The sequence below is a fragment of the Amphiprion ocellaris genome, chromosome 19 (genome assembly GCF_022539595.1).
Source record: "Amphiprion ocellaris isolate individual 3 ecotype Okinawa chromosome 19, ASM2253959v1, whole genome shotgun sequence".
NCBI lineage: Eukaryota > Metazoa > Chordata > Actinopteri > Pomacentridae > Amphiprion > Amphiprion ocellaris.
Window position 1 is genome coordinate 2883329 of NC_072784.1, and position 144179 is coordinate 3027507.

At 38.7% G+C, this 144179-nt stretch overlaps 4 protein-coding genes and 2 long non-coding RNA genes across 7 annotated transcripts; 2 read left to right on the forward strand and 4 right to left on the reverse strand.

The window, feature by feature from the left end:
• The first annotated feature begins 4133 nt into the window (after nt 1-4133).
• LOC111588541 (transmembrane ascorbate-dependent reductase CYB561) lies at nt 4134-20397 on the forward strand. The gene is made up of 6 exons (XM_023298976.3): nt 4134-4282; nt 7041-7248; nt 16041-16139; nt 16232-16335; nt 16424-16581; nt 17451-20397. Exons 2-6 carry the CDS (start codon nt 7044-7046, stop codon nt 17641-17643), a joined length of 759 nt encoding a protein of 252 aa, XP_023154744.1. The 5' UTR covers nt 4134-4282; nt 7041-7043; the 3' UTR covers nt 17644-20397.
• A 1127-nt stretch (nt 20398-21524) lies between these two features.
• Nucleotides 21525-24494, forward strand: LOC129347506 (uncharacterized). The gene is made up of 3 exons (XR_008599639.1): nt 21525-21810; nt 22921-23069; nt 23991-24494. It is a non-coding gene; the product is annotated as an uncharacterized LOC129347506 (long non-coding RNA).
• Nucleotides 24495-31693: 7199 nt separating this feature from the next.
• Nucleotides 31694-34452, reverse strand: LOC129347505 (uncharacterized). Its single transcript, XR_008599638.1, has 3 exons — nt 34347-34452; nt 32829-32929; nt 31694-32096 (listed from the first exon to the last, which is right to left on the reverse strand). It is a non-coding gene; the product is annotated as an uncharacterized LOC129347505 (long non-coding RNA).
• A 2337-nt stretch (nt 34453-36789) lies between these two features.
• On the reverse strand, nt 36790-99512 carry tanc2a (tetratricopeptide repeat, ankyrin repeat and coiled-coil containing 2a). Of its 2 annotated transcripts, XM_023293686.3 has the most exons (29): nt 99046-99512; nt 78003-78114; nt 77716-77823; nt 66671-66810; nt 65527-65695; nt 65141-65443; nt 62397-62522; nt 61514-61780; nt 59860-60002; nt 59003-59234; nt 58724-58896; nt 57611-57691; nt 57330-57530; nt 56370-56504; nt 55562-55758; nt 55338-55446; nt 53620-53742; nt 53381-53518; nt 53188-53286; nt 51381-51572; nt 51192-51285; nt 48054-48187; nt 47851-47974; nt 46377-46552; nt 44941-45073; nt 43798-43889; nt 43563-43697; nt 43330-43430; nt 36790-42217 (listed from the first exon to the last, which is right to left on the reverse strand). In XM_023293686.3, exons 2-29 carry the CDS (start codon nt 78061-78063, stop codon nt 40324-40326), a joined length of 5880 nt encoding a protein of 1959 aa, XP_023149454.2. In that variant the 5' UTR covers nt 78064-78114; nt 99046-99512; the 3' UTR covers nt 36790-40323. The 2 variants fall into 2 exon arrangements, with proteins under 2 accessions (XP_023149454.2, XP_023149455.3); XM_023293687.3 differs by lacking the exons at nt 77716-77823; nt 78003-78114; nt 99046-99512 and adding an exon at nt 72522-73609.
• Nucleotides 99513-101816: 2304 nt separating this feature from the next.
• On the reverse strand, nt 101817-109228 carry LOC111584529 (ornithine decarboxylase-like). Its single transcript, XM_023293689.3, has 9 exons — nt 108671-109228; nt 108382-108509; nt 107744-107917; nt 106689-106861; nt 106394-106610; nt 105190-105273; nt 103184-103346; nt 102825-102946; nt 101817-102312 (listed from the first exon to the last, which is right to left on the reverse strand). The coding sequence occupies exons 1-9, from the start codon at nt 108690-108692 to the stop codon at nt 102055-102057; spliced, it is 1341 nt and encodes a 446-aa protein (XP_023149457.1). The 5' UTR covers nt 108693-109228; the 3' UTR covers nt 101817-102054.
• Nucleotides 109229-112527: 3299 nt separating this feature from the next.
• Nucleotides 112528-137120, reverse strand: LOC111584526 (retinoic acid receptor alpha-B-like). Its single transcript, XM_023293684.3, has 9 exons — nt 136116-137120; nt 121393-121547; nt 120402-120543; nt 116589-116749; nt 116270-116446; nt 115926-116130; nt 115736-115803; nt 114796-114886; nt 112528-114693 (listed from the first exon to the last, which is right to left on the reverse strand). The coding sequence occupies exons 1-9, from the start codon at nt 136312-136314 to the stop codon at nt 114443-114445; spliced, it is 1449 nt and encodes a 482-aa protein (XP_023149452.1). The 5' UTR covers nt 136315-137120; the 3' UTR covers nt 112528-114442.
• Nucleotides 137121-144179: the final 7059 nt, after the last annotated feature.

Here is a 144179-nt window from a genome sequence, read left to right on the forward strand (position 1 = left end):
CAGTATTAGTGCTAAGCTAAGCTAACAGGCTGCAAACAGTGGCTAATTTAGCGTACAGGCATCAAAATGGTATCAGTCTCCTCATCTGGGCCAGAAAGCCACCATCAAATTCAGCATGAAATTAAAAAAGACAGTTTTACTTTTTTGCTCATTGGGGAAATCAGTGTTTCTTTAATTGTGACCTCATACTGCACCAGTGGGTGGGTGTAAAAAATCTCAGACTAATAGAAGTGTGACAGGTTCAAGCCCACACAGGTGGAAATGTGTCCAGTCACACTGAAGGAGGGCCAGAGAGGCTTTATTATTACGCTGAAAAAAGAGGTGCGAAAAATGGGCCCACTGGTGTCGTTAAAAGTTATAAGACGGTAAAAGATGAAGAGGGAGAGAGAGTGATGAGAAAAACAATGCTGGGTATGTAACACACACACACACACACACACACACACACACACACACACACACACACACACACACACACACACACACACACACACACACACACACACACACACACACACACAGAGCAAAAGGAGCAGTGGTGAGTCAGCCCTCCTGTGAGTCACAGGAGAAATCAGAAATGTCAGACAGAAAAAGAGCACACACACACACACACACACTTAGAGCAAACACACACACACACACACTTAGAGCAAAAACACACAGCAAACACACACACACGGCTGCAGCCACCAGTTTCTGACATTAATGAAGATAGCCTTGACAACTGTTCTCTTTCCACCTTCTAAAAAAGTAAAAGTGGAAGGCTTGACGCACGCAGAGAAACTGAAGAAACACGTAAGCATCCATTCCCCCTGAACGCCCTTTTACCAAATATTCCTCTTTTATATCACAACGCAGCTGCACACTTCAAGAACTGAACAATGTGACAGTGTTTGGATCATGCAGGTCACCGAGGAAGTAATCTCTTGGGTACATTTCCATCTTCTGCTGTCCTCCAGTGAGTCCTCAGACCACAGGGTGAACACCAGTGATCCTGCTGCTCCAGTCAATGCCCGGCTGAAATATCCAGGACTGCAGCGCCCTCAAGAGGAGAACAAGGCCTGGTGCACTGATGCCAACAGAAGGCAACTGCTGGATTAACTTAATTGACCTTTTTGAAAGTTTGAAAATGTGGGAAAAAATATATATTTTCACAGTGAAACTTCTGATGTCCACATTTTCAACATTTTTGGGAAATCTTTGAACATTTTTTGGTTGAAAAAAGAAATGTTAAAAATGTTTCTTTAAAAACATTCACATAAAAATCAACCAAAATCCAGTGAATTTCACTGGATTTTGGTTGATTTTTATGTGAATGTTTTTAAAGAAAATATTAGAAATTTTACTGATATATATGGAATCACTTTAGATATTTTTAGGATTTTTTGGGGAGATTTTTACTAATTTTTTGAAAATATTTACAAGAATTTTTTTAAAAATAAAACTTTTAATGGAAACTTTTAAGAAATTATTGGAATTTTCTTCCTGAAGGTTTTGCAAATTTTCTGAGATTTGGGGATTTTTTTTGCTGAATTTTTGGATATTTTTCAGACAAGGAAGATGACAGTGCACTTTCTGGACAAACTCATTTTCCTCTATTAGTCAAGAATGCAGTAATCTAAGTCTTAATTGCAAGAGCAGGTGGTAGAAAATGCTTCCCAGTAAAAACAAAAAAGCAAATAAAAGACATGAGAATGAGGAACAAATGTGCAAAAAAAACCAACCCTGCAGCATAACATCCTAAATATTAAACAAAAGCCAGTGTAAGTAAGTTCATTTTGAGCCTGGTTAAGGAGCAACAACCAAACCCAGATCAGAAAACTTCCTACTGGTGATATACATGAGGCTGCAGGTGCTCTTCAACCATGCAATAAACAGTAGTCGACTATATAAGCAGGGTAGTGATATTTACAGCTAAACATGTTTTTTGTTGTTGTTGTTTGTTTTTCAGGGTCTGAGCTTCAACAGATTAAATAAATAAATGATCATTTTGAAATAAATAATGGATAGTGCATTAAAGTGCCAAGTCTGAGCTTTAATGTGAGTCAGTTTACATCAATATAGAAAGAACTGTGTGCGTCATTTTAACCCGTAGCGCCCAAATTGCAAAAAGGAAAGAGAGGAGAATAATAATGAGAATTTTGAAAGCAAAAATCTTTCAAAAGAGGAATTTTATGACGAAATCAACCGTTGCAGATGCAGCTGGTAGATTAAGGAGTGCAATTCTCATGGATGAGTAATAAACTATGTATATGGTGAAGAAAATACGCCTTACGACTTAACAAAAAGTTCTCCAGGGTGAAGGTGAGCAGGTTTTCCTTGTCAAGGGAAGACTTCAAGACCAGAAATACACAAACACATGGTAACAGATATTAACAGAAAATCCAGGTTGAAATTTAAAGACTGTAGGTAGAAAGAGTTGAGAAAAAGGAACAGCTTGTAAACCAAAACACTGCCTCATCCATCAAACCTGGTCTGTTCTCTCCTGGGCTCTCATGGCTGCCAGTGGAAGTGGCACACTGGCATTTACTGATGATTTGACCGGTGGCAGAAGCAACAGGATGACTGCAGAAGCACACAGGAACTCACATCCAGACACATTACAACTGATTTAGCAGGACAGTGAACCTAAACGACCAACAAAAGCAGCCAAAGAGCTGCACAATCCAACTGGAGCCTGAAGGTCTGTCTGCAGTAAAGGATGGAAAAACACTGTATCATAGATAGATAGATAGATAGATAGATAGATAGATAGATAGATAGATAGATAGATAGATAGATAGATAGATAGATAGATAGATAGATAGATAGATAGATAGATAGATAGATAGATAGATAGATAGATAGATAGATAGATAGATAGATAGATAGATAGATAGATAGATAGATACCTTATTAATCCCAAGGCAAATTCAAATTTCATGTTGATGCATTATCCCTTATTATATTTCTATGTTAAAAGCACAGTGCAAAGAACAGGAAATGTCAAACAGTCCAAACACTTAGGGTCTATTTGCATACTTGCATTATCTAAATACTCAAATACATCTACTGCATGGACATACATGAAGAGGGCAAAATATTGGGAACATTTCTAGATGTAATGCAGCACACTTCACCTCAATAATAAATATAAATATCACGGCTGTTGCATTAGATTGCATTACATTTCACATACGTTCCTAACAAAATAGTGTATGTAATTTAATTACTTTTATTTCACGTGCAATGACTCTTCTATAAATACTGTGAAATGAGCAACAGCCACTGACACAAACCTTCCTCCTGATAGAACAGCGTTTATTTTGAGTGCAAGGAAACACTGCCTGGATATTTAACTTACAATAATTGTAATAGTTGTTTTGCAAACTCCAGAAGTGTATGAAACAGCTCATGGAGTGCTGTGTTCTGTGTGAAAAGCTGAATAACTATCGATTGTGGGCTACCCACGGTGCAGCTTGTGCGTAAAATTACGCACGGTGCATCACGGAAGTGGAGGCAGCAAACAAATGGCACATATTCCTGTTACTGACGACTCTGCGTATCCAACTCAAACGTGACTTCTTATTGTTTATAGATAATCGAACTGGCATGGTTTGGAGCTTTTTGAATTTGGAGAAGGCTGTGGCTGTGCGTAAAAACGCTTGCCAAGCGATTAAAAAACACCACCGTGAGTGCAATTTATCCGCAGCATTAAAGTAAGAATGATGCCAGCGGTGGTCGCCCTAATTAAGTAGCTGATTGTTTTGATTTGATTCTTTCTCCACTAATGAGCAGCTACGATTCAAAGACAGACGCTCCTTCTCCTCCTCCACCTCTCCATCCCTCTACTAAAGCGTTGTCAAGGCAACAAACCATTACACCGGGGCTGTTAGTCATCAATCCACGCAATCTCCCCCCTCCATTCTGCTCTGTCCTGACGTTGTCGTGACGTTGCACTCAAATCCAGTGGCTCCTCTTTTTTTTCTTTTTTTTTAAAAAAAATAATCCTCACTGTGTTTTAAAGTATCTATGGTTTTACTACATATGTGGGTTTTAAAGCTGATCATATAATAGTAATGTTCAAATTATTACTAATAATAATGGTATTCCCTCTTTTTCCCACAGTCCTACAATCACATAGTGTGGGCTTGTAAATAAAGGCACCCAAAACACACACATACACACGCGCGCGCGCACACACACATCTGCACGGTCAGGTCAGAGGGAGGGGAGGAAGGCGGATCAGTCAGTCCAGACTCCAGGACTTCCTCAGCAGAGCTGAAGCAGAGCCTACAGCGCAGTAAGTATTTCACTCCACCGCCTCTTTTTTAAGGTCATTTTCCCACACTGCCTTTTTAAACCGTGCGTAAGGTAATTAAAAGTGAATCAGGCCGTGGAGTCATGTTGATCCCAGGTAACAGGTGACGGCGCGCGGAGCGTAAACATTACAGCAACCTGTCATTTGGCTGTAATTTTCCACCAAACCTGCAGTTGTGGCGGTGCGATAATAGCACATGTGCTGCGTCTGGTTCGGGAGCTGTGACACTCGGGAGTGATAATTGACTGCGCAGAGGCTGTAATAATGGACTTCAGCTGCGGTAATGAGGCGAACAGCAGGACAGCCTTTTGATTGCGGCTCATTTCTGCTCATGTCCCACTTAACTCCCGTCAGCTCGGTGCGACACTTCCTGCTATGTGTCCTCAGCGTCATGGTCGCCTTGCATGACTCGTAGAATAACATGCCAAAAAAGAAAAAAAAAGAGGAACAGATGCGGGCTCTGTGTTTGTTTTTATCTTTGCTTAATTCTAAATCGGCTGCATGTTTGCCTGGTAATTATGTTCTCACAGCTGTTTAGTCCGTGGATTTTTACTGCAAAATGACAGTATTTGCTCTTGTCAGTTAAGTAGCCAATGTTTAATTCATTTATATCTGTCAATCAGCAGGTTAGAGGCCTGCAAGTGCAAGTATCTGTAGTTTCTCAAGTAATGTTTTGAATAACTGTACCCAAGTCTTTTCAGATATTGCAAATTTATACTTAAATATCATCACACTCCATGAACAACTAAGAACTGAAAAAATCCAAAATGGAATGCATGGTGGTGGCATCATTATAATTTGCCTTACTTTACCCAAGTCTTTCGGTTTATTGCAAATTTATACTTAAATTTAATCACATTTCATGAAAAATTAAGAACCAAATACCACATTAAAAAAAAAACATATCCTGAATGTAAAGCGCTCTCATTAAGGCAAGTGACCAGGACATATAAAGCACATTTAAAGCCTAAGAAGCCAATGTGCTTTCCAGCAAACAGATAACAGCAGCATTGTAAATTTACTTAACAAGCCCAAATGTTAAGGTCAAGGTCCTGCAGGGTTATCTACTGTGTGAATATACCTGAGTGATTTGAATGTTATTGTTAAAGATAAAGCGTGATAATGTTATCTATTCAGGATATCCTGATCCAGATCATATTTTTTGCCCCCAATCTGATCCAAGTTATTTAAATTGTACTGTCCGTATCGCTTAAGTCAATAATACATATTTAAAGTGTAGTTGATTAACTGCAGTAACTGGTTGTGCCACCAGGTAAAGTCTCTGTTTTTTTATTACTGTAGTGATCAGAGAAGGGTGTGTTTTCCATGAGCTGCATGTTTTCCTTGTAGTTATGTTCTCACAGCTGTTTAGTCAGTGACCCATGGATTTTATTTCAAAATGACAGTAGTCAAAGGATAACTATATTTCCTCAAGAAATGTAATCACTGTTTTGAATAACTTGTACTTTACTGAAGTCCACTTTTTGCAAATTTATGCTTAAATTTCATTACATTTCACTGAAAATTGAGCAGCCAACATCAAAAACGTCATCTCATGTGGAGCATGGTGGCGGCATCATCATTATTTGGGCAACAAAGCTATCATTTAATCAAGACACCGCTATTTATATAGTACGTTCAAAGCAACAGCTGTGGCGCCAAAGTGCTTATCTGTAGAGAAATAAAATGGGCTTTGTAAATTTACTTAACAAGTTTAAATATTAAGGTGAATGTGCCCTACAGTGTTATCTTTTGTTTGTATTTACCTGAGAAATTTAAATATTATGGTTAAAGCCCAACCATGTTTTATGCTAGGGATATCAATGTCAAATTCATTTGCACCCAATCTGGTACAAACTGCTTAATATATAGTGTATGCGTCCCAGTCTGTACCATTTTCCTACATAATACATCCTTCAGTATTGTAGCCTAGCTGTAGTACCTGGTTGTGCCACCAGGTGGAACATCTTACTGTTTAACCCTCCTGTTGTCCTCATTTACAGGCACCAAAAAATATTGTTTCCTTGTCTGGAAAAAATCCAAAAATTCAGCAAAAAAATTCCCCAAATTTCTGAAAATTTGCAAAACCTTCAGGAAGAAAATTCCAATAATTCCTTAAAAGTTCCCCTTAAAAGTTTTATTTTTTTTTTAAAAATCCCCCAAATTTGGCAAGAAAATTCTTGTGAATATTTTCAAAAAATGAGTAAAAATCTTCCAAAAAAAAATCCTAAAAATATCTAAAGTGATTACGTATATATATCAGTAAAACTTGTAATATTTTCTTTAAGAACATTCACAAAAAATCTTTCACATTTTTTGTGAATGTTCTTAAAGAAACATTTTTAACATTTCTTTTTTTCCCACCAAAAAATATTCAAAGATTTCCCAAAAATGTTGAAAATGTGGACATCAGAAGTTTAACTGTGAAAATATATATTTTTTCCACATTTTCAAACTTTAAAACAGGTCAATTTTGACCTGCAGGACGACACGAGGGTTAACACTGTAGTAACCACAGAAGGCAAGTTCTGTGTTGGCTCACGACAAAATCTTCTCTTGACCTCTACTTACTGCACATATATTAATTCAATACAATTTATTTTTCACATCACTTTTGTAATTGTGATTTCCATTATATTGCATCACTAACAATAATACAGCAATATCACAATACAACATTGTTATACTTCATAGGTGCACATTCTTCATCAGCATTAATCCCTCTGTTCCCATCTGTCAGGTCATGGAGGAATCTGCCCCCCGTCAGGGCCGCTCTGTGTTTGTGGGGCTGGTAGGAGCTTCGCAGCTTCTGGGTCTGGCCTCGGTGGTGCTGACGGGTGTGTGGATGGGTCACTACCGCCAGGGTTTTGCCTGGAACGGCTCGGCGCAGGAGTTCAACGTGCACCCTCTGTGCATGGTGCTGGGCCTGGTCTTCCTGCATGGCGACGGTGAGTCCTGATTAAAGGTGCAACAACTGCGGACTCAACTCTAATTAGGATCCGGTTCAAAGTAGGTTCATAAACTGGATTAAAAATGATGCATCTGTGTAAAATGATTTTCCCATTACAATCATTTTAACTGCCAATTGTTTAATTGAAATGAAACAACTGGCTTAATAATATAACATACAGATATTTATCTCCTGTTTACTTGCAAGCTCTTCTTTCTCCTGACTGGTGTAGAAATCTTCCTGTTCCTCTTTAATCTGCAAAGGCTTTTGGTCCTCCTGGTCCAGAATGATGCATCATTCCTCTTGCTCCTTTTTAATCTCTGGAGGCTGTGCGTCCTGTGATTCTGTCTTAATTTGTAGAGTGTGGGTTCTGCTCAAGATTTCTTCCCGTTAAAGCGGTGTTTCTCAAATAGTGGGGCGCGCCCCCCTGGGGGTGCGCAGAGGCATGTCAGGGGGGGCACGGGCGACTGGGAGGAAAAGGTCCTTCAACACGGAACTAATTAGCTGAACTATTGTTTTAACGTCGGCCTGTTTTTCGCGGCGTACAACAATACTGAAATTGTGCTGGCCCCATAGACTGTATATGCCATAGATATAAAAAAATATTAATAATAATGATCTTGTATATATACCTATGGTACATGCACTGGCCGTTCAGACTCCGAAGTACAGACTCCAGAGAACGGGAGAACGCATCGTTAATGTGCAGTCGGAACACCAGCGTACTCGATCACGTCACGTACTCAGCTCATCTCCTCCGATTATTTTTACCAGCAATGTCAAACATACGGCCTGTGGGCCAAAACCGGCTCACCAGACGGTCCATTTCGGCCCGCGGGACGATTTTACAAATGATAAAAATTACAACAACATTAACTGTAAATTTGTAAAACTGTAAATTGAAAATAATTTATAGAACTTGACAAGTTGTTCTGATCATGAAGTAAAATACTAGATTGTTCAGTTGCAGATACCTGTAACTGAATATTTTGTGTTTTTGTAGATAAACTGTTATCTGGCAGTTACAATGCATGTGTAAACGGTGAACTGAGGCATAATAGGCTACTGTTGAAACTGAACTTGTTTTCCTTAAGAAATTTCAGGTTCATAATATTTAGTAAAAAGATACTTCATTAAATGTGAACATTTTCAGAATGTACTTTTTTAAAACTAAAACAAAGGGGAACAGTTGGAGTTGTGGTTACTGCACAACCACCGCTAAAGTAAAATTCAGAATCTTTATTTACAATAGTTTTGGATATTTTTGTTTGGATCATGGTTGGGGTTAAAATACACCTTTCAACAATATCTGCGGCAACATTTGGAGCTGAGAAATGAAGCCAACATTGAAGTGCAGTTCCTTAAATGGCCACTTGAGGCAGGCTGAAAAATGATTGAATCTCTATAAAACCCTTTGTTAAATTGCCCAACTTTACAGCAGACATAAACATATTTACAACCTCAAATACAGAATATTTTAGTCTCTATAGCTTATTTTCAAAATCATGGCAACTGTACAGAGTGAATTTGAATATAACTCATGCCTTTAAATAGCTGTAAGGCTAAAGTTATGCTTAATATCGTGGATACCTTGAGTGAGAATTGAGCGTTCACTAGCATCATGAGGATTTATCCTGGGTCAAGGATCTTGGATATCTGTTGCAAATTTCATGGCAATCCACCTGAAAATATTTAAATCTGAATCACAAATGTGAACCTAATGGTAGCATCAATGGGTCACTAAAATCATTAAGATTCATCCTCAAGGAAGCATGAAATTCACACAGCAATCCATCCAACAGCAGTTGAAATATTTCAGTCTGGATCAAAGTAGATCTGCCAGCAGTGCCATCCTTAGAAGATGCTGCAAGCAGAGCTAAAAACATTAAAATAGATTAAAGCACTTGCAGGAAGTGAGCTTTCCTCTCTGTCACATGGCACTGATACCACTGATATCTTCCATCAGGTTTGTTGTCATGGTTACAAGAAGTCATTTTGGATAATTCTATGTAAAGTGAAACAGAAAGCAGGTCAGATTGTGTAAACATCGGTGCTTTGTACATGTAAGTAGTCCTGTTGGTGTGTGTGTGTGTCTGTGTTTGTGTGTTTTAGCCTGAAGCCGCTGTGCTGCTGACCTGCTGCATTAAGCTAACACTGACCAGACATCATTCAATCTCCCTCCATGAACCATCCGGTCTGATTTATACATTAAAAAAAAAAAAAGAGAGAGAAATGGTTTGCATCATTGAATGTGCGTCTGTTTCTGTGACGTGTCCAGTGAAGTTTTGGCAGAGCGACCCAACAGGGAACCGAAGAGAGTCACACAATCAGCAACCGGCAGCATCTTTTCCAGTTATAGAGCACAAACACTCCACTCTTTTTGTCTTAAAGTCCTCTTTTGACCAAATGTATGTCTAATTTGTCCATCCCTTGTGAGCACTAACTGGATTCTAAAAGTTGGTACCGATGTTTAGACAATGTTTGGTCTAAATTCTATTTTTATCCTATTTTCAACCAGCTAAAAAGTGGTTACAGCATTAAAGTTAAACATTTTGATAAGATTTTTTTTTTGTTTAAAATGACTCTTTCATGAGAAATTGAAAACAGATTTCTCCCAAGTAATGCAAGCTAACTGAAAAGACAGTAAATTAGGTGTTTGCCTCACCTAGAAGCTGCACAACTAGTTAAATAAAGAAAAATAATACTTCCCTCTCTCCATCTCGTGACAAATACAAACTTATGTCATATATTTAGGGGAATCAGAAACACATATCAGCTTTTCCTCAGGTTTGATTTTCATGTTCAATCAGGGTTCCTACAGCTTAAGGCAAGTTAAATTCAAGACTTTTAAAGACTTTTTTATTGCCATTTGAAATTAAATTTAAGACCAACTTCACAATAAACACAAATGAAAAAAAACAAACACCACATCAATTACATAGGGTTAGGGACAATTTTACCCAAATGTTTATTTTAACATAAAACATGACTTTTTGGTCAAAAAAAAAGTTTTTCTTTTCTTTGACCACACCTCCAGGCAAAATTCCTTCAGTTGCAATACTTTCTTGCTGCAGTAGCTCCAGGAACTTCCAATTAATGTTTGGTCCATCCATGGAGACGGACAGCAGCTTACGCCTATCCAGGTCCTTGACACCTTCCTATAAAAATCATACTGGATTAATCCAGTATAGATTTAGCAAACTGTCATACAGCATATTGTCTTTGTAACAGATGGAAGGCCGACACAGAAAAGATATCAATAATAACACCTTAAAGCGATATTCCACTTTTCAAGAATAATCCATTCAATATGTACTCACCTCTATGCCCAGGTGAGGATGGCTGAAGATCTTCAGTTCACAAAACAATTCTGGAGTTTCAGCAGAAAACAGCCTTGCAGCTAATTAGAGTGAATGATGACCATGGATTATTCAACTACAAGTGAAAGTTGCTCTGTCAAAATTTTCACTTGAGTTAAAATACTAGAGTTCTTGCTTTTAAAAATACTTAAGTATTCAAAAGTACGTTTTTAAAAATACTTAAGTATTCAAAATTACATGTTTTTAAAAATACTTAAGTATTCAAAATTACATGTTTTTAAAAATACTTAATTATTCAAAAGTACGTTTTTAAAAATACTTAAGCATTCAAAAGCACATGTTTTTAAAAATACTTAAGATTTCAAAAGTACAAATTACAAAGTACATTATGTAATTTCAATACATGCTGTATTGTTTTCACGATGCATTTACAGAACCTTGTAACTCTCTGAAAGCACCTGATGATGCACTGACCTGCTTGTAGAACCACTCTGCTACATAAAGCCTACAGAAACATCTATAAAAACTTCAGCATAGAAATACAGTCAAGAACAAAACGGACAGCTGTTGTCAATTTCTGATGTAAATGTATTAAAATCACATCATAAAATTTGATTGAAGCCAACTCTAAGGAGTTCTCCAAGTCTGTTAAATAACTGAGATTTCTTTCTGTCTTCAGGAGCAGTATATACATGAATGATGTGGTATTTTTCACCCCAATAAAAACAATCCAACTTTAAAAGCTACCTGGAATAATGAATAATTATAATAACATCTTGAGAACTCATTTTGTCTTTCTCCTGCTGTCACTATTACTGCTTTTTGTGTGAATAACAGAGGGAGAGCTTGCTTGCTCTTGTTCCAGAGTGCACCTGGATGACGTATTTCCACTTTTACATCAGTCCCATCTGAGAGGAGCTACTGTGATCGGTTTCCTTTTGTGAGGAACACAGCATGTGACCAACTACATTTTAGAAAAGAAAAAACAACAACAGCTGACTTCAAAGCTTAGTCGAAAAGTAACAACAACCTTCCTAGAAATGTAGTGGAGTCAAAAGTACAATATTTGTCTTTGAAATGTAGTGGAGTGAAAGTCAGAAGTTTCAAAAAAAAAACAAAAAAAACACCAAATACTCAAGTAAAGTACAGATACTCACAAAATGTACTTAAGTACAATACTCAAGTAAATGTACTTCACTGCTGTCCACCACTGAAGACCAACAATATAAACAACACTTGTACAATATAATGTGATCCAATACAACAGCCATGACTTCTACCTTTACAAATATAATAATGTTCACTTTTGATTGACACTTTCAGAGAAGATATGAACTTAATTACTGATGTTATAATTTGCAGTGGTGTTGAAGTGGACTGCATTATATTGAAAGTTTTGGTCGCTACATTTACATGCATGAGAGGCAGAATGATGTTTCTAATCTTCTGCTTCCATAATAATTTATGTTTGCCGCCTACTTACTTTGAAATGGCGTAGTAAATCCTCAGCTGTTCCATGTCCCATCAACTGCGACCCTGAATATCTTGACTGGACGTGATCTTCGCACCAATAGCGGATATACAGATCCAGTTGTTTTGTTTTCATGGTCTGGTTGAGGCTCATCAAACATTAAAACAAACGTGTCCTTGTTAGCATCCGCAACAAGCTGCTCTGAAATGTACCGGGACTAATCCAAACCTGCTGATGCAGGCCGTCTGGACGGAACCGCATGCAAACGAGTGGACATAGTCTGGGAACACAGCACGGAATAAGTGTCCAACTCCCTCATTGACTGGAATGACTGGTGTTGTATCACGGAGTTCAGAGACCACAGTACCTGTGCTTTCAGTGTAGACGTCCACCCGAACATAGTCCGGAGATGCGGTGCTGCGGTCCCGGTTGTTGCTATCGGAGCTGGGGATGGAGACACGGTGGAGACGAGAGTAGAACAGAACTGGGAAATACCTGGCGTTTGTTGGCAGCTGGATTTTGAGGCTTTATGTTTTGCGCTGTTCATGTGTGACTCCACGGCCTTGACTCCCATCGTGCCGAGTTTGAAACATTTCTTGAACAAAACACACCGCGTCTCGTACACACTGCCTGGTACCGCTTTCAGCCGTGAAGATAAATCTTGGTTGGACAGCCAATTTTCGTTGAATTTACACTTTCCCACGTGGTCCAAAGTTGCTACATGAACGACGTGCGTCTGCTCTTAGAGTCTCGGCTGCAACCACATCACTGTTTTGTTGGTTCCGCTATCGTGATTGCGCGATGTTACTAGAGTCATTCGGTAAATTATTTAAACGAATAAATGTTACCATTTATTTTGAGATTTGAGACTAATTACAATCATAAAATCATACTTATCACGTGTCAATATTTTAAGACGTTTGAAAGATTGATTTAAGACATTTTAATGCCAGTCAAGGCCTTGTTTTTAGATTCATGAATTCAATGCCTTTTAAGACTTTTTAAGGATCCGCGGGAACCCTGTCAATGCATCCTTTCCATTGCCGAGGCAACTATGCAACTAATCTGAACTTTAACCTGCACTGAGTGAAGCAGCACACCGCCCAGTTAGCTCACGTGTGTCAACAAACTATTGTGGTGCAGCACAAGTTGCTGGAATTAATGGATTTCAGAGTGAACTGTGCCGTTATGGCGTCCGGTCTGAAAGGCCCCTCATTGTCCTGCTAGCGACCAAGCTAACTGGCTGGGTACCTGACACTTAGCAAACGAATTTGTTAGCGTGAGAAGCTTTTTGTCTCTTTTGTCTAGTAAGACACACCAGCTACTGTGACTAGCATGTACCCAGCTAGCTGCTGTGTTAGTGGTTAGCCTGTTAGCTGCAGTAGTTCAGTAACTGAACCTGCAAGGAACACAGGACCGAGGTTTTTGCAACAAATACTTCACAAATGAATACAAATTAAATTTATTATGCCACATTTTTGTATAACTAGGTATTGACTTTGCCTTTTCTCAATAGAAGTTGTTCATTTCAAGCAAAGCGAAATGTTACTGTTCTATGAGAAGGATCCTCACTTCCTTGCTTCTCCCAGTTAGCATAACATAACCTCCACCTGATCTTTTCTTCTTGTCATCTTGTAGCTAAAAATCCTCCAGCTCTGATCTGACACCGTGTTCCTAAAAGAACACACTGTGAAGGAAGAACCTGAACTTTCTGGAACACACCTGCTCTGGCTGCAGCAGATCACTGTGAAATCAAGAGAACGTGAGATTTCCCCCCTCTGTGGTTTGCTGTCTGCAGCTCTGGGAACTTTTGCTAATCACAGTAACCACATTAGCTCAGCTGGTTTGGAGCTAGATTGAATTAGAGCAATAAAAAGCAAAGGTCAGGGGGACATTAGACCGGGACTGAGATGAGGGTTAGTGTGAGATCTGAACACCCTGGGGGGTGTTTCTGCACACAGACAGACACACTGATGTGGTTACATTTAACAGCATCTTAATCAGCGTTTTGGCCTCTTTTCAACATGTTTCAGTTTGATGTGAAAAACAGGAAAAGCCTCATATTAGAACAGTTTTTAAGAAATCTGGCACACTTTGGTCTTCATGCTCACTGGTAAAGAACAAATGTGTTACAAGCTGCTTATTAGAAACGGAATAAAGCTGGTGGCTCAGGTGGCCAAAAGAAAGGATTAAAACTAACACAATTAGCAGCTGTATGTGTGAGTGTGACCTTTTGCTCCAGTCGAAGCAAACACAGGCGAATGCTCAGTATGAATGCATGGTTGTAGACCTTTCAGCATATCAGCAGAAGAAATGGACAGTGTTGAACTGATGGACTTTAGACAGCTGGGTAGCTGGATCAGAGCATCTCTAAAACATCAGGTCTTTTGGGGTGTTCCTGGTCTGCAGTGGTTAGCGCTTAAAACCTGAATGCTGCTACAATAGAAAGGTGCCAGAACAAACAGTGCAAGTCCAGGTTTCCATTGGTCTGATGTCCACTCCTTGTGTTTCTTGATCCAAGCAGCTCTCTTCTTCATCTTCATCTCCCTCTGTAGTGTTTTTTCTGAAGCAGTTCCACCATGAAGATTTGATTCACAGTCTCCTCCCAAAAGCTGATGTTGAGATATGTTTCATTGCTTGAACTCTAATCTGAATTGCCGTCGATTTACTTTGCAAACAGCAACATGGCTTTTGGGTTAGCTCACTTCTTTATGGTTAGAGTCAAACTTGTTTCCCCTTTTCTTTATTGTTATTCCTATTAATAATAATAGGAAAATGGATGAATAGTACCTGGGGTTGCCTGATTTCAGCACCGCAGAGGGTTAGGTTTGTTCTTCTGGTTTGTTTTGGGGTTTTTGGCAACAAGGCAAGCTCATTTGTATCGCACAATTCATAGACAAGGCAACTGAAGGAGCTTTACAATGGCAAAGAAATGCATTCAGAAAAATTATTTAGGTAGACAGGTGTCTGGAATTGAATGATACAGCGTTTTACTTTATGACCAAAACAACAAAAGTCAGACAAAAAAAGACAAAACAACAAAAAAGACAAAACGTTACAAAAATGAGACACAGAGCGACAAAAGCGAGAAACAAAAATGAGACAAACGACACGAAACAAAACAAAACGGACAAAAATTTTTTATAAAAAAGTCACTAAGCAACAAAAATGGACAAAAGTGAGAAAAAAAATGACACAAAGAAGCAAATTGACAAAAAATAGACAAAAAACAAGCGAGACAAAAAAACCCACAAAATGATAAAATCGACACACAAAACAACGAATAAAGCAAAAACAAAACGACAAAATGTAGACAAGAAAAGACAAAAACAAGACAAACTATTACAAAAATGAGACACAAAGCAACAAAAGAACAATGAACAATCTAGTATTTTACTTTATGATCAAAACAACCTCTTGAGGTCTAGGAATTATTTAAAATTCAAAGTTTTACAAATTTACAGTCTGCAGTTAATGTCTTCTCTGCGGGCCGGATTGGACCCTCTGACGGGTCGGTTTTGGCCCGCGGGCCGCATGTTTGACACCCCTGATCTAAGAGAAAGCTGCAGTAAACAATATGGTTTTCAAGAAAGTCATATTTCCCCCCTAAAAAATAAAGAGAGTAAAAAATAAGTGAGTAAAAGTGAAGTTCGTGATATTGACGTTCACTTTAAGTGGGCTTCAGGGGTGATGGAAAGAAAGTAATGATGGAATGTGGTTTTTTGCCATAATATGCATGATTTCCTGTACACTAACACTACCTCACATAGTTCTACATTTTGGTTTAGGACATAATTCCGTATGTGTTATTTCATAGCTGTGATGTCTGTAGATTCCTTCTACACTATAGAAAGAAGTCAAAATAAAGAAAAACCCTGCATTAGCTGATGTGTCCGTACTTTCCAATGCTAATGTGTGTACTTCTTCATTCATAGCAGCTGACTGTTGTCTCAGTAGATGAAGAGGGTTATTTTTCTTCCTCTTTCTCTCTCTTTCCAGCCATCCTGGTTTACAGAGTGTTCCGTAATGAGGCGAAGCGGAACGTGAAGCTGCTTCACGGCATCATTCACCTGCTCGCCCTCATCATCAGCATCATCGGTACGAGATAGAAACACGCGTGTGTGTGTTTGAAAGTTAACAGCAGAGAGAAACATGCATTTACATGTGTGTGTCTGATGGTATGTGTGCAGGTTTTGTAGCTGTGTTCGACTACCACAGAGCAGCTAAGATTCCAGACATGTACTCTCTACACAGCTGGTGCGGCATGGCCACCTTAGTGCTGTTCTGCATACAGGTACATATACACTCTGTGTTTACACAGTCCACTAAATGTGTGTAATGCGGATTTGAACTCTAACTATTTACCCCTCCGTGTCCCACAGTGGGTGATGGGTTTGCTGTTCTTCCTGTTTCCTGTCGCGTCGTCAGGGTTACGAGCCGCGTACCTCCCCGTCCATGTGTTCTGTGGCCTGGTTCTGCTGGTGATGGCCATAGGAACCAGCCTGATGGGCATCACAGAGAAACTCCTCTTCAGCATCATGTACGTCTGTCTGACTGTGTCTCAGGATCCGGTCATTTATCTTATTTCATTTCTTTGATAGAAAGAAGAATCTGCTGCTGCTGCTTTGCTACTACGCTGCTCATGCTACGTGTATTTTTTACGAGACATGGTGGAAGTCCTGAAAGCAGGTGAAATTTTAGTGTCCAAGTAGCTACTGAAAGCAACTGAACTCTAAGTATAAGAGGTGAACACGATCGGAAAAGAAGAGGTTATAGAGGCTGAGATTTTAGTCGATGGTGAGTTTGGGATTTCTGCCAGGATGCAGTGAACCAAACCGAAACCTCATCCCGATCCAAACATCGGATAGGGAACAGACAAATGCTTGTCCAAAGTTAAAATTACACCATGATGAAAACTGTGTGCTAATATTTTTCCTGTGAATCCTTTAAACATGTGAAGGCAGCTTGACTCTTTAGTAAACTCTGCCACTAACACTAAAATAAAGAGTTTTTGACAGAATGTAAAGACATTTAATTGGGTCAACCATTAACAGATCAAGAAAGTCTCAAACATTTATGTTAGCCTAGAAATCTACAGAAAACTGTTGATGTTTGACGAAGGTGATGAGATCCATAATCCAGCTCTGATTTATGACAGATTGGTTGCTTATTCACAAAGGGCAAGATGGGGCTGGACAGCATATTTCCTTCAATAAATTAAACTTTCAGCTGAAAAACTACATTTTGTGTTTGCTTAGCTTATCTTCGTCTTACATCTGAAACATTTAAGTGTGACCAATGCGCAGAAATAGAAGATATCTGTAGGGGTGGCCGATACGTTTTCCCTCTACTGAATGTTTGTCATTTGGATCGTATATCCTGAACGTCTCCTTTTCTGTTGGTTCCCAGGCCGACCTACTCCCAGTTTACCCCAGAGGGAGTGCTGGCCAATGTCTTAGGGCTCCTGCTGGTTTGCTTCGGGGTTCTACTTGGTTATTTGATCACCAGGGAGGAGTACAGACGTCCACCAAACCCAGAGGAAGAGTCTCTGTCCGTCCACTTCAAGACCCTGACCGAGGGAGGCTCACCGACTTCACCCTGACCTCCTTCTGCAGCCTGAAACCTCCCCTTCATGTGGACGCTATCAGTGTCCTGCTAACCAACTCTTGTGCCACCAGTCTCTGTCACTACTTACTTAAACAGTCATCAATTTAAAGGCCAATGACGATGAATGTTAGAAAAGTCAAAAACTACCAGACAAAAAGCTGTAATGACAATCTCTCTGCGGTTAACACAAAACGTTTCCATTTGAATAGCTTTACCCAAACTTATTTCACTACAGGAAACAACAACAATCTCTCAGTTACCAACCTGAATATTTAAAGTGGATTATTCATTTTAATCACAGTGCTCATCTTCCTGAATGCAAATATTCCACCAAAACTATTCCACCTGGCACTACTCTGTGAGCCGCATCCTTTGATTAGCCCCATCTAAAGAAATTCAAACGAGCCAGGGCATTTTTTTCCCATACTACAATGATATTGAGGTGCAGCCAGACTATTGTGTGCTACAGACTGTGATGGCAAAGCCAGATTACCAAGAGTCCCACTGTGGAAACTTTAAGCGTAGGTTCTGATTTATGATTAGGATTTCACCCACTGATGAAATCACTAGACAGATGAATTGTGACATCATGCTGTAGTTACTGTATATTCCCTGTACTGTTTCACTTCCCTCAGTGGAGCTTCATGCATATTTATATCACTGGAGTTAGATCCAGGTGGTTTTTGTTTCATCCACTGCTGCTTTGCAATCTCGATGCTCATTTGCCTTAAACGTTTCCTTGGTGATCTCACTCCCATCTCATCTTCTGGTCTTCACCGTTTTGACTCAGAAGTTGTAGCAGAAGCTTAAAAATATAGAAATGTACTTTCTGTAAGGCCACATTATAAAATAGGATGCTATAGGTGTTTGGGGTCAGGAACTGAAGAGTCTAGAGAGTTGAGTGATAGTTTTCGAGCATCTGCTATGATCCTGGATGGAGAGCTGTGCAGGAAAAAGACCAACAGAAGGAACTGGAGGAACGTTTTATTTACCACTGGATCTCCCTCCAGTAACACACAACCGACATCAGCTGTGGATGCCAAATTAGAATCTTTCCATGAAACACACTGTATGATTTCCTGCTAACATTCAGTGCCAGATCATTCATGATCAGTTCAGCAGTCGATCTTTCTGTGGCCTCCAAATTTTAGATCTGTTTCCAAATAAGAAAAGCACTCAGAGAGTGCAGTACTCTGCCAAGGCTGCTCAGTCATATGATTTCTCATGGATAAGTCCTCAGCGGTGGATTTGTAGTAGGATCGCAATCATGTGATCGTCAGCAGGCAGCTGACGTAGTGTTCACTTGTTGCCTCTATCTCACAATGATCCAGAAATCTTTAACAAATCTGTGGATCCAGACTATAAGCTGCATCACTGCCAAAATCTAATCACTTGTTCTTTGTGTAATTTCTGACCGCTGAAAATTTCATCCAAATACGTTTGTCTGTTTTTGAGTAATGTTGCGCACAGACAGACAGACAGACAGACAGACAGACAGACGGCAATCGTCGCATAACTCCACCGTGTTCCTTGGCGGAGTAATGACAGCTTTTGGTAAAATGTATTGTTTTATTTCCAAAATATATATCTTTCATGAATACAAATAATATATCTAATGACTTCTAATCAAGTTTCAACAATGTCAAACTCATCCTTCAAACAGATCAAACTCTGAGTGTGGTGTTCCTCAAGACTCTATTGTTGGCCTCCAGTTGTTTTCTATCTACATGGCTCCACCAGGACACAATATTCATGAATTATTACATTGAAAACAAGTTGCAGACTGATTAAAGTGAAAGCATGTCTAGTCTGTCAAACAGGCATGAGACGAGAGACTGAAAATTGTGGCTGAAACACGTTCGTTGTAGATAAAACTTGCATCCCTGTGATGTTAGAAGTGAGAAAAAGATGCAAGAAAAACAGTTCAAGGAATGATGATCTGAGAAAACATCTGAAGTCTGTTTCTGTCCATTAGGAACTGATTCATTTGTCCAACCACTGGTGCTGTTTTACTCTGAATGTAGGATAAGAAGACAGCCAGCTAGCAAATATAGATGGAAACACCACTGAATTTAAAGAAAATCTGCTTTGCCTGAAGTTTTAAGAGGGAGAAAATATATTTAACACATTTGTAAGAGCTCAATTAGTATGAAAACAGAACATTTGTTTGTTCATGAGAAAGTTCTTTCAGGCCTTTTAAAGGGAAAGTTTGATGAATTGATCAATTCACTCTACTACAGTTCATACAGTCGATGCCTAATAACCGAAGCTACTAAGCCAAGAATTTTTGATCTATTTATTAATAATTTGATGTGATAATTTATTTTATTATGATTAGAATGTCTCCTCAAAATGTATTTTGGCGTCGTGTATGTTTTAAAGAGAGCAGCGATGCACTCCCATAAACTCCATAATGTTCTGTTATCAGCATTCTACAGTATCTGTCTACCAGTTAGATGTTTGTATTTAAAAGAAAAAAAACTATTGTGTGTGTATTTAGATGTGTGTTATTAGAGTTTGATGCACTTTTACATGAAGGTGTTCCATTCATATAGTTGAATGTGGTTTTTGAATGTGCTTTTTTATTATTTGGCTTGACTTCAGGACTCAACACTAGTGCCTAATAGAGCTCTGGCAGATTCACAGTAGTGTGTGTTGTTTATCTTTACCGTCTTCTTGACTGTGTCTTTGTTCACAAGGAAGTTCTGATCTCATCGGGACGAACTGAAATAAAAGTGTGTGAAATGACTGTTTGTTTTTTACCTGATGGAAACATCTGGCGTAGTTCTAATGTTAAATCTACAAATATAAAAGCAGCTTCCACATCTAATAATAACTTTATTTGTATCGCACCTTTAAGAAGAACATTCACAAAGTGCTTTGACAGGTAGAACGGAAAAAATTACAATAATGTACAGAATGGACAGCTGATTAAACAGGACACAAAATGACCAAAAGGGGGCACAAAATGTCAAAAATGAGACAAAAATGACAAAAACGGGACACAAAATGTCAAAAACGGGACACAAGATGTCAAAAACGAGACAAAATGACAAAAAGGAGACACAAAATGTCAAAAACGAGACACAAAATGACCAAAATTAGACAAAATGTCAAGAACGAGACACAAAATGTCAAAACGAGACACAAAATGACAAAAATGAGACAAAATGTCAAGAACGAGAGACAAAATGTCAAAAACGGGACACAGAATTACAAAAATGAGACACAAAATTACAAAAACAAAACAAAATGATAAAAACAAGACATAAAATGATAAAAAAATGAGACAAAATGACAAAAATAAGACACAAAATGACAAAAATGAGACAAAATGTTAAGAACAAGAGACAAAATGTCAAAAATAGGACATAAAATTACAAAAATGAGACACAATTACAAAAACGAGATACAAAATGACAAAAACAAGACACAAAATTATATAAAGTAGACACAAAATAATAATAACAAATTAACTTTATTTGTATAGCACCTTGGCCCGTGTACGGATCTGGTAATTGGATTTTCCGTTCTGAAACGGGTATTGAAAAACAAAAAAGAGTGGTTATTTGATTTTTGTTTTAAAATACAAAAATGAAAATTGAAATACAAGGCATTTTTCCTTTTCATGATCAAAAAGGGATATACGGTTTTTTAAAAAATGCTTTGATTTTCGTTTTATATTTAGGATAACAAGAAAGTAAAACCAGTAAGAGACAGAAACGAAAAAAGGTCAGTTTTTTCATTTTCTGAGACCGGAAGTGGTCATCAGGAAGTGTGGAGCTAAACAGAGTACGGTGCATAGACTGTACATACATTTTTTTCGTTATTCATCATGGCCAAAATGAGAGATCAGGTGGCCGATCTTAAAATAAATCAATATTGAATTTTTTATAGAGCGTTAAAGTTTTACGAAGCCAGGGGGCGGGACTACTTGACTGACAGTCCGGTCTGGAATGATTGACAGGTCCTATGGAGGAGGAAGCAGAGACTCTGCTCTCCTCGTTTGGATTAATTCTGATATAATAACAGTTGGTTTATTTATCGGTGGAGCAACAGAACATTTTCCACAGACAGTTTTCCTGCCCGTTGGCTTGTTTTAACCAGTTTTCTGTCTTCGGCTGATTCTACCAGCAGACACTGAAAGGACTCTGATAGTTCGGTAAGTAAATGTTTATTTTCGTATCGGTGCCGCTTTTAATGCACTTTATATGCAGCTTTAGTGTCAGATATAATGTGTGCCATGCACTCCAGATGTTGGTGGAGTTTATTTCTGGGTGTGTTGACCAGAGAAGAAAGTTAGCATAGTAAATATTAGCGTTAATGTTAGCGATGCTAACTGAGCTAGCTGCTCAGTCTTAGCCTCATTAAAGCTAACGTAGCATCAAGCTAATGTGCTGAGTTTCATGTAAACAGCTGAAGTGTGTTGTGTTCCTGTAATGTTGTACATTAAGTTCATAAAACTGTGGCTGGTTGACGTTAATGTAACGTTCAGGAAACTTAAATGTGATCAAAACAGTAACGTTAATGTTCTAGTTGTCAGTAATCGGCTTTAATTTGACACTAAAACAGACTGATAGTTTTAAATGACATCAGTTTCATGAATTTGTTGAAAATTGTCTCATTTGTTGTTGTGATGTTGCTGCTGATTCATTATAACCAGACGATCCGTGTTGAAGATACGTTTAGTTCTAGTATCAGAAGCACAAGAAGGAAAATGGAAGTTTAGTTCTGCTACGTCAAAGATTTCAGGAATAAAATAACTAAATGAGTCTTTATGCCTCAAACTTTATTTTACAAGAAAGAAATAATGAAATAATCACAGATAATAAAAATACAAATAGCAGAGAAAACCTGAGAGAATAATTTCCTGAAAAGTTTGTGAAGGAAAAGCAGCTTTTTATCCTGAAAGATCAGAATCAGCTCCAACATCTGCATCTGACAGCATCAAGTCAACCAGAAAGAAAAGAAAATGACTTCTTTCTGATCACATCTGTTCCGCTGCTCACATTCTTCACATTTATAGTCCACTTTTAAAAGTTCAGCAGACAGGTGCTCTGCTTTGGAGTGTGACGATGTCGTCGGTGATGTGGAGAGTGAAGTTTGCGTTTCATCCACAGTGTGCTTTAGGGCAGCCGGGTCGGACTTGATGTTTGAAATACTGACCGTCAGCTCATATTTAACTGTCTGTAGTTTCGTTTTGATGGATGTTAAATTTTCACTCAAAGCCGCCAGAAGCTGGGTCTTTAAAATAACCGCCGTCTCATTACAGAGTGAAAGTAGCAGTTCCTCCTGAAGGTCAGAGATTGCAGCATCTGAGGGCCTCTTCAAAAGAAGACGTAGTTGACGAAGGCATTCTGGAGCAGGACCAGAAAGACCACGACCAAGCAGCCTTGAGATCTTAGGCAGCGTCTCCCTCAGGTGGGTGTCAACGGTGTTCATGGTCAGGTCTGTGGTAATCCCGTCAAAAAACAAAACAGAAAAAAATCTAGATTATAAATCAACATGTAACCAAAGCACTCTGTGTATAACGCCATAGTATAGGATGTAGTTCAGAAAATGTCAAAGTATAGTATACTTTTCAAGAATAACATAGTATGGCCTGTAGTTCATAGTATAGCATGTTGGCAAGAAAAAAAACAAAACAGATTATTATGTGGTTCAAAAAGTGCAAAATGATAGGATGTTGCCTAAAATTGTCATGTATGATATGTGGTTCAAAAAATGTCATAGTGCAGTATATTGTCAAAATAGTATGTAATTCAAGAAAACATCAGAGTATAATATGTCATCTAAAAAATGCCATAGAATATTTCATTGCACAAATAAAAGTATAGGAATTTTTAAAACTGTTCAAATTTTTGTATGTTGCTAAAAACAACTAAAAAGCTAAAACAAAAAAAGTCACAGTAATATGTCAATTAAAAAAGCCTATAGTATAGTGTGTCACTCTAAAAACATCATAGAAAAGCCTTTAGTCCACAAAATGTTGTTTTGTCCTGGCTATCTGAAGTCGGTGAGGAGCAACACAAAAACAATCCAAACGCTGGTTTCCAGAGGGTTAGATGAGTATTTATTTGAAAGAGTAAGTTTACAACAACACAACATGTGAGGGGGTTAAAAGCAAATGGGTGTTAGTAAAATAAAAATAAATCAACAGAACTAAAAGTGAACTTCATGTTGACATTGATGGGCATTCCAACCAGGAACAAAGTAAAAGACAATCAATACGAAAAAAAAACTCTTCCTGTTCACCTCTTAAAACCCCAAAACACACCTCAGTAGCACCCTAAACTAAAACTACCAATGGGTTCCCTGTTTTCTTTTCTGAACAATTCAAAGGTCCCTCTCTATCTCCCCACACATCCACCAACCACTGGAACACATCTCCAAAGTTCTGCTGGACCAGCTCAGCTTCCCCTCAGAAGAAGTGGCGCCACCTGCCAGATGAAGGAGCCTTTTGAGAGGCAGCTGGCATCGTGATTGGACTGTACTTTGGTCTGTTCCAATCCAGCTTCAGCTCCAGAGACGGCAGGCGGGACGAGTCAACGGAGGCCGGATGGACGAAGACATGCAGCTGAGTACAATCCAGAAAACAACAGAGGAGGAGTGCAGCAGCCCAGAGCCAGAACAACCAGAGTAGCATCGTATGTCTCTTAGAAAACATCATAGTTTAGCCTTTGGTATGAAAAAACACCATCATATACATTGTAGATTGTACAAATAACAAGTCAAAGGAAAGAGACATACATTGTAGAATTGTAGTAATTGTGGGCTGACTGATTTACTGATTATCAGTATTTTATTTTTTACTGATTTATGGTAATAAATACATTTAAAAATGGCGCTACTTTGGCTCTGAACCTTTATCTACCTGTGGTCGCTCTGTCTTCTGGAGTGATTTGATTGGTTATACGTCACGAATAAAACTCCTTTAACTTAACATCTGCAAACAAAACAAAAACGTATCAACAAAGTTTTCTGTTAGTTTGTGTTCTTCTGAGTTTAACTTCAAGATTTTAAATACTTTCATTTACTGCAAATGAATATCTACTCCAAATGTCTCACTAATAATCATTATCAGCCTTAAAAACCCACAAAACAGCCCTCTATACTGGACCACACTTAGTACAGTCCGGTTCCCCCTTCTATAAATCTGCTTGGAATCTTCCACTTCCTGTTTGTCAAAGTGGCCTTCTACCTGGACAGGTTTTGTTGGAGCTCATGCAACAAACATTTTGGGTAACTGCACTTTAATATGGATGGATGACACTGAATTAGAGTCTGTTTTAATGAGACTGAGTTAAGATGTGTAGCTCTGTCATTAAATAGGAAATTATTTCTCAGAATTCACAGAGAAAAGTCTGAAATGTTTGCTAGGTTAGCGTCCCACATGTTCTTTGGCTCAGCTAAAGCTAACTCTCTCCAACTTCTGGATCTCTTGAGTTGCTTGTTGTTAAATATCTTGCTAGAGGTGCTGAAGCTCAGAAAGTCTGAGATGTTTGTTCAGAATAAGCTCATTCTCAAGTCTGATCTGAACTGTCCTCTTTTGTTTGAACTTTCCCTAAACTTAGGAGTTAATGACAGAGCAGCACATCCAGACTCAGTCTCATTTATGTAGAGATTATACTTCAGTGTCATTCATTGATGTTAAAGTGCAGTTTTTCAAATGTTTGTTGCACATGCTTCCGACCAAACCAGTCCAGGTGGAAGACGATGGAAGAGAAAGCTCCAGAGGATGAATATCACACATTTACGTTGGAAATAAATGTCCTATAATGAGATATTGTCATGCAAAAGTTGGATTTCCCTTTAATGATGTTCAAATCTTTGTTGTGTTTTGTTGATGTTGGTTTCTAAATGTTTTCTGACACTCGGCCCCAAAGATTAAAACCTTTTACGGCTCACAAGCTGCAACAATTCACACATTATCAACTATCTTTCTGACTAAACTAAGATAAAAAGTGAAAAACTGTCTGATTCCTGCATCATGAATGTAAATCTTTTTGGTTTTTATGACAGTAAACTGAATATATTTGGGTTTGACATTTTATAAAACAAAACAAGAAATGAATTAGTGGAGAAAACAATCAACAGATAATGGACAAAGAAAATGTGTTTTCCAACATATATGGCTGAATTACTCCATTACAAGATACATACAATTTGAATTAAATTTTTATATAACAGCAGTTACAGGTCAAATTGTCTCAAGACACTTTATTTTTAGATTTTTTTTGTCATATTTAAAATATGACAAAGTAAGAAATTTAAACCTCTTGACTAATCCAATTTATTATTTGGTTTTTAAGAGACTGATAATTAAAAGAACTTTCTCCACTAAAACTAATAAACATGAGGTCAAATAGAAGGAACAGTTTTAAATACTGCAGTCCCACGATGACAAGAATAAAGTTTGTCAACAAAAACTAAATCTGCTGGTGGATTCCATGAAAGTCCTAGTAAATGATAATAAAGTGTGATACTAAAGGTTTGTGGTGCTAAAAATCTCCAAGTAAAGATATCAAGTTGAACATGTGGATGGAGGTTGATAAAAGTTGACCTCCCTTCATTTCTCTGGAGTGACTCCATGGATTTTATGGATGGTGGTTAAAGACCTGCTCTTCTAGTGGTCTTCCTTCTATTCGCTGTAAAAAGTCAGGCCATCCTGGCCGACTTGAACTCCTCTTCATGACAACTTGTTCTGCCTCCGACCTGGTGGAAACTCCAGAAACTCGGGAAAACCTGTCGAGACTCGAAGAACTCGTGGAGACTCGAAGAACTCGTCGGGCGGGGGAAGGTGTGGTGGGTGGTGGGGGGAGGTGGGGGAGTAGAGGGGGGAGGCCGCCACCCACCTCCCCACCTACTCTCCGCCCTGACTCCACCCAGACTCCGCCTTGGCTCCACCCATGTGGTCACTTCATGAACTACGATGTCAAAGGGACGACGAATTTATTTCTTTTTGTCTGATCTGTAGCTCAGTGAGTTAAGGATTTGCCTATGGAGCTGCAGGTCGCTGGTTCAAGACCAGACCCTTCTTAAATTTTCATCAAAATCCTGACAAAGACAAAGAAAGAAAATTGCCAGGTGGTGGGTCTCGAACCTGCGACCTTCCACTTGGTAGTCCGTCTTCTTTTCCCCTGAGCTACTCGCTCAGATACTAATTCTTCTTTTTTTTGCGCATTTATCATCTATTTTTTGTCGTTTTCGAGTTTTTTTTTTAACTCGAGTCTCGACTCGACCGTTTTTCTCGGGAGGTTGGGCTTCAGCCTTTGTGCTGGAGGGTGGAACCCTCAGTTCCAAGACTTTCCAAAGCCTCCACACCTCCCGAGTCCTCAGGACCTGAGCTTTCACACAGTCTGAGGGCTGAAATTTTCTAAGTCCCACAGTAGTTCTCTGTTAGATTGAACCTTCAGACAGTCCAAGGACTGATATCTTCTAAGTTCCTGAGTAGTTCTCTGTTAGTTTGAACCTTCAGACAGTCTGAGGGCTGAAGTTTTCTAAGTCCCACAGTAGTTCTCTGTTAGTTTGAACCTTCAGACAGTCTGAGGACTGAAATCCTAAAAGTTCTTGAGTAGTTCTCTGTTAGTTTGAACCTTTAGACAGTCTGAGGGCTGAAGTTTTAAAAGTTTCTCAGTACTTCTCTGTTAGTTTGAACTTTCTGGTTAACAGAAGCCTTAAAACTTGTGACCACGAGTCTTGATTTCACATTTAGACCATCCATCTGAGTTCTTCTCAGACCTTCACCTGTGGGTTTTTTAGAAATCCTCAACAAACTTTGATTCTCTTCACTGAACAGTAAAGTCTGTGGAGATCAGAAGGTAACATTAGTTTGATCAATGCCTTCAACTACGAGTAGACTTTATCTGAAAATCAGTTTTCTGAAATGAGTTCTTAGTAAATCTGTCCACAATCAAACCAAGAACATAGAAAGAGGAAATGTTTGAACAAACAACTTGATGTTTTTATTTCAGACTAGAAAACGCTTTAAGATTTTTATCTCTTTTTGCTCTTTTTGATCGTTTTATTGTCTCTTCTGTTTAATTTGAACTTCTAAAGTCTAACTGGCATCTTTTCAAATGTTTTGTCTTTAGTTTGATTCTTCTTAAATGTTTAGTTTTGCTCTTTTCTCACCTTTTATTCTTTTCTAATGTCTGATTTGATTTCGAAATGTTTTGACTTTTTAATGTTTAATTGTTTTTTCAAATGTTTTATCGGCTTATTTGAAAAATTTCCTTTTCTTTCCCAATGTTTAATTTTTCGATTAAATCTTGAAGGTTTTTCTTTTTAAATGTTTTACCACCTTTTAATGTTTAATTTTCTTTTTAAATGCTTCATTATATTTTCTGTTTAATTCCTATTTACAGTTTAATTGTCTTTAAGATTTAATTTTCGAATTAAACATTTAATTTTTTAATTAAACGTTTTGTCTTTTTAAATGTTTAATAATCTAATTAAATGTTTTGTATTTTTTCAAATGTTTAATATTCTTCTTGTTTAACTGTATTTTTTTAAATGTTTAATTATCTAAAATATTTCATCTTTAATGTTTAATATTTGTTTAAAAAATTTTGTTTAATTTCATAATTACATGTTTTGTATCTTCTGTTTAATTATCTCATTAAATATTTTGTCTGTTCAATATAATTTCATTGTATTTAATATTTAATTTTCTTTTTAAAAGTTTTATTGTATTAAATCTTTTTTTCTTTGATTTAATTGCTTTTTTAGTGTAATTTATTTCTTTCTTCTTTTTTTTCTGTCAAGATTTTAACCCCAACCTTAAAAATGAAACAAACCCTTAAATCACAATGAAAATACTTCCGTTGTCACAATCATGAGTTAGTCAATTATTCAGTTTATCAATTCAACTTTATTTGTTTAGCACCTTTCACACAGATGACAAAACTAAACAAGCAACGAGAAAAAAACTATGCTAAAACTATGATTAAAACTCAAAAACATTTTTAAAAAAAAGATTTAACATGGTAATAAAATATGTTGTGTCCAGGGGATGGAGGGAGTTTATTGAAGTCTTCTTGGGCTCACATGGGAAATCATTTAAAATATAAACTTGATATTCAGTCTAAGGAAACTGCAGAGCGACAGAAGAACCAACAATATCTCCTGTTTTCTCCTTTAATGAGTCGACTCTTCTTGTGCTTTCAGACCAAAGAACTACAGACTCTTCACAACCTGCTCAAACTCTTGGTACAGGACCTCACCACACGGGTCAAGAAGGTTTCTGTCTCATTTCTACTCTGAAGCTCACCTTCTCCTGCTCAAACTGCTGACAAATGTTTCTGCTGCTCTAAAGTCTGGTCTCCAGAACTTCCTAAAAACTCTCAAAGTCTCTTCTGCTGCAGGTTGCTTTGTAGAACTGTTCCAGAAAACCTCACTAAACCACATGGAGGGGCCTCAAGATAGTCGTCCAAATGAAACCATACAAAAACCAAACTAGTACAACCCAAACGCTAAAGTCTCCTGCAGCCTACCAGAGAACCTCTGAGAACAGAGAATCAGGACAGGAATTCTTACCTTCTGGACAACCAACGTAGGTTCTCAAACAAGAATACAGAATGTGTCTGACCAGAAACCTCTGAAGACTCACTACAGCCAAGATAAAGACACAACTCAGCTGCACCAAATCCACTAATCACTGCACACATTAGCACCATGTGCTAACTGTGGCTAAAGAACCACATTTACCAAGACAACTATCCAGTACAAAGCCCTAAAACACACCAAGAAACACATTAAAGACGATTTTACTGCTGGAAGCTGCAAGCCAACGCCTAAAAAACAAACTAAAGCAATGGAGCCAAACCCAGTTCACTGGTGAAGAGAAACACAGGAAATGTTTGTCTGCAGCTAAATAAAGCAGGAAGACACTGAGCTGCTCAGGTGTTCCTGATAACACCAAGCTGCTCAGGTGTTCCTGATAACACCAAGCAGCCACCTGGACAGCCAATAGGAACACAGCCACCTGGACAGCCAATAGGAACACAGCTTCCTGGAAGTCCAGAGGGCTGGCTTAGTGAAGGAAATATAGTTTGAAGTTGAAGCAGAAAGTTAACAAAGAAAGTTGAAAACCACCTTCTGATACCTGAAATCTCTGAGTTTTCACACAAAGAACACCTGAACATGTCAAACTGGTTCCACAGTAGAACCCTCATTGTAAAAACGTCATAGTATGGTGTGTTGCTCAAAAAACATTAGGACCCGGCTGTCTAGGGTCGCCGAGGAGCAACACAAAAACAGGACAAACGCTGGTTTCCAGGGGGTTAGGAGGATATTTATTTGAAAGAGGAAGTTTACAACAACACAACATGTGAGCAGAAAAATCACAAAGTCTGTCTTTAGTTCAGCTGAAAATATTAGTTTTTGTCTTTTTTATTGACCAAACTTTCAGGAAGTAGATGAAGAATAATTAAAGCTCTCATGTAGAAGTCCAACTTATTTTGGATCCTTGTGGAGAGTTTAATCTTAGAGTTTGTAAACCTGTTGAGTCTTTAGAGCCACATGGATTGTTTTGACATTTAATAACAGAGTCCTGAAATAAAATTACAGTTGTGGATTTCTGTCATTTGGTCTGGACTAAACAAATAACAGCATAAATCTCAAACGTCATTATGAGGAATCTGGATTGAGGTTTCTCACTTGATAAGGATCAAAACATGAAATTTAGGTTGGTTTAAAGGAATATTCCACCTTAAATCTTTGAATGTTGACCTAAAAGGTTGGTTTCAGGAAGTATTCCACCTACAAGGTCCTCACACATCCACCTTAAAGGAACATTCCACCAAAAATCCTTGGACATGCACCTAAAATGTTGCTTTAACCGAGTATTCCATCCAAAATCCTCAAAGAGAGCTGAGGGGCTGGTTAAAAGGAACATTCCACCTAAAACCTCAAATATAGACCCGAAAGGGTGGTTTAGAAAAAAATCCTTCAATGTAGACCAAAAAAGTTAGTATGGAGGAATATTCCACCTGAAATGTAGACCTGAGAAGTTGGTTTGGAAGAATATACCATCCTAAACATCCTTAAATGTAGACTAAAAGACTGTTTGGAAGAAAATTCCACCTAAAATCCTCCAATGTAGACCTAAAAGGTGAGTTTAATGGTATATTCCACCTAAAATTCACTACTGTAGACCTTGGAGGTTGGTCTGATGGTATATTCCACCCAACATCCTTGAACATAAACTTAAAAAGTTCCTTCAAAGGAATATTCCAGCTAAAATCCTTCAATGTAGACCAAAAAATCTTGGTGTAAAGGAGTATTCCACCTTAAATGTAGACCGAAAGGATGGTTTGGAGTAACATTCGACTCTAAAATCTTCCAATGTAGACCTAAAAGGTTGATCTGATGGTATATTCTACCCAACATCCTGGAACATTTACCTAAAAGGTTGGTTTCATGGTATATTCCCAGAAGAACCCTTGAACATTGGGCTTAATGGTATATTCCATGTCCAATGTTTAAAGGAACATTTAAAGGATTATTTTCATTATTTAATAATCTGTTATCAGTCAGAACCCTGGCAAACTTATTTTCATCAGTTTTTTTAGTGGAAGTCACAAATAAAGGAGCTCTTGGTTTTTCCCAGCGTTACTGAGTCCAAAGCTGCTGTTTCAACACAGAACGTTCACATGCATCCACAAACCTCTCAGCACTCAAACACCCACAGACAGGAGGCCGGCTGGACCGAGGCTCGGCAACGTCCTCAGACCCACGAGTCGGGGAGTCGGTGAACTTGTTGGTCCGGTTTGAAGGCCTCCGTGTGGTCCAGTAGAAGTCCACGTAGTCAGTGTTGGCTTTGAACCGCAGTGACTGGCCACCATCAGGTGGACCGGCTCGTCCTCGTAGGGCTCCTCCTGTAGCCTTGAGGGGACCACAGGAACATTCAGTAGCTGTTGGAGTTCTTCCTGTCAGGCTCCTGGTAGAACGGCTCTGAAGAATCTTGTACTTGTCTTATCTGGAACAATCTAACAGCCTAAACTGTTAACAGTGGTGTAAAGAAGCAAACACTCAGGCAGAGATTAGGACTCAAACTAGATTTATTTTAGAAAACAAATCAGCTTAGAGGCATTTGTTCACACGTGGCTGAATAGGAGGCCGTCCAATCAGATTGGAGGTCTTCACTCTGTAAGTTGTTTGTCTGGTGAGACTCTTGGACCTCCATCAGCTGACATGGATGTTTGATGGTCTTCCTCTCTAGTGCCAGATGATTCATCCATGAATTCAGCAGCTACAGACTGAAATGAAGCTCATGCTGCCGTTATTGAATTCCTGTTCCAGATCAAATGTTCAGAGCTCACCTTGAATGCAGCCGTCTGCTGTCTGATAGTTTTTCTCATTGTAGTCTTCAATAAAGTCTTTTTCCTCATGTCAGGATGTGGTGAGACTCTTTCTCAGTCTCTGCAGACGTCCCTCATTGTGCATCTCCAGAGAAGAAACAGAAAAACTGCTCACTGCTTCAGCATCACAAACGCTGCTTCTTACCAAAGTTCACAACACAAGTAAAGATTTGAATGTAAAACTTCAGGGATGACTGCTGACCATAAGTATTCTGATCAATACTTCATGATCAATATCAGGACAGATGTTACAACTCCAGCTGTTCCATTAGACTGCAGTTATTCACAGAGAAATTAAAACATCACATTCCTCATAAAAACTAGATGGGACTTTTATTAAATAAAGTGTTGGTGAATAAACAGTGTAAAAAGTGCAAAGCAGCTCCATTAAATCAGGAGATGTGAGACTTCCACAGCATGGATCACCATCTGCTGTGTTGATTCATAGCTGAATGTCAGAATGAACTGAGCTAGAAAAGCTGCTTTGAGCTGCAACATTACGGTCTGACAATCCAACACAATCACAGTTTTCATCTGGTTGTTTTGCTCCAACATGCTGTGAAGTTCAGTTTTTACCTGAATCAATACAGAGATTCTATTTCCAGCCAAGACTGGAATAAAAATAAGAATGTTATGAGGTTATTAATGCAACTAAATCCTTTCAGATGGAAGGATTTACTTCTAAGTTCTAATTCAAGTTTCAGTTGGAGCTCATTGCATTCACAAAGAAAAACAGTGAAACCTTCATAGCAACATTTAATAAACCTAAAGCTTCCCTGTTGGCTCATTGGTGGAGTTTGTTACTGAGCATCTGAACCTTAAATCCAGTGAGACGACCATCTTCAGTCCAGGCCAGTCAGAGAACTTCAAGACCTTCCATCAGCTGGACCAGATGTGGCATCATCTCCCTCTGAACATCTGGATGACAGGAGAAAAGACAGAAATCAAACACAGATCACAGAAATACAATTTATTCACTTTCATCATTTTATAAAAGTAGCATGAACTTTATTAAAACTTGACAACATCAGTAATGAAAGTAAATGTTTTTATCTCGTGTTGAAGCTAAATTTAAAGTCAATTTTAATGACAGTTTATCCTGAGAGGAGTGAGAATGGAGCTTTTCTTTCATTTTTAGAATATTTCCTCAAAATATTATGTTTATTATTGGCTTTAGAAGCATTTTTCTTTGCTTATTTATTTTTAGATACATCAGACTGATGCAATTTGCTGGTTTGCAGATAATTTCATGTACAATGACAATGAACGCACTTTATAAGAAAGGTCAGAGCAGATTCCACCTGCTCAGAAAACTGAGGTCCTTCGGGGTGCAGGGAGCACTTCTGAGGACCTTCTATGATTGTGTGGTGGCATCAGCCATCATGTATGGAGTGTTCTGCTGGAGCAGCAGCATCACAGCTGCAGACAGGAAGAGACTCAACAAACTGGTAAAGAAAGCCAGCTCTGTCCTGGACTGAACCTTGATCCTGTGGAGGTGGTGGGAGACAGGAGGATGAAGACAAAGCTCTTGTCTATCGTGGAGGACACCTCCCACCCCCTGCAGGAAACACTAACATCACTGGGAGCTCCTTCAGTGACAGACTGCTTCAGTTTTAGCATCATAAAGGGACCAACACAGTATTAGTCAGGTGGTCAGAATGTTCTACTGTTATATTGTCATGCTGATTATATGATCAGTAAATGTTACCATCAATTATAACGTCCACATTGATCAGGAAAAAAAAACAAACTATCAGTTCATTCAGAAACTGTGGGGTTAAACCTAAAAACACAGACCTCAACAGCAGTTTGTTTCAAAGCAGAACACCAGCCAGTTTTCACTAAAGAAGCTTTCAGAGCAACAATTAAATGACAGTTTTGTTCTCATTAAGTTCACAGAGTCAGAGTCAGCCAAAATAATGTAGACACACATCAGGAAAAGAAAAACTTTTATAAATATTTCATTTGTATAAGTACTTCTATACATGTAGATTCCTCTTTCAAAGTTTGATCAAATCACGATAACTCTGTGTCCTGTTGTACGATGTTTTCCCAACAGATGGCGCTACCCTCATGAATGGAGCATCATCAAGTGACATCTACAACACAACAGAAATGTCTGGAAGCCAGTGGCACCACTTTGAGCACCTCTTGTAATTGTAGAGGCCAAAGATAACTTTTATTAATCTCCTGATGTCTGAATAAATTTGGTATTGAAATATTTATGCAAGTTTTTCTTTTCCTGATGTGTGTAAACATTATTTTGGCTGACTCTGTATGATGGGTTTCTGACAGGTCACCAGGCAACATCTTTTTATAATAATGACAAACATACCTGCATTCTACAGGAGTGATTTTCCTCATGTGCAGGTAAAGATGTGTGAGGAGCTTAGAGATGACAGGAGCAGGAGTCATCCTCACTAATTCAGCTTCCACCTAGAAAGACCACAAACAAACACACTGATATACTCTCAAATGTTCAACCTCACAGCCTCAAACTATCTGTTTAGGAAGTGTTGTGTTTCTAAATTCTGCTGAAAGCATTGACAGACATTCTCTTACAAGGTTGTGTAAAAAGCAGCCTGTCCTCTGAGCTACTGAGAAATCTTCCTGAACAAAGTTTCTACGTGTAAATCGGCTCAACAAAAACTAAAGCCTCAGTCAGAGATAACAGGTATCGCAGATTATAAACAACTTTCTTTGTTAACTCAGACTTTCTGCTTCAACCTCACATAAAAATGGGAGTTTAACTCATCAGGTGACTGAAAATGAACGGCTTGTGCAGTTCTAGATCCAAAAGTAGGATGTTTCAACTCGTTTTACTATAAATACATGCAATAATAAATAAATACAATGGCTGCTTGTTAGTTTATTCACTATTAATGTCACTTTATATACTGGATTGAACTTGAGCAGTGGAAGAGAGAAGGAATTTAATGAAATTATGGAGATTCAGAGAGGTAATGTTGTTCAGTGTTAAGTTAAGCGTGGTTTAATTGAAACCAGCTGAATGTTAAACTTCAGTGCAGCTGAACGGGTTTCAGTTAACCTTAAAGTAAAATAACTTTTTTAAAAGCTAAAACACACAGCAGAGAAATACAGGTTGAGAAGTTCTTGCTAATAATGACAGACAGCTGCTGCAGCAACTAACACAGGTGTTCAGTGGTAAGTTAGCCACCTGTGTTAATTAGCCCGCTAGCTAACTCAGCCACTTAGCTCGCTAACGAGATCAGGCTCGCCCAATCAGTAACTTCTTTTAAATCACTTTTATAGACTGGCCTTCAGGTAAAGTTGTCTTTTATTTCTCTTTTATCACTCTCTGCCCTTTTATCCTTTTTAAAATGTTCACTACATCCTGTCCCTCTTTCTAACCTCCTGATCTTGATCTATTTTTGTCTTTTATTTTCTCTTCAGCTTCTCTCTGAACCCCTTAATGTCGTCCTTTTAACCAGCTTTTAATCAGCTTTCCATTCTGTACATTTTTGTCATTTTTTATGTTCTACCTGTCAAAGCACTTTGTGAAATTTCTTCTTAGAAGTGCTATACAAATAAAGTTATTATTATTATTATTATTATTATTATTATATGCGAAGATGTGCTCCACTGTAAGCTGATGAGAAAGTTTTCTCAACGTTTTCTTTTTACAGTATATTCCATGAGATGAATGCGCGGCAGATGGACTAAAGATCTAAAGACTCAAACTGATATTTTGACACAAAAAGATGTAGTTTTGCAAGTAAGACAGTCTGTTTGAAAGGTCTTGATCTGCAGTTTTGAACAGCGTTCAGCTAAAGAACCAGATTTAGTTTCTAAATATTGTACTGTGTACTCATCTACATTTATCTGGTTACTTTGCTGGTTAAAAGCAATGGCAATTTACCGATTAAAATCATTTGGCTTTATATAAATATGTTTCTTCTTATTTTTTAAATTATTTTATTTATTTGTCATTATATTTCTACCTTTATTAGCCATTTCTTTTATGGATTAAATTTTTTGATTAATATTGATATATATTGCCACATTATTTATTTTTTATTTTATTTATAAGCACATTTCTTATTTTATTTGACTTTATATGTCTGCCTTCATTAGTCTTTTCTTTTATGGATTCATTTTTTGATTAATATTTCTTTATATAGCAACATTATTTATTTTTAATTTTATTCATAAGCACATTTCTTATTATTTATAAAAAATATTTGTCTTTAAAATTCTATTTTTATTAGCCTTTTATTTTATGAATTAATTTTTTTGATTAATATTGCTTTATATAGCAACATTATTTATTTTTAATTTTATTTAAAAGCACATTTCCTTCTTATTTTTTAAAATTATTTATTTGTCTTTATATTTCTACCTTTATCAGCCTTTTCTTTTATGGATTAATTTTTTGGAGTAATATTGACTTATATTGCCACATTATTTTTTTATTTTATTTATAAGCACATTTCTTATTTTTTATTATTTTGCTTATTTGTCTTTATATTTCTAATTTTTTTTAGCCTTTTCTTTTATGGATTCATTTTTAATTAATATTTCTTTATATAGCAACAATATTAGATTTATTTTATTTATTCATCTTTATATTTCCACTTGTATTTGCTTCTTCTTTTACAGATTTATTTTTGTAATTTAACTCTCACAACTCAGTTGTATTCAAGAGGCAAAGTAAATACGGAATAATACAGCTTTAATCTGTCTGTACATTTAGTGAATCCACCATCATCCATGTCCGTGGAGGCTCACACCAAAAAACAGACACATATACGGACACATCTGTGTTTCATTCAGCTTTATTCCTCTTTGTAACTTTAAGTCAGCAGTCAGCAAGTTCACATGAGCTGATTCAAAACACATTCATGTTGTTTTACATGTTTAATAATGATGTTCTTCGTATTGTGGCAACCGTCCTGGGTTTTAAATATTAACTTATCTTACACACAGTGAAAAAGCCCACAGCAGCCCGGCCGACAGGGAACACACTGACCCAGCGGCTATCCAACGTTTCCTTTAAACGTCAGCAGGCGGAGGGCAGAAATCCTACATGTACAGCACAACACACTGTTTCACCGGCAGACGACACGTCTCCCATCCGGCTCATGAAACATTTAAAGAAACACCGATGCACCATGACAACTTGTTTCCACGCTTTATCACTTTTTTAAACTAGTCTCGAACATCCGATCAACGTTATTCTAACAGAATTCATGTCCACTTCCTGCAGCTGCACTGTGAAAATGGGTATTGAAACGACTTCTCACAGCTGGAAACTCCTGAGCAGTAAGAAATAAGGGCAGTGGTCGGAGAAACTGTACCGCGACAGAGAGGTCAGAAGTTCCATCAGCACCGGCGGCTCTGAAAACAAGATGCTGATTCACTGGAAAAAACATTAAAAAATCTACAAAAAACAGGCATTCATGTGCATAAAATACATCTTAAAAAATAAAAAGGTAGTCCTACTTTTTGAATACCATCTGTTAGTGTGAAAAATGAACCTCAGGACTGACTGTGAGCTAAACCTCTCCCTGTTCACAACAATGGAAGGAAAATTGAAACAATTTTTGGGCCTTTAATTTCAGACTGAGGTAGACAAAAGCATGTGTGTTATATCAAGCTGTAAACTGATGCCTTTGTCTACTTATTTGTCAGTTATTTCTGGCACAGGAGATCTTAAATGTGCCCCAGATGGCTCTACACGATACTGTCTAACATTTGTAGGCAAACATTTAGAGTCCGGAGCAGCTGGTGATCCTTGTAGAAGAGATGTAAATAAAAAACTGCATTTCTCTTGTTATTTCATTCTAATTAGAGCCTGAGTGATAACTTGGTTGGCCAAAATGATTGGCCGAAATTGGTTTAAAACAGATCTGTATTGGTAGATGTCCGATATGCACCGAAAATACACCAAAGCACTATGTTACCTATGTGCAGCACATGTAGCAGAGAACACATCACTACTAATCCAATGGTGATCAAACAATGTCTTCATTGTATGTTTCAAAGTAATTTGTGAAATTCAACAATTAAAACCCATCTTTTTCCTTTTTAGTATACTGCAGATATCGCAATTTTTACTCCCTAAAAATTCGTACCCAAAAATCTAGCATCAGTTGGGTTTATTCTAAGACACCAATTTTTATGTTTCCACTTTTAGCATTAAAAACTTTTCAGGGGTCAACAAAATAATATGTTTGGGAAATGTTTTGCTATCTTGGCTAGAATTGCTAAAGTTGTTATAAACTCTGATAGCATTCAGGACTAGCCTCCTGACTGTAGGAAGTACTACACAGCGAGTTTGGTGAGATTTTATTGTCACATTTTCAACTTGTAGCACTATAAGCTAATGTAGTTAGCTAATGATAAGCTTCTGGGCCTCTTTTCCCACTGTTGCTAGTTAGCTGGGTAAGCTAACAACCGAAGCAGATGCACAACCCTTTCAATTTTAGCTTTGGAAAGGCTACAATACAACAGCATCCAAAGTCCTTGAATGCAGATTGTCGATCTTGCTATACTTTAATGCACACCAATTCATTATGCTGCATGCTAATCCATACATTTAATGTTCAGGGGAGAGGATTAACAGTCAATCAGCATTTTTGCTGACAGAAGGAGAAGCTAACAGCTAGCTCAGGGCTGGAATGAGCATGAGGAACCCTGGTGTGTCAGTTGGGATCATTGTGGTTTGCATAAATTAGGACCGTTAGAACTACAGAATACAAAAGACCGTCATAGAAAAACAGAAAATTCTACTTGAAATGAAAAAAATCCCAAACTCTTAAAAGGCATTTTTACAGGCTGTTGACTACAGATTGATGCCGTTGTACCCATGCAGAAAAAAACGTCACCCAAAACTGAGTTTTGTTCTAAAGTTCCAGTTTCTATGTTCAGACTGTAAACCCCCCAAAAATAAAAACATGAAGGCAAATCCAAATGGAATATACAGCTTTAAGAAAAAACAATATTTATACAGTTTAATACATACATAACTTAAAAAAAGAGATAAATATCACCTATTTTTTTGTTTTCTGTACAAGAAGTCAGTGCTTATTCAATGACAGCATCGTCCTAGCTTCTCAAACTCGGGTCACTGTGTCATTTAAGCGCTTCAAACTTGAACTCTTTATTAAAGGCGTCAGCAGCAGGCAAGGTAACAGTGGTGCTTTTGTCTGACCGGATATCACCATATAGACTTGTTTGAAAATGTACTTTAAGCCAGAGGTGAACAGTAAAGGGAAGGAAGGATTTTTTGAGTGTTTATTTTGGATTTCCTCCAGTCTTCTTCTTCTTGCTTGTGCTTTGTTTCAAAAGCTGCCTGCTGTCTCAGACTTCTAGACATTTCTCTCCTTTCCGTTGACATTGCTTTTATTCTTTGTCTCCAGCTGTTTAACTGGCTCCATGTTGTACTTACAGGTGACACATTAAAGGAAAAAACTGAATCCTAATTAGTGTCTTGTTGCCAGAACAGATTCAATGCGGCTTGGCACTGATTCTCTAAGTCTCTGGAACACCACTAGAGGGACCATTCTTTCAAGAGATGCTCTCACATTGGGTCTTTTGATGATGATGGTGGTGTCTAACAAAAACTTCAGGCCATAGGATATGATTCACATAATTTTCATTCTCGTCCAATCATTCAGCGACCCTTTGAATTGATGAGCGCTGTCATCCTAGAAGAGACGACTCCCATCAGGAACGTCAGTCAGTTGAGCAGTCTTTATGACTGAAGCTCCTGCCATCTGTGCCCCAACAGTTAACCTTCTTTAAAGTCACTAAGATAGTTTCTTCTTGCCAGCTAGATAAAAAAAATCTGAATCAACTGGGTGTGCTCCGTATTTTATACATGTCCCAAAGCATAATTTAATGTCGATTACCCAACTGTACCATGCAGTGCTGTGTGGAAACGTCTGCATTAATTGTATTTCTTCACTCATTTCCTTTAGTTTCCTTTGTTGAACTTCTTCTGGATAATAAAAGAGTCAGTATGCTTTAGATTGAGTGCTTCTCATTCCAACACTGACAATAAGTTGAGCACTTAATGCTGCAGTTGACCAGGTGTCCTCTCAAGCTCTCATTTTTCTTCAAATGACTTGAGTCACTTGTTGTGTACTTCCGAATACAGATACAACCAAGTACAACATCCTTTAAGGTGAGACTGACAATGTGTGCTGCTTCCCCCTTTTTGAACTATCACCATAGAAGCTTGTTTGTTTCCGGCATAGCAGAGCTTTAGTAATTCCGCAGCCCTGTTGAATCTTGGGATACACAGGCACACTCGCTTCTTTTTAGCCATTAACCGTTCTTGGTTGTCTCTACACATTCGACTCCACAAAGGGTCTTTTTGGTTTGACGGGGGAGGTAGGACCTGTACGTCTCTCAGTCGGTCTGTCGGAGCAGCTGTGGATCACCGGCAGTGTTCGGGCCACCTTCACGTCCAGGTAGGAGGGGTTCTGACTGGCAACGTGGACCGAGCCTTCACCCTGACGAATGTTGCTGGGCACCACTTCGTAGTAGTCGAGCTGGTTGTCATGGAGGAGGTTACCGTTGTGGGCGTTGTTGTTGCTGCGGTTGTGGTAGGCGATGGACGACGGCTGGGGTGGAGCAAAGCCTCCCTGGTTGGTGGGGTTCTTGCTGGGCGAGGTGACGACCGTGTCCACTGAAGACACCGCCCAGGAGCGAGAGGGGCTGAGGCAGGAAGCTGAACTGGAAGGAGCTTGTTGCTGATACTGCTGGTTTACCCTCGCCGTCTTATCGTTTATGCCCATAAATGGAGTGTTCCTAGATGAGCGCCCCGCCTCTCCTGGGTAAGTACCGCCTCCCGCCATGCATATGTCCGACTGAGGGGACGAGATCAGAAAGAGATCATCGTGATAACCAGTAACGCCTCCCACAGAGGACAGCTCTGAAGATGGATCCATGTGCTGGGCGGAGGCTGAGGTCCTGAAGCCTGAGCCATGATTAGCCGACGGCCCGCTAGCAAGGCTGCCACTGCTGGAGGAGAAACGAACGCTGACGCTTTGGGAGTGCATAAGAGGTCTAGGGGGAGCAGATGAGGATGTTGGGTGGGCGCTAAGTGGGCGTCGAAGCATGCCCTGGTGGTGGTACTGGTAATCGTGCGATGACTGGAGCCTATCAGCAGGTCCCATGGTTGCCTCTGTAACTTCCATGGGGTAGTAGGCTGCTTTGGACTGGTTGCGGCTGAACTGACGGGCCTGGCTGAAACGATTCACCCCTGCCCTCTCCGCTTCTGCTCCTCTTCCATAGGCAGGTGTAGGTCTCACCTGACAAACCAGGTCGACATCAACATCATCCAGTGAGTATGGCGCTACAGAGCTCAGACCAGCCTGGACCTGCAGGCCAGACCTGACATCTAGGGGGCCTGGGCAAAAGCCTTCCCCCAGCTCTGCTAGTTCTTGGGGCAGATGGGCAAACTGGGAGTAGGCAGAGCTTCCTACAACCATGCTGGAATGAGCCGAAACATTGGGTTGATTGGTCCGGACAACCTGCACTTTGGCTGGTTGGAGCCACTGGCCTTGGACAGGGTTCTGTCTCTGGAAGGACCTCTGATTGGCCAGATGGTGGTGCTGCTGCACTCCTTGGTTTTGGTCTAAGGGATGGACAGCGGAGATAGACTGTGGATGGTGATGCAGACCTCCACTTCCTGACAGTGCAGGCATGTTTTCAGACATTGGGCTGGCTCGCTGCTGATGCTGCATTGGGGAAGACGGAGGGCTGAAGTGGTGATAGGAGGAGGAGGGAGGAGGAGGTGCAGAGTGACTGGGAGAAGAGAGGGAGGCTGAGTGGGTCGGACTGGGAAGGTGATGATAAAGGTGAGTGGGGGAGATGGAGGATGGTGACGGCCCCCCAGACCGGCAACGGGTGTCCAGACTTTGAACTGCAGGTGGAAGGTGAAAGGAGGAGTCTTGCCGGAGACTTATCTCCTCCTCGTTCTCCTCTTCCTCTTCCTCGGTAAGCCCCTCCCTGTCCTGCACCTGCAGACAACCTGAATCTCTGCTCCTGGCCTCGCTGATGGACATGGCTACGTTTTGCTGGTAAGCATGATGAGCTGAAGGAGGAGGAGACTCTTGTTGCTGTGCAGCCTGTCGACACTCTTCCTTGACCCGAGCCAGCAGGCGCTGGATCTCTCGGTTGGACGGGCAAAGACGGCTGGCCTCAATCAGGTCCTCCAGGGCTGCATGGAATTGTCTGAATGGTAAGAAGCAACAGCAAAGACAAAGAGGATATTTCAGAAGATGACATAAACAGATAGCCAAAGCATAAGCATTATCACGTGGTTGTGGCATTAACAGAGCTGACCATCTCTGCTGACAGGTTTAACAGATATTCAACCTCCCGACTTACGGTCACAGATATGTCATACGTCAAATTTGTTGGTTACCAACCTTCAAGCCTTAGTTGAACTGAGAAAACCAGAGAGCTGGACCCCAAACCCAAAATGATTCGATTGTCAGCAAGAAGGTTGTCAAGTTCCCTGGGGTCAGAAAAAACTCTCACCCCTTTCCTGTTGATTTGTTTACCATTTAGTAGATATTATGGCCTGCTAATTACTGGTACAGCCAGTAAAACTACCAACTATCTCATCATTGTCAGAAATGTGAAAAGGAAACCAAATGTGCAACACTTTCCCGACAGCCTTTCTTCTGCCACATCTTCTACAGCCATCACCTGGACAACACCCAGTCAGGCTAAGATACAAGACACTCAGACTTGATTTGGCTCATATATACAGATATATTGCACATTATCATGCAGACGATTCCTGTACCAGTGGTCCAAACCTCTAGCTATGAGTCAAACAGCAGCGTTCCCTCACTGTCAGTTCAGGAAAGTGGTGGACAAAAGGCAACATCTAATCTGGTACACAAGTCCATACATTTTCTGCTTCACTTTATCTCAAGTTTTCTTGGCAGTGCAAGTTTTTGTCACATTAGTCATGTTCAAATATGTAGTGAACTAAGCAGATTGCTCAAAAATGGATGAAGAGTAACATCAGATACTACTACTGTACCCTAACCCTAACCCAAAGTCCCAAAAGATGATGAAAGAAAACAGAATTTTCGGGTCGTTCATGTTTTCAACTCTAAGCAACATGTATGTTTATGCCACTACACACCACCTACTGGCTAACTTATAGTAACTAGATTATGATGCACATCCTATCCTCTTTAAGCTTCTGACTGAATATTAGCATACAGAATAACCTCTGAAAAATATACATAATACAAGCAGCATGTGTTGACTCAGTTAGGGTTGTATTAGTTCTGGTTAGCTGTTCTTCCTTATGACACCATGGTTACCTGCGGCTGCGTTTGGCTCGGGCTCTAGCATAAAAGGCTTCATAGGATTTGGCTTTCAGCTCCAGAGCCTTGGTAGCAAACTCCTCAGCAATGCTGAAGTCCTGCATGCAAAAAAAAAGAATTTGTGACAGTGAGTCAAGACTGCAGGCAGAAAACTGTGAGAGGTGAGATTTATTTCAAAACACAACTTTCTTGGCCTCAAACTAAAGAGCATCATGGCTGGTTTGACTCACGTTCATCTTGCGGCGGCAGCGTGACAGGTTGAGCAGCACACACACTCTCAGCTGTCTGAACGTCTTCAGCTCGTCTCCTGGAAACTTCTGAAGCGCTGACTGATAAGAGTGAGCAGCTTCCCTCACTTTACCTTGCTAGAATTATACAGAGAGAATGCTTACAATATCATTTATGCATGTGTGTGTGTCTGGTTAAATGTGTGTGATTAAGTCGGCTTGTATCTGAGTCTGTTACCTTGTACAGTCTGTCTCCTTCCTGGATCAGTTTACTGAGTAGAACCATTAAGATGTCTGGTTTAGAGGTTGCCATGGCCCAGGTTGCTGGTCCTAAACACAAACACAAAAGTTCATTGATATGTTCACTTCTATTGTCTGAACTTTTCAAAAACTTTCACTGAAAACACATTAAATGAAATGAGTCAAGAAGGTAATTTGTTCTTTGTTAGGATAGATTTGACTTGCAACTGAAATCAGATTCCTCTCAGTTTTACAGTTTTTCCCTTTTCTACCATTTCATCTGAAATTTTGGGAAGTATGCATTCTTAGTGAGTTGCACCGTCATGGTGCTATTCTATAAGCACCCATTTGAGATTTAATCTCTCTATGATAATCTGGTAAATAAATAAATCCTGTAGATCAGGGATGTCAAACTCATCTGAGTTCAGCTCAATCTGATCTAATCTAAAATCATAACATAATAACCTATAAATAACCGAGAAAAAATGCAAAACAAAACAAGAAACAAAGCAAAAACATGAGACAAATGACAAAAGTCAGACAAAAAGACAAAAATGACAAAAACAAGACAAAAAAATGACAAAAATGAGGAACAAAATGACCAAAAAATAAACAACGCAAGTGAGACAAAAAATACGCAAAACGACAAAAATACTACACAAAAGAATGAATATAGCGAAACACAGAATGATAAAAATAAGAAAAAAACACAAACGAGACAAAAGAGAAACACAAAACGACAAAAACAAGACACAAAATGACAAAAGAACAATGAACAATCTAGTATTTTACTTTATGATCAAAACAACTTCTCATGGTCTAGAAATTATTTTAAATTTACAGTTTTTACAAACGTACAATCTGCAGTTAATTTCTTCTCTGTAATTTTCACACTTTGAGGCCGGATTGGACCCTCTGGAGGGCCGGTTTTGGCCCGCAGGCCGCATGTTTGACACCCCTGCTGTAGATGCTCTGATTGGTGGTGAAGCTGCTTACTGTATAACTACAAGAAGTGCAGTTTTATTCTGGCTGGGGACCTTTATTGCACATATTCTGATTGTCCTGTCTCCACCTTATATTACTACTAAATTAAACCAAACAACAGAATCGTAGGAATAGCACTGCTGCATCATGCTTCTACCTATTTGGGCTCCCTTCTTGAGCAGAGCGATGACTGCTGAAGTGTTTCTGCAGCCGACTGCTCGGTCCAGAGGACGCATCCCGCTGCAGTCCACGTGCTCCACGGACGCTCCGTGGTCCACCAGGAACTGGACCTACCACACAAAAGGACACAAAAAAGGGCTGCATTTAGCACGTCTTATTGTCATGAAAGGCATTTATTTTTTCAAAGTCCAGTTCTGTAAGGTTTATCACCAGCTTTCTTCCCTTTTGGTCGAAATAAATAACACTAAAAAACTATATGGGCAGTGCATATTGATTTTTGATTGCTGGTAGATTTAAAACCAGATAAGACAGATCGATCTTTCTTTTTGCATATAAAATCTGGGGAGTTAGGCTAATATTTCACACATTCACCAGGTCTCAGAGCACTTTTTAGTTGCAGTGATGGGTTTGTAAAAATTCCCCATAAAGCGCACATAACAAAAATCTTTTTAAACAAGACCACAGGATATTGCACAACTTTATTTTTTTTTTTTTTTTTTTTTACAAAATTTGAGGGATACAGCTATGTAGTTTCTGTATTTTGAAATATATGTGGAAAAAACAAAAACTATTTTCATTTTTCTTTAGGTTTATTGCACTTTTAAGCAATTTATTGTAGTAGTTGAGACATAAGTTAACACATTATTAAAACTTGGGATATAAGGGTTGCATTGATGTAAAGCAAATAAAAATATTCTAAAAAATTGCACTACAGTCTGTAAAAATGTAAGAATATGTCCTGGCAGACTGGCACAATAGTAGGTCTTAACCCTCGTGTCGTCCTGTGGGTCAAAATTAACCCGTTTTAAAGTTGGAAAATGTGGGAAAAAAATATATATTTCCACAGTAAAACTTCTGATGTCCACATTTTCAACATTTTTGGGAAATCTTTGAACATTTTTTAGTGGAAAAAAAAGAAATGTTTAAAATGTTTCTTAAGAACATTCACAAAAAAAATCAACCAAAATCCAGCGAATTTCTCTTGATTTTGGTAATTTTTTTGTGAATGTTCTTAAAGAAAATATTAGAACTTCTACTGATATATATGGAATCACTTTACATATTTTTAGGATTTTTTTGGAAGATTTTTACTCATTTTTTGAAAATATTTATAAGAATTTTCTTGCCAAATTTGGGGGATTTTTTTTCAAATAAAACTTTTAAGGGAAACTTTGAAGGAATTATTGGAATTTTCTTCCTGAAGGTTTTGCAAATTTTCAGAAATTTGGGGAATTTTTTTGCTGAATGTTTGGATTTTTTTCAGACAAGGAAACAATATTTTTTGGTGCCCATAAATGAGGACAACAGGAGGGTTAAAGGGTTAAAGCTTTCAAAATGGCAGACTATATCACATTGTCCTCTGCAGAGACACTTGTTCTAAAATACTGTCACAAATGCATCCATTTAACGCACCACTTCCGGGTCACCGCAGAAGGCAGCCAGATCCAGAGGCGTCCGTCCGCTGCGATCGGCGTGAGTTGTGGTCGCACCTCTCTCCACCAGCTCCCTGACCAATGGGAGCTGGCCTTTTAGGCACGCCCAGCTCAACGCCGTCAAACCTTCTCTGTCGTTCTGCTCGAGAGAAGCTCCTGGAAGCAGAGAAAGGCAGAGATGTTCATCTCAGTGTACGTTAGGGTCAAAGATCCTGTTGGAATCAGTGGAGGAAGCCACATTTCAGTCACAATATTCACATTAATGAGCTTCAGTGAAAGTCAATCAAAAGCAACACTTCTGCAGAAGGTTTTAATTATCTTAATTTCCAGTTTCCCTGCATGTTACAGTCCACTGATCGATTTCGAGATGATAAATAATCATCAATAAAAAATTCACAACAATCACACTTTATACATTTTTTATATAATTACTCCTTCTTGATAAAAACAATAAATGATCATACACACAGACCATAATGTGTAATCTCACAGCTGACTTTAGTAGCAATCTTTTGTCCTAATCCGTCATCTCAGCTTTGAAACTAATTTTCTGAAACACAGATTACTTATATCTCTAAACCTGGCAGACAGTATCAGTCTGTGGTTGACCTTCACATACACACCCTGTAGCTAACTTGCCAGCTGTTCTGATAACTCTGATACTGACAAGATATGACAGATGAAACTGCCTAAATAAAAGGTAAACATGGAGGAAATGTTAAGGCATTAACAGTCGATTAAAACTACTAAAACTAAGACTTTTTTTACTAAAATGTAAAGGCCAGTCTTTAGTAAAGGCCTGTTTCAAGTAAAGGTTTGCCTTTCTCTAGGGTGAGAGACATAGACTACCATCTGTGAAGATTATTTTAACATTTATTCTGCCAAGGAACGTGGTGGAGTTCTGTGATGATCGGCGTATGTTTATCCTTCCTTCTGTCTGTGCACAACATTATTAAAAAACAGACTAACAGATTTGGATGAAATACTCAGGGAAGGTGAGAAATGACACAAGGACCACCTCATTAGATTCTGGCAGTGATGCAGCTTATAGTCAACATCACTGTAACCATGACAACAAGTGAACACTACGTCAGCTGCCTGCTGACGATCACATGATTGTGATCCTACTACAAATCCACCACTGAGGACTTATGTGGAAATGATACAAGGAACAACTGATTAAATTGTGGGGGTGTTTCTGAGTCCCATCAATTCCCGCCGCCTGCTACATATTTAAGTCACGTGATTCTGTATCTGTACATAACGTACACATGCAGAACACACACCTGTGCTCAGAGCAAGGTCAGGGAATAAACAGTCTTAGAGGAGTACTGCGCCCTCTGATTGTTTTTTCTGTTATTCAATGTGGTAAATACAGATAGAAACTCAGTTGGATGAATTCTATTGGTCAATCACTGCTCTTCATGTAGCTACCGTGTGAACTGAGTGCTTACCGTGATCCAGCAGCAGCTGGCCGGTGGTCATATGTCCCTCTGAGGCTGCCGTCATCAGAGCTGTCCGCCCCTGCTGGTCCACCATGTTCACCTCCACCCCGTGGTTCAGCAACAGCTCCACCACCTGACGCACGAGCAGGCAGAAACTGAAGATATCTGCAGCAGGAATCAGGTGATCACGCGTCTGTATGTGTTGGGTCTACCTGCCAGTGGCCTCGCTTCACTGCACTGAAGAGCGGAGCGACTCCCTGCCTGTTGCCTTGCAGAACAGCAGCCCCCTGATCCAACAACAGCCTGCAGACGGACAACCTGCCACGTCCTGCTGCCGCCGTCAGAGCTGACAAAGACAGACACAGAGGGAAGAGTCAGAGGGGTGAAAGAGGACAGGCTGTCTGAATGTCAGCAGCATCAATCAACAATTAGTGACCCTTTACAATCTGATCTTTTTAGTATCATACAAACATTAAATATACCACAGACCATATTAACATGTAAATTAGGAGTGTCAAACTCATTTTAGTTCAGGTTCACATTAAGTGACCAGTAAAATCACAGCATAATAACCTATAAATAACCACAACTCATAATTCTTCCTTTGTTTTAGTGCAAAAAAATACATTTTGAAAATGTTCACATTTAACGAATTCTTTTTACAAAACAACCTGAAAAAAAATTCAATTTCAACAACATTATGCCTCAGTTTATCATTTACACATTACAACTTCCAGGTCACAGTTTATCTGTAGACACAAAACGTTCAGTCATCTGGTATTTTACTTTCTGATCAAAATGACAAAAGTCAGATAAAAAAAAGACAAAAAACAACCAAATCAAGACAAAATATTACAAAAATGAAACGCAAAATGACTAAAGGGAGAAACAAAATGACAAAGAATGAGACAAACAACACTAAACAAAAAATTGGACAAAAAAGTTCCAAAACGACTAAAAATGGACAAACAACACAAACGAGACAAAAGATGACAAAAGCGAGAAACAAAACGACAGAAAAATAGACAAATAACCCAAGTGAGACAAAAAGGAAACACAAAACGACAAAAACATGAGAGGAATGACAAAAGTCAGACACAAAACGCAAACAAGACAAAATATTACAAAACGAGACACAAAATGACAAAAGAACAATCTAGTATTTTACTTTATAATCAAAACAACTTGTCATGGTCTAGAAATGATTTTAAATTTATAATTTTACAAATTTACAATCTGCAGTTAATGTCTTCTCTGGAATTTTGACACTTTGAGGGCCAGACTGGACCCTCTGGAGGGCCGCTTTTGGCCCGCAGGCCGTATGTTTGCCACCCCTGATGTAAATGGATACTCCATTAAAGTGTGATGTCATAGTCAGTCGGTTTATAGTGAGGCCAAAATGCCTTAAAGGGGTTAAAAGTAACTGGACAGTGGTTTCAAAATGTGTCCTGGGCAGCTATGTGTTGTGTTTCAAGTTGATTTCCATTTACACTCACTGAGCACTTTATCAGGAAAACTTGTACACCTTCTTATTAATGACATTATTCAGCCAATCGCATGACAGCAGTGCAGCCAAATGCATCAAAACTCAAATCGACATTTTGCAATGTTGCAGGACGATGATCTTAAAACATACAGCCAAAGCAACAAAAGAACTTTTAAAGGTTTAGAGGTGAAATATGCTCGACTGGACAAGTCAGTTTCATTTTTTGGTTTCTAACATGCCTCCAAACACTTCTGGTCTCAACTGTATTTTGTTGTGAACCTGGTCAAGTGCAGTTTCCTCCACTAGAGGTCAGGAACATGTAGCGCTGCAGCCACTAACCGACCAACCAAAGCCTCTCTTATTTACTGTAGGAATGGGCTTTGAATGGAGCCCAAACAGTAAAGGTGAAGCCTATAATATGTATTACAAGCTCTTAGTCGGATTACGTCACAAGAAACATTTCTTCCACAATGAGCTCAGGTTAATGTTACTTGATCAGACCAGAGGCTTCTGGTTCATCAGGCTGTTTTGTGGGTGAACCTTTGAGAACAATCTAACATTGTGACACCCTTTATGTCTGCAGCATTGACCTCATGAGAGCGTTCGGTCCTTACGCCTGATTGGATCTGTCCCTTCTAACATCAGTGTTTTCCTCATGTAGTGTTCTGTTCTGGGGACACTGTCCTTTCCTTTCTATCATGTCGCTACACAGATGGGCTGGGAAGGACTGACGCAGTGTGTGTTGTTTTAACACATCTTTGCTTAATAATTTTGGCATGGACATTTTTTTTAATATTAGATTTTGGGTTTGAGCCTGCCTTCCCCTGCAGGACAATGCGCCCTGCCATACCACAAAACTGCTCATGAGTGACGTGAGGAATGCAGCAAAGAGCCCACAGAGTTGGCCAAGCCTCCAAACTCCCCAAATTCTAATGCAAGTGAGCAACCACAGGATTGAAAAACCCAGTTCAGCCCACAGGATACCCCCATGGGTGCTCTGCTGATGGCCCGTTGGGTCACTATGCAGGTGAAGATTGCTGTATCCGTAATATAAATACTGACACTGTGATCAAGATCAAAAGTATTACTGCAGTATCAATAGCAGTTCGGAGTTATAAAAATGCTTGCAGTGGCAAAGAATAGTCTAGTACTGTACATAAAAGACAGATGTAATAGATAATAGATTTAAACATGCATTCTCTCCACTGACCAGCAGGGGGAAACTCCTCTGGTTGCACAAACAAGTCTATGAGAAAATGACTCTATTTCTCACTTGATTTACTAACAAAGTAAACATTTCTTTCATGAGTTTATGGTCTCAGCCACCAGTTACAAGTCTCTGTCCATACAGCATGATGCTTATTCTGTAAATTCTGGTTTCATTTATGGTAAAATAAACAATAAAGGCGGGTAGTTTTAGGGTGTAGCTACCCTGTGAAGTCTCTACCATATTACTCTGTGTAGAGTCAGATCTACCACTCGCTCACTACACTCAGTATCAAAAGACCAAGATGTTTTTACCTTGAAGCTTCAAAACGGTGACCCACAAAACAGTTGGTGACATCATGGTGCATGCATGCATCTTTTACATACAGTCTATAATAGTACTAGAGCTGTAATTGTGTAGTAGATGGTTTTCTACATTCTACAATTTCATTTAGCAGATGCTTTTATCTGAAGCAACGTACATATGGGAGCAGATACAACACAAGTAAGGATCTAGTCAGGAGAAAACAACCTGGACAAGAGCCATAAAAGAAGTTCAAGCACAATATTACGACCGTGGTGTGTACAGGCAGGGCAGATGTTGTGATGTTTTGCAGTCTGTCAAGTGCAAAGGTGTTGAGTGAAGCCTTTCTAGTACCTGTCTCTCCCCACAGACTGTCATAGATGTTGATCTCAGGTCTCTCTTCTTCTTCCTCATCTTCTTCTGGAAGATCCAACAGGTACGACACCACCTACAGACACAAGCAAACATTCATTAGGACCACACACGTGCACGACACACTGTAAATGTGTTTTCATAAATAGTGCATGTGAGAGAGGATCTGACCTCTGTGTGTCCCATGCTGGCAGCTGCAATCAGAGCCTGCTGCACCGCCTGGCTCCGGCCCGCCTCCCTTTCACCGCAGCAGGAAGTGCAGCTCCAGTCAGCGCGCCGCAGCAGGAAGCGCAGCACCTCGAGGTGGCCTCGCTGGGCGGCGTGAACCAGCACGCACCGGCCGGAGCTGTCCACATGACCCACCTGAGTGCACAGGAAGACACAGAACAGGTGTTACGACTGCGGTGGGGTGTTTTTCTGTGCTCTATGCGTCTCCTTTGAGTTGCATCCATCTGGTATGCAAACAGAGCTGCGCTGGACCACCGACGGGGCTGGACGCCAGGATGTCAGGTTGGCGCAGGATTGGTCGGAAAACCGGGAAGGTTCCTAACGCTGTGAAGAAGGCGGAAGGATGACATGGTTTCTGGGTCAGAGGGTCAGAGGGCATGCCATCCATCTTAAGTTACATTAGGGAGGTAAGACTGTGTTTATCTTTTATCAATTTTTGTTTTGTCAGGCCAGTCTTGCTTAACAGATTAGTGGGTTTTTGTTTGTTATTTTGGTTTTGCTCACTCTGAATTTAAGTTAAAACATCACCACTGCTTTGTTCTTTTGTTCAACTACATCCTTTGTTTAGCACAGGAGTGTCAAACAAGCGGCCCGCGGGCCAAAACCGGCCCTCCAGAGGGTCCAATCCGGCCCGAGGGACGACTTTGTAAAATGTAAAAATCACAGAGAAGACATTAACTGCAGATTGTACATTTGTAAAACTATGAATTTAAAATGATTTCTAGACCATGAAAAGTTGTTTTGATAGTAAAAAAATAGTTTGCTCATTATTCTTTTGTCATGTTGTGTCTCATTTTTGTAATATTTTGTCTTGTTCTTGTTGTTTTTTGTCTTTTTTGCCTCAATTGTGTCGTTTGTCCATTTTTTTGTTGCTTTGTAACTTTTTTGTCAAATTTTTTGTCTTTTTTGTTTTGTGTAGTTTGTCACTTTGTTTCTCCCTTTTGTCATTTTGTGTCTCGTTTTTGTAATATTTTGTCTTGTTTTTGTTGTTTTTTGTCGTCCAGGTTATTATGCTGTGATTTTACTGGTCTGGCCCACTTTAGATCAAACTGGGCTGAATGTGGAACCTGAACTAAAATGAGTTTGACACCCCTGGTTTAGCATTTCTCAGTTATTGTAAATAAACACCTCAGTGCTTTGAAAAAACACGTTTTGTAGCTAATTGGTTCAGTGGAAGGTGGCACTTCATGTTACATTCGAGCAACTGTAGGCTGAGCGGAACAATAAGGAACAATATCCTGCCACTCCTAGATTAGATTCACCTTTCAGCTTTGACAACTGTTGCATCAATATTGTGTAATTCCAAGATTAAGATAAAAAGCGTCATGCAGGAATCACATTACTTTCCTACAATGTATTATTATTAGTGTCTGTATTATTGTTATTGTGTATTATGGAGATATACACAGGGGTAAGGATAATAAGGGCTGGGACTAAATATAAAAATGTTCTGAGAAACAATCGGATTTCTGCTGCTGAACGCGCTGTCGACACTTCAGATCACACTTTCACAGTTCACACTTCAGGAACGGTGTGACATGAGGGGGTTTCAAACGCTGTGTGACGCTTTGACAAACAGCCTTTTTTAGAACTTTTACTGCGATCCTTTTTGTTCATCCTGGTGTTCATTTGTGCAGTCGTGTGTCCTGCTGATGTCCACCGTGGTGTTGTTCTTTATATTACCACCAGGTGACACCAGATTACACAGTTTGAGGAAGAAGATGAGACAGGCCGAGCTCCAGACGGATACCTTGGCTCTGTGCTGACTCAGCATGGTGACGATGTCCAGATGACCGGCTGCTGCAGCGAATCCCAGCGCGGTCAATCCGTCCTGTGACTGAGCATCCACCTGGAAATGCAACACAGGAGCCTCATTAAACTGAAACAAGTCTTCTAGTTGAAAGTTTTCATAACGTTAGATAAACTTTCTGAAGTGTTTCCACCTGAGCTCCATGGTCCAGCAGCAGCGCCACGGCGTCAGTGTGGCCCAGGTGAGCGTGAACGCACAGCAGGGGGGCGCTGTTGAGGACGTCGCTACGGTAATCCACGTCAGCCCCGCCTGTAATCAGCAACCTGCTCACCTGCACAGGTGGAGAAAGCCAAGTTACAGTCCCCCTGTATGAGCAAATGTACGTAGATGAGTGTGTGTGTGTGTGTGTGTGTGTGTGTGTGTGTGTTTTACCTTGATGTTGGGAGTGTAGAGGTTGCGTAGTGATGAGAGAACAGGGCTCAGACTCTCTGTGCTGTAGGACAGCCACAGCCCCTGCAGAACTGATGAGGAAACCCCAAGCTTCTTACTCAGACCCTGGAGGATGAGAAGAAACCCTTTTCACACATGGATACGTAACGTTGTTCTTCATCAGTCTGTTAAAGTCACAGCATTCTGTCAGTCAGACGTCAGCCACTTTATGTTCCTGTTCTTCACAGCTTCATTCAGACAAACCATGAGATTCAACAGTCAATGAATGATACAACACATAATAATGCACTAATCAACAAAACACTAATTGTAAACAGATAGCAGCTTATCAACTTGTTCAAATGAACAATAGCCAAGATCATTATTTTAAAGATGACTAATTCTAAAAGAAAAATATCCTGTCAGCTACGATGGACCCAACTTAGAGATGGCTGTGAAAATACAATTAATCCTGATGGAACCTGTCCTCACATTGGGAATCATTTATAACAGGGGGGTCAAACTCCTTTTAGTTCAGGTTCCACATTCAGCCCAGTTTGATCTCAAGTGATCCAGACCAGTAAAATCACAGCATAATAACCTATAAATAGCCACAACTCCAAATTTTTCCTTTGTTTTAGTGCAAATAAAGTACATTCTGAAAACGTTCACATTTAAGGAATTATCTTTTTACAAAACATTATGAACAACCTGAAATTTCTTAAGAAAACTAAATTAAACTTCAACAACTTTATGCCTCAGTTCATCATTACACATTACAACTTCCAGATTACAGAGTGTCTACAAAGACACAAAACATTTAGTCATCTGGAACTGAACAGTATAGAATTTTACTTTATGATCAAAATGACAAATTCAGACAAAAAGAGAAAAAAACAACAAAAACAAGACAAAATATAAAAAAATGAGACACAAAACGACAAAAGTGAGAAACAAAGTGACAAAAAATGAGATAAATGACACGAAACAAAACAAACAAAAAATTAGACAAAAAAATTACAAAGCAACAAAAATGGAAAAAACGAGATAAGAAATTATACAAATGACACAAACGAGACAAAAAATGGACAAAAAAGAAACAAAGCGACAAAACAGTAGACAAACAACACAAGCGAGACTAAAAGGAAACACAAAATGACCAAAAAAATGAGACAAATGACAAAAGTCAGACAAAAAAACAGGACAAAATATTAGAAAAACAAGACACAAAATGACAAAAGAACAATGAACAATCTAATATTCTACTTTATGATCAAAACAACTTGTCATGGTCTAGAAATTATTTTAAATTTATAGTTTTACTAATTTATAATCTGCAGTTAATGTCTTCTCTGTGATTTCTACACTTTGAGGGCCGGATTGGACCCTCTGGAGGGCCGCTTTTGGCCCATGGGCCGCATGTTGGACACCCCTGATTTATAATTCTAAGTAATGAATGAATTTGTCCTCGTGTGTAAATGCAAGTCTCTCTATTTGGAGACACTTTTGTATTTTGTTGACTTGTGACCCAAAAACTACATCTCCTCATGTTGGTCGCCTTATGAGCTTTCAGTCGTTCTGGTTTCTTTTCTAACCCAGAGTGTTTGAACATGTGTGTCGCTAAGAATCCTGTCTATATGGAGCCATTCTTTGTGTGTGTGTGTGTGTGTGTGTGTGTGTGTGTGTGTGTGTGTGTGTGTGTGTGTGTGTGTGTGTCTTGCCTTGTAGATGTGAGCCTTCAGGATGTGATGTCCGAGCTCCAGTGTCTGCTGTCGGTTCAGCTTCCCCTCTTGTCTGCAGAGCCAGAAGGCCAGAAGAGTGTGTCCACTCCTGCAGACAGACAGACAGACAGACAGACAGACAGACAGACAGACGGACTCAGTAAAAAGTTCTCTCTCTTCTTTCTCTGTCGTTCTTTCTTCCCTCCAGCTGCCCGTCGGTGTACCTGGGGTCACAGAGGAACCGGTCATCCTGCCCCTCTTCCCTCCACATCAGCCACTCTCTGAAGGAGGCGTGGTTTAGCATCCTGCTGCCGTCGCTTCGCCGCAGGAGGAAAGAGGAGAGCTGCTCCAGACGCTGCGAGAACTCCGCCCACTGCAGGGTTCCTCCAATCACAGCGCCCGCATTCACCACCTCAAACAGCTGGAGGAGGAGTAGGAAATAGCTTTGATTGTGTTCTTTTTATGAAGCTGAGATAATCATGACAGATATTTCTTTTTTGGCAATATATCAAATTTTACATGTAAAATAACAAATTGTATCTGTGTCCCAGAAATCACTTTCCACTAAGTTACTCATTACAAAAACACCTCTCCAGGAAGTGTGTTAATTCCAGATCACATGACCTGCTCCACATGATGTCATTTCCTCCTGAAGAAAAAACTGGCCAGACTCCAAGGCTTTCTGACTTATTTAATATAAAGTAGTCAACAGGTTTACTACAATATCTTTAGAAATAACTTTCAAGTTCAATTTTACTCAACTGCATATATAATATTTAGAAGAATGTTTCTGTAGAAATGCCATGTGGTGTTTGGTTATAGGTGGCCATGTTGATTTTAGGCCTGAAAACAGCAAAAATGTCAACTATGACATGAAAAGTCCTGCAATTATATATTGACCCAACTGAGGCTGATGAGGAATGTCAATATTTGGAGGTATGCAAATTAACCCTGAAAAAGAAAGAAGGAGACTGCGACTCATTCTTGGGGGACACGTGTTTCTAAACACAAACTCAGAGCAGGTGATGATACCTGCTGGTCGGTCAGAGGGTGAAGCGACGCCACGGTGACGTTGAGTAGAGGCAGAACTCTCTGGAAAGACGACTGGGTGGGAAACTTCATGTTGAGCTGCAGCAGGTAAACCTCTGCTAGACTCACAGGAACCACCTGTACACACAAATACACACCAATTAAAAGGCTTCAGGTTCACAAGAAACTAAATAATTCATCGACTGTACTAGAACTTGACTAAATGATTACCTACATATCTATATTAATCATTTATTTACTGTCAGAATAAATACATACATAGCAAAAGCATAAAAAATGGCAGTTTTACAGCCTTAAACTGACACAACTGCTGCCACTAAATAACAAATGTCCAAGCATTCTCCAGTGCTTCAATATTACTTGGATTACAATTAAAATGACATTTCAGCTACTTTCAGCTCTTACTTTTCAACTGACAGCTTCCAAACTGTCAGAGCTTGTGTAAAAATGGACTTTTAACCTATTTATAGAACTATTTCCAGCACTTGCGCTGAAATTTTAACAGCTATTATCCATCATAATACCACCGACATTTATTTGCTTTCTTCCCTGACTCCTGAACTGCTTTAATCTTCTTAACTTCAAATAACAACTGAACTGCTTTCATCCTCCTCACGTCAACTTTCACTGTCACTGCTCACATAGAAACTGACATTCTGGCTGTTTATAGTGAACACACATGCAGCTGACATTTTAAAAGCTTTTCACAATCATTAAAAAAAAGATTTTCAACTCCTTTCAGTGTTAACTTGTATTTTTACCTTGATTGTTTAGACACTGAACTTGCATTTAAGTTCCGTTCAAATTAGGGCCAAATATTTAATTCAATTCATTCCGAAATCACAGCATAAGAGAGCACATTTTCATTTCCTCTAAAATATTTACCTTTATCAGTCAGCTTTAGCATCACCACATTCTTTCCGCCCTCTTTCCTTGCCTCACCTTGAAGCTGGAGCTCTTCAGGACCAGATATCCTCCTTCTATCAGGTCCAGGGTCAGCTTCAGGTAGAGGTAGGAGCCTCTGCTCAGGCTCTTCAGGTGGCTGATCAGCTTGGCCAGCGCCGTGTTGTCAAGGCGGCCGTTGCTCAGCGACACGTTGCTCTGGATCTCAGCGCTGCTTTGGATACGCTGCATCAGGTAGCCCTGAGAAAACACAGACAAAGATGCAGTCCAGGTACACAGACAGTCAGATAAACATGTGGATAAACAGGTCCTGATGTTACCTGCAGGTCTCTGTCTATGGCGCTGTTGTCCTCCATCCTGTCCAGAGAGATGCGGTGAAAAGGCAGAGAGCGAGTGATGTCCTGGTGGAAGGAAAACACAAAATAACAGATTCTGTTAATTCAGAGAAAGTTTTGTTTGTCAGCGAAGCCGATTCCAGTTTCTGTTTTGCTCACTGTGGTTTGGCAGCACTGACAGTAAATTAGCTGGAGACAGATGTCATTTCAAGCAGGCTGAACAGCTTTCCACACTTCAACAGCAGACATGCAGCTCATAGCGACAACACTGACAGATTTACCACTCAAGATTCTCTGTAGCTTTCTGTATCAAGAGACTTTGAATTGACAAAGACAAAAACAACTTCTCAATTCTAGCCAGTATAACAGCTAGACCAGGGGTGTCAAACATGCGACCCGTGGGCCAAAACCGGTCCTCCAGAGGGTCCAATCCGGCCCGCAAGACGACTTTGTAAAGTGTAAAAATTACAGAGAAGACATTAACTGCGGATTGTAAAACTGCAAAATGATACATTTAAAATAATTTCTAGACCATGACAAGTTGGTTTGGTCATAAAGTAAAATACTGGATTGTTCATTGTTCTTTTGTCATTTTACGTCTCATTTTTGTAATATTTTGTCTTATTTTTGTTGCTTTTTGTCTTTTTTGTCTGACTTTTGTTGTTTGTCTCATATTTTTGTTGTTTTGTTTCTCGTTTTTGTTGTTTTGTGTTTCCTTTTTGTGTCATTTGTGTTTTTGTCTTATTTTTGTCATTTTATGTTTCGCTTTATTTGTTGTTTTGTGCATTGTTTTTGTCGTTTTGTGTTTTTTTGTCTCGTTTGTGTCATTTTGTGTCTGGTTTTTGTAATATTTTGTCTTGCTTTTTTGTTTTTGTTGTAACAACTTGACTTTCTTCATAAATTTCAGGTTGTTCAGAATATACTTTCTTGCACTAAAACAAAGGAAAAATTAGGAGTTGTGGTCATTTATAGGTTATTATTCTGTGATTTTACTGGTCCGGCCCACTGGAGATCAGATTGGGCTGAATGTGGAACCTGAACTAGAATGAGTTTGACACCCCTGATCTTTGTGCTTTGACTCTTTGTGTTGTTTTGTACCTGCTGACTGGTCCTGACAGTGGTGATGACCTTCAACCAGGAAGGAAATTTCTGGATGTTTCGGGTCAGGAAGGAAGTCAGTGTGTCACCGTAGTCCGGCCGGTGGAACTCTGCCTCGTTTAGCCCATCAATGAGCACAATAAGCCCCGCCCCCTCCACATGCAACTTCCTCTCTGGGGAAAAAAAAAATCAAAAAACACAACAATGTGTATCATTAAGATTAAGCGCTGTCTGTGAATTCACAGCATACCAGCCACCAGAATGCAGCAGAATCTGTACCTCTGTGGAGAGCATCCAGCGGTTCCAGGATTCCTCTCTGCAGGGCAGAACTCGGGTCCTGGATGCAGGAGCGCAGACTGAGCATGCTCTGCAGGTGTGGCGACCGATGCAGCAGCTCCCGGTACGCCGCCAGCAGAGGGGCTTCGCTCAGCATCGCTGCCATGTTGTGGACGAACTCCGGAACCAGACAGGTGTGACAGTTGTCAGCCTGACAGAAGTGATAGGAGACCACCTGCAAGAGACGGACAGGAAGAAGTGTCTGCGTTACTGGGACATTCTCAGTTCATGGGCCTTTGACATTTCAGCTGGAGAGAAATGTGGTGTTTAAATTAAACAGTTGTTTTCTGTATTTAAATCAGCAAAAAATATTACTTTTTACAGATTTTACTGATAAATCCCATTATTTACAAACATAATAATGCATATAGAAATGTATTTAAAAATGCAGTACTTAAATACTTTTTTCTTACATTTTTTTATTGTTACTTTACAGATTTGTCCTGTTTTATTGAGTCACAAATAATATATAATAACAGAACAAAACTGTAAATACTGTCCACATTAAATATCTGTACTTTTATGAATAGTAATCAGCTCTTTTACAATGTTTGACCTTAAATCTATGCAGTTTGTACTGTATTTAACTGAGAAAATATCATTATTACCATATATTTGCAAATTTTAAAAAACTGTTTGTACAGTTTTTTAATAATACAGTATTCTAGTTAGTTTTCTTGCACCTTACAGGGAAATTTTTACAGTTTTTTTATGGAGTTTTTTTTTCTTGTCTTCTTTTTTGCAGTTTAGCAACCTGCTAATACACATCAGATCCACAGTAAGGATCAGTGAAATGCTACCTGTCCAGCGAGTCTCCTCAGCACCTCCTCCTGCCTCCTCCTCATCTCTGGAGTTCCTGGACAGCTTCCTCCTCCTCCTCCTTCATCTCCTCCTCCTCCTCCTCTTCCCAGGGAATCGTGTGAGAAAGAAACAGGCTCCACATCTGGAACAGCAGCAAACATGTGAACATACAAACAATCTCCCTCTTTCTTCTTCTTCTTCTTCGCAGCAGCTGCAGCTTTCTTCGCTCTCAGCAGCTTGCACCCTGCTTTGGTGTGTTTCTTGTTGTTCCACTGCATGATTTAAGTGGCTTTTTCTGGTGGTTGGCTCAGCTACATGTCTGGTTGCTGGTTGTGAGCCTGGAGGGTTTTATTAGCGTTCTGTATGATGACTCAGCTCTTTCTTTGCTATGAGTAAGTGTGTAAATAACATTCTGTTCATGGTTGGAGTAACTTGCTGGGGGTCCTTTGGGAAGCTGCTGCCAAAAAATTGTGTATGTCCCCTTCAAGCTCTCACAAAGTCTTTTTGTTTCTGGGTCTGGATTGTACACAATATTCTTACACGTGACAATTTTTTGGCTTTTTCTACCTTAACATTCCAAATCAATAGCAAAAGGTCACCATGAATTAGGGCTACAACAGAAAGTTGCTTCAGAAAACATTCAAACCGCTCTGCATTTTGCACATTTAGTCGAGTTTTTTGTCCACCAATCTACACTCAAAAGCCTGTAATGGCAAACATGTGTTTAAAAATTTGTGAAACCAAAAAAGAATTATTTATGTACATCAATCAGTCAAGTCGCAGCTGAAGTTCACATCTGTCTAGAATCATATCATATATGTAGTGAAGACTTTAAAGGGGTTGAAGGTTCTTATTGTGAAAGGGAAAGAACAGCTTAGATCAGGGGTGTCAAACTCATTTTAGTTCAGGGGCCACATTCAGCCCAATCTGATCCCAAATGGGCCGGACCAGTAAAATCACAGCCTTATAACTTATAAAAAACCCTAATTCCAAATGTTTCCTTTGTTCAGGCATATTGGTTCTGTAAAGTCTCTTGAGACAATTTGACTGTAACTGGCACTATATAAATAAGATTGAATTGAATTGAAAAAGGTACATTCTGAAAATGTTCACATTTAAGCAATTATCTTTTTACAAAACATCATGAACAAACGTAAATTTCTTCAGAAAAATAAATTCAATTTCCACAACATTATTCCTCAGCTTATCATTTACACATTACAACTTCCAGATCACAGAGGATCCATAAAGAAGCAAAACATTTAGTCATCTGGAACCAAACAATATAGTGTTCTACTTTATGATCAAAATGACAAAAGTCAGACACAAAAAGACAAAACAACAACAAAAACAAGACAAAATATTACAAAAGCGAGACACAAAATGACAAAAGAACAATGAACAATCTAGTATTTTACTTCATGATCAAGACAACTTGTCATGGTCTAGAAATTATTTTAAATTTATAGTTTTACTGCTTTACAATCTGCAGTTAATGTCTTCTCTGTAATTTTTACACTTTGAGGGCCGGATTGCACCCTCTGGAGGGCTGGTTTTGGCCCACGGGCCTCATGTTTGACACTCCTGGCTTAGACAACTTGTCTGGTATAATACTGTATTCGTGGATGTAAAATACAAAGTTTTTCTTCTTACGTTTGGGTATGGTCTGACTCCCAGCAGCGCTTGGCCACATGCGGTTGCCGTGACAACTGAGCGCCACCAGTCGGGCGACGATGGCCGTTTTGCCAAAGCCCATGTTGCCGACAATCACCGCGCCCCGTCCGGTCGCCGGGTTGTCGCTGCGGAGGCACGCGTCCACCTCCTGGAAGAGCCACCCCCTGCCGGTGAACAGCCAATCAGACGAGAGGCCGGGAACCTCGAAGTGGAGCGGCTTCAGGTTGAGGGAGGGAGTGAAACGAACTGCAGGAGGAGGTGACAGGAGTAGAGTTACATCACTTAGTACAATAACTGCATTTGAGAGTATATCCGCACACTGCAAAAACTCAAAATCCTACCAAGTCTATTTGTCTTATTTTTAGTCAAAATGTCTCATCCCACTTGATTTAAGATAAATTCACTTAACAAGAGACATTTCAGAAGATGGAGGGACTTATTTTAAGACAATGCATCTGAAATATCTTGTTCAGTCAAACAATCTTGAAATTATCTTGTTTTGAGTTGAATTTTACAAGAAAATTCAAAATAAGTTTAATACATCTCAAATTAGGAGGTTACATGAAAGCAAAAGTCTATTTTTGAGGGAAAAACTGTTATTGTTTTTAAAGCATGTCTGGCTTATTTTAAGACACCTAAGCTTGACAATGTTGGTCAAATATAGCTTCAAATAAGTTTTCCCAGCTAATTTTAAGATCTCAATATTCTAAATATCATATCTTATTTCAAGAAATCTTACCAAGACATTTTTCACTTGTTCTATTGGCAGATTTTTCCACTTATTTCAAGGTAAAAGTTCCTTGAAATAGTTTTTTTTTTCTTGTTTTGAGAGGGGCATTTTTTCCAGTGCATGTGTGTTTACCTCTGTGGTCTGGTTGACTACGACTCCCAGAATTCTGTCTGGGCATTCTGAGGGACGTCCTCGAGGGGATGTGCCTCTGCTGCTCATCCAGGTAGGCCAGGTCCTCAAGGTGGGCCGAGCTAGTGGCTGGAGAGGAAGAGGATGAAGAAAAAGTTCATTTTCTGCACAGACAGTAGGTGGGAGAAGCATTCTCACAGGCAGGCTGTCCAAAGAGTTATTGAGACTGCAGAGAAGATTATTAGGACTAAGCTTCCATCCATGGACTCCATATACACCTAGTGTTGCCGAGAAAGAGCAGAGAGCATCATCAGACTCTTTCCATCCAGCTCACCCTCTGCTCAGACACTAACACTGTTCCTATAACCTCAAACACAGTAGAGAGAACAGCATCATCACACACAAAACACGTTTCCACAGCACAGTGAGACTGATGGCAAAAACTAAAATGTAAACAATATTTTCTATGTAATAACTCCTCTCTACCTCACCCTGTCTATGTGCAATATGTAATGTACCTGCAATGCAGGGGAATGGGGAAACACACTTATACACATTTTTGCCACGTGAAGAAATGAATAAATGAAGATTCTCCCCGTTATTTTACATGTTTGCTAATTATGGCGCTACGCCTAAGCAACAGTTAGCTTAGCTTAGCATAAAGACTACAAACTGGGAGAAACGGCTAGCTAGGCAGTGTCTAAAGTTAATAAAGTCCTTTTAAGTCTTCTTAATTAACACATTCTATGCTGTTTGTGCAACACGTACACAAACTAAAAAATGACAAGTTGTAGTGTTGTGAGGGGGTCAGTGTTAGGAGCAGTGGCTTCCTGTTGTTTCCTCTTGTTGCCTGGCAACCTCATGGTTAAGTCAAGACACCATAAAAAGGTTCCTGAATGGTGCATAACGTTACTTGGTCTCTTGTGTCTGATCTCAGCGCTCGAGTGTCGACTGTAACTAATTAATCCTCAACTGTACGAACACATCATAACATCTGATCACAACTACAAAGAAATCTAAAAACACTGACATTCTGTTCCAGCTTGTACAGTATTCGTACAGATTTGTGGTTAAAAGTAATGAAATGCTACACTTTTGTTTCTGTTGTTAGTGAAGTGAAGGACAGGCAGTATCAGCAGGATACTGTCCAAGGAGCGCTGTTTCTGGAGTTCCCGCTTCAGCTGCCCTGACGCTGGTTTGAAAGCTAACAAAGCGTTGATAATGTCCGAAACTTAAAGCTGCCTTGACTCCAGATAAAAATAGAGAAACGTACCGAAAGTTTGATCCGATCAATCCAGTTACATTCCTCTTAAACAGCAGAGAATCTGAGCACTAGCTGTGCTTTGTATCCTGTCTATAAGTGTGTGTGTGTGTGTGTGTGTGTGTGTGAGAAATGACATACATGTCACTTCCTTCCTTTCCCAAAGGACTCATGGTTTCTAGTTTTTATGAAACACAGAGTGAAAAAAAGAAGGAAAGGAGGATGAGACGAGAACAGACACTGTGTCTGTATTTCAGCTCAGTGGTTTTGTGTCGACACATTCTGAACAACAGACACAGTCAGAGCTCATTATCACCTCGTTTTTAGATTTCAGATCAAGCAAATGAGAAACAAGTGTTAATAAGTGAGCTTTAGGCGTGTTGGAAGGATATTTTTATGTGTCAGTCTCAATGTTAACACACTTGACTGGCATCAATCTTATTTTACTGTAAGTATACTTCTGAAATGATAAACTGTGCAAGTTTAAAGTGACTACATGGTGACTTTTTTGCTGCTAAAACTAAACTGGGTAAGCTACAGGCACGGTGGTTTGTAGAACAGACACCAATGACTAAGTGTTTCATTTGACTAAAATGGGTTCATTATTTAGTGGTTGCAAATGAAAGCTGCGCACACTGAACATTTTTGGCCTCTTGAGGGTAAACAAAACATTGGCTTTACCATATAAATATATATTATCACAGAAAATATCGATTAAAGCAGCTTTAACAGATTTAGCAGACATTTCTTGCAGCTGTATTTTTTTTATCAAGGTCAGGTAGTTTTCTTAACATGCACCTCATTATCACTCTTCTATAGGGAGAAAAACACTCTGGCTTGTTTGTATTTCTTATACCAGTCACAATCATATTGGCAGAAGTAAAGCAAAGGTTCAAGCATGGGGAAATGTTTTGGTATAACATGAAATATAGCAAATTATGTTAAAACTGGTATTGTTTTACATAATATAAAAAGTAAAATACTATGTGAATTTCTGCAGGATTAATTACAGATTTTACATACGTCTTTTTAAAGTTTCCATTAACATTGATATTACTAAAAAAACTAAGCATCGGATGTGTTTTTCAGCCCTGAGTAGTGTCTGCAAGTATTTCTTTCCGGCTAAAAAACAACCCTGACAACCTTCACTGATGAGACAAACAGGCAGTTGGAAGTGATGGAAAAAGAGCATAAACTACACCGAGGCAACTATTGTTAGGATTCTTGTTGGAAATAAAGTTAAAAATTAACCACGGTTGTAGTAAAACTACTGTATTACCATCATTCATTTGACTGTAAATGTGGTAAAGTCTGAACCCCCAGAGGAGACACATTTCTCATGGTTTTCTCACTATCAGCAGTGAGCTCACTATAGCTAAGAAAGAGTGATGCGTTTCCTTCCTAACAGGAAAGTGTGTGTGGGAGCGAAACCACTTGACCATATACTGTACACACACACACACACCACATCCATTTGCCATCTTACCGGCGACTGAATTGGGGCGGGGCATGAGGTAGAGGGGGATGGAGTGGGTGGAGCCAGGACCTCGGCCCGGGTGCAGCTTGTTGAGGCTGTAAGTGGAGGCGGCCATGCTGTCCTCCGCCCTGTACAGGAAGCCGTCGTTGGCACTTCCTGCTGCCACCATACAGGAAGACGAGGTGGAGGCCACCACCGGCCGACCCCCCTGCTGCCAGAGGTTGAGGCTGCTGCCATGGTAACAGTCGCTAGGATACTTGGGGCTGTCGTCCCTTTCGGCGGCCGAGTCAGCGGAGTAGCTGGTCAACGTGGCTGAAAGGCAGACAGGACGAGGGCGATGCGTAAAATGTGCACAGTTTTAGCGGTTTAAGGGTCGGACTGTTGAAGAAACTCACCTATGATGCCGCTGTCTCTGCTCTCCAGCGTGGAGGACGGGGAGGCGACAGAGGCGTGGTTGGGGGAGGCGTGCTTGTTGTTATTGTTGCCCTCCCCTCCAGCAGGAGGCTGCAGTGTGGAGCAGGGGGAGGTGTTGCTGCTGGCCAGACTGGAGGAGGGAGAGATCCTCTGTGGGGAAGAGACACAGAGAAATAATGTAGATATGACTGTCTCCAACCTCCTACACCCCTCCTATAACAACCACCACCTGAGGTCCAGTGATTTCATAACACTTTCTGTCCTCAAGGTTCACACTGTCTTTGGCTAGAATTCCTTTCGCTTTGCTGCAGCGATCGATTGGAATTCCCTCCAAACATCTCTGAACTGTCATCTCTTCCATCACTTTACATGTTTAAGCAGAAGCTGCAGCAGATCCTAGCTGACCGCTGCACATGCTGACTGTTTTCACTGAATTTCTAGCATTAATTTAGGCTGTTTTAATCTCTATTTAAACACTTGTTTGTCCTTTTTTGTATATGTACTTGTTTATTTGTTGTCTTTCTTCCTGTTCTTGCCTCTTGCCAGGTCATCATTGTAAATGAGAAATTGTTCTCAACTGAGCTTACCTGGTAAAATAAAGAATAAAAAAAAAAAACAATGGTTCTACACTTTGATTTTGTGTCTGTAGAGGCCTCTTCAATTATCTGGCTAGGTAAGTAGTGCGTTAATTAAAGATTTAAAAGCTAAAGATGTTTATTTTGTGTGCCTGTTTATTTAAAGCAACGGGTTTCAGTTGGCTGAGTCAGAGTTACTTTAATGTTGCCGCTGCTTTAGCTTAGCGGGTTAACAGACTAAATGGGGTGGCAGCTGTCAAGTTTGGGCTCTCAAGGAGAAGGAGACGCTTAATTAAAAACAGAATTCTGAAAACAACTGGGGTTGAAACAGCATTTAATCAAAATGATTATTCTACACATGTTTAACCAGTTCAAGAAAAACATAAAAGATTGTCTATAATTGGGACACTGTCGATCAGATCATGCTTTAGGACCAATTAATGCAGAAAATCAGGTCATTACAAAAGAGTTTCGGGTTAATCTTTTTAGTATAAAAGTGTTCAGAAAGTGAGGCGCTACTAAACTCAACCCAGACGTGTGAGCTGATTACCTGTCCATCGTCCTGGCCGTGGTAAGCAGAACCCGGCTCTCCACTGATGACCTTATCCCCCAGCAGGAAGCCCAGTCTGGTCATCAGAGCATCAGCTGCCTCATCAACAGAGGGAGGCGGTCCCAACTCCTCATCCTCACCTGGAGAGAGACAGGTGAAGAAAAAGAGTAGAGCTGTAGAGCTGTAGAGCTGAGGCGACCTCCTGAATTAATTCTCAGCAGGTTTGTGACTCCAAGCAACTCGTCTTCCATACAGCTAGTCATGTGATTTACTATGAATCCTAATTATACCAGCTTTAAATTAATAATCTAATACTTTGCAAAATATGCATATTGGCTTTCCTGCTGAGAATCAAATGAGAAAAAATGTGGAGAAAAGCTTGAAGCAGGTTAGCTTAGCACAGAGACTAAAAATTGGAAGAGTTTGACCCTCTTCCAAAGCTAACAACATCCACCAGATCAGCATGTCACATTTAACTATGGGATTTACTATTTCTTATTTGGGAATCCTGAAAAAGACAAGACTAAGCAACAGTAACCTTGGGAATCACTGCAAGGAAGATTCTCTTATCTTTGGATGGAGGAAGACTGGCTGATGAGTGAAGTTCCAGCCTCTCCGCTCGAGCACACCAGCTCACCTACAACTCTGCTCAAACACTGTCAGTCTATTCTACACTACACACTGGTAAGTTGCAATACTGGAGTAATTTAGTCATACTGAAAGACAGATCTTGCAAGTTGACAGGACTGGATCCTCAGGATTGTTACGTAGGAAATCAGGGAACTTTAAATCTGAAAATGATCATCACAGAAAAAAAAATATGTACATGTTAACAAGGTAAAACCTCATTCTCACTAGAGCGGACCTTCAAGCTAAGCTAAGAGAGTGTTAGCAATTTCCTTGCAGGAAAGCAAAAAAAAAAACCCCAAAAAACCAACAAAGATAGTGAACTATTTGTTAGGAATGTCCGATAATATCAGCCCAATATTGGCATGAAAATGTAATATCGGTCAATATCGTTATCGGGGTTTTTTTGCCTATCATGAAAACCGATAAAATCACGCCTGGATTTCACCAGCATTTACCGGCTTGCAAATGATCACATCAAACTGCATCATGAAGCTTGTAAACAAGTGTGGCTGCAATAACGAGCTTGCTGTGCCTGACTAACAATATGTCTGTCGTTTGAAATTATTTCCAAGTCCACATATATCGGTATCGGTTGACATCGGAATCGTAAATTGAGAGTTAGACAATATCAGCATATCGTTTTTTGGCAAAAAGCCAATATCAGACATCCCTACTATTTAATATCAACTTTGCTAACATATTTTTGTCCAGAATATCCTTGCTATCGAGTTGCTGTGATGTTAAAAACACAAACTGACCAGTGGACGACCCAGAAAGATCATCCAGCATGTATTTCACTCTGGTTAATGACCACAGACACACTGGAAGATTAAACTGTGGTCCTGCCTCTTTACACCAATCAGGTTGAAAAATGGCTTTAAATCTGTCCAATCAAAAGAGATGATAAAAGTAGAACAAATCATAAGAGAACCTAACACCACACACACGCACACACACACACACACACACGCACACACACACACACACACACACAAAGCATGAACTCAAGCCAACTGTGAAGACGATGTGTGAACATGTGCAAAACAGTGATTGATCTCCATAATAATATATTCACTATCATGACCTAAATATGCCAAGACTGCTGTGAATGCACACACACACACACACACACACGTGCACACACACACACACACACACACACACACATACACACACATGCACACACAGAAGAATGTGAGCCACAGCATGAAAGCTCATACTCTGTGTGTCTCCCGACGGTCTGTAATTACAGCTATAAATTGCTGACTGACAAAATACTAGAGAAGCATCGCATATACACACACACACACACACACACACACACACACACACACACACACATACATACATGTGTGTGTGTGTGTGTGTGTGTGTGTGTGTGGTCAGTCAATGACAGGGTGTGTGAGTCTTTTTTAGAAGAAGAAAAATAAAATGGAAAGATCAGATACAGACTTTTCCATTTCTGTCTCGTTAACTAGTCCAGCTTCTGATTCCTTCTGTCAGCTGCTCACTCCTTTCCTCCCTCCATCCTCTCATCTCCATCCTCTCATCTCCATCCTCTCATCTCATCCTCTCTTCTTCTTCGCTTTCCTTTATTCTCTTTTTACATCTATCATTTTCTGTCTCTTCCTTCCTTCTATTGTCTCCGTCTTCTTTCCTTCTTTTCTCCCCCTTTATTTGTTTCCTTCTCTTTCCTACCCTCATTCTTTCTTTTCTTTCTTTCTTTCTTTCTTTCTTTCTTTCTTTCTTTCTTTCTCTTCCTTCTTTTGTTTCTGACTTTATTTCTTCTTTCTTCCTTTCCTGTGTTTTCATTCACTTGTTTCCTTCTTTCTTTTGTTTTTATCTCATACTTTCCTCTCTTCTCCATTCTGTCTTCTCCTTTTTCTTTTCTTTCTCTTCCGTTCATCTTTTTATTTCTGTCCTCCTTCCTCTTCTCTCCTCTCTCTGTTCCTCCTTTCCTGTTTCTCTTTCCTTCTTCCTTTATTTCTACTATATCTTCTTTGCTTTGTCTTTCTCTCTTTCCTCCCTCTCCTCCATTCTGTTTTCTCTTCTTCTTTCTCTCTTAGCTATTTACTCCTTCTTTCCTTCCTTCTGTCCATCTTCTTTCTTCCTCCCTTATGTCCTTTCCTTGTGTCCTTCCTCCCTTCAGTCTTGTCTTCTCCACTCCCTTTTTTCCTGTTTCTGTATTCCTACCTTCACTTCATCCATTCTTTTCTCGTCTTCCTTTTTGTTTTTCTTCCCTGTCTTCTGTCCTTTTTCTTTTCCTCTTACTTCTTTAACTTCGTCTTTCACTTTCTTTGTCTCATTTCCTTCCATCCTCTCCTCCATTCTCCTTTCTTCTTCTTTCCATATTCCTTTCTTTGTACCTTCTTCACATCCTTTCTTTCTGTCAGAAGTATGAGAACTTTCTGACATCACTGCAGCCTCATAGAGAAAATGATTAGATCTGGAGTTAATGACAACAACAACAACAATAATCATCTAATTTCTACATTTCTCCTGTAGCCTAAAGGAGTCAGCTTACTTCAAACAAACTGGTTATCATTTGGTCCACCAGTCTGACACCCACAGGCAAAAACCTTCAGTAAGTCATGTGTTTGTATCATTTTAGCCTCATCTGACAGCAGGGAACCTCAGCCAATCTTGTTTCCATATAAATTCATGTTTTAATCTCTTTAAACTTGTAACACCATCTCTGCTTTGAGACTGAATATGCAGCATGAGCTCAGTGTTTCCCTGCTGAAAGGCATCCTGGGAAACATAAACTGTAATTGGCAAACTGGCAAGTTAAAAAGCACAAGTTCACCCGTTAATATTCCACATTACCACTCCATTCCATGTGCATTATTTTAGTCTGCAGGCCAGTTTTTAAATACGTTTATTAAAGTATTGACTGAAATGATTCCACCTCCTCAGTGGCAAAGCCCTCTGATGGATTCAAATTCAGCCTTTAATTATCTGGGATTTTCTTCAAGCTGATATTGATTGTTGTTATTGAGGCTGCCAATAATAGCTAAGCAAGACATTTTTAAAAAAAAAATCCATGTCTGTGGAAATATGAGGTCAACCAAGCAACCTGACACTCGGAATGTCCTATATGGTCATGGAGGCCACACAAATCATTCTAAGGAAAAATACATATACATACAGCTATATTTATAGTGCAGCTAAATCTCATTTTCACCATGAACAGTCGTGCTGCTCAGCTTGCACATTGTGGTTCTAGAAGGAATTTAAAACCGTAAAATTGCACAGTTATATTCATACATTCCAACAGAATGTGGTAAATTTGTGCTAATTTTGCACGTTGAGTTCAACTTTAGTGAAAACTGATATGTTATTTGACACTGTTGGCCATCCACAAGCTATAAAAACCCAAATATGGTGATCTCTGGCACATTCTAATGCCAAAATCATTTACCCTGATCTTAATTATTGCAAATTATAATGAGTTTTCCAACCTGATTGTAAACATGTAGGGAATTATTGTAAAGGAGAACGCGGCTTCTTGTGCAATTTAGTAGTCTGTAAAAAGATAATAATATTTAAAGGCACCACAATTCCAGACACATCTTTAACCCCCATGTGTTCTTCAGTTCATCTATTGGCATTAATTTGAATTATTCATAAAAATAACTCCATAATGACAAAACATGTGAACCGCTCATGTGACTTTATTGAATCAACTGAGCATCGAGGCATCCTCTGCTGTGTAAAACACACTGTAAATCACTCATTTATTAATCCCATGAACTTTTGTGTGTGGCATTAAATATTAACAGAATAAAGCAGCCGGCTGGATGTAAATTAGTCATCAGCTGTTTGGCTGGCAGCCGGCTCTCATGCAAAGCTCTGCAAGCGTGGATGAAATCAGCTCAACGGCATTATTTAGCATCTAAAGCAAGGGCCTTAAAATTTCATGGAGCCATTACTGGATGATTTAATTTAGTGAAACCCCCCAATGTGAACTGCAGATGCTCTGTTCTGCTCACTGTGCTGAGTTAGATACAGTTAGTGTGATCTGCTAAAGATAGAGGGGTGAAGAGCTACATAGACATAAGCCTACCATAAGAAAACATTCAAACTAGATACTAATATTACAAACAACGTCAGCAATCCTTTAAATAAGTCAATCATGGTCGCATACTCTGATGATCAGTTAGAGCACAGACAGAAAAAGAATGTGGTCATTCATGCATGAAGACATTAGTCTGATAGCTGCAGACAGCTGGCTAACTAGCATGACGCAGCAAATATGAAACTGCGCTCAATCAACTCCAAAGGTTCCATCTCTCATAAGCGGACATGATAGTGATAGAGTCAGTTAGCAAGACTCAGTCCTGTAAAGTGCAGCAGGTTTGCACATAGTGGAACTATTTATGTTGTGCAAACCAACTTTTGCATGAATCAAATGAACTGTGTAGCATCCACCCCTATTAAAACTGTGTCAATTGCTTGACCCATACTCCAAAATGTCTTTAAAGAGCCCATACTGTGCTTTTTCTCAGTCCTTCTATGTGTTATATAGCGGCTTTTTGGTGCATGTAAAATATCAAAAAAGTGTAAAAAGTCCATGCCAAAGGGATTTATTCTCTCCCACAGAAAACCCACAGCTCTTACAAGCCTGAAACACCACGTTGAATATCCAAGCTTCACTTCCGTACCTTATCTACATCACCATGTGATACATTTGCATAATGCCTTCCTCCAAAACGGCAACTTCTTCACAGTCTGCCATTATTTCCTTACATAGGAGAGGACTATATCTCTCTGCCTATACTCAGAGATTTGGGGTAACAGGACATAACCAATGTTGCCTCACTTGATTCGACCAGCTGACCAATCAGAGCAGAGAAGCATTTCAGACAGAGGGTGAGAAGAGATGCTGCAACAACATACGATATGGGAAAAATTACGTTTTTTTTCTTCATTAAAGCATGTAAACATACTCCAGTAGAACCTAAAAATTAGAAATATAAAACTATAAATGTGCACGATATGGGTTCTTTAACTTTATGAAAGTGCAATGCTACATCTCTGGAGTACCAGAAGTAGATGTCCAGATATAAGACAGGTTTCATAAAATAAGATTTGTTATTATTAGTAAATATGGAAGCAAACTGTTCCCCCAACACTGACATAAAGACAGCTAATTTAGAACCCTGTGTAAAGCCGTCTGCCTGTTAAAACACAAACCCCTGAGAGAGTCCTTCACTCTCACCTTCCTCTCGTCTTCTTCCTCCTCTGTCCACTTCCTCAGCGGGACGATCCACCCATTCCCGACACAACTCAAAGCTCTCGTCGTGGAACCGACAACAGCACACGTACAACAACAAGCGCCGCAGGATGGACGAGGCGTGGCTGATGACGCCCACCGCCACAACACCTCTGCCACAGCGGCAGCCGTGCGTCGGCCTCCGTTGGTGACGGACGGACGACCGCCGGTGCCGACACCACTTACTTCTGGAGCGGGCACACGCTTTCAAAATAGCCGCCGTGCAGTCCATGGCTGGCTGGCAGGGAGCTTCTGATTGGTTCAGAGCGTTTCCATGTAGGGGGCAGAGTGAATGGAGTCAATTACAGCTGTACGCTTCATTCCCTCTATTAAGTTTTCTTGGTAAAAATTTGATGACATCAGTATTCGGTCTTCTCTTCGGTCCTGAGCTCCTCCTTCTCCACCGTACACAAAGGAGAGAGGGAGAAAAAGATGAAAGAGGTACAAATGAAGAGATAAGACGCTCCAAAGGAGGAAAAAACACCAGAGGAACTCCAACTTCTGAAGCAGAATGACTGCAGGAGTAAAACATGAAAATGCAGCGGTAACAAGCAAACTTCTCACATGTTCAGTGAAGGTTCTTTGTTACTTTTTTAGAGGTGAAACTAGAATCCACACAGACTCCAACTCCAAGCTGATCTGGATTATGTATTTCCACTGGCTACTGTCCTTTACAGCCAAAAAATGCTCTATTTTTCATTCACAGGTAGAGCCAAATCAAACAGAGAAAACAACAGCAAAAGCACTGAGTGGAAAAAAGTCAGTCTTCTCCAAGATGATGTCCAGTTTTGTCAGAAATACAAGTAAAGTTCCAGCGCTCAGAGTCTTTCTTTCAACAGCAGAGGCTCCATATCTGGTCTGAAAGACGACCTCCCTCGTCTGACTGCACTGCAAATCAAAACCTCCCCTCCTCCAACCCAAAAAAAGAGAGAAAAAAAAGAAAAACACACTCACACAGGGGCGAAGGAGAAGGACTGCATGAGCATGGACTTCAGTCCTCCATACGGGAGGAGCTGAACCGAGAGAGTAATCTGTTACATGTCGAGAAGCACGAGGAAAGTTTCCAAAGAAGGTTCACTCTTGTTACTTCTAAAAAGAAGAAAAACACGAGCCGAGACCGAAAATGAATGAAGGTCGGCAGAGCAAAGAAATGCTGCAATTAAAGCGAGACTCCTTTTTTCCAAGAACAGAGGAGCGTCTGACCACAAATCACAGAGAAGACGGAAGATTGTAATCCGCTTTAGACCAGAAAATGTGAAAAATGTAGAAGGGAAAAGGACGAAATAAAGAGGAATAAAGATGCTCCAATCTTTCGCTGAAGTCTCTAAAAATTATTTCTGAATAACAGGCTTTAAAAGACGAGGAGATGAAGAAAGACTGGGTTACGGTTAAGACTTAAAGAAACCGCTGGACTGAGATTTACAGAGTGGTCATGAAATAATAATAAGTCAGAGAAGTAGCAAAGAAAAAATGCCCTAAAAAGGCAGAGTGCTGGTTGGAAGGTGTAACAGATAGAAAGGTTATAATGCCTTCAATCTGTGCTTTCTATTACAGATTACCAAAAAATAAATATAAAACATACAGTCCATAGCTTATGTGGACTAAATTGATTCCTGTTTTGCTAGGCGTCTGTCTCATAACTAAAAATCAAAGCTGCTTTTTACATTTTTACACTTTACAATGTAAATGAATCTGTACCATCTGTTCATCTTTTGCTTCAAGTTTGTTTTTATGCTTCAGTCCTATTTTCCTCTGCTTTGTACACATAACTATTGACGCTGTTGTGTTACTGTAAGTTACAACTCATTGTTTGGCTGACTGTCCCTCAGCTTTTTACTTTGGTTTTGGTTGACTTGCATAGCTCCCATAGTGCTGTTTTCAACAACAGCAGGCAACTGTTTCCACCAAACATCAAAAAGACGCAGTCAGCAACTAGCTGGTCAACATACTGGAGCATTTAGCAGCTAAAGAGGCAAACACATCCCTGAGGGGTTGATAGAGACCAAAAACACAGCTAAAGGAGGGCAAATATTATAAACAGGAGGAGATATTTCACTCCCCCCTGGTTCCAGGTGTAAAAATCTCATTTGTTTTTTTCCATACAGAAAATCTGTAGTGATTCACAGCCATCAAACATTTTCTGTCAAATTTCTGTACATGAAAATGTTGGGAGGGGGGCAGAGCTTAAAATTATATAGCAATAACAGCTAACATTGACTAAAGATTACACTGTTGAATAACTATAAACACACTCTACAGCTTAAATCAGTTCATGTCTGAAGCCCGTGTCTGCCGGTATGACAGAACTCAGCTGTGGTAAGCTTAACAACTAGAAAGGAAGCTAGTATATATTTCCGTATAGGCTGTGTATTTACACTTGCCTGGCGTGTAAAAATGATGGAAAAACCGCCATATGTAAGAAACAGTCGAACCTGCTTCCACATCACAGCTGTAAAGACTTGTGTTTGTCTAGCGGCCAAAAGCACAAATGCAAGAAAAAAGAAAAATTTCCTTGTGAAGAGCTGGATATGCTGGAAGCTATTTGCTAAGTAAAATAACAAATATCAACACAACAGATGTTTAAATATCGTTGTTGTGTTTGCAGCTTGATTTTGCTGACCCCAACAGGCCTAAAAAACAGTTAAGGAATTTGAATCTTTAACTCGAGTAAAAAGCGAACATGAGATGAGTCAATATATAACTGCGGGACTTTTTGTATCATAATTGACATTTTTGCTGTTTTCAGGCCTAAAATCAACATGTCTGCCTATAACCAAACACTACATGGCATTTTTACAGAAAGATTCTTCTAAATTTTATATATACAACTGAGTAAAATTGAAATTGAAAGTTATTTACAAAGATATCGTAGTCAGACCTGTTGACTACTTTATATTAAATAAGTCAGAAAGCCTTGGAGTCTGGCCAGTCTTTTCTTCAGGAGGAAATGACATCATGTGGAGCAGGTCATGTGATCTGGAATTAACACACTTCCTTCAGAAGTGTTTTTGTAATGGGGAACTTAGTGGAAAGGGATTTCTCAGACACAGATACATTTTGTTATTTTCCATATAAAATTTGATAAATTACCACAAACTGAAATATCTGTCATGATTATCTCAACTTAATAAAAAGAACACAATCCAAACCATTTCTGAATCAGCTCATTTTATTATTGTTTAGCTAATTAGAAAGTGGTTGGTATTAAATTTGGACGGTTATTTAGTTGACATTTTAGTGATCTCCAGTCATTTTTTTTATTAATAAGTGATTGTTCCCATAACAAATAATTACGGAATTTGTAAGGACATGATCATAATGAACATGCTGCTCTTGCTTTGTCTGGGCTGCTGCATTAATCACACAACCAGAGTGAAGTTTCTATGACACAGTAATTTTTAATGCTGTAAAATGACTGTCAGTCGCCAGTGTTGTGCAGAAATGACAGCCAGAAGGAGGAAGGTGAAAACACGGCAGGACTGTGGGAAGGAGGCAGGGAGGATCGGCAAAACACCGAGAAAAAAGGAAAAGGAGAGAAGAGAAATCAACTGAAATCAGAGCTTGTGAGTGTTTGTGTGTGTTGACATGGTGTTCTGACTCTGAGAAGTCGCCTTGGCTCACAATTGAGTTTCTGTTTTGACAGAAAGCGAGCAGCAGAGAGACAAAGGCAGACAGAGACACTCCACATGGTAATGTTTAGGAGAAGTGTGTCAAACCAACCCTGAGGAGGAGGAAGAGGAGGAGCAGCAGGAGGAGAGGGGAGGTCGGCAGGGGGTTGGGGTGGTACATTTTTTGTGTTTTCTCCCTCACTAGTGCACATAAGGGCAATCAAATGCAGAGTGAAAGGTCAACTCCCCCCAATGCAACTCCTCCTATTCAAGCAGTTTTCTTCAGGTTTGTTTGTACCAGAAACCACTTAGTGCAGTCTAGCAGGGATAGCAACGTGCATGAGCATTAGCTCAGAACCTGGGTTTCCAAAGTCCGACACTGTGCAGATATAATTATAACACTGCTATACAGTGAGTTACACTGTGGGATACAAATTTAGCCTTGTTTTTGTTGACATTTAGGTAAACCGGTACCAGTAAAAGTATGCACACTTCCCTTTCCTTGTCTGTATACCCATTAGAGATGTTATTGCTACAACATTACACTTCTTTTTAATCAATTCATTGCTATTAATAATCTAACCGATTAAAATTTACTGTCCAATAAGGCAGGAGATAAAGGACATGCATGTCAGAAAACATACTGTAGAGTAGATGTAGTACCTGTTGCACCTGAGTACCTGAGCTGCTGGTCACTCAGACAGTTCTGTACTGACAAGTTCTGTACTGACAAGCAGACAGCAACGTGCACGATAATGCACGGCCCACTTCAAACTAGTCGAGGAAACACTTTAGATCTAAGGGATTTAACAAGTTATGAAAGGACAGTAACACGATGATTGACAAAACATATTCTCAGGATCTTTGAAGTGGTCCGAATGCAGTCGTGATCCAGGAATTCCAGTCATATGCAATAAGCAGAGAGCTTTTTATCCCAATAAAGTGCAGTTTGTTGCAGCGTCAATCCCAGGATCAAATTCCTTCTCAAAGATGTTAGCCTCATAGCTAGAAAGAGCTCAGCTGGAGATAGATGGATAGATGGATAGATAGATAGATAGATAGATGGATAGATGGATAGATAGATAGATAGATAGATAGATAGATAGATAGATAGATAGATAGATAGATAGATAGATAGATAGATAGATAGATAGATAGATAGATTGATAGATGGATAGATGGATAGATGGATAGATGGATAGATGGATAGATAGATAGATGGATAGATGGATAGATGGATAGATAGATAGATAGATAGATAGATAGATAGATAGATAGATAGATAGATAGATAGATAGATAGATGGATAGATGGATAGATGGATAGATGGATAGATGGATAGATGGATAGATAGATAGATAGATAGATAGATAGATAGATAGATAGATAGATAGATAGATAGATAGATAGATAGATAGATAGATAGATAGATAGATAGATAGATAGATGGATGGATGGATGGATAGATAGATAGATAGATAGATAGATAGATAGATAGATAGATAGATAGATAGATAGATAGATAAACCTACCGGTCCTCTTTGTCAGGCGAAGGTTGAGGAGGGGAGAGGAGGGCAGTGAACGAGTGAATCCTTCCATCATCCTAACTTCAGACCCCTCTGAGTCGATACTACTGCCACCTATAGGAAAAGAGACAAAGATTTACAGAGAATGAGCAGGTTGCAGTGTGAAACCATGGATCAACTCACCTGTTTCAGTCTGTGTGTAATGTATAAAGTGAACAAGAGGTCCATCCTGTGAACGGAATATAAGATGATGGGAATACAACACACATGTAATGATACATGGAGATACTGACCGCTGTTGTTGCTCTTGCGACTTTTGCCTCCCAGCAGCATCTTCAGGCTGTTTCGGAACATGACTGCTCACAATGACGGGTCGCACACCTACGCACACTTCTGGTCAACACCCTAAACAGACACAGAGAGAGAAAGTTTACGATTAGAATCAATTTCCAGTCAGATTGAATTGTGATCCTTCTGTAGTCGGTGTATGTGTTTCTTCAAGAAAGTTCTCCATCGTGTTGCCACCTCCAGAGATTTTTCTGCCAAAGAGTTTAAACACTGATCATGTGTCTGAGTATCTGAAAGGGATGCAGATAGACAGACCATCATAACCGTCATAGCTGAGGGTGGAGGAACAGCAGCATTAGCAGCTGCTGTATGTTTGGTGACCTTCATTCCTCACCAATGTACACATAAACTGTATACAAATTGATGTCTTTTCAGTCTTTTTTCTGAATTAAGTCTTACTCTAAGCAGTGACCGTGAGGTGGTAGATGATAGGTATCAAGACATTTAATGAATGTTATCGATTTTGCATTGAATGTGAATGTCTGCATTCCACATTTCCTACAGATTGAAGAGGTAATTGCATATTTCTAGGATGTGTAGTGTGAAAAAAATGACAGGAAAATTACAGGAAAGCCTGAATAATTTTGCTTGCTTTGAGAAGCTTAAGAACAAAATGCATGCTTTTAAACTTCATGCCCCGTTTCATCTGTCTTTTACTTTTCAGTTACAGAGTGAGCACATTTTAGTTACTGCAAATGAATCCAAACCTTACGGAACATTATGGAAAGAAGTGTCATTTAAAGAAAGTTCATGTGGATACAACTGACCCGGATTTAAAAAAAGAAATAATTTCATTTATTCTACATAGAATATAAAAAGGACTGTCATCTTGGTCCCATAGTGTGGGAACATAAAGTAAACATTACAATAAACACATATTTCCACCAATCATCTGCAGGTTTCCCTTCGTCACTGTGGTTTCTGTTTTTTGAGGAAGGCTGTAGACTGTGATGGAGCTGCTCCAGCATCAGCGACATTTTTTAAAATTCTACACAAAGCAGTTTTAACCCTTGTGTCGTCCTGTGGGTCAAAACTGACCCGTTTTAAAGTTTGAAAATGTGGAAAAAAATATATTTCACAGTGAAACTTCTGATGTCCACATTTTCAACATTTTTTGGTGCCTGTAAATGAAGACAACAGGAGGGTTAAGTTTGCACATGTCAGCCTTTATTTATTACAGTTATTGATTAAGTTCTAGTCTGTTCTGTGTGAGATTATTGTCCTTCTTGCAGTTTGCCAGCTGACAAAATGATATTAATCATGTAATTGATTTTCAGTGACATCACCAAGGCCTTTGGAGGATGTATTTGTTCAAGGACAAAGGAAATAGAAAGTGGCTGAGATAGGTGTTGATGGTCCAGTGCCACTATGTTCAGTGTTAGCGGCTGACTTAGCTGTTTGTTCACCAGCTACAGTGGTTTAGCCACTAACTGGTCCTGCATACACTCATGCATCAAGGATTTTTCCATGCAGCTTTCTGAGTTGATCTGGCCCTCAGTCATTATAATTCTTCATTTTTTAAAGCTATATTTTGGCCTTTTTGTTGGCTTTATTTGACAGGTTAGTAGAGAGGCTGACAGGAAAGTAGGAAGAAGAATGAGGGGCAGACCTGCAGCAAAGGAATGGAACCCAGGCCACTGCATCGGGGACTATAGCCCCTGTTCATGGGTCACCCCACATTATAATACTATTAGAGTTCAACTCACCATTGACCTGGATGCAAGAAAAGTCTACACTGGTTCCAGCAGTTTGTGAGTGTATGAGCATCGTTTCTAACACATACTTTATGAGTGTGCTGGAGTTAAACGGCTGACTGTGCAGAATATCTAATATGTCCTACAGGGACTATAATTATTACTCACACACACACACACACACACACACACACACACACACACACACACACACACACACACACACACACACACACACACACACACACACACACACACACACACACACACACACACACACACACACTCTATCTCCCTTCCTCCATCTCTCTTCTTTTACTACAGTGTGACTTTCAAACACACCCAAATTGCTGGCTGGTAATATTGTTGCTAGGCAACCGTCTGCCGTTGCTAAGCGATGCATATTAAGAATGCGTATTAGATATAACCCTGTGTGAGCGTGTGTTCCGTTCAGAGGCTACAGGACTTGATATGTGGGTCACTACAACAGTGCAAGTTGATTTAATTAGAGAAACAAAGAGGCTCCGGGAGCCTCTTTGAACACAGTTCACCAACTGATTCAACTTAGTGAGGACTGAGGAAAGGTACAGAAGGGCTGTGGTGCAGATTTAATCCCCCCAAAAATGTGACAAATCTAACCCTAACCCTATCTAACTGGTCCAGTCAGACAGTAATCCTCATGTGAAATTATTTGTCTGATGACTTGTGCTGCTATTTCTACACTTTTCCTGTCACATACTGCAGCTGATGGTGATTTGAATATGAGAGAAAACGTGTGTGTGTGTGTGTGTGTGTGTGTGTGTGTGTGTGTGTGTGTGTGTGTGTGTGTGTGTGTGTGTGTGTGTGTGTGTGTGTGTGTGTGTGAAAGAGCTGATAATGACATGATCAGAGTCAGAGCAGTGAACAGATGGCAGATTAAAATAGTACGGACATCACTTCCGTGTTTTTCATTCAGACAGGGTGGTGTCACACCCCGTCCTTAGACCACACACACGCGCACACGCACACGCACACGCACACGCACACGCACGCACACACACACACACACACACACACACACAAGGCTTAGACACGCAGACATAGCAGGACTGGATCCGAATATCCGAATATTCACTCGTCCTGGTGGTATCCGAACATTAATTTTGAAAAATTTACATAAAAATAACACAAGTAGGCTACTAAAATGCCCGTTCTTGTAAATATATACCGTTGTTTCATTGCACTACTTCTCTTGTTTACATTTGTTTTAAAGAAATGTCCATTTATGTAAATGTTAAATATGTTTTGCACTACCTGTCTCATTTATATACTATGTATCTGCATTAACATTAATATAATTCATGAGGAAAATGTGTCATTTTCTAAATTAGTATTTAATTTGTATATTCAGTTTGCTTAAATGCCCTGTACTGTTTGAATAAATAGAGAAATGAGTAATATCAAGAAATGAGTAATATTCTGTCATTTACCAGCCAACCGCCCCATAAGACAATATATTCTCTAATATCAAATATTTTCCGCGCTCTAAATCAAATAATACCTTTATCATTCTATCTGAAGACACATTAGCTGACTAGTGTTTAAATGTTTGCTGATGTTCAAAGTGAATGTTGGCTACAGCACAAACATTTTTATAACACACTAAAGTTATATTGGCCAAGCAATAACTGTACATAAACATTTCTTACACAAACACATGTAAAAAATCAGCAAATTAATACAGCTTAAAGACTGTTTTTCTGAAATTCATCTTAGTTACTGGTCCGAGTTACAGAGGATGCCAAATCCATATGTCCTTAAAATCATAGATGATGTAATAAAAAAATGAAATATAGATGGCATCTGGATAATAAATGTATTTTTCAAGCATCTTACAGAAACAAAGTTACAAAATGTTGGAAAATAAAAACATACAATAACATAATGAAAACAACAGCCATTATCTGTTAAGAAACTATTAAAAATAAATGTTAAAAATGTTCACAAATACTTAAAATGTGCAGAATAGTTCAAATGTGTTTTTGTTCCCAAAATGTCTGCTACAAAGAACCGCCTTTCTGGTAGGTGAAAGCAACACCTGGACTGTTGTTGTGGCTGGTTATCATTATATTTTAGCATTTAGGCTTTGGTTTGGTTTCCAGGTTGTGTGTGTGGTAAGTGTTGGGTTAAGCATGTGGTGGTTATGGCTACATTTAGGGTCATTCTCAGCGGTTTTTATTAATGTCAGTCAATTTAATTTCCTGCAAAGTAACAGAACTCGCTGAGAATAATGTAAGAAATCCTCTCGTTCAGCGTTTTGAAAGAAAAAAAAAGTCCTCAGATCATGACGGCTCGTCCAACTTTCACTCTGATGTAATATTTTCTCTCTTTTCTTGAGATCTAATCAAAGTGCAGCAACTTCACTTCTGTCTCTAATTAACTGGATGGCAGTGTCACCCATCAGAGCAGAAAATTAATAATCTACTACACAGACATGCAATCACACCGCTAAGAGAGAAGAAAAATATCTGTGTCTGAGTTACTGTGAGAAACAGAGAGAGTTCAGCATAGTGAACATTCAAAGAGCTTAAAAAGAGATCTGATTGTGTTGCATCCACTTTATCAGGGCTCTGACTGGCATTAGAAACGCAGCAGGTTGTTGTGGTTTTCAGCAGCGTTAAGTAACCGCTGACCTCTGGCCCCCTCTGTTGACCATCAGTGATTACAGCAGCATCATCATTACTCTTGTCTCTCTTTCTACTGGCTCCCCAGAGGGAAACGATGCTTTCACAGTCAAATAATTCAATAATACTGTAATTTAATTCAGCTTTATTCAACTACTGGTGTGTGTAATGTTGACAACACTGCATACCAATGAGCATCTCTCAGGACTGAAGCTGGTTTGTTCTTCAGGATATGATATGGAACATGAGTTAGTTTTGATGCCTCAACATTATTTATTTCAGTACTCGGATGCAGAAATTACAAGTATCTGACTTTCACTATGGTAATCAGCAGATTATTTATTCCATTTATAAGAATGAAAACAATAAATTACAATAGCTGATGCCTTCAGTGTGTCTGTATAAAAGCAGTAAAGCAATTTAAATGTCTTTAACTGCTGAACAAAACTTAAGTTACATATCAGTTTTTCCTTTAAGAGCTTCCTATAGCTTATTGATTGGAGCTGAAATGATTAACTGATAGGAAATAAAGTCATCTGAAACCATTTTGATCGTCATTTTGATCATTTTTCCAGCCAAATATTTTTTCTTCCAGGTTCTCAAATGTGAAAATGTTCCCGCTTAAAGTTGTGTTGTTCATAGTAATGACGATAAAAATAATAATATAATAACAATGAAAATTTGAATAATAACAACAATAATAATAACAACAATATAAATCTAATATACATATAACATAAATATAAAAAATAGAATAAACATAATAATCACATAGTAGATTTTATCCAATTATTATATTCATTGGCTACTCCTTATCCCAAATGACTAGAAGAAATCTAAAATGCAAGACCAACCAAAGCCCAGGTCTTAAAAGGTTAAATAAAATGAATATTTTGGGTTTTTTGACTGATAACGGACCAAAAAAAACCATCAGAAGATGTCAGTTTGTGCTGTATGATTTTGTGAGAGGCGTTTCTCACTGTTTTTCTAGATCAAGCAATTAAAGTAATTGATAACTAATAATGAAAATAATCAGAAGTTGCAGTCCTAGTAAGAGATCAACCAATTAGAGGCCTGGACAATGATCAGATCCAATATTTTACTTTTTTTTGGATTATCATTATTATTTTTTCAACCAATTCCCAATGATGCGATAAATTTAATAAAGTTCTGTCTGTCTGTAGTCACATCTTTGTGGTCTCAAGTAAGAACTGTCTGATTGGTTACATGGCAAGTTATAACCAATCCAGACTGAAGGTTAAATATTTAACGTTTAAAGCAACAAAGTTTTAATAATTGACACTTTCCCTAAAAAAAAAAAACGTAATAGTCGATCCCCAGACCAATAATATCCAAAGAGGATGTTGGTGTGAATCTACAGGTTCAGGATGGTCTGACTGACCTCAGCATCGACCACATACTGGAGTTTTTAACCAACAGAAGAACAAGTATTTCAAGGTAGGTCTGTACATTTGTAGATGTGTCAGATGCATCATTTTTTAGCTTTTTGTACAGCTGAACTAGAAGTACTAGACTGGAGGTGAGGACACACCTACGCACACAGAGCTGTCACAGTCTTCCTGCTATGAGTCTAATTGGATCATGTGACAGGTTGACTGCATGGAACATGAACAGCTCATTCTTATGCAGCAGTTTGAGCCACAGGACAGCAGGAGTCACAAAATGAGATTTCCAGTTAATGATGCTGACAGTAAATACAGTCAACAAATGCAGCTGGTGCTTAGAATCTTCTCAATATCAGGAACCAGATGCATAAAATTTAAATTCTGTGTGAAAGCTCAAAGACAGAAGTATGTGTACACATTCTACTTGTCTAATTTAAAAATCTGTCACTACTATTGTTTTAACTAACGGCATCTTGGCCAATATCTTCCTTGTTTTGCTGCCTCTGATCTTTTCCTATAAGATACGATTAGGGATGTCTGATATTGGCTTTTTGGCCAATAAGCAATATGCCAATATTATCCAACTCTCTGTTTCTGATTCCAATATCAACCAATACTGATACCAATATATGTGGGCTATTTAATTTTAGGTAACATCTCATATCTCCTGTGGTGGAATTAACACATCATGTCTAACTTTATTGTGATGCCCCACTGGATGCATTCTCAAATGTAACAAGGCTTTTCAAATGTAAACATTGACTGTGCAAAATAAGAAAACTACTTCAACTTAACTTATGGAAAAAATGCCATATTTGTCATTTTTATTTTTATATTGTCTCAAACAACAGTTCACACTCTCCCTCCCTCTCTGAGTCGGTAAACGCCAGTGACATCCAGGTATTATTAAAAGAGTTCTTCAGCCTCACATATTTAAACTGAGGGACTCTAAACTGCCTGTCTGTGGACAGAACCTGGTATCCTCTGTTTATAACATGCGAGGGATCAGAAGAGATACTGTTTGCAAGTCTGAACTTGCTCTTGTTGTGAGCTGTGTGAAAAGAGATGTTCCAGAGGTTGGCCAATAAATCCTTGAACAAACACGATTTAGGTTATATAGTTGGGTTTTAGGTTTTACAGGCAGGCTGCTGAAGAATCACTGATTTAATAAACAGCTGTCTCACTAAACCTCAAGAAAACATTTCTTTGAGCACAACCTGATATGCTGCTATATTATACATCATTTAAAAGTAGAACATAATTTGAAATTCTTTGATTTTTATCAAACAGTATCAACCAAGTGTCCTCCAGTTAGCTGAAGAGACAGTAGAGTATAAAACTTGATGTTCGACCTTAAGAAATCTGAGCAGAGAGAACACAATAAACAAGCAGCCACAGAGAAGAAAGTGCAGCAATATCATAAAAATAAGAAGAAAAACAATCAAAGAAGACAAAATATTTGTTTGTATGGTTCAAAGACTAACAAATTGAGTCTTGGTTCCACTCAGTTTTCGCACATCACATAGGGCAGGGGTGTCCAACATGTGGCCCGTGGGCCAAAACCGGTCCTCCAGAGGGTCCAATCCGGCCCTCAAAGTGTAAAAAAAAATAGCCACTTTATTTGTTTCTCATTTACAGAGAAGGGCTGTGAACAAACAGAGGAGAATAAACAGCTAGCAGACTGTGGGGAGAAACACAGAATTCTACAAAAACTTCATTAATTTTACCTTTAAGTTTATAAAAGTGCCCTAAGTTATACTGATGTGTAAACTGAAAACATAATGTGTGAATAATGACTCATTTAATAGGTTGTTTTGGCCAATCAACAGCCAGAGACATTCAGTTTACAACTCTTTTTTTTAAACAAATTGACAAAAAATGTTCAAAATCAAATAGCTTCATGAAGCTGTGAAAAAAGTACGCCATGTAAATGCGAAAAGAGAATGACTGTCCCACTGCTTATTAATGAGAGTCCTTAATATTGGTTGGCACTTTGCCTCGGATGCTTGACTTCCATTTATCAGAAGTGGGACAGTCATTATGTTTTCATGTTTCCTGATCCTCCTGTCCTTGCAGAGCAACACATATTGTATTTTTAAAACAACACTATTGTTCTCCTGCTATGTTTCAATCTAAAAATTCAGAGGGAAACATTTCAAATGATAGCAGAAACGTAGCTTTGACTCGACCGTTTACGTAGTTTTTCTGTACATCTGTCCCTCTGAGTGTAGGCCGTGGGTTTGTTTGGCAGTGAAATGCACACGTTGCCTGTTAGTATCACAGCTTTTCTGAACAATAGAGTGAGTGTCTGAATTTAATTATAAAAAACTCTGCTCTTCCAGCTGGTGGTGCATAGACACAAAATGGCCTCAGCCCCAAAATATAACAGCAAACACTGCCATGCTTCTGATAAGAAAACCAGTCCTCCAGAGAGTCCAATCCGGCCCTCAAAGTGTAAAAATTACAAAGAAGACATTAACTGCAGATTGTAAATTAGTAAAACTATAAATTTAACATCATTTCTAGACCATGACAAGTTGCTTCAATCATAAAGTAAAATACAAGATTTTTCATTGTTCTTTTGTCACTTTCTGTCTCATTTTTGCAATATTTCGTCCTTTTTTTGTCTGACTTCTGTCGTTTGTCTCATGTTTGTCATTTTGTGTTTCCTTTTTGTCTCGCTTGTGTTTTTTGTCTTATTTTTGTCATTCTGTGTTTTGCTTTACCCATTGTTTTGTGTCCTTTTGTGTTTTTTATTGTCTCGCTTGCGTTGTTTGTCATTTTTGTCACTTTGTTTCTTTTTTTGTCATTTTTTGTCTCGTTTGTGTCATTTGTATAATTTCTTGTCTTGTTTTTGTCCATTTTTGTTGCACTATTATGCTCATATTGCACAGTTTCTGCTCCTGTCTTTTTGTAGCTTTATAATAGGTTCATGAACAGGCAGGCACGGACACACACACACACACACACACACACACACACACACACACACACACACACACACACACACACACACACACACACACACACACACACACACACACACACACACACACACACACACACACACACACACACACAGAGAGAACATACAGGTAATGATGGATGAGGCAGCCCCACAGTAGATCATCATTACAATGTGCAGCATGTGGCAGAGACACACATGTCCCCCAAGCCTCGTCCTTTATTCCCTCCGTCTCTCTCTTTCTATTGTTCACTACGTTTCCTCTTGGGGAAAACAGCCTTGTGTGTGAATGTGTGTGTCGGTGTGCGTTTCCACAGTGAATCAGACACTTTGAAAGCTCTGCCACCAGGTGCAGAGCGAGCAGGAGAGAGGTGACTCCACAAGGACGAACCTGATCAGTAAACAACACAACTCAAAGAAGAGTGCGGAAACCAGTCCAGCATCGGTCCCGGTACAGCCGCAGACATCTCCAAACGTGAGTGAATAAAACCAGCGGCTATCTGCACGGCTAAGGAAAAACATCCGATAAAAGCTTGTAGCTGCAGCAGCTTTGTGGCGTGTGGTTCCTCAGATATGACGTCCACACAGCGGTGGGCAGCTCAGCTTCGCTCCAGCGCCTGATGTGTGTCAGTGTGCTAATCCTTGACGACAAACGAAGGAGGAACGATGGGATTGAGTCTTAAAAACCGGAGGCCACATCCACACACAAACACACCCATCCACTCACACACGCATGACTGAACAGCAGCACATACATTAATATGACAGTACATGTGTCTGGGAAGAGAAAGATGCTGCCTTTCTATGTAAATGCACTGAAGACAAATTAGACAGTGGCTAGGAAAATAGAGCAAGGGCCCTTTGTGTCTGGCTGAGAGAGAGCTACTAATCTATACCAACAATACAAAACAATAACATGAAATACTAGGCAGGGTTGTCTGTTATTTCTCAAAATAAAAATGCTCATTAGGTTCACTCACAGATTGTTTTAAAGCTGCAGTATTTTGCTTTTCGCCACTAGGGGGCAGCAGAATGAGCCGTAAACATGTTTTTATGGTTAGCATACCTTAACCTTTAATCAGTTCGATCAGTACATCGTGTTTTCTGACACATTCTAATAAAAATCTCTTCAGCATTTCATGTTGGGTAGTTAGAACACGAGAGAATTGAACGATGTAGTATTTTACTTTATGATCAAAATGACAAAAGTCAGACAAAAAAAGATGAAAAACAACAAAAACAAGACAAAATATTACAAAAATGAGACACAAAACGCCAAAAGCGAGACACAAAATGACAAAAAAATGAGGCAAAAAAGTTACCAAAAATATACAAACGAGACAAAAAATGATAAAACCGTGAAACAAAATGACAATAACATGACAAATGTTAAAAATCAGATGAAAAAAGACAAAAAAAAAACAAAAACAAGACAAAATATTAGAAAAACAAGACACAAAACGACAACAGAACAATGAGCAATCTAGCATGTTTGACACCCCTGGCTTAGTGGGTTTCTATCAGAGATTTTCCTTCTCTGAAAACATCTGGCCGCTGTGTTTGAAAAAATGAAAGTGCTCAGAGAGAACTTAAAGCAGTGAAGTTTACATCGTAAAACGAAACCAACAACATTAAAGCTGCTATAAAGCTCCACAGGATGGAAGAAAAGTGCAGTTTGGGGACAGCTCTTGTTAGTGATGCCTTTTACATTCCACATAATTCATCCATTGTTAGTGTAAAAATAGCAACGACGCTGCTTTAGAGGTGGTTTAATATAACAGCACAAGTACAAGAGCATTTAACTCAACTTCACATTTACTTTTCTATAAAATAATGGACCATGAATTAAAGTTGAGATGACACACAGCAGTCTCATGAACATTTAGTACTGTCCCATGAATTCTGACCCACTGCCACTTGGGTGCTCTGTGTTAAAAGGGCTGCATCAACTTCACAGTTCTTCATGTTAACCAGCTCAAATTAAAGCTGAGACATAGCACTTTAAAGGCTAAAACCTTAAAATCCGTGTTTGAAAGCCATGTTTTCTTTAAAAAAAAAAAAATCACCAAAATTACACTCTTGTTGAGTGTCAGGAACTGTAAAAACATAAAGAATCTTATGATTTTCAACCTTTTCACAGTCCTTCAGTTAATCACCTGTGATGTGCCTCTTCATCTGAAAACAAACTTAAGCTTAAAAATGTGATTTTTCATCTTATTTAGAATTTGGCCCCCAAATAATAAACAAAAAAAGCCCTGTTTGCTCAAGATCCTTCAAAAAAACTAAAGATTCTGCATTACTTGATCATGAAGTAAAACACTAGATTGTTCATTGTTCTTGTCATTTTTTGTCATTTTGTTTCTCACTTTTGTCGCTTTGTGTCTCATTTTTGTCATTTTGTATCTCATTTTTGTAATATTTTGCCTTGTTTTTGTTATTTTTTTGTCTGATTTTTGTCATTTGTCTCATGTTTTTGTCGCTTTGTGTTTCCTTTTTGCCTCAGTTGTGTTTTTTGTCTTATTTTGTCATTTTGTGTTTTGCTTTATTTGTTGTTTTGTGTATTGTTTTGTGTTTTTTCTTGTCTCATCTGTGTTGTTTGTCTACTTTTTTGTTGCTTTGTTTCTTTTTTTACCATTTCTTGTCTTGTTTTTGCCCATTTTTGTTGCTTTGTAACTTTTTGTCTAATTTTTTGTGTCTTTTTTGTTTTGTTTCGTGTCATTTGTCTCATTTTTTGTCCTTTTGCTTCTCGCTTTTGTTGTTTTATGTCTCATTTTTGCAATATTTTGTCTTTTTTTGTCTGACTTTTGTAATTTTTATCATACGATAAAATATTATATCATTTAATTCCAGATGACTAAATGTTTTGTGTCTTTATAGATCCTATGTGATCTGGAAGTTGTAATGTGTAAATGATGAACTGAGGCATAATGTTGTTGAAATTGAACTTATTTTTCTTCAGAAATTTCAGGTTTTTCATCATGTTTTGTATAAAGATAGTTCCTTAAATCTGAACTTTTTTGCACTAAAACAAAGGAAAAACTTGGAGTTGTGGTTATTTATAGGTTATTATCCTCTGATTGTACTGATCACTTGAGATTAAAAATTGGGCTGAATGTGGCCCCTGAACTAGAATGAATTTGACACACCTGCCATATAACATAGAAATGCAAGAGGAGATGCGGGAAGAGAAGATCTGAGTCAGTGAGATCAGTCTGCAGCCAGTAAATGTGACTCAGCGCTGACGTGGTGAGAAGTTCATTCATGTGAGTGTTTGTCTGAGAGATAAGCGTGTTGTTGCCATGTCTCTCTGTCTTTCACACACACGCACGCACGCACGCACGCACGCACGCACGCACGCACGCACGCACGCACGCACGCACGCACGCACACGCACACGCGCACACACACACACACACACACACACACACACACACACACACACACACCATCTGTTGTCAGTTACAGCTCCATCTGACCTGCTCTAACTTTTCCTGTCCTAAACACACAAACAGTGGAGTTTTGTCCAAATCTAATCGCAGCAAACAAACGATACATAAGAGTAATATTTGCAAAATCACACCAAGTTGGTTTAGCTTGATGCTGCTATATAGTACAGCTACCTGTTGATCTTCAGCTATCACAGTGTTGCTTTAATTGTGACCAACATCTGCTCGTTAAAACAAAGTGTTACTTATTGTGCTCACATCTGTCCAGCAGAACACTGCAGTTCAGGTGCGGCTAACGTGGGAATTTGCAGGAATATTGCAGTTTTAAGATTAGTTACCATCATGCTATCACAACAATGGACAGAAAAGTGCCCATTGTATTTTACACATGCGCAGACAGCACAGATGGACGACCCAATTACTGCCTAATACTCTTCTTAATATCACCATCTGACATGCTCTTTCAAAGAAACACAATGGTCATTACATAAAAATGCATCCCTGATTTTAATATATTGAGTTTTTCTGGTACACTAAATATAAATATACTATTGTAGTTCATTGCAAAAATAGAAAACTCCCTATAGCTACCAAATTATTCTGGTCAGACCGCATGTTTATTATAAGAGTACAATACAGCTACCAAGCTGGCAGCTTAAGCCCAAAATAATTCATACCCATGGCAAAAATTGTATTTATACTGACTTTTTAAAAATAATTTTACAGGCTCCTTCTGGCTGGAAATAACCAAAACAAGTGACAAAAGATGGTAAGACATCAAGTTAGAGATACCACTGTGTTTTACTAGCAGTGCTATTTCCAAATGTATTTATACCCTAATTAGTTATTAACAACTATAAAAAAACTATTTAAATATCAAAAGCTGGTATGAGTCTGAACATTTTTTTGGGTTTTACTGTACTGCATCGACCAGGATTCATAGTTCCTTGATGATTTATCTCATTAACTTTAGTAATCTTTCTTGTAGCAACAGTATTAGGTGGACATATGGATTTAATCCTTAAATGTGTGGGTTGTTTTTACACATTATTAGATATTATGGATTACATTAATCCATATTGCTTATAATCTTTTCAGATTGTGTTGTGAACAAACACAGACGATTTGTTTTAGTCATTTATGAAACTATTACCAGTACAATCATTTATAGAATTTGGAGAAGTGTCTTTCCTGAATTCATAAATATTTCTTATTGTAGATTCACATATTTCATACATACACTCCCCTATTCTGCACACAGCTGACTGTAACTTCTCGCTGACGTCTTTGTGGTTATTGCAACACAGTTGTTGCGCTCCTGACATATGAGGAATCTACAGTGTTTTCGTAGGAGTTTGTTAGCTTAAGTAATTCTGATTGTGGAAAATTCCATGATTTTAGAGCATCTATTAGTTGCAACAGCGATTGCCTTTTCTTTTTCACAGCAGCTGTGAGAGCACAACTTTTTGAGATCTTCTGGTGGAATATTTTGAAACTTTTGCATTTAAAGCAGCACAGCTGAGGTTGATGACACCCTTATCGGTCATCGCTTCTTTTCTGATACTAACTGGGTGTGTTTTGTTCATCTTGCCATTCAGAGTTCATACTGATATGGGATCTAAATGGCTTCTGCATTTTCCTACTCCAGTTCTGCTGATTCGTCGCCATCATTAGCCTCAGAAACATCTTTATTTGCAGCGCTTTCATCATCAAAGCCCTCCAGTATCACAGTAAATGCTGTTCTGCGCTAAATTGGACACTCAGGTGCTGCATCATCATGTTACTGTGATGGACACACTTCTGTATCATCGCAACAACACACACACACACCAGGACGTTAAACTGGAAAAAACATTTCCCTTCATAATTTAAACATTGAGTATAATGATAGAATGCTGAATGAAGAAAGTGTGCATCTTTGAATATAGTCTTAGTTATCAGATGGATTGGAATGATTTGACTTTCTTTTAGTGCCATGATCTGAAGAAATGGCATTAGTTGGTCAATGTTTTATACATTATAAACTCAGACAGGGGTGTCAAATATGTGGCCCGCGGGCAAAACCGGTCCGTCAGAGGGTCCTATGTGGCCCGCCACATGACTTTGTAAAGTGTAAAAGTTACAGAGAAGACATTAACTGCAATTTGTAAAACTATAAATTTAAAATAATTCCTCGACCATTACAAGTTGCTTTGATCATAACATAATGATCTTTTGTCATTTTGTGTCTCATTTTTGTAATGTTTTGTCTTGTTTTTTGGTCTTTTTTTTGTCTGACTTATCATTTGTGTCATGTTTTTGTTGCTTTGTTTCACGGTTTTGTCATTTTTTGGCTCGTCTATATATTTTTGTAACTTTTTTGTCAAATTTTTTGTCACTTTTTTTTGTTTGGTGTCATTTGTCTCATTTTTGTAATATTTTGTCGTGTTTTTGTACTTTTTTGTCTTTTTTAAAGTAAAATACTATATTATTCACCTTCTGATACCTGTGACTACATGCTTTTGTAGACATTCTGTGATCTAGAAGTTGTAATGTGGAAATGATAAACTGAGGCTGAATGTTATTGAAATTGAATTTATTTTTCTTAAGAAATTTCAGGGTGTTCATGGTGTTTTGTGGAAAGATAATTCCTTAAATGTGAACATTTTCAGAATGTATTTTTTTGCACTAAAACAAAGGAAACATTTGGAGTTGTGGTTATTAATTAATAGGTTATTATGCTGTGATTTTACTGGTCACTGGAACCTGAACTATAATGAGTTTGACACCCTTGAATTAAGACATGAACAATATGCGTGCTAAACATCAATATACTAATGTTTACAGTAATAAGGATGCTGATGTTAACGTTTAGCTCAAAGCATCACTACATGGCGTCCAGTTTTAGGTTCTTCGTGTCACAGCTGTCGCGGCTACAATCGGCTGCACTAACTTCAGCAGGCACAGTGTTTCAGAATGCAAATGAAGGGCGACTGCAGCTCTGGGGTAGAGTTCAAACAGCATGCAAATACTACTCAAATAACTCCTGCCTGTTTTACCTGTTCCCAGATAAACTCGATTATTTGCATGTGTTTCTCCAGCAGCTTCTTTAGTTCCTCGTGTGGATCCTGATCCGAGGCATGCTGGGAGATGCCGTTTACCCCGCTTCCCTTGTGGGTCAGGCTGGGTGTTGCACACACTAATCGCCCCCTCTTCCTCCACATTTCAGAGGGATTTCCCTTTTCACCAGCCACCCAGAGAGTGGCGGCATGCTGTAAGCAGAGGAAATCACCGGCAACGTTCACACAAACACACCTTCAAACACACTAAACCCACAGCACACACACCGGTTTGTTTGACTAGACCCGGTTGTGTGTCTGTAGGTGTGTTTGTTATTAGCTGAGTGCAGATGGCCGTGCTTTCAGCTGAATCCACACACATGCACACTCACATGCACACACACTATATGAGACTCTTATCGCTCTTCCCCAGAGAAGCCAATCCTGACTTCCTGCAATCGCTCCAGACTCCCTCCACTTGCCCACATACAGGAAGGCAGTGTGTTTGTGCATGTGTTGTGTTGTGTGTGTGTGTGTGTGTGTGTGGCCTCACAACAAGTTCCTGGAGATAAACAAACAAAGGCCTAACTGATATGCTCACCTTTTACCCTTTCTGCATGCAGTCAACTTTTTTCACTTTTCCACTTTTTTATTAAAGCTTCACAGATCAGATTCACATTGATGCTCCTCAAACAGCTACAAGAGGAAACTGTTTAGAATAAGAGGACTTCAATACTCAAAAATGTCTCCTGTGTGTACACATAAGTAAAGGAAAAACTACAAATAATTGCCCTAATCTACCTTAATTTGGAGCTACTGAGCCAGAACTGTCTGGCTCTAGAGGCTTTTCTAGGGGAACACTGGTCTATCCAAGAGAGTTAAAAAATAATACTGTGAAAACTGTATGCTGGCTATATGCTAGATGGTCTAAAAAAAGCTGTTTTAAAACATTATTTTGCTTAAATTCAGTATTAAGATAACTATTATGTATCCGTGAGTCAGTGATATTGCTAACTATTTAATCCTGTTCACAACTCCCTGTCTCTCTCTTAGCAGCTGGGCTAATGTTATCTTAATGCTAATTGATATTTTGTTTACAAAGATTGACAAATAAAGCTACTGTTCAGTTCTGAATGTCCAGAGATCCTCATAAAGATAAAGACATTTGCATTACAATGATAAAAGTACACTTTGATCAGCACCATAAACTGTATATGAAGATGGACAACATGAAAGTGTGTCTTTATGCAGATGACACAATCGTCTATTTAGCTCTGTTCAATTGTCTATTCAGGCTGTTCATGAGCCGTTTCAACAGCCGTTTAACTGCATGATCTAAAATGCTTCTTAAAGCTAGGAAAACCACATTTAAGATCTTTCCCATTGGTTTCCTAAACATGTCATTTCTCCATCCTCACGTGCAAGAAGAAGCCGCTTTTTGTGATTATGTTGAATGTGGAAGCTGTTACAAGTAAAAACCCACTAGTTTATTTAAATTTTTTTGGTCATTGTTAGCATTACACCTAGTTTTATTTGTAGGTTTCATCAATTTTAACCATTCAGCTTTCAGCACGTATGCAGATATTACACTGGCCTGATTCCTAACGTGTCCTAACTTTAACCCTCTGAACCCCAAACAGTTTCTGAGTGGTTTTATTTGCTCCTGTCACATTTTTACTCACCTTGGGCTCATTTTTCACTCTAATATGAAGTCCTGCACCTCTACGGAAACAGTTCAACCATGACTAGAAGTAGAAACAACTCAAAAATGTATTTTGTGCAGCATAGCAGTTATAATGCAGCTGAGGTTGGAAATACCCTCTAGCAAAAACTGACAACTGCCCAGGGGCCTCAGACTACTTATGTTATTTTTGTTTGCATAATTTATTGCAAATTTTTCATAAAAATTTGCTCCACTGAGAACAAAATATCTACCATCTCTTTACAAAATGTGAGAAAATACTTAAAAACAGCATCAATATTGGCAAAAGTTTAAGTCAATATATTAAAACGTCTTGCTTTGTGTGACCAGCATTTAAAATGCCAAAGATGTCACATAAAATTTCTATGTTATATATATGCTATATTTTTAGCACTTCTTTGCTTAAAAATAACAAAACAACAATTTTGGTTCTAATCACATACAAATAATAAAGAATTTAGAAGCAAAAACAGTGTAGGACTCACTTATATTCCATTAGAACCAGCTCTAGTATTAGTATTAGTACAGTGTAAGGCAGTGTATATCCTTACCTCAGAAAATAATGCTTACTTTATGTGTGGATGGTGATGTAGTGAATTATATAAACTGCTACTGATAATATTCTGTCCATATTAACTATATTACCATTGAGTCCAATATGACTGAAAATAACATCAAACTGCACGATAATTAAATTTAATAAACAAATCATCACAAAAACTGCACAGGAGAGAGTATTTTGATTAAAACACAGCAGGATTAACACTGGGCTGCATCACTAAGGCATAATAACATGCCTCATTGTACTTCATGGCAACTGAACCGGGCCGCTGCAGGACAGATTCAACTAAAAATATTGCCACACACAGCTCCATGATAGGTGCATTAGCCAGCACAATATGGGAAGCTCAAAAGATCATCAAGGACACCAGTCAAGTTGTCCACACTCACTCTATGGAAAACGATACTGGGGCATTAAATCACACGCTGCCCATTTCCGAGGCAGTTTCTTCCCACAGGAGGCCAGGATGATGGAGTGTGCTCTCACTCAGGCACTGCACACTAACACTGGACATCCTTTTCTGTAAAATATCACACTATAGAGAGCTAAATATCACTTAATATTAGCATTCTGAGCTCAAGATGTGTAGAAATAACAATTCATACTGAATTTGTGGATAGTGTTTAAAAATGAGAATAAAATCACAATCACAACACATTATGGTGGCATTTTTGTTTAGTATTTGTATTAATTGGCTCTAGCGGTGCTGTGATCTAATTAAACTAATGACTGACGTGGTGGGGGGGCATTTAATCAGAGCACTGTTAGAGTCAGACTACAGAGTGCAGGGTTAGGCAGATTAACATGGGATTACACCCATCTGCACTGAAACTGTCTAGGAAAAGGAGCCAGAGAGAGACATGAGAAAAACAACTAGATGGATGGATGGATGGATGGATAGATAGATAGATTTGTTGCTAATGATCATTTTTATTGCTCTTTAATTATTATTAATCTGATTTTCTCAAATGATTGATTTCCAGTTTGGTCTAGAAAATGGCAAAAAAATGGAAATATAGGCCAATAAGTGTTTCCCTTTCTTTCTTAAGAAATTACTCAAATTGATTGATTATTTAAATAACTGTTGATTAATTTCATAAATTCCAACTAAATGTTGACACCAATCAGCCATAACATTAAATCCAGTGACTGGTGAAGTGAATAACGCTGATAATCTCTTTCCAATATGACGTTCTGCTGGGAAACCTTTGGTCTTACATTCATGGGGATGTTCTTTGGACATGTAGCACCAACCTAAACACTGTTTAAGCCCAGCTTCGGGGCAACAGCACTCCCTGATGGCAGAGGTCTACCCCACCAGGACAAAGAACTAACACTGAAGACTGAATATCTCGAGGGACACGACCAAGAGCAGCTGATGGAGAAAACATCCAAGCGCCAGGACTGTTTTGGCACCACGATATCAGGTAGTTGGTGTACATGTGTTGATATAAAGATAACTAGCTAGCTATTTAGCTTGGGAGATTGATTAGCTTTAATACACAGATAACTAGTTTATTTATTAATCAGCTACTTAGCTTCATAGGGCGACTACATGAACTCATTGCAGGTGCAAAGTGGTGTCAACATTTACTACCCTGAGTGCACCACAACAACAAATAGTAGCTACTGAATGTAACAATGGAGGGTTGATTGCGATGTTTGAGAGGAGAAGACTGTTGCTCAACAAAGACATCAAGAAAAATTTAACATAGCAGCAGTTTAGAAGTCCCTACCCTGCAATTGTTGCCAAAAATGGCCCTAAAAGATGCCCTATGGGGGGGTTTCTTGCAGTCAGAACATGCACAAATGTCCAGCTTGCACTAAAACAATCCACAACTTTCTGCAGTAGAAAACAGCTTATAATCCAACAGAAAGATATAGATTAGTATGTACATAGTGACAGAGATAATCCAGTCATTTCCACACAAAGGATTTCTGTTTCCTGCCAAAACAACTGTAAACCACCAGCTGGCTCAAACTGACATCCGGAGCAGAGCGAGCGAGGAAATCTGAAATGTAAAAACGGGGATGGAGAAGAGCGGGAAAAGTAAAATCCTTTTCACACGTATATGGACACAGCTCCAGCTGAGGGTTTATCTCCTCCAGTCTGCTACAACGCTGCCTTCACTGTGCTATACTGGTATTTTCTACTGCTTCCCAGTAGAAGCACAGTGTTCTGCTTCACAATGACAAGCGGAATAGTCAAAATGTGCTGGTTCTAATATGAATATCAAAGCGTTTATCATTGACACATTACAGCGCACAGATCACAGACGATCTATGAAGACACAAAATATTTAGTCATCTGGAATTGAACATTATAGTATTTTACTTTATGATCAAAATGACAAAAGTCAGACAAAAAAGACAAAAAAACAACAAAAACAAGACAGAATATTGCAAAAATGAGACAAAAAACGAAAAAAGCAAGACACAAAATTATAAAAAATGACACAAACAACATCAAACAAAACGAAAGATACAAAATTCACAGTCACAAAGTGACAAAAAAAATTGACAAAAACGAGACAAGAAATTATACAAATGTCACAAACGAGACAAAAATAACAAAAAAAGAAACAAAGCAACAAAAAAGCAGACAAACAACGCAAGCAAGACAATAAAAAACACAAAACAACACATAGAACAGTGAATAAAGCAAAACACAAAATGACAAAAATAAGACAAAATACACAAGACAGACAAAAAGGAAACACAACATGAGACAAACATGAGACAAATGACAAAAATCAGACAAAAAAGACATAAAACAACAAAAACAAGACAAAATATGACAAACATGAGACACAAAATGACAAAAAATTGGACAAACACCAAAAATCTGACAAAAAAACAAAAACAAGGCAAAATATTACAAAAATGAGACACAAAACGACAAAAGAACAATGAGCAATCTAGTATTTTACTTTATGATCATAACAACTTGTCATGGTCTAGAAGTTATTTTGAATTTATAGTTTTACTAATTTACAATCTGCAGTTAATGTCTTCTCTGGAATTCTTACACTTTGAGGGCCGAATTGGACCCTCTGGAGGACTGGTTGTGGCCCGCGGCCGCATGTTGGACACCCCGATGTAGACAATAAATGCAATAAATGTGCTTGGGTGGCATTCATTGGTGATTTAAAGCGATGTTTTTATTCTGTTAGCACCATGTGAAAGCTGCTGTGCTGAGCTGAGTATCATGTAAGTTATTATGGGATACACTGATTACCAGGAGGGAAAATTATAATGAAGAAAAAACAACAACAAGCATAAATAATATCAATAATAACAGGATTAAAGTCTGGATCATGATGATGGATGGGAATATTACTATAGGTGTTATTGATCTCTTTGTTATTATGGCTGGAGATGTGTGGCTCTACACGCACAAACAAACACACAAATAAAAATACACACAAACCACCTTACTACAATATCCTCCCTCCCTCTCTAACACACAGAAATACATAAAGGCTCAAACACATGAGATGCAGCAAATTTACCTTAAAGCTCCTCAATCCACCGGCGATCAGCACCGCGTCAGACCGGTGGATAATAGGTCGGTCACGGTCGGGTTAATATCCAGCCCTCGGTGTGTCCTCCTCCGTAAATCCCCGGTACAAGCCAGAGTCCGTGAGGCGGTTTCTCACTCTCCCCGATTCCCCCCGTTCATCTTCGGCTATCAGTATCTCCGTATCGACGGCGCTATCGCCGCCGTTAGTCCTCCGGTGAGCTCGTGCTGGCGTCTGAAGACCTCCGGTGGCACGAGACTCCTCCGGTCGACGACTGCGGTCAAAGCAGCCGTCATCAGTCGCATCTCCGCGGTCCAACCGGCCGCCCCTTCGTTTGCGCCGCACCCGTATTCGAAGGTTTACGGTAAAAGCAGAGCCGCCGGTTCACGGTTCTTTACTTTATTCCGGCCGTTTCTTCAGCTTTTAAACCGCAAGTCTCACCGGAGGAGACGCTGTGGTGTGTTAGCGGTAGTCTACCGGGACACACACCGTGGGGTTTATGTGTTTTACACGTTCACACACACAGGACGCAATTCACACAATTTATCAAATTGCGCCGTGGTTTGGCCAAGTTAACGCGAGGATACACACGTGATTACGTCTGGTTTTCAAAATAAGAAGTCGTTCACACAAATGTCTACAAAGTACATGTAGCTTATGGAAATATTTTTTAAGGATATATATATATATATATATATATATATATATATATATATATATATATATATATATATATATATATATATATATATATATATATATATATATATATATATATATATATATATATATATATATATATATATATAAATAAAATTAAGAATTTTAATATATATTGAAGCAATCACTGATAGATTTAAGTTCAGGACAACTCACACAACATGCAGATTTAAAATTAATTTATATTTAATGTATATTTTTAATTAAGGAGCAATTATTTTTTTAAAACAATTATTATTTGTACTAGTATTAATAGTTTTTGCAATAATTCATATTGTTATTACTGTTATTGTTTTTTATTGTTTTGTTTTCATATCTTCATATAAGTCATATACTGAGTCTGTATGTAGTCTGAGTTGTCGTGAACTTCAATCTATCAGTGGTTGTTTTAATCAATTTTTTTGACAATTATCATTAGTACTAGTATCAATATTTGTATAATAATTAGCATTGTTATTAGCATTATTGTTTTTTGTTTGATTATTTTTAACATCTTCATATATGCATATCCCACATTTGTGCATTCAAATAGGTACCAAACAGGTACATTTCAAATGATATGACATATAGGAAGATATGAAAAAAAATTAAAAAAAACAATAACACTAATAACAATACTATTTATTCTAAAAAGATTAATATTACAACTAAAAATAATTGTTAAAATAATAATAACTGCTCCCTAATTAAAACAATCACTGACAGATTTAAGTTCAGGACAACTCAGACTACATACAGACTCAAAATTAAGCAGTTTTACTACAAACATTTGTAGCCTCTAATAGCTACAGTTTTAAATATTTGACATTTTTCTGCAATGGATGACATACTGTATAATGGGTACAAAAAAGAACTGCTCTGGGGACAAAATTATGAATTTTTATACTGTACATTTTTAGAAATTCCAAAATAAAAGTCTCAAAATTGGATGCAGTTATTGCTCACTTGATTGCAAGATGTCGTCGACTTAAGTGAAAAGAGGAAAGTGATGCTTTGTCTGTAAGTTTACATTTACAGTATAATCTGAATATACTGACATGATTTCTGAGTCATGAGTGGGAACAGTCACCTGTCACTGTCAGACTGCACCCCCTCCTGGGGAAACTTTGACATGGCACAATTTGTTTTCACATCAGAGTGAATTATTACAGTAGACTGTGTGACGGTATGTTCAAACACAAACAACCATCTCAGGATTGTGCTCTAAACACTCCAGTTTCTGTCTTGGTCCTGATGGCCAAAAATCTACTGTGAAAAACCTAATTAGATTCATATATAGTTCATTATGCTGTGAACTGCCCCTTGTGTTTTATTTTACTTAAAGAAATTTTACACCATAAACTGATGCAGTAAAGATACAAATTGGTGCATAAATAATCTCTCTGTTCTGTGATCGAAAGGCAATTTGGCAACATGAACACCAGGTGATAAATATCGTTCAAGGCTGTGGAAATGCCGCCTGATTTACAGCAAAGTTCATCCCTAGTTGTTGCCGTTTTGCACAACTTCTGCCTGGGAGATGGAGACCACTGTGGAGGAGGCAGCAGTGTGGGCGCATCGCTGCTGCTCTTTCAGCACCAAACACTCCTCCAGCTCTTCATGGCCGAGACTCTTTTTAAGGAGACACTTTATAATAAAACTCATTCACACTAGTTGACCTGTGGCTTCTTCACAACACTGATAAACTCACTGGAAAGTAAAGCCAACGCTGGCATGTTAAAATGTGCTTTGTAGGAAATAGCTTTCATCAGTCTGTACACATGCATTTTTTTAAATAACGTTTCTACTTTTTCATATCAATTTAACCTCTCCTCTGCCCTCTCCAGCAGTACCAGGATGGAAATTATTGTTAGACTGTGGCTTTTCTTCACTTAGTTGAGCAGTTCTTGCTATATTATGGATTATTACAGTAGCTAAATAGGGCTTTTTGCTGTACATCAAGTACAACACAACTGATGGTTCCAAATGCATTAAGAAAGCAAAAAATTCCAGTTAAGTTTTGACGGTTAACTGGAAACCATTCAAGGCAATGAGCTCAGCAATAGTTTGAAAAACATTCCTTCATTACAGTGGTGGAAAAATGTTTTCAGACACCCCATACATTTGCATTTATATTGCATTAAGAATCACTCTTAGGTCTTCAAGTGTAATTTCTTTTAGTACAATCACAGCCAAAATACTAAACAAATCCTATTATTTGTTTAAACAGGCAGAGTCTCCATCTCCTCTGGTGTGAGAAAGAAAGAACCTAAATCTACATGTCTGATTATCAGGCTGATGTCAGTGAATGATGGCGTAGGTGTGAGACAGGTTTAAGGTGTCCCATGTTTTAGCTGAGACCACAGGGTAAATGCGAGCTCTTTCGAAGCTGTTGAAGTCAGAGACTTGACTGACGGAGTAGGCGCCCATGTTGTCGATGAGAAGCCATTCCCCCACATGCAGCTCAGGCAGCCAGTAGTTCTCAGTGATCTTGTCGATGCTGTCGCAGGTTGGACCCCAGATAACAGACGGGTATCTGGGCTCGCTGCCGTCAACCGCCTGTGGAGAGGACAAATATGGAATATCATCCACAAGAAACTGAGTTACGCATTCATTTTCAACAGGTCAATCAATTAATTTCATCTGACCGGTTACTTTATTGTTTGCCAGATGCACTATTTCATATTTGAGTTTATACAAAGATGACGATAGCCGTTGGAAGTTATACCAACATGGTACATATTATATTATATTATATTATATTATATTATATTATATTATATTATATTATATTATATTATATTATATTATATTATATTATATTATATTATATTATATTATATTATATTATATTATATTATATTATATTATATTATATTATATTATATTATATTATATTATATAACCCTAACACTAACCTTAACAAGCATGTATGCTAGTTGCCTGCCTCAAGCATAAATTATCTCTATATTCTCCACAACCACAATAAAACATTTAAATCATTGGCATTGGATGTATTCTAGTATTCTGATAAAGAGATATTCTTGTGTGGTGACAGAATTGATATTTACTCTGTGTGGATATGGTTCTAGCTTGCTGTGAACAGGGTCAGCGGTGATGCAGCTCATCGAGCCGTAGACTCCATCAGTGATGTAGTACATGATCATTTTGTCTGGGCTGTTTTCCTCACCATCTGGAAAACAGACATGCAAAGTAATGTCATAAAATAGCAATTAGATCCATCAAATTTGTACATTTAAAGCAAAAACAACATGAGTCTTTGTATCTATGACCCTCTGTCACATGCAAACAGGGATCTGAGGCTCCATACAAACTGAGTAACTACAATTTAGTTAAGACGTCTACAGTTTATGCTACTGCTAGATGGGTAACATCGACATGGCTTCAGAAGACTGATGTGTGCATGTACTGTTTTGTTCATCCACTTCACTGGCCACCACTCGTTTGGCCATGACGTTCACTGCCAGTGTGAAGGCCGATTCCACGTAGTATCGTCCTGGTTCTGCGATGATCTCCACCCCGCTGTCAGGAGGGAAGAACTTATCCAGCGCCTCATTAATGACGTCTGAAAACTAGAGGGACCAAACACAGCAGATTAACAGCAGATCTGAGAGCTACATGTTACACTTCTATCCATATTTTTGATATTTTGTGGACAGTGAGCAGTTTCTCTGACACAGTGTTAGGAAGTGCATTGCAAAGTAGTAGCATCACTGTTTTCTGAATCTAATAGTTTTTTAGTGGCAAAGCTCTTCAAATTGATCTAATATTGATAAAAAAAATTTAAAAGAATAATTTTTCCAAGCATTTCTTGAGTGACATGCATCTAGGTGTTCATAGATCAATGAAAATGAATGAAGAAATGAATTTTATTGGTGTGAAAAGGTGCCCGATTCTCATTCAAAGAGGTTAACAAGCAAAAGACACAAAATATAATCAAAAAGTAAATTATGCTAAGTTACTAAATTATAATATAAACTAAATTACAATATACTGTATGTTTGAATCATCCGGGATAATCTCTCTCCGGGAAAATAAATGCTTGAAAACAAAATATTATATTTTGAACTGTCATCTAGTATCTAAATTTGATGTTTTTCTTTACTTAAACAGCAAAAAGACACATTGAAACCTTAAACTGATGTGGAAAGGGTACAAATTGGTGCATAAGAGTTCAATCAAATGCAGAAAATGACGTGTTAGACACTCAGAATATTCTACAGGAGAACATACAGTCCATTTTATAAAGGATCCAAATCATGAAAATCCATTTTTATTGTGTTTGTGGTTGTCTAAACTTGGATGAGAAAATAAAAGCTGTTAGATGAGCACATATTTACAGCCTCCCCGCTTTACAAGCCAGTAAAAATTTACAGAACTGCATGTACTAGCTGAAGAAGCAGTAAAAATCTAGCTCAGACTTTGCATGAGGTTTAGGGTTAAGGTCATATTTACATTTTAAACGATTGCTCAGTGCAAAAGTAAACGTCTGTGTCGGGTCAGCTGAGGCCACATGGTGTAAAACTGTGCAGTGACCTGATGTAGTGTTCCCACACACTGTGTTTCCATAACATGAAAAACCACAATGTGTCTCATAAAAATGGATCATAAATATGTAAAGGCTTTTACTGTGAGTGTCTTAAAATCTATAAAGGTTGAAGTCAACAAAATTGCGTTAATAAGTCACAGATCAGGATTTACAGGAAAAGACTAGGATCAAGAACGACTCATATGTGCAGTACAGTAATCGTATAAAAACACTTCATGCTCAAAAGGGCAAGAAATCAGGTTTTTAGTGGGTAAAATGCAAATGCTCATAATCAAAGTAATGCAAAATTTGCCAAAACTGAAAAAAAGGCATCCTGAATAATGTTGAAAATGATTGTAAATTTGTCCAAAATGACCTAAATCTGTTCAAAATAACATAATTTTTATCCAAAATGAACATGAGAGGAAAATCAAAGCTGCTGGATGAATGAAATAAATGCAGCATGGCTCAGAAACAGTGAACAGAGGAGCAGGTTGTTGGAGATACATCCAGCATGGAGAAACATCTTTCTGCAGATGATGAACAGAGGAGTTGGCAGAGTTTTTTTTTTTTAACACATATGAGGCCAAACTAAGCAAAACTGGGTTCTACAGATCAGAGATAGTTGAGAGACTTTTGAAACATAATAAGTCTCCTTATCCTCATCACCAGACCAACAAAAGTAAAACACAATTAAAGCTGCATCCATTTTAGGTTTTGTCTCTTATGTAATGTCTCTAAAAAATGTCTCTTTTAGTTAGTTTAGCTGAATTCTAAACAGACCTTACAGGAAAACAGGTAAATGAGTTCCTTAAAAGACATATTTGTTTTCCTTGAGGGTGTAGTACAACCATAACTTTCATTGTTTATTTAGTAAAAACTCTTACCTCTTCAAATTTGTCTTGGAAGTCGCCGATGGCAGAGAATCCGCCACCGATATCCAAGAGTTTCATCTGAAAGCCCAACAAACTCTGGAAAAGACAGAAATCAGCTGTTAGAGCAGCAGGATTAGGAATTTAATCCTAAAGTCTTGAGCTTTTACAGTGTAATCTTACTACCTTTTAGTTATATTAGCCTTTATATCAAGTACAGATGCCTATTTGTAGGGGTGACAAACAAGGTATAATAATAATAATAATAACTTTATGTATTTGTATAGCAGCCTCAAGAACAGCGTTCACCAAGTGCTTTGACAGTTAAAACATGCAACACAGACAAACAAGCAAGATATAGGAGGCAAGTCAGAGCAGTCAATGAAAATAAATAGTAAAAATGACAATAAATTAAATGAATAATTAGCTAGATTAGCAATTATCACAAACAGAGGAACTAGGCAGTTTGGGGGTTGAAGTTGGAAATTAAAAATCAAAAAGTCAGATATTAAAGAATTAAAGAGACATCACACCAAAGAACCAGGCAGCTAAAAATCAAATAGAACAGGAGAGAACATCTAAAATAAACAGGACATAATACAGAATAAAACACGAAAACTAAGTAAAGCTAAAAGTAAACCACATAAATGCAAATCTATAAAAGTGATTTAATAAGAAGTGATTTAAAAGAAGTTACTGATTCTGCAGGTCTGATCTCCTCAGGCAGGTAGATGTCGAGATATTAATATATCTTTACAATAACAAATGAATGAGTAATTAAAACAGCTGAATGCAATTAACCCTCATGTCGTCCTGTGGGTCAAAATTTACCCGTTTTAAAGGTTTTTTTTTTTAAATAAAACTTTTAAAGGAAACTTTTAAGGAATTATTGGACTTTTCTTCCTGAAGATTTTGCAAATTTTTAGAAATTTGTGGAATTTTTTTGCTGAATTTTTGGATTTTTTTCAGACAAGGAAACAATATTTTTTGGTGCCCGTAAATGAAGACAACAGGAGGGTTAAGAGGAAATCTGATGTAAACTCAAGTCTGATTTTTCTCACTGAAAACTAATTTGCCTTATTGGAAAGGTCAGTCACCTCAATCAAGGGTTTGAGATCTTATATAGTAAACACGACAGACCATAAATAATGATCTGGAACACAACTGTAAATGATCAACATATGTAATGACATAATGTTGTGTTTCTATTATAACTCACCGCCATATTGAAGACGAGCCGGGCATCTGCTATAGCCTTCTTATAGGCCAAGCTGGAAGTGCATCCGCTGCCGACGTGGAAACTGACCCCGATGACCTCTAGGCCCAGCTCTCCGGCTTGTTCCAGCAGCTTTCCAACGGACGCCATCCTGGCTCCAAACTTGGTGCTGAGTCTCACCAGTGACTTGGAGTCGTCCGTTGCGATGCGCAGAATTAATCTGGAAAGAGATTCAAAACACAGTGTTGAGCAATGCTCTTAAAGAAGTTCCACATAAAGCAGAAAGTTGTTCACTTACTTGGCTTGGGAGTGACACAGGGAGATTTTCAGCAGCTCGTCCTCACTATCAAAAGTCATGACGTCTACTCCGTGGGTGCAGGCGTATCTGATGTGGGACAGCGGTTTGGTCGTATGGGCGTAGACCATCTTGTCAGGGGTCGCTCCCAGGGACAGGGCATGCTGGATCTCAGCCTGTAAAGATTTTAACAAGAAATAATCAACAAATAGAGTTCTATTTTTAAATGTCTAGGGTTTTTAATTGACAACCATTTGTCTTTTAAGGAGCACATTCAGCATGTGGTAAAAAAAGAACAAACCTGAAACTCTTATTAGGATTTTATGACAGAAACAAGTCATGTTTTTCTTTTTGTGTGAAACAGAAATTGGTGGAAACAACCTTTTTGCCTGATTATGACTATGGAGATGTGTTGTAAATGAAGGCTTCTGCTAATTGTCTTAGCATGTTGGATAACGTGTATCATGGGGAGCTGAGATTCATTATCAGATGTGGTCCTTTTACTCACCACTGTGTGCTCTAGTCTAGTTAACTGGACATCTTTAAGTGTCCGACGTCTCAGTCATTGGTGTTTATTTACAGAACTATTCTGGGTACTGTTCCTACCTATTTGTCTGGTCTTTTAAGAAGGAAACATGGAAGTACAAGTCTCTGATCTATGGATACTCTGCAGTTTGTCATCCTCAAAGTACGATCTGAACTGGGAAAGAAAACATTTAGGTTTTCTGCACCTGATGCTTGGAATAAATTACAATCTCAACTTCAAGCCCTTGTTCGATTGAATGAGTTTAAAATTCTGGTGAAATCACTACAGTCCACCTGGTCTGTGTGCAAGTTTTAATGTTGTTCATTTTATCTGCTGTTTATTGTTTTTAATGCAACTATGCTGCTGCCCTCTTGGCCAGATCTCCCTAGTAAAGGAGATCTCTGATCTCATTAGGACTAACCTGGTTAAAAAAATGCTCAATTAAAAAAAAAAAAAAAAAAAGAGCAAAATGACACAGAAAATGAAACAAACAAAAAAAAAAACAGAACACTTTAAAATCCTCCATCGGTACCTTGCTGGCACAGTCAAAACCAATTCCCAGAGCCATCAGCATCCTGACGACCGCCGGGGTGTTGTTGCACTTCATCGCATAGAAAGGCTTCACTCGAGGCAAGTTGGTGATCCATCTGAGGTGTCTCTTCAGCAGGCTGTCAAGATTCAGCACGTAGAACGGCTCCTCATTGTCCTGGAGAAGAAGGTAGCATCACACATTTTATTTAGAAAGTCTCCAGAATCCAATCCAATCCAATCCAACTTTATTTATAATGCACTTTACAAAACAACACAGTTGACCAAAGTGCAGTACACACATAAAACATATGAGACATTAAAAAAAAGAGTAAAACAAAACAGCAATAAAATTACAACTTAAAATCAATTAAAAGCTAGGGTAAAAAGATGTGTTTTAAGAGCTGATTTAAATACAGGCAGTGAATCAATCTGTCCAAGGTGCAAAGGTAGTGCATTCCATAGGTTAGGACCAGCGACAGCAAAAGACCGAGCACCTCTCCTTCTCTTATTTGACTTTGGGGTCACCAACCATGAGAGGTCAGCTGACCTAAGGGAACGAGCAGGTACATAGGGCTGCACCAGCTCAGAATGTCACATTTTCAAACAGTAACCCATTAATATGAGTGAGGCAACACTCACCACGGTGCTGAGCTCTTTAATCTTACGGTCTATGACGTCACTGATGCTTTTTCCGTTCTCTAAAATTTCAATATTCTTATTGTCAGTGGACAAAATGCGCATAACTGATCCGTTTGTGGTCACCGAAGCTGCAAGAGATGAAAAAAAGTGCAAAATCTGTCAGTATGGATATAGTTATTTGTCTAAATTATGCCATTTAACTCTCCTGCTGCTTTCATTTACAGGCACCAGAAAATATTGTAACATTCATTAGTACATAAATATCACCCTGGGTTGTTCTTTCTCTTACCGTTTCTTGGGATTTCCTCCATATAATTCAACCCTGAAAATCTGAGAAGTTTTCAGAAGCGTTAAAGTGTCACCAGTACTCCTGGTACCAGAGCTGTAGGTGAGCTGCAGAGTAAATGTTCAGAGAAGTTCAACAGACACTCTTCATAACCTGCTGATTTTTTTTTTTTTTTTTTTTTTTTAAAGCACAGATGAGGCTCTTCCCACCTGCTGTTATAAAACCAACGCTAAACATATTTACTCTAAAGAAACACTTGTCTGAGTCGCCGGCCATATAAGAAGACCTCTGAGCTCATCACAGGATGTACAGCAAACAGGTCAGATGTTACGCAGTCGTACAGCCGCAGGACACAACAACAGCCTGCAGCCCTGGAGTCCAATGATTGCAGTCTGCTGGTGTTTTTGTTGCACTTCGAGCTGACGTTGGATCCTACAACATAATGCAAACAGAAATCCTTAAAGGGCCGATTAGTGGACAATCCCTGTATAAGTTTACATCACTTACACAACCAGTCAAACGTTTTAGAGCACCTCAGTTGTTCCAGTTTTTATTGGAAATTATGAATGTTAATGTCTCATTGTAATCTGAAATGAAAGCACAGAACAAACAAACAAATTAAGCAAAAAAATAAAAAATAAAAAATTTAGAAACCAAAATGTATTCTAAACTGGTAGGTTTGGATATAGAAGATACATCCAGCATGGTGAAACGGGTTAGAGCTGACACAAACCCTTTCTACAGATGTAACTATTCAAATGACTCAAAGTTTGTCCAAAATGACATGAACTTGTGCAAAAAAAAGTGCAAAAATGACTTAAAAACTTCCTAAAATGGTGTAAAGCTGTGCAGAATTGTTGAAAAATTGTTCTAAATGCCCCAAAACTTGTTAAAAATGAACATGAGAGGGAAACTAAAGCTGCTGGATGAATGAAATAAATGCAGCATGGCTCAGAAACAGTGAACAGAGGAGCAGGTTGTTGGAGATACATTCAACATGGAGAAACATCTTTCTGCAGATGATGAGCAGAAGAGTTTGAAGAGTTTTTTTTAACACGTGAGGCCAAACTGAGCAAAACTGGGTTCTACAGATCAGAGATAGTTGAGGGAATTTTGAAATATAATAAGTCTCATTCATCAATTTTAGGTTTTGTCTCTTAAGTACATGTGTTACACAAATGTCTCTTTTTATTAGTTTAGCTAAAGTCTAAACAGACCGTAAGGGAAAACAGGTAAATGAGTTCTTTAAGAGACATATTTGTTTTCCTTCAGGGTGTAGCACAACCATGAACTTTCATTGTTTATACTTGTTTAACTCTTAACTCTTCAAATTTGTCTTGGAAGTCGTCAATATCAGATATAACAGCTGAACACACTCATCCTTTCCACAGTGGAAATCAAACATTCTTCAGAAAGTTCTTGATAACTCTGTTGCAGAAGTTCCCGTAAATGTGTGGTTCTTGTAGGTTCTTTGCTTTCACTCTTCTGTCCAGTTCAACCCAAACCAGCTCCATGGGTTTGAAATCTGGAGACTGTGCTGCCACTCCATCTGGTTCTTTTTTCCTAAGGTAGTTCTACAGAGCTTGGACTGAAGTTCTGGGTCATTATCTTGCTGTAGGATGAACCCCTGACCAACTAGAACATACCAGAGAGTTCTGCATGGAGCTGCAGAATGCTGTGGTAGCCGTTTAGGTTCAGGGTTCCTCTCACTCTGTACAAGAAACGACCCTGGATCCAACAGAACAGCCCCAGACCATCACACTTCCTCCTCCATGTTTGACAGCTGATGTCACACACTGAAAGATGCACAAATGACACTAAAATATGCACAAACAGCACTAAAGGATCCAAAAACGACACTACAGGATCTGAAAATGACACTAAAAGATGCACAAATGATGCTAAAAGATCCACAATGCACTAAAATATCCAAAAATGACTCCAAAAGATCCAAAAATGACACTAAAAGATGCAAAAATGACACTTAAGAATCCAAAAATGACACTAAAAGATCCAAAAATTACCCCAAAGGATTACCCCAAAGGATCCAAAAATGACACTAAAAGATCCAAATTACACCAAAAGATGTACAAACGACACCAACAGATGCAAAAATGACATTAAAAGATGTCCTGTGAGCCGCCTATCACCAAGCTATAGACTCTCACTAACTTGTCTTCTGGTTCTGTTGTGGCTTTGGGTCTTCCAGAACTCTTCTTGTCAGAGTTTCTCCAGTTTCTGAGACTTTTGATGGTGGAGAAAACTGGACTCACTGACACCATCACTTTCTTCACAGTTTCTCTGTGTGTTATGATGGTCTGTCTCTCTTCTATTGTTAACTGCCTTTTCCTTTCCATTTTTACAGCAACACACTATTTTCTGCTGTACAATACTGTTCTAATAATGCTCTGGAGGGTTTGGTGCCACGGTGGGTTCCAACACTACTTTATGCAGACAGATGGGGTTGGAAGGAATGTAGAAAAGTTGGGACACCTGTAGGATTTGGTAGCACCAACTTTCAAGGCTTGATCAGCTTCCATTGCTGCAGAACAGCTTTAAGTTGTTAACCCATTTCTGTTCCCTGAAAAAGGCGTTTTTGTATAATTCTGAAATGTACATTGTTTTATCTTACCTTTTTTAACCTCTGTTAGTTCACCACTTACCTTTGTAGCATTTCAAGCTAGTCATTGGACTTGAACTTGGATTTAGTTAAAAAAAAAATGGAAAAATTGGGGCGTTCTATACACTTTTGAGCAGTAGTGTACACCTGCTCCAACTTTTTGCTGTGGAAATCTCATCACCAGTCATGAGGTGAGCGACTGGAAGATCCTGAATGTGATTTAAAACAGCAACAATGTTTGATATTAGCCACAACAGAATGCAAAATGACAATAATATAAAACAACACATACACTGGAAAAATGCCCCTCTCAAAACAAGAAAAAAAACTAACTTCAGGGAACTTTTACCTTGAAATAAGTGAAAAATCTGTCAATAGAACAAGTTTCACTGTGAAATTTTTTTTTTTCCCCACATTTTCAAACTTTCAAACGGGTCAATTTTGACCTGCAGGACGACACGAGGGTTAAACTTATTTTGAGTTTTCTTGTAAAATTCAACTCAAAACAAGATAATTTCAAGATTGTTTGACTTAACAAGATATTTAAGATGCATTGTCTTAAAACAAGTCCCTCCATCTGCTGAAATGTGTCTTATTAAGTGAATTTATCTTAAATCAAGTGGGATGAGACATTTTGACTAAAAAGAAGACAAACAGACTTGGTAAGATTTGGAGTTTTTGCAGTGTAAATACACATGACAACATGATACTAAAATACAGTCACCGGCCATTCAGTCAACCAAAAGCTTGTCTAAATAGAGTGTTTTCAGCTGACTTTTAAAAGAGTCGACTGAATCAACCAGACACAAGGACCGTGGTAAAGCATTCCACAAACGAGGAGCAACAGACTGGAATCCCAAATCACCTCTAGTTTTGTAGAGCCGCTTGTATCCACAATCTCATTCTTTCTGTCGCTACCCAGAGCTCATGACCATAGATGAGGGTTGGAACGTAGATAGATGGTAAACTGAGAGCTTCACCTTGCAGCTCAGCTCCCTCTTCACCATGACGGCTCAGTACTTGATGCCGCATCAAGCCGCCTGTCCATCTCCCCTCACATTTTCCCATCACTCGTGAACAAGATCCTGAGATACATGAACTCCTTTGCTTGGGGAAGAAACTCCCCCACCCAACCTGGAGGGAGCAATCCACAAGAATTTTAATGTTTTTTGTGGCCATTTTGACCTGTAAGATGACAGATATCACATTTCCCAGTGAACACCACAGTTTAGACAGAGGATAGAAGAAGAAAATCAGACTTCTTTATTGAACTCCCTGTGTTTTTATACTTTCCAGTGAGTCTCAGCTCACCACACATTAAAGGGGACGACACTGAAATGGATACAGATGGTTTGTACCTGACACTAGGGGTGTAGTAGTGAGGCAGTGACACGGTGGAAACACACTATGACATGAAGTGGTGCAGACTATAAAAAACATTTAGATGTTTGGCGACACCTGATGATGATGAAGATGCTGAACAGATTGAAATAAGACCTGGATTCTGACTCTGCTTTGGTTGAAAGGGTCCGCCGACGGGCAGACGTGATGTTTGGTTCAGAAATGAACTCCGTAAATTTCACAGTTTGTTGAAGCTCTTTGCTGGAGCTGCATGTGGAAGCGATTCAAACGCTCATCTTCCAATCTGTATTCATCTTCTCTGATGTGTGGGCTAAGAAAGGAGGAAGGTGAGTGAGTGTTTGTGTGTGTGCTGTGAACGGGATGGATAGCTGCATCGGGGAAATACAGTATTTACACATGTACATTTAAGAAAATAACTTCTTGCATCCGTCTGTTTCGGTTTCAGATTCGCTCCGGCTTTGTTATGTACACTATATACACGTAATGATTCTGGATCCTGTACACGAAGGAAATGAATCAGGAGGAATCCTCGGCATCAGTCCGTCCACATGTGAGCCTCTAGAGCAGGGGTGTGCAACATGTGGCCCGTGGGCCAAAACCGGCCTTCCAGAGGGTCCAATCTGGCCCATGGGACGACTTTAAAGTATAAAAATTACAGAGAAGACATGAACTGCAAATTCTAACTTTGTAAATCTGTAATTTTAAGATAATTTCTAAACCATAAGGTGTTTTGATCATAAAGTAAAATACTAGATTGCTTATTGTTCTTTTGTCATGTTGTTTTTGTTGTTTTTTTGTCTGCCTTTTGTCGTTAGTCTCATGTTTTTGTTTTTTTCTCATTTTTGTCATTTTGCGTTTCCTTTTTGTAATATTTTGTCTTATTTTTGTTGTTTTTTTGTCTTTTTTTGTCTGACTTTTATCGTTTGCTTCATGTTTTTGTTGTTTTGTATTTCCTTTTTGTCTCGCTTGTGTTTTTGTCTTATTTTTTGGTTGTTTTGTTTCTTTTTTTGTCATTTGTTGTCTCATTTGTGTAATTTTTGTGTCGTCTTTGTCTTTTTTTGTTGCTTTGTAACTTTTTAATCAATATTTTGTCTTTATTGTTAAATTTCATGTCATTTGTCTTATTTTTCATCATTTTGTGTCTCATTTTTGTAATATTTTGTCTTGCTTTTGTTGTTCTTTGTCCTTTTTTTGGTCTGACTTTTGTCATTTTGATCAATAAGTAAAATACTACATTGTTCAGTTCCAGATACCAGGTACTAAATGTTTTGTCTTTATAGATCCTCTGTGATCTGGAAGTTGTAATGTGTAAATGATAAACAGGCATAATGTTGTTGAAATTGAACTTACTTTTCTGAAGAAATTTCAGGTTGTTCAGGATGTTTTGTAAAAAGATAATTCCTTAAATGTGAACATTTTCAGAAAGTACTTTTTTGTACCAAAACAAAGGGGGAAAAATTGGAGTTGTAGTTATTTATAGGTTATAATGCTGTGATTTTACTGGTCACTTGAAATGAAATTGGGCTGAATGTGAACTAAAATGAGTTTGACACCCCTGCTCTAGATAATCTGTCATTTAGGCTGCAAGTCATTAGCTTTATAAACATCTTAAAAAGATAAAAATGTGAACTTGTGTTCTTTTGCATTCTATGTACACAACCATGACGTCTGAAATCAGTCCTCGTTGCACAGTCTCACATGTCCCCAGAGAGTTCACGGGTTCAGACATTCAGACTCTCCTCTGAAGCTGCTCTGTCCTCCAGTTTATGTCATCAGAAGCTCAGTGTGGAGCTTCAGGGGGAGTTTATGGGAGAAGAAGGGGAGCAGGGCGCCGGGCTGGGGCTGGGAGAGGGGACAGATTTGGGCGATGGATGACAACTTCCAGCAGCGTCTGTTTCGTCCTCTTCTCTGCCTCCTCCTCCTCTTCCTTTCCCTCCCCCTGCCCCGTGCCCCTCCAGGCCCTCAGAGTTCTCCAGCATCTCCTGGATGAGAGGAGGCATGGAGCCGGGTATCTCCATCTTCAGGGTGATCACTCGCTCGGCTCCTGCGAGGAAAAGGTGCAGAATGAAAGGTTAGAATAGCAGGATGCAAAACTTAAGCATGTTTGAAGTAAGAGCGACCGCTGTTACGTGCACGTTGGTCTCACCCTTCACACTGATGCTCCTGAGGTCAGTGATCTTCATCAGTATCTTGGGGAACATGCAGGGTTTATCAGGCCTCCTCCTCCTCACATAGATCTACACACACACACACAATGATATCAAAAAGAAAAGAGACTTTTATCTGCTTTTGCTACTTTTTGATATTTTTCTTTGGACAAATTACAAGTTCATATTAAGATTTATACTGGGAGGATGATAATGTTTTGTGTGTTTTGGACTTTGTCGCCAAAATCCAGGATTTTTTTCAGACAAGGAAACAATATTTTTTGGTGCCTGTAAATGAAGACAGCAGGAGGGTTAAAGGAGAAGGCTCTACTGGCGACAGTAGTCTGATGTTATGAATTATGAGTATATGCTATCAAACTGGTGGAGAGAAATGTTAATCATGCATTTCTGTGCATTTGATTTCTGCAAAACAAACGAATAAACAACAACTTTGGTATCAATATCAGCAAATATCCAAATTCGGGTTGGAGCTAAAAACAGTGGATCAAACTTTCTAATTCTGTGACAGATTTATTTACCGTTCTATAATTTTATCGCCAACAATTCCTATGAAAACGAAAGATTCATAGTGTCTTTTATTTATTTACTGTGTGTCTGTTCAAAGCCATAAAGCACCACAAACCAGTGAGCTGCTGCTGCACTGTGACTTCTTTCATTACCATCAACACACACGCTGGAAATTATTTCACCTTAATCCAACACACAGTGTCCTGCTGCTCCAAATACTCTACAGTACCAAATGTGACTTAATTAAACAACCTATTTTAAAAGCTTCAGCAGAAACAAACAGGGAGAGTAGATTTACTCCACTTATGACCTATATATTTTGTCTGTTTCAGCACACATCTTTGTTTTGAACATGATGACTGCAGGCTAATAAAATGCTAGCAGTGCTACAGTAATAAATTCATGTCAAACCTTCAAGGCTTCAAGCATGGGCTCCTGAAGAACATCCACCTTCTCTGACTCCTCCAGATCCTGACGGTCTGCACAGAAACACGACAAAAAACACAAAAGTAAATGCACTGCTACGAAGCATCACCTTCATGTGAACTCAAAAAGATACTTTTTCCTCTAAACTTTCATCCGGAGACGGTGGATGCAGTACCTCCACAGAGCAGGCAGATGGCGCTGAGCAGTCCGGTCTCTGCATCGTCCATCTCCAGCGGCAGCAGCTGGTTGGCGAAGGAGAAGACGAGGTCCGTGAGTGGTCCGAAGCCAGCGTTGTGCATCTGGGTGCGGTTCAGGGTCAAGCCGTCCGAGAAGGTCATGGTGTCCTGGTCTGGGGTGTAGCGGGTGCAGATCCTCAGAATCTAGGAAAAGTAGCCAAAGTAGGAAAGGAAAAAACTTGACCTCAGGTATGTCAAGGTGGATTTTTTATCCTCAGCTGGACGTCTCTCTGTGTGGGGAAATTAGTCTTTGTTTGGTTCAACTTGTGCACCAGAAACCCACCAGAATGTCGAGGCAGGCGGCTTTGAGCAGCGTGATCTGATCAGCGATGGTTAACGTGGTGAAACCAGGAAGCTGCTTGGCGAACTCCACCGTCTTGATGATGCATTTGGTGGATAATTCGCTGAACTTGTCCCAGAGACTGACGTCCAGAGCGACGCGGTGCTCAGAGCTGTTGCTCTGCAGGTTGGGAGGGAAGGAAGAGACACAAACCCTTCAAGAAAACTATGGAGCACACCTGAACTGTGACTTCTCTTGATGTGGGTTTTTAAAAACAGAGCATACTTGTTAGTGTATTTTAGCAGAGTGTTGGTGTGAGTACCGTGGTGTATTTCCCCAGCTGACCGAGCGAGGGGAAGGTGTCCTGATGGGCTCGACGAACTCGTTCAATCATCTGCTCCGTGTCGGCCGACAGGACGTAGATCTCTGCCTCTCCCTGCCTCTTCTCCTCCTTCTTCTTCTTTGTTCTGTCATTTCGCACCACTGTTGGTGAAAATCAGCAGAGGATTTAGCTCAGACATTAGTTACAACTATTTAATGCCATCTAATACAACAAGTCTGCGCTAAATTGTACTTTGGTGAAGCTTCTACATTGTTGTTTTTTGTTGTCTGGAAGGTGATGATACTACTTTATGTTTATTATTGTGGGTGGTGGTGAACTGCATGACAACAGGAGCACTTTTTACCCTCCTGTTGTCCTCATTTACAGGCACCAAAAAATATTGTTTACTTGTCTGAAAAAAAATCCCACAAATTTCTGAAAATTTGCAAAACCTTCAGGAAGAAAATTCCAATAATTCCTTAAAAGTTTCCCTTAAAAGTTTTATTTTAAAAAAAATCCCCCAAATTTGGCAAGAAAATTCTTGTAAATATTTTCTAAAAATGAGTAAAAATCTTCCAAAATCTAATCAATATAGGCCTACAGTAACTTAGCTTAGCACAAAGACAATGGAAAAAATGTAAGTCCTAAAGTTAGCAGATGCATGGGTCCTATTTATGATAATTGTTTTCTTTCAACGTTAGCTAAAATGAACACAGAAAGGATTTATTTCATGTTGCATATTGAAAATTGGGTCCCTTCACTCTTTCCAAAGGTGCAGAATCTGCCTTTAGGCTCCTGCAAAACTCAGTAAGTAACTTATTAAATCTCATTTGTTTAATCCAAGCAAGAAGAACAAGATGCAGTCCTCCATCTGGATATGTCCAGGGTTCATTTTTGGCCGGAAGCTTGGACTTCCTGAAGTTTCCCCGGGTTGCTAGGTAACCGCGCTGTTATGATGAGACCTGATTAAACAAACAGGTCTCTTAGAGGTGCCTGGAGGCAGATTCTGTCACCTTTGAACAGAGCCAAGCCCCTTGTTTCCTGTCTTTATGCTGAGCAAACTCTTACTAGTGAGCGATGACAGTAGGATCACTTTGGATTTGGATCAGTATTCCCAAAAATCACACACACCACACCACACCAGCTGCTTTAAAGAAAACCGCTCCATCATGTAAAATATTCATCTCCCTCCATGTTGGGTTTTCACACCATCTGAGCTTGTTTTGAATTTTTTCTTATCAAATCATTATTTTTTTGTCTGCCTCTCAGAGTCGACACCAAAAGTTTTGAATTCTTTCCGTGTATTTCAGTCATCAACATAACGGAACTATCTCTAAAATATCAACAGAACTTGCATATTTAACAGCAGCAGGAGTAAAAGTTGAACATTTTCAGGGACTTTTGTTTCCTCAAACTCTCAAATTTAACTGCGGTTGATGGTAATTCTGGTGAATTTCTGGAAGAATTCACAAGGAAGAATCTGGGTTGCCAATGAAATCCCAATGTGATGGATGACCTCCTTAAAAAATGTTAATTTTTGGCAGTTTGGTCAATATTTGTGCAATACTTCTGTCACTGATATAGGACATGCTATTTTAAGATGCATTTTGCATCGATTTTTTTGCACAAAGTTACTTTTCTAATGTTAACCCCAAAAACCAACAAAACCAAGACAAAATATTACAAAAATGAGACACAAAATGACAAAAGACTAAACAAACGACACAAAAGAAAACAAAAGAAACAAAAAATTACACAAAAAAGTTGCAAAACAACCAAAAAAATGGACAAATGACACAAACAGAGACAAAATATGACAAAAGAGAGAAACAAAACAACAAGAAAAATAGACTAGCAACACAAGGGAGACAAAAAAAACCTACAAAACGACAAAAATCATGCACAAAACAATGAATAAAGCAAAACACAAAGTGATAAAAAGCAGACAAACACAAGCGACACAAAAAGGAAACAAAACGACAAAAACGGGAAACAAAACGACAAAAACGAGATAAACGACAAAAGACAGACAAAAAAACAACAAGACAAAATATTACAAAAATGAGACACAAAATGACAAAAGAACAACGAGCAATCTAGTATTTTACTTCATGATCAAAACAACTTGTCATGGTCTCGAAATTTATTGCAAAATTATAGCTTTACTAGTTTATAATTTGCAGTTAACGTCTTCTCTGTAATTTTTACACTTTACAAAGTTGTCCCGCCGGCCGGATTGGACCATCTGGAGGGTCGATTTTGACCCGCGGGCCACATGTTAGACACCCCTGCCTTAACCCTTTGATGCGTAGAGCACATCAGGAGATACCCATTTTCCACTGGATTTGGGTCACTTTTGACCCAGGTTATGCATCAAAGGGTTAAATCACCTCATTGGGTTTTGTTCAGGCTTTAAAAACTACATAATCACGAGCCAGATACTGTATCTTCTCATGATGTCAGCGGCTTATCTAAGCTTGGGCTTGGTTGTTACAAATTTGTAACAGGAAGCCTGGATTACAAACTCCGGCTGGAAGACATAAGGTGTGTCCAGAGTCCCTCTTTTGTTCTCTTGCTCAGCACTCCCTATGCAGCAGACAATACTTCACTGTATTGTGACTAATAAGTCGACATTTCAGACACTCATGAATCATGACTATTGGACGTCATCACTGACAGGGGTAGGGGGAAGCGCCCAGCAGTAACTTTCCTTTACACTAACCCTTCTGTTTGTCTCCATTTACGGGCACCAAAAAATATTGTTTCCTTGTCTGAAAAAAATCCCAAAATTCAGCAAAAAAATCCCACAAATTTCTGAAAATTTGCAAAACCTTTAGGAAGAAAATTCCAATAATTCCTTAAAAGTTTCCCTTAAAAGTTTTATTTAAAAAAAAAAAAATAAATAAATAAATAAAAAATTTGGCAAGAAAATTCTTGTAAATATTTTCAAAAAATGAGTAAAAATCTTTCAAAAAATGAGTAAAAACATCTAAAGTGATTCCATGTATATCAGTAAAACTTCTAATATTCTCTTAAGAACATTCACATAAAAATCAACCAAAATCCAGTGAAATTCGCTGGATTTTGGTTGATTTTTTTTGTGAATGTTCTTAAGAAACATTTTTAACATTTCTTTTTCCAACAAAAAAATGTTCAAAAACTTCCCAAAAATGTTGAAAATGTGGACATCAGAAGTTTCACTGTGAAAATTATATTTTTTTCCACATTTTCAAACTTTAAAACGGGTCAATTTGACCCGCAGGACGACACGAGGGTTAAAAGCATTGCATTGCGGGGACTGTTAGCAAAAGACTAATGTACAAAGAATGGCACCTTTTTTTTTGGTCACTTATGGGAAATTTTGAAGACATTGCACAGTAAATCCACAGTGATTTAAGCATCCATTTACCAGAAACGGTGCGAGAGGATGGGACGGTGTAATTGGCTGCACTATGGGAAAGGAAACATCCAGTATTTTAGGAGCTTGACTCATCCCATGGACTAAATTTCAAGACACCTTAGCCTCTGCTGTGTCAGCTTTATGGAAACATAAAGGTAAATCTCTGGAGTGCAGTTTAAAGCTGTGAAACAGCAGATGGGAGAGTGATGCAGGAGTAGAGGAGGTAAGCATGAATGACCACCAGAGGGAGGCAGACGTCGAGGTTAAAACACATCACTAATCAAAATACGGAAGTCATCTAAAGTGCAGCTCTTCAAAAAACTGTGAACAAGCATTAACGTTTCACAGGAAAGAGGCTTCAGATGCTTTTTCATCCCTTTGTCCACAGAGCAGCATTCACACACTGTACTCACACTCTTTGGACATGCCCACATCGAGGCACTTCTGCAGCCGACAGGACTGACACCGGTTCCTCGTCACTTTGTTTATGACGCAGACTTTGTCTCGGTGGCATGTGTACACCATGTTCTTCTGGATGCTCCTCCGAAAGAAGCCCTGACAGACACAAATGGAGGCAGTAGTTGACAGAGAGAAGCAGGGGAGCAGAATACAACACAACACTGTGAGCATGAGTGGGTGCTGTGGTTTTCTGCATTGAAAATGGGGATGACTGCCACACTGCACATCATTTCCACATATTCTGGGAGGGATGGCTGAGATATGATGGGATGGCTGCATGAATATGGACTCAAAATCTTCTAACTGAAGGAGATGTTTTTGTGTTTTATTTATTGATTTATTCGTTGATTATTTACTTTGAAATCCTGTATGCCAAGCCAATAATGAGCTGCTGGAAATGTTGCTGTTGCTTTTTGCAATGGATATAGTTTGTGTACGTCTGTCTAATTTTTCAGGTGTTGTTAAAATCTAAATTCTTTCAATAAAAAGAGAATTAAAAAAAAGAAAGAAAATGAGGATGACCTTGAAGGTTGAACCAAAATTGCACCACTACATAAAATGTATTTATAAGGGGGATTAATTTAGCTGATGTTCTGCTGGTCGGGGGTCGCTGCAGGGTCTGACACTACATGACCATAAGCACATTAAAAAAACCCACACACTGATATCACAGCAGATATTAATTGCAGGCGCAGATTCTTTGTTGCGTGTGTGGGATTAGATGAAGCAAAGAGGCTTACTGATCCTTGGGGTGCTATAAAGGTCGCGACCTCTTCACGGACACATTATGCAAATCCCCGGTAGTCGCACGCTCTCCGTTGCTATTTCATTCAGGTTTTACAGCTGTAGCCTGGATGTGCCTGCTGATGTGGCCCAGTTACCCAGGACGAGTGTTGTAACAGTGTGTTTGTGTTTGTGCAGGTTTTAACCCCGTGTGCTGCCTACCTTACAGCCCTCACAGGCGCTGACTCCATAGTGGTATCCTGAAGATTTGTCCTGACAAACGAAGCAGGGCTTGTAGACACGAGGTGGAGGTGGAGGTGAAGGAGGGCTGGGGACGAGAAGATCCTCCCCTGAACTTGTGCTCTCGGTCTCTATAGCTGCAGGAGGAGAGAGATTATATTTAGTCGCTTTAGTTTGCTCAGACTCCATGTCTCTGTTAGTTGTATTTTACTAGAAACGACTTCTGATGTCCAGAAAATGGCATTTAACCCTCGTGTCGTCCTGCGGGTCAAAATTGATCCGTTTAAAGTTTGAAAATGTGGAAAAAATAATAATTTTCACAGTGAAACTTCTGAGGTCCACATTTTCAACATTTTTGGGAAATCTTTGAACATTTTTTGGTGGAAAAAAAGAAAAGTTAAAAATGTTTCTTAAGAACATTCACAAAAAAATCAACCAAAATCCAGTGAATTTCACTGGATTTTGGTTGATTTTTGCAAGAATTTTCTTGCCAGATTTGGGGGATTTTTTAAAAATAAAACTTTAAGGGAAACTTTTAAGGAATTATTGGAATTTTCTTCCTGAAGGTTTTGCAAATTTTCTGAAATTTGGGGAATTTTTTTGCTGAATTTTGGGTTTTTTTCACACAAGGAAACAATATTTTTTTGGGTGCCCATAAGTGAAGACAACAGGAAGGTTAAACAAGTCTGGAGGAAAGATGGGTCAAAGTTGGCTCAGGCTGAGTATATTTTGGACACAAACTACGCCCAGTTGTTAGCTATTAATTAGCCATTAGCTGTATAATAAGCAGGCTTACCAAAAGCTGGCTTCATAGTTGGAAATAAACAAAACATGTAAAATAAGTAAAAGCTGTTATCTTCTGTTCTCTGTTGAAAAACTGTGGATTTTTCACAGCAGGTAGGAAGCAAATCATTTCCATACATGTATGAAACAAAGTTGTAAAAAAATGTAACAAAGAAAATCAAATTTGTCTTGTTTCCATGAGCTACTCTGGAGCAAAAAAACCAATATAGGCCACGTCGTATGCAGCTGAAATAAAGACGACAGAAATAATACTAGTGGTTTTCCAATGGCCTAAAGCAAGGGTGTCAAACTTGCGGCCCGTGGGTCAAAACTGGCCCGTCAGATAACTTTGTAAAGTGTAAAAATTCCAGAGAAGACATTAACTGCAGATTGTAAATTTGTAAAACTATAAAACTATAAATTTAAAATAATTTCTAGACCATGACAAGTTGTTTTGATCATAAAGTAAAATAAAGTAATATTTTGTCTTGTTTTTGTTGTTTTTTGCTCTTCTTTTGTCTGGCTTTTATCATTTGTGTCATGTTTTTGTCGTTTTGTTTCATGATTTTGTCATTTTTTGTCTCGTTTGTACATTTTTTTTGTAACTTTTCTAATTTTTTGTCACTTTTTTGTTTTGTTTTGTGTCATTTGTCTCATTTTTTGTCATTTTGTTTCTCACTTTTGTTGTGTGTCAATTTTGCCATATTTTGTTTTGTTTTTGTTGTTTTTTGTCTTTTTTAAAAGTAAAATGTTATCTTATTCAGCTCCAGATACCTGTGTGTGTTCCTTTGTAGAAACTCTGTGATCTGGAAGTTGTAATGTGGAAATGATAAACTGAGGCATAATATTCTTGAAACTGAATTTATTTTTCTTAAAAAAATTCAGGATGTTCATAATGCTTTGTAGAAAGAAAATTCTTTAAATGTGAACATTTTCAGAATGTATTTTTTTGCACTAAAACAAACGAAAATTTTGGAGTTGTCATTATTTATCGGTTATTATGCTGTGATTTTACTGGTTTGGCCCACTGGAGATCAAAATGGGCTGAATGTGGAACCTGAACTAAAATGAGTTTGACACCTCTGGCCTAAAGCCTTAAAAAACAGAACCTATGAGAGAACTACAGAAAGAAGTCTTCAGGAGCTGTTTTCATTTAGGAAAGATGTAATTATTTCTTCAAGTCAAATGTATTAGTCATGTTTCATGCTGTCTGGAGATGATGATGAGAAAAGCAGCTGATCAGTCGTGAGCTGAATGTCTGCGTCAGAACCTTTACTAAACAGGTGGTTTCATCTCCCATTAAATAACTCTTTCTCAAAAATTAATTGTATCAGGAGAAGGGGTGGGACTAGAAAAGCTTCGACTTCTTCCCACTCTTTTTGAGCAACTTATTCATTGTATTTTGTTGTTTTCTTTTTATGTTGAACTGTTCAAAATAAGCTTTCAAAAAAAATCTGATAATAAAAAATGGGAACAGTCTACATAAAATATCTACCTTTTTCACTGCAGCTGAATTGGCCAAAAGTAGTTCTTCTTCTTTTTTTTCACATTTGTGCAAATGACTCACGCCACTTTATTCCTCATCTTTGCCTTTTTTTTTGCTCTGTACATCAAATGTCCTGCATTCTGCTGTGATAAAAACATCTGAAACCAAAAGGGACAAATTAATATTATCATTTCTGGCTTGGTTTGGTGCCCCTGGTGTTTCATCCATCAGAGTTACCATTAATTCTCAGCAGATAACTAAATGTGATTTTGGTTGGGCTTTATTCACTATTTTATCATTTTAATACTTTTGCTAATTTAATGAGAATTGCTCATGAATGCGGTTTAAAAGTGATGAAATGCTTCAGAAGTGCATTACAGAAAATGTCACATTACATCTGCTATAAAGCCTGTTAAAACATAATTTTCAGCTGAGTTTCAGCTGCTCTGTGTCTTTTATTGCTGCTGACAGCACTCTGTGGGCAGGACTGGCCCACACATATCCCAAAATCAGACTAATGAGTTTTCTTACTTTTTTGGTTGGCCGTAAAGAAGACAAAGAAGAATGCTGGGAGTGAAGCTACTTTCACTGTAAATGCAAACTCCATGTCTGAAAAAAGGGAAGGGTTTTCTCCTGAATGTTGCACAACAGCGGTCAGATTATAATTCCTCAAATGTCCTGTATTCATTTGTCACATCAGCTTAACCCTGTAAAACCCACTGTTGCACAAATACACCATCAGTTCTATTTTTTAAAATATTTTTTATTTTATTTATATATATATATATATATATATATATATATATATATATATATATATATATATATATATATATATATATATATATATATGTATATATATATATATATATATATATATATATATATATGTCCCAGATGATCAGATTTGACCGTAACACCCTCACTCTGTGTCCAGGCTCTCTCAGCTCAGTCTGATCTCTTGTCTTATTTTTCTCCACAGGCAGACTGTGATATATTTTGAGCTCCTGACCCCTCAGACTAAGAAATCAGGATCATCTGCGACTCCTCCCCTACTCCCTCTTTCACTCTGCCTCCTCTAACCTCTAACCTAACTCACTTAAACACACACACACACACACACCTACACACACACACACACCTACACACACACACACACACACACACACACACACACACACACACACACACACACACACACACACACACACACACACACACACACACACACACACACACTAGTCTCCCCTCCCCCTGCTTTAGTAGCCATACCAGACATTCCACTATGGAGGAGATTCAACTCCCCTCTACTGCTCTGCTCTGTTTACAGAGAGGGAGAGGGACAGAGAGGAAGAAAGAGAAGAGATCCTCCTCCTCCTCCTCCTCATCCTCCATCACACCATCCCTCCATCTTCCCCTCTCTTCATCTCTCCACTGTCTTTTCTCCCTTCTCACTGGCACACCAGCCAACAGTTCCCTAAAGCACTTTCTGACCCGCTTTAAACTTCTCTCAGTTCTTGTCTAACCCCCCTCCTGCTTCCAAGTCGCTCTGTTTTCATCTGTGTGTTCGTTAATCTCTTCCTATTGCTTCTCACTTCTGCTTTAGCGTGCTGGACGTGACGCACGCGGCGACGTGTCCGAGCGAAATGCGCCTCGTTTACTGTAGCCGTAGGTTTTTGTTCTGGAGAAATGCTTTCTTCTGATTGTTGAAATAAGACGTTTTAACAGAGGGTGACTCATCTCTCAGGACGGGTCTCAGGAGGAAGATGTCCTCCCATCTGAATCAGATTAGGTTATTAGCGTTTATATAAATTCACTGAACATCTGTAGACGTTTAGTGAAAATGAACAAGTACAGTTTTAGATGCAATAACAATATTTAAAGATTCAAAAAAAGCCCACGTCTAGGTATTCGTGAGACGTACTGTAAGCGTTAATTAATCTGTCAGTGAGTCTGTTTTTTTCTTAATCAATCATTTGCTTCAAGTTCAAAATTCTGTGAAAGTTTTTGGGACAGAAAATGGTGAAAAATGTCTCCAAACACCAAAGAAGGCCTCCTCAAATCACAAAGATTTTCCATCTTTAGTCATAGAGGAACAACGAAACCAGAAAATATAAAACTAAATCTGCAACTGATTCTGTATTTTTTTTAGAATTCTCAAAGTGACTGGTCAATAATTTAATATTTAACCACAAATTATTTGATAGATTCTGCAGCTTTAGTCCAAACATTCCAAATATATCCACCAAAAATTACAATAAATAAACTGAACTCCTTGAAAGTATAGAAATTTCCACACACTGACCTTTCTAAAAACAATCCCTGTCAACTGTCAACAGAAAAGGCATTATAATTGCAGATGAATTCAACAGCAAAGTGCTCCACAACAGCATCTCTAACAATCAAGACCAGATCACATCACTTGGATTTGCTGAACGGAGCTTTACTGGAGGATTTTATCGATCTCCGGCCACAGGAACTCTGCAGAAGTCCTGATGGTAACAACTCACACCCACCAGACAGAGGCTGTGATCCATCACTGAGAACTGCCTGTCGTTTCCTCACCACTTGGGATCCACAAAAAGTAGCGTCACACTGTGTTGTTGTTGGAACTGTCAACGAATGACCAATAAAAAACAGAATCTATCCGGCACTACAGAGCTTCCACGTTCAGGATCTGACTGCTGTTCATTCACGGTTCCCTCATGATGAATCCTAACGACTTCAAATAAAAGACGCTGAGCTAAAAGACTTGCTCAAGAGCCACAATTTAGCAGTGTTAGCGTGTTAGCATGCTACCGGTCATTCTACTCAGGTTCCACATTCAGCCCAATTTGATCTCAAGTGATCCGGACCAGTAAAATGACAGCTTAATAAACTATAAATAACCACAACTCCTAATGTATCCTTTGTTTTAGTGCAAAAAAAAGGTAAGTTTTGAAAATATTCACATTTAAGGAGTTACCTTTTTACAAAACATCATGAACAATCTGAAATTTTAACAACTTTATGTCTCAGTTTATCATTTACACATTACAGGTAGAAACAACATAGAGAATCTATAAAGGCAGAAAACATTTAGTCATCTGGAACTGAATGATATAGTACTTTACTGCATGATCAAAATGACAAAAAAGACAATAAACTACAAAAAACACACAAAACGGCAAAAGTGACGAACAAAATGAGGTAAACGATATGACAAAAAACAGAAAAAGCCAGAAAAATTAGGCAAGAAGTAAAAAAGCGACAAAAAAAATGGACAAACGACACAAGCGAGACAAAAAAAGACACAAAACGAGACAAAAAAATGACAACAGCGAAAAACGGAATGACAAAACATAGACAACACAAGCGAGACAAAAAAAACACAAAACGATGCACAAAACAACAAATAAAGCAAAACACAAAATGACAAAAATGAGAGAAAAAACACAAGCGACACAAAAAGAAACACAAAACGAGAAACAAAACAACAAGAACATGAGACAAACGACAAAAGTCAGACAAAAAAAGGCAAAAAACAACAAAAACACGACAAAATATTACAAAAAAGAGACACAAAATGACAAAAGAACAATGAGCAATCTCTGTATTCTACTTTATGATCAAAACAACTTGTCATGGTCGAGGAATTATTTTAAATTTACAGTTTTACAATTTGCAGTTAATGTCTTCTCTATAATTTTTACACTTTACAAAGTCGTCCAGCGGGCCGGATTGGACCCTCTGGAGGGCTGATTTTGGCCCGTGGGCCGCATGTTTGACACCCCTGGCCTAAACAAAGGCTCACACGGCTGCTATCATAACTTTCTGCCCTTTATGCTGAGCCTGATATCACTCCCTCGCTCACTGCTCCCTGTACAATAGTAGTTTACTCTATGGTGGGCAGTAAACAGAGACTTTGAACACTTCAGCATTATCTGGCCTCATCACTGGCGGCTTTATTGTTGCTCCGGTGTCATTTTTGTATCTATAAACAGTGATGCATTGCACAACGGGGGTTGTTTGCGAAAAAGGTTGCAGGGCTTTCTATTCAAATACAATAGCAGTCAGTAAATAACGACATATGGCTGCAGCTTAACATGGTTTTCAGTGTTGTTTAATGTGCCAATAATATTTTAAATTAATCATCTGGTGTGTTACACGTCAAGCAGATGAAAATACGACACCTGTGATGTCGTTAAACGTCTTGTTTAGTCCAAAGTCCAAACCCAAAGGTATTCAGTTTATTATCGTACATCAACAACAAGTCCTATCATTTGATGTATTTGTTTTTCTTTACTGTTTCTGCCAAAAAGAAAAAGACTAAAAAATGTATAAATGATCAAAATAGTTGCTAAATAACAGATTGTTGGTTTCAGCCCTTGTAATTAAGGGGTTATTGTGTACATACCCATACTTTTGTCAAAAAGTAACAATTCAAAGCCGTACTTCATAATAAACGTTAGAGCAGGGGTGTTCAACATGAGGCCCGCGGGCCTAAAGCGGTCCTCCAGAGGCTCCAATCCGGCCCTCAAAGTGTAAAAATTACAGAGAAGACACTAACTGCAGATTGTAAATTAGTAAAACTATAAATTGAAAATAATTTCTAGATCTTGACAAGTTGTTTTGATCATAAAGTAAAATACTAGATTGGTCATTGTTCTTTTGTCATTTTGTGTCTCGTCATAGTTTGTCTTGTTTTTGTCTTGTCATTTTATGTCTCGTTTGTGTGCATTTTTGTGTTGCTTTGTAACTTTTTTGTCAAATTTTTGTCTCTTTTTGTTTTTTGTCATTTGTCACATTTATTGTCATTTTGTGTCTTATTTTTGTCATATTTTGTCTTGTTTTGTTGGAGTTTTTTTGTCTTTTTTGTCTGATTTTGTCATTTTGATCATAAAGTAAAACATTATATTGTTCAGTTCCAGATAGCTGTGACTAAATGTTGTGTTCCTTTGTAGACACTCTGTGATCTGGAAGTTGTAATGTGGAAATGATAAACTGAGGCTGGATGTTGTTGAAATTGAACTTATTTTACTTCAAAAATTTCAGATTGTTCATGATGTTTTGTGAGAAGATAATTCTTTAAATGTGAACATTTTCAGAATGTCCTTTTTTGCACCAAAACAAAGGAGCAAATGACCAGAATGGAATGATGATTTGATAATGTATGTTTTGTGTCTCATCGTGATTCGATAAAAGCGACTTGGAGCCAGCAGTCAGACGAGAAGCCAGAGGGCTGTGATGACTCGTGTTTAGCTGCGGTTTGGTTTATCAGGCTTCAATCAGCGGCCTCTGTTTGTCCTACGCCTCTTATCGCTGTCACGATCTGTATCCTCTTGCTAAGCTTTAAACAAGGTGAAAGGGAAGGTCAGTTTTATTGTCATTATACAAGAAAACAGCGTTAGCAGCAGCATTGTGCACATTTCAGTTAAAAAAAAAATAAAAATCATAAAATTCTGTACCTAGGACAGTTTGCATTTTTTTATTGCATATTTTTGCTTATTTATCTGTATTTATGGTGGTGGGAACTACACTCTTTCTGCTTTTCCTCGGGGATTAATGAAGTATTTCTACTCTATTCTATTCTATATCTATTCTACTCTAAAATAAAGTACAAAATATTACTTGATGCAAAATCCATGTTGACACCTGCATTGCTTTGAAATTTCTAAGTGTATTTCCGTGCTAATAGACAAGTAACCATGTGGTGAAATGGGTACAGTGGAGGGTCATAAATTTTAAAAACAGGGCTGCATTAATTTAAGCCTTGGGGTTTTTCCAGGTCAACACAAGTCTGCTCCAATTTTTGCTCTTGTGCAGCTCCACTGTACTCCGGGTCAGTTTAGTTCAGATCTAACAGTGACAGCATTAAATGTTAGTCAGAGCTGGAGTAAGCCGTTTACCAAATGTGATGTAAAACAGTGTTAAATGGTCGCCCCGGGTGGTGCTGGCTCCCTGCCAGCAGACCATTCCTGAATAGAGAGCAGCCGGCTCCGAGGCAGGACGCTCATCACCATGCTGGACGCTCCTCCACAGACAGGTAACAACATGGAACTGGAACTTCTGAAACTTCATTTCTGTGGACTCTCTGTTGAGATGGGCTGACATTCATTATCACTGCTAATCATTATTCTCTGATGTCAATCCATAACCACCAATTAGCACACGAACAGTCTGATCCCATTTGTGGACAGACTGTGTTGGCTAGCCCATCCCTGGTAATACCATTAGTATATGCAGTTTTATTTCATAATATTACTCTAAACATATACGTACAACACTGTTCAAACGTTAAAAGTCACCCAGACAATTCCATGTTTTCTATGAAAACTCCCACTTTTATCCATGTACTAACATAACTGCACAAGGGTTTTCTAATCATCAATGAGCCTTTCAACACCATTAGCTAACACAATGTAGCATTAGAACACAGGAGTGATGGTTGCTGGAAATGTTCCTCTGTACCTCTATGGAGATATTCCATTAAAAATAGTCATTTACCACATTAACAATGTCTAGACTGGATTTGTCATTCATTTAATGTTATCTTCATTGGAAAAAAAAACTGTTTCTCTTTCAAAAATACGGACATTTCTAAGTGACCTCAACCTTTTGAACAGTAGTGTATATCATGATGTAGTGCATAGGGGAAATCTATTTACCATTATAGATTAAATAAGATGGAAATGTTTGTCTGTGGCTAACCAGGTTGAGTAATATGTGACAGATCAAGGTATCTGTTTACAATCAGCAACGCTGTAAATCCAGTGCTGCCAAGAAGCAGCGACAGCCCATTGATTTGCTCACTGTGGCGTAATGCAACCAGAGTTACAGCTTGAATTACGTGCTGTTAAAGGTGCACTAAAGTCTCATGTATATCATGCAGCCCTAAAATTATTCAATGCGCTTTCATTGTGGAGGTGCAGAAACCCGACTTCATATTATAGCCTGAACTGCAGAAAATGTACCAAATGTTTTAAAAACGCCTTTTAAATTATTGATAATGTTTCAAGTGCCAAACATTTGATGGCTCCAACTCCTCATGCAGAATTTACTGCCTTTTTTTCATGCTTTTCTTGGTGTGACATCATACAGAATTTAATACGTGAGGGTGATCGAGCAAAACAAGACATCAGACAACATTTTTCACCGCTACCTGATGTTCTACACATAGAATGATCGATTCACTGAGATAATTACTGGCATCACCACCAAAAATAATCATTAGTTGTGTACTGAGCTTTGGACAATATCGTTTGACAGATAGCTAGATAGACAAAATAAACATGTCAGATGGTGCCCTAGATTTCTTCATGAGTAAGGTAGATGCTGGAAAAGAAACGCTATAAAAATGTAATGTCATAATAAAATACCACAGTTATCAGTATCATCATGATATTGTCCAAATGTGCTAAAAATGTCCAAAAAGGACAAGTCCATACTCAAATAAATTCCCAGAGTTTTAATGAGAAGTACAATTAGCAGCACAATACACTTTTTGTTTTCATAAACCTGAAAGTAAAAATTGCAAATTCAACGTCTCCTGGATTTTAAATGAATAAAATATGTTTGTGGGTTTGGTGACTAAGCTATACATTGTGGTTTTGTGTGCAGTGAGCGAATGGAGTCACACAAGCAGCAGAACAACGTGTGCTGCTTTAACCACAGTAGGAAACACTGAAAGCCACAGTTTATATTATTGACAAGTTATCTGCAAATTAGACAGGCAAAGCAAGACTTTTTAACCCGTTCTGAAGTCCCAACATCATGCATTGAGCTCAAACCTTTAGCATTTTGCTTTGACTATAAAGTAGTGGGTCAAGATCACAAAGACGCCTCATAAGATTCAAAGCATCGCCCCGTTTGCAGGGATTTTCTGCAGACATGGTGACCATTTTCAATCACTTTTCCCTCTGTGTTCTTACAAAAACTAAAACACAACCAGCTTCAGACTTCTCTTCTTCTTCAGATTCCTCTTAGAAGACTGAAAAATCTCCAGAGCTCCAGCATGCCGTGTTTTTACTGACCCAAAACAAATCTACATTTAATGCTGCATCTGGGAGAATGCAGCTAACTTAAGGTGAATTTGCTGGGTTTTTAGAAAAGCAATAACCAGACATGATTTAAATGAAAACTGGAATTGGTAACACTAACCAACTGGGAATTTTACTGTGGTTTAGCATAAAACTGGTGGCTATTTCATCCCGATATGCAAATCACTGGACACTGATTCCATATAACCCTTTTGAAATTTCCCTGCATTTCTTGCAGGCATGCATGAATGTCTATATGGATACATCAGCCAGCTGTGTAGTATCAGGGTTTGCTGTGGCATCCTATAGTTTAAGTGGACCACATGAAGCTTCAGGGGAAAAGAGCAGAGGTGACTTTAAGCAGGGGTCAGCAAGCTTAATGAACGCAGTGAGCATTTAGGATGTACTCAGTAAAGTAGCAGCAGCTGCATAATAGAGAATCACATCCAGGCTTATTGTAATGCAGGGGTGTCCAACATGCGGCCCGCGGGCCAAAAGCTGACCTCCAGAGGGTTCAATCCGACCCGCAGGATGACTGTGTAAAGTGTAAAAATTCCAGAGAAGACATTAACCACAATTTGTAAATTTGTAAAACTACAAATTTTAAATAAATCCGAGACCATGACAAGTTGTTTTGATCATAAAGTAAAATACTACATTGCTCTTTTGTCATTTTGTGTCTCATTTTTGTAATATTTTTTGTCTTGTTTTTGTTGTTTTTTTTGTCTGTTTGTCTGGTTTTTATCGTTTGTCTCACATTTTTGTCATTTTGTGTTTCCTTTTTGACTCGCTTGTGTCTTTTGCCTCATTTTTGTCATTTTGTGTTTTCCTTTATTCATTGTTTTGTGTGTCGTTTTTTTCATTTTGTTTCACACTTCTATCATTTTTTGTGTCATTTGTACATTTTTTGTTACTTTATAACTTTTTTGTCTAATTTTTGTCTCTTCTGTTTGTTTTATGTCGTTTGTCGTTATGCGTTTCATTTTTGTAATATTTTGTCTTGTTTTGGTTGTTTTTTTGTCTTTTTTAAAGCAAAATACTACATCATACAGTTCCAGATAGCTGTGACTAAATGTTTTGTTCCTTTGTAGACACTCTGTGATCTGGAAGCTGTAATGTAGAAAAGATAAATTTATAGGTTATAAAGCTGTGATTTTACTGGTCTGGTTCACTTGAGATCAAATTGGGCTGAATGTGGCCCCTGAACTAAAATGACTTTGACACCCCTGTTGTAATGGATCGGTATCAAGTGCTGATCTGTTCATTCTTAGGCTCTGGATATGTTTTGTCTACCTCGTACTGCAAGTTTTGCAAAGCTGGTCTCCTTTGTAACAGCTGGGCTCTTTACTGAGGGAAACAATTTGCATCTTTACAGCTCCTCTCTCTTTCTCAATAACAATCCAAACCCTCAGCTAAACTGACAAACACTGCAAAGTTACAGACTGATGCAACCTAACCTAACAGCGACTGCGTTGTTAATTCTTTCCTCTTTATGCCGTCTCGAATACCAGAGATGTGAAGATGTGACATGAGAGAGGAAGAATGCGGACAAAGACGTGCTATGCCAGAGGACTGTGTCTAGAACGAATGAATTAATAACCAGCTTTCCACTGCCGCTCTTTTTAGCTTTTATCTGATGGCGGTGCGATTCCACACACACAAACACACACACAACACACAAAAAGTAGAAAAACACGGACATGCAACCGTCCACCTCCTCCCCTTTTCACACAGTCACACTCAGGTCAAACTTGGTCGGTATACCCTCACATTCCCAGACAAACTGTGAGTGTGAGTAAATGTATGTGTGCATCACTGCTTGTGTGTGTGTGTTTTGTGTGTGTGTGTGTGTGTGTGTGTGTGTGTGTGTGCGCGTCTCCAACAGACAGAAAGAGAGGTCATTCAGTGCAGAGAAGTGATGACTGGGCAGCTGACACAGGAAAGAAAGAGGCAGATAGAAGGAGAAATAAAGAGAGGGAGAGATGTAGGTCACTTCCCAATTGTCAGTGAGTCATTGCTCTGGATCACACACACACACACAACACACGTATAACACACACACACACACACACACACACACACACACACACACACACACACACACACACACACACACACACACACACACACACACACACACAGTGAACCACAATGCCCCTGAGCCACTGCTTACATGTCGCTGCTGAATATGTGTGTGTGGCTGCAACTGTGCACGGCCTCTGACCTTTGAACTAGCTTGACACTCTTCAATCCAGTCACGCAACAAAAACGAGCACACACGCACGCACGCACGCACGCACGCACGCACGCACACACACACACAAACGGAGGGCAATTCTCCCTGTCTTTACAGCTTGAATTTACGAGCACTCCCCTCCTGCTTCTATACGCCTCTCTCCGCTGCTTTTCACCAAACCAACCAGAGTCCACTTTGCCTCTTTATGACTTTGCACAAAGGCCGTGTCACGGTGACATCACAGCGTCATCAGCCTAAGGTCACCGCCTGGCGCTGACTGTGTCCAACATGTGACGCTGAGGAGCAGCAGCAACGCCAAATCATAGCAGTAAGGATCTGTTTGTGACACACGGGGCGACCGGTCCTGAGTTTGAACACAGTTTGAACACCGAGGCTGACTGGACTTCTGAGAGGAAATATATGCTTCTGTGTCACACTTAAATATTATTCTGTGCTGTAATCATAATGCTGAATGCTGAAATTGCCAAGAACTAAAAGCTGGAATCACTGAACGCCAGGTGCCGTTTACTGATTCATTCATCATGCAATCAAAACAGTCCCTTATACTAATAATATTTCAGTTTTTTTAAGTGAGGTTTTTGTACTGCTATACAACATTTTGGAAATGAGAAGTAAGGATTTGGTGGAAAATAATTATCATCCCCAAAACAAAATATCACAAAATGTAGTTACTCAAGCTTCTGAATGATACAGAACCATTTTTTAATCTTTTTGTTGAAATATTTTCCTTCTAACGTGGCGAAACTGTCATAAAAATGTTACATTCAGTCAGTTTACCATATATATTTATTATATTCTTTCTCAAAATAAAACTTGAAGGCTCCCATAATCGCTTTAAAAGCCAAATAGACACAAATAGATAAAATAACCATTATCAAAAAATATTATTTCTAGCTGTACTTTTCTCCCCATAATTCCTGTTGTTGTTTTTTTATTACTACATTTACAATACTACATGCAATAATAAACCAGTGCCATATAAAATGTGAATGTGAATGCACAGTGTCACTTTTAATGGTTCAAATGCTGCTTACGTGCAATTTCCTGACCATATTTGTTCGATTTTATTGGTTTTTATTTCATTTTATTTACCTCCCATGTTGCATATATCTGGCCTCCTTTGCATATGTTGTCATTTTTAATATTGTCCTGTCATGCACATTTGATTTTATTAATTAAAGTTGATATTTTACTTCTTATTGGTTGTTTTAAATGCACCGTCCAGCAGAAGCTACTTATATTTTCATGATGCCCCCATGTATGATGACAATAAAGCTATTCTATTCTATGTCAAGCAATCTGTGACACATTATTTATCAGGTTGATGACTATCTTCTCAATTAATCCATTAACTGTTTCGTCTATAAAATCTATGCAAACGGCGACAAAACTACTCATCAAAACTTGCTGAAGCCCAACATCATGATATATTTTCACTTTTTTGTTGTTTTTGTCCAACTAACAGTCCAGTACGACCGAAAATCCCAACAGCCTTAACTAGGGTTGCTTGAAAAATCTCTCAGGACTTTCCAACTCTGTGCTCGTGAGAAGCACTAAGCCGGAGCTCAGGATGGACTGGATTTGGAGCACGCAGGGTTTGCAGGCAGATCCTGACCTACTGAGATCTACTCCACTCAAAACAATCCCCAAGTTGTATAATGCACGGTGCAGAGAAACAAAGACGACACTTTAATTCGCCCTCATGACACCGCCTCAAAGGTGGGTCATCTTGAACCGAATGGAAACCAGTAAAAATGCTGTCAGACTCGAAGACGCCTGGAAATCCACACTTGGACGGCATGAGGATGAAATCATATGCCAAAACACAAGGAGGAACAGCAATCACAAGCTGAAACTGCATGCATTGATAGCACGAAACTGAAGAAAATGGGCCTTTATGAGATGCTTATGTTGCAGAATCTCCAAATGCTATGAGGAACTGGTGTCTACTACCCATTTCCCAGACTAAAAAAGAAGTTGTGGGACACCTGATATCAGAAAAAGAAAAAGGTTGCTGGCATGTGTCCCAGCTGGCACCAGCTGCAGGATACATTCATTCCCCCTGAGCTGACTGAAATATCAAAGAATAACTAAAGAGATCATGTATTTCACAAATCAGATCATGCAGTTGTTGTTTGTGCAAGTCCAAAAGGACACTCACAGTGGCTGGATCCGCTCCAGTGTCTCCTCGTCACCAGCGAGCCTCCGAACGGACGCTGGAGTCCTCCCACCCCGGACAGGAGCCCCTTCTCCGGCCCGAGCCCCGGGGGTCTGTGGTAGTAGTCCATGCTGAGGAACGAGCCCGGGCTGGGGCTGCTGGGGCTGGGGCTCAAACCCACCACATCCACGCTTTCGTACATCCCCGAGAGGAGGGGAAGTGGCTGTTTGATCTCTTTGTATCAAATAGAGGAGAGAGGGGAAGGGAAAAAAAAGATCAAAGGACGGCGAGGAGAGACAGAAAGAGGGAGGGAGGGGGAGAGGAAGAGTTCACATCTTCATAACAGACTGATAGGAGGGTGAGGAAGGGGGAGGAGAGAGGAGGAGATGACCGGTCCCGGTGACCTTTCAGCCCTTGGAGAGGAGGGGGGGGACTAGAAGTCAAACTTTGCCGTCCTTTGTGTCGCTCTGCTCGGGTGAATTTGTCCGTCCAAATGCTACAAGTGCTGCTGGAGTTGTAGCCCTTATAAATAAATAAAACGAAAGGAAATAACGTCGGCCTAATGTTATAACACTACACCATCACACTGGCTTCGGTTCGCCGCCGCTAGCCGTCTTAAACACACATATTACTCGCTCGCTGCCGTTTAAATCCCCCGCATGCCGTCAGTGAACGCAGCCGGAAAAAAAGTGGCGAAAAGCGGCGTCCTCGTCCTCCTCCTTCCCTTTCTCCCCGGTCGCTCCGGTTCACAGAGTCCACGGCGGGGAGAGACATAAAAAACACATTAATACTGAATGCGAGGCGTCATGGTGAAGTTGCAGCCGAGCGGCAGAGCGTCCGGAACGTGGGGGAAAGTGGCGGTGGGAGCGGGGAGATTAATCCGAGACGCTCGGTCGTCTGCGTCCGCCGCTTGTTGCTGGTTTGTGGAGGTCCAGCGGCGGTGCAGGCGGAGTGTCCTGTGGTAACCTCCGCTCTGTACCCGGCGGCCTCTCTCTCTCTCTCTCTCTCTCTCTCTCCCCCACTGTCTCTCTCTCTCTCTCTCTCTCTCTCTCTCTCTCTCTCTCTCTCTCTCTCTCTCTCTCTCTCTCTCACTCTCATGAGCGACACCAGCTGCGCGCGAGCTCCACCTACCTGCCCTGCGCGTGCCTCTAAAAATGCTCCACTAGCAACATGTAGCTAAAATGTAACTAATTCACCAAAAATAATGATACAAAAATACAATATTTCTGTTAACCCTCGTGTCTCCTGCGGGTCAAAATTGACCCGTTTTAAAGTTTGAAAATGTGGAAGGGAAAAAAAAAATTCACAGTGAAAACTATGTTAAAAAAGTTTCTTTAAGAATATTCAGAAAAAAATCAAGCAAAATCCAGCGAAATTCGCTGGATTTTGCTTGATTTTTTTCTGAATATTCTTAATGAAAATATTAGAACTTTTACTGATACGTATGGAATCACTTTAGATTTTTTGGGACGATTTATATTCATTTTTTGAAAATATTTCCAATTTTATTTATTTATTTATTTTTTAGATTTTTATTTCTTGCAAAATTTGGGGATTTTTTTAAAATAAAACTTTTAAGGGAAACTTTTGAGGACTTACTGGAATTTTCTTCCTGAAGATTTTGCAAATTTTTATAAATTTGGGGATTTTTTTGCTGAAATATTGGATTTTTTTCAGAGAAGGGAACAATATTTTTTGGTGCCTGTAAATGAAGACAACAGGAGGGTGAATACATGTAGCAATACTACTGGCTGCTGCTCCCTTCACAGTGAGAAAATACAGTTTTACATGTTAATATAAAGAGAACCTGATGCAAATGGCAAAATTTATTTTTGTTTCCAAATGGAGGAAATGGAATGAACTGGTGATATTAATCTAATAATAGAATGAAAATACAATAATTGCAGAAATTTGTCCAATTTTATCGCTTTTCAGCAGTGAATCATTGAATTTGATTTGGCTTTTTTGACAAAAATTTACCCCCCAAAAAAAGACTCTTTCATGTCAAAATCATAATCTGACTACTTGCTCCCTTAACAAGATAAAATACTGTCTTATACATATTAACATAAAGGGTTTTAAGAGGAATTTGATACTAAACAAAATGATGCAAATGGTAAAATTTTTGCTTCCAAATGTAGAAAAATGAAATTTTTTGAGTAAAACTTTTAAGGGAAATTTTTAAGGAATTATTGGAATTTTCTTCCTGAAGGTTTTGCAAATTTTCAGAAATTTGGGGAATTTGTTTGCTGAATTTTTGGATTTTTTTCAGACAAGGCAACAATATTTTTTTGGGTGCCCATAAATGAGGACAACAGGAGGGTTAAGTCATGTAATGTAAGTGCAGTGAATGTGCCTCTAGTGATGTAGCATGAGTCTCACAGGATGTAGGATGTCAGTGTAAGTCAGCTGGCTTTCTCCTTCCTTCCATTATCTGTGTGTTACCATTTTCTTCACAAATTGAAACAACAATATCCTACCTACGACACTGACAATTTCAAATTTTGCCAAGAATCTATAGGATTAGGGTCTATGGTCTTGAATTAACACATACTTTCAATTCATTTCACTTCAATTCAACATGATTTACTGGCATGAACACCTGGTGAGCATTACTCCCAAAACACCAAAAATAGCATAATTCAAAAACTGAGGTGAGAATTTTTAAAAAAATAAGGAATGTAGAGAAGTAGAATAAAATGAATCACAAGAAAAAAATAATAAGAAAAGCCCTGCAAAAAAGAAAAAAGAAACCCAAACGGTATATGTGTTTGGCTTGTGTGTCTGTGTGTTATATGTAGAGCAGGCTATGTCAACCTAATTATTTGTCACATTTACTCATATTATACTCTTGTATACGTTACGTGTTGACCTGTATAGAATGTAACCTCTGTGTACTTACCTGTAGGCTACTGTATCTGACATACAGTGCTGAGTACATCCACTCCGGTCCTGGACTAAGTGTAGCTTTGAGGCATTTGTACTTTATTTGAGTGTTTCCTTTACAGTTCTGCTGCACAACATTTCAAAGGGAAATACTGTACTTTTTAATCTAGCATATTCACATGACTCATTTTTTAAACACATACTGGTATTTTACATATACACTGCATCAATATGGGGTTACATTTGTGTCAAAATAATTGAACAAAATCTTTCAAGCAAAAATAAATTGAAAGCTGAAATATAATTCTAAAACAGTATAATAATGCTACATTTAAAATATTCCAATCTTTTTTTTAACTGGTCAGGATTTTTTCCCTCATTCTTGCTGCTTAATTTTTCTGCTTCACTTCAAAATTGTTCAGTTTCGGTTCAGAATGTTTCTGTTTCGTTACTTGATTTTTCTGTTTCACTTCTGACACAGAGCTCAGATGTTACTTTTGGACGAATAGGTCAACGGAACAGAAGTTTTAAGAGTTCAAATATCTCCCCCCAGCTACCTCTATTTCTCATAACTAGCTATTATAATACAAAATGACTCCTGTTATTAATTCTAAATAACCATAATGATGTTCTAGATGTCTTAGATTGAACTCCTGAACAGTACATAAATATCATGAGTTCTACTTTGATCATATATAATATTAACAGGATCAGTTCTATTTATCCAGTACTATATCATGTTATATAACAACATAATCAGGCACCTATCTGTACAGCAGATTGTATTTGTACATAAATAAATATACCTCTGTACAGTCGATAATATATGAATGAATTGATCAATTCACAATTTTTGTAAATGTCAACGCACTTGAAAATCAACAATCAGTGTTTCTTGAACCTCAAGTATATTTATATCTATCAAATGGAATTTTCAGTGGCTCCAAAAAGTATTTAAATAGTTAAACCATCAGACAGGTGGTTGAAAAGTTATATATAATGTCAGATATGGTGTTTGGTGCATGAAAAAACTCATTTAGCACAAGTTTGAATAGATATATTCTCTGCTACAATAAATGAATCTGTTTGTCACTTGAGAAAGCATGAACATACTCATCTAAATGGCGATAAAAAGAGGAAAGAACAGGCAAATTCTGATTATCAAATTGAGTGAAATGTGTTTTATATAATAGACTTTATTCACTGACTCTAAAACACCTTGGAAACACTTTGTTCAAAGCAGCTGCATGAATGACAAAAACCTGTGAAGTGACCTCAGAGGAAAGTTGAGTATGATGTCCTTGGATTCTGGCTCTTCAGCTCTTGTCCTTTGCAGTTATAATCAAAAAATACAAAACTTGAAGTGACAGAGACCCGGAAAGCTCAGCAGGAGATTGAGCCACATAATTGTGGGTAAGATTAAGAAAGAATCACTCAAGATGCAACTCGGTTTACAAACCATTTCAAGCGGGATCGATGAGTATGGATGAAGAGACGAGGTGACGAGGCAGAAAATTTCATAAACTCGACAGATAAGACAGCTACCATTACATTTGCACAAGAGCATTTGCAGAAAAGACAGCAGCTTTTTGGAGACGTGTGTTATTTTGGGATGAGTTCAAGTGATAAAAACAACAATTCACCTCCAACCAGCCTACACTGAAGCTGCAGTAAAAATGGAGGTAGAAGATTCTAAATCTGGAGCTGTTTTGGCATAAAACATTGTATTTATTGGCAGAATTATGGCTTTTGATGTCTATAGGCTTACAAATATCAGATAAAAAATGCAGCATAAGTGGATCTGTTAGCAGAGTAATCAGCAGAAGGAAATGTTTCTCCTAAAGGCCTGACCTAAATCCTGTAGAGCACCGATGTCACACCACAGAGAATGAAATGAGAGCTTTGCTGACTGAAACACAGATGAAACTTTCACCTCAACTGTTACAGAAACTATTTGCTTCAATGGCCAGACAATATCAAACATTTCTACTCATAAATACTAGAACACTACAGCAGTAAAGCTCTTTTACTAAAGTTTTCTAAGTGTCAAAATACTTTTTCGGAGAGTACACTAGAAAACAGCAAAACATGAAATAATAAACAAAAAGATCACATGGGTCAATATATAATTCAGGGACTTTTTGTATCATAGTTGACATTTTTGCTGTTTTCAGGCCTAAAATCAACATGACCACCTAAAACCAAACACCACATGATATTTTTACAGAAAGATTCTTCTAAATATTATATATACTATTGAGTAAAATTTTTATTTTCATTTTCTTTGTGTGCCACAAAGACACACAAAACAACCACAAAAAGACACAACATGATCACAAAACACACAAAATGACAAAAAATGACATAAAATGACAGCAGAAAAACGCAAAATGACTCAGTGAGACAGATAATTATCATATAAAGACACAAAATGATGAGAGACACAAAATAACTACAAAAAAATTGCAAAATGACCACAAAAACACCTAAAATTACCACAAACAGATTGAAAACAGCAACAAAAATGCACAAAATGACAATAACACTGACTGAAAATGACCACAAAAAGAAACAAAATGACCACAGAGAAACAAAATGAGCAGGTCATGTGATCTGGAATGAACACACTTCCTGGAGAGGTGTTTTTGTAACGGGGAACTTAGTGGAAAATGATTTCTCAGACACAGATACAATTTGTTATTTTCCATATAAAATGTGATATATTGCCAAAACAATCAAAACTATTTTTGAAAAAGCTCATGTTCTTAATGTTTAACTAATTAGAAGGTGGTTGTTATTAAATTCAGACGGTTATTTAGTTCACAATTTAGTGATATCCAGTAATTTTTTTTATTAATAAGTGATTGTTTCCATAATAAATAATCATGAAATTTGTAAAGATATGATCATAATGAACATAAAAAAACATATATATTTTTTACTTTTAATAAAAATGTATGCAAGATATATCCCATGGACTTCAGAAGTCCCTCAACTATAGACTGACCCATCCAAGATTTGAACTGGATTTAAATGCATTTTTCGCATAAGAGGTTTTTACTATTGAATTATTAGCATATTTTTCTCAAGTGCTGAATTTTCAGTCTAATTTGACCCATCTGTTTTCCAGAAGCCTGCAAAGCATTTAAGTGAAGTGCATTCAAAATATTCTATGCACTTGCATGGACTTTTGCACATGCAGATGTAGAGGCGCATTAGCACCCATTCATGCATTCATGCATATACTTACACTCACACGCATGCACACACACCTACACACACACCTACACACACACACACACACACACACACACCTCAACCCTTTTCCTATAAGTGAGTATATGTCCTTGCTCTGAGGCCTCTCTGTATTGATTAGCTGCTGGTTAAAATATGAGCAGAGAAAGGCGAAACACATCACATTCATTGCTGCCTGTTAATCGATGCAGGGCATTAAATCTGTGGAAACCACGGAGGCAGTGGTGAGGTGAAAATGGGGATGGGGGGTGGCAAGAAAAGAGCAGGAGGAGGATGATGATGATGATGATGATGGAGATGAGGGTGAGAGATAGTGGAGTTAAATGTGAAAGCAGCAGCAGCAGACAGACAAAGGGGAGAGAAAAGGCAGAAATCTGCATAACACACCAGTGAGAAGCAGGAAAAACCTCAGACAGAGCACAAGGAGAGAGCACTGAGATGGATTCAAATAAGTCAAGTGGAAAATGATTGTGCTCTCGCCAACAACACCTTACATACACTTGCATTGTAAGTACAATGAATGAGTCTCTTTGAATCTGCCACTCAGAGCATTGCAGTGCAGTTCATGATGCTCTCTCTACTTTCTGTGAGTTTCTTCTCTCACTTGAACATTCAGGATTGTGCAATAGTGGAACAGAGCGATGCTTCTTTTTCTTCATAAACAATTTTTGTCGAGGCGTGCCACTGGTTACACATAAAGTCTGAAGTAGAATGAAATTGCATGTGTTCAGAACCATGCTGTGACATTTATTGAGATAACATGTGGTGCAAGAAACAATATAAAGTGTAAACAGAATATATTCTCTAGACAGACCAGCGTGTGGGAACTAAACAAAGTTTTCACCCCTCTGTGGAAGTTTTCCCCTTTTATTGTTTTTCAACTTTGAATCAGTCAGTTTGACTTTTTGAAAAGAATTGACAAAAAAAGATTATTTTATGTCAAAGTGAGAACAGATTTCTGCTAAATAGAGTTAATTAATAAAATGGAAAATGAGTGATTGCATATGTAGTCACCCTTTTTAACCCTCCTCTTGTCCTCATTCACGGGAACCAAAAAATATTGTTTCCTCGTCTGAAAAAAATCCAAAAATTCAGCAAAAAAATTCCCCAAATTTCTGAAAATTTGCAAAACCTTCAGGAAGAGAATTTCAATAATTCCTTAGAAGTTCCCTTAAAAGTTTTATTTTAAAAAAAAATAAAAAATCTCCCAAATTTGGCAAGAAAATTCTTGTAAATATTTTCAAAAAATGAGTAAAAATCTTCCAGAATATCCTAAAAATATCTAAAGTGATTACATATATATCAGTAAAACTTCTAATATTATATAATATAGATGCAGCAGCTTTACTTTTCATGCATTGATTCAACTAAATGCTGAAGTTGATGAGCTTATTAAAATGACCTACAAACAATGAAATGCTCAGTTAAACCCTAGCTGGATGAAATTACTAAAACACAGCAGAATATAGTAAATAACTGTAAAGTTTTAGTGTAAGAGTGGCCCCAAATGCAGAACACTGAGACTAGGAAGATGGATAAAAGGTTTGCTGCCAAGTTAGCAGTGTTGTTGAAAGGAGGCGGTGCTGGAGGTAGACTGAAAGCCTGGGGGGCAGAGTGGTATCTGAGATGGCAGAGGGGGGCAGGCAGGTTGGCAAACAAGGGAGAATGAGTCACAAAGGGAGCCCTAGGAGAGAATTCACAGAGCAACTACACAGAAAAACAAGAACCCATTGGAGTTTTCAAATCAATAGTGGACACTGGTTGTACACAAGTTGTTTGCTTTGGCAGAAACTAAGGTAACTGTGGTAAATCGACCTCACAACCAAGAAGGTTGGCCTGAGAGCGTCTACCACCACAGAAAAAGTAGAACCCAAGGTTGATGTACTGCAGGAGGTGACGAGGTAAAGGTGAACAGGTATGGCAGGC

Bases quoted from the DNA above. Each gene is read 5' to 3' on its own strand.
- LOC111584529 (XM_023293689.3), bottom strand. From the start codon at position 108,692: ATGGAGGAAATCCCAAGAAACG. The intron at 106,862-107,743 runs GTACCGATGGAG...AAATCTTTACAG, and splicing joins GTTTTGACTGTGCCAGCAAG to GCTGAGATCCAGCATGCCCT. The intron at 103,347-105,189 runs GTAAGAGTTTTT...TGGTCCCTCTAG, and splicing joins TCCAAGACAAATTTGAAGAG to TTTTCAGACGTCATTAATGA.
- tanc2a (XM_023293687.3), bottom strand. From the start codon at position 72,807: ATGGACTGCACGGCGGCTATTTTGAAAGCGTGTGCCCGCTCCAGAAGT. The intron at 56,505-57,329 runs GTGAGGCAAGGA...TTGTGTGTACAG, and splicing joins TGAAGAGCTCCAGCTTCAAG to GTGGTTCCTGTGAGTCTAGC. The intron at 53,287-53,380 runs GTGGAAACACTT...TTGCATTTCCAG, and splicing joins TGCTGGACCATGGAGCTCAG to GTGGATGCTCAGTCACAGGA.
- LOC111584526 (XM_023293684.3), bottom strand. From the start codon at position 136,314: ATGTACGAAAGCGTGGATGTGGTGGGTTTGAGCCCCAGCCCCAGCAGC. The intron at 121,548-136,115 runs GTGAGTGTCCTT...CTCCTCCTGCAG, and splicing joins CTGGAGCGGATCCAGCCACT to CTATAGAGACCGAGAGCACA. The intron at 114,887-115,735 runs GTTTGACATGAA...GTGTGTGTGTAG, and splicing joins CCATGCTTGAAGCCTTGAAG to ATCTATGTGAGGAGGAGGAG.
- LOC111588541 (XM_023298976.3), top strand. From the start codon at position 7,044: ATGGAGGAATCTGCCCCCCGTCAGGGCCGCTCTGTGTTTGTGGGGCTG. The intron at 16,336-16,423 runs GTACATATACAC...CGTGTCCCACAG, and splicing joins TAGTGCTGTTCTGCATACAG to TGGGTGATGGGTTTGCTGTT. The intron at 16,582-17,450 runs GTACGTCTGTCT...GTTGGTTCCCAG, and splicing joins AAACTCCTCTTCAGCATCAT to GCCGACCTACTCCCAGTTTA.